The following is a 106,585-nucleotide window of genomic DNA, read 5'->3' on the forward strand; positions in this document are numbered from 1 at the left end:
GCAAGTATTCTGGAAAGTAAAAGAGATATTGGGAAGGCTCCCATTCTGAAATATTACAACCCAGAGGAACCCCAGAAGCTGCAACGTGGTGCATCCAAGATGGGTCTAGGGGATACCTTGCTGCCAAGGGGAAAACCTGTTGCATTTCAAGAAGACCATTGTCCTTGAACATTGTTCATGATGGAGAAGAGATCTGCTCAAATTGAAAAAGAATTGTTAGCAATACTTTTGGAATGAAAAAATACACCAGTGCCCTTACGGGACATACAATCTGACCACAGACCTCTCAAAAGCATTTGAAGAAAGCCATTACGTAGTGCACGAAAGTGCTTACAACAGATGATGTGGTGTCTGCAGAGGTACAGTGTACACCTCAAGTATTGCCCAGGCAGAGAGTTGGTATTGGCAGACATGTAGAGTCAGGCTTACCTGTCAGAAGCCAGCAGGAGGGATCCGTAGAGGCCAAGACGGAGAGAATACAGATGAACTTTTATCTATTTGAGAAGAACGACTGAGAGAGATACAGAGAGGTGCAGAGAGAGACAGAATGTTGCAGACCCTGAAATTCCCCTTGCCCCCCATAAATTGTTAATATATCTTGGAATACTGGTGAAATTCCAGAAGAGTGGTAAGGTGGCAATATTAAAAAAGGCAGCAGCAGCCAGAGCCCCGGGCCCTTTAAATCGCCGCCAGAGCCCCAGGCGGCATGGGCCAGGCAGCACTGAAGGGCTGGCTGGGGGAGGCTGACCCCCCCAGCCCCGCCCCTTCTGCCCAAGGCCCTGCCCCTTCTGCCAGGCCCCCATATCGGTAAGAGTTTTAAGTTACTTTCACCCCGGGTGATGCCATGCCGTACTTAAAACTCACAAGCAAAACAAACAACCATGGGGCCAGTCAGTCTCACCTCAGTCCCTGGAAAAATCATGGAACAGGTCCTCATGGAATCAATTCTGAACCACTTAAAGGAGGGGAAAGTGATCAGGAACAGTCAGCATGGATTCACCAAGGGCAAGTCATGCCTGACTAACCTAATTGCCTTCTATGATGAGATAACCGGCTCTGTGGATGAGGGGAAAGCAGTGGATGTGCTATTTCTGGACTTTAGCAAAGCTTTTGATACAGTCTCCCACAGTATTCTTGCCAGCAAGTTAAAGAAGTATGGGCTGGATGAATGGACGGTAAGGTGGATAGAAAACTGGCTAGATGGTCGGGCTCAACGGGTAGTGATCAATGGTTCCATGTCTAGTTGGCAGCCGGTATCAAGTGGAGTGCCCCAAGGGTCGGTGCTGGGGCCGGTTTTGTTCAATATCTTCATTAACGATCTGGAGGATGGTGTGGACTGCACCCTTAGCAAGTTTGCAGATGACACTAAACTGGGAGGAGTGGTTGATACGCTGGAGGGTAGGGATAGGATACAGAGGGACCTAGACAAATTAGAGGATTGGGCCAAAAGAAATATGATGAGGTTCAACAAGGACAAGTGCAGAGTCCTGCATTTAGGACGGAAGAATCCCATGCACTGCTATAGACTAGGGACCGAATGGCTGGGCAGCAGTTCTGCAGAAAGGGACCTAGGGGTTACAGTGGACGAAAAGCTGAATATGAGTCAACAGTGTGCCCTTGTTGCCAAGAAGGCTAATGGCATTTTGGGTTGTATAAGTAGGGGCATTTCCAGCAGATCGAGAGATGTGATCATTCCCTATATTCAGCACTGGTGAGGCCTCATTTGGAGTACTGTGTCCAGTTTTGGGCCCCACTACAAGAAGGATGTGGATAAATTGGAGAGAGTCCAGCGGAGGGCAACAAAAATGATTAGGGGGCTGGAGCACATGACTTACGAGGAGAGGCTGAGGGAACTGAGATTGTTTAGCCTGCAGAAGAGAAGAATGAGGGGGGATTTGATAGCTGCTTTCAACTACCTGAAAGGGGGTTCCAAAGAGGACGGATCTAGACTGTTCTCAGTGGTAGAAGATGACAGAACAAGGAGTAATGGTCTCAAGTTGCAGAGTGGGAGGTTTAGGTTGGACATTAGGAAAAACTTTTTCACTAGTAGGGTGGTGAAGCACTGGAATGGGTTACCTAGGGAGGTGGTGGAATCTCCTTCCTTAGAGGTTTTTAAGGTCAGGCTTGACAAAGCCCTGGCTGGGATGATTTAGTTGGGTTTGATCCTGCTTTGAGCAGCGGGTTGGACTAGATGACCTCCTGAGGTCCCTTCCAACCCTGAGATTCTATGATTCTATGATTCTTGCAAGGGCAGGATGGTGCTGAGGCTCCCTGCTCTGGAGTCCAATGGACAATTGGGCTGGCTCTCAGTAGCTGGAGCAGGAGTCACTCCTTCTATTAGTCTCTAGGCTGCTGGTCTGTGCTGAGCTGAGACACGTCAGTGACCCAGTAGCCCGCACCAGAGATCAATGGGAAGTTGAATGGGCACCTCCCAGGCTGCAATGCTTCTCCCTCCGTTCCGCTCCACCAGCAGCCAGCAACCAGCAAAACGTAGCCAAACGCTTTGTCTCTGAGTTGTGGCTTCTGATTGGCTGTGGTAGTAGCTTCCAGTGTGTTCTATCTCCGCCCTGCTCCAGGCAGGGGTGACAGAGTCTCCTAATAGTGGGGGGGCCATGAGCCCCTGTCCCCTCCATGGCCCTGCCCCTGCCCTGCCTCTTCCCCTGAGGCCCCGTCCCCCAGAAGCTGGAGCCAGGAAGGGGAGCCCAGGCCTTCCATCTGCCCCAGGCAGGGGGCCACCCAAGAGCAGCCACCAGCCCATGTCCCCACCCCCCGGACTCCCAGCTCAGGGCAGGTGGAGGGTTCACGGCTCCCACAGCTGCCCAGGCTCCTGGGCCACTCTTACCCCGGGCCAGGCTCCAGCTTCTGGTTCTGACCTGGCCGGGGGAGGAGTAAAAGGAGGGGCAGGGGGTGGGCCCATGGCAAAAAGTGGATGGGCCATGGCCCCTTGGCCTGTTCCTTTGCCCCTGATTCAAGGCATTCTGGGAAGCGGCATCCTGAGCCTCTGCAGCCACTGCTGCTGTAGTCCAAAGGTGAGTCCTCTCCAGGCTCAGAGTAACATGTCAAGGACAACCAGGTCCCAAAGTGTTACATGTAGGACCTAGGCAGAAACTCCAATCCAAGGGTCAGATTCTTTCCCCCATTGGAAGGCGCAAGGGACAAAGGTAAAGGTGAAGCTGCAGCAGCATGTGATGGCTTTGCAGTGTGCTCCCCCAGAACCTTCAAGCCTCCCATCTCTGATCTGCAGCATTCAAATGGCAGAAACTGGATTGGAGCAGGGGACCATCTGTATTCCACCAAGTCCACCCATCAGTTCCTGAGAATTACCTCTGTGAAATCCATGTAAAAATTAATGTTGCTCCAAAGAGAGATGCCAAGTGATGTGCAGCTTCTTGCGACGCTGGACAAAATAAACAGCTGGCAAATATGCATAAAACCATAAACCAGTTGCCCTACGTGGGTCCCCCTATTTGTTATGGGGAGGCAGGACCTCGTTCCTTCCCTCCCTCGCCCCAGGGCAATGGGAGAGCTTGGAGAGAACCAGAGGCAGCTTTGTAGAGGGGAAACATGGGTGAACCACAGGAATCTAAGGGGTGTGGCTTATGGCAGGAGAAGCCAGCTGGTTGTTGGGGTGACCAAGGGGGGCTGTTCCCATCTTGCCTCGGCATCACCCCAACATGGCTGTGGAAAAGTACACTCCTGCCCTTACCCCACTGCTGCTCCGTGTGGGCTGGAAACCAGTGAGCGGAGTGGAGACATTGCCTGTTCAGCAGGTGCACAGGAAAGAATATTGGGAGGGTATGTGGTATACAAAAGTTAAGCAACTGATCTTATAACTCCCAAGAGGGCTGAATTGTTGGGCACATAGCAATTACATGCTCCATTGGCCATAGGGTTATAACTTTTGGAAGTTCTGAGAATTTACAAACATAGTTGACACAGGAAGAAATATTTTTTTTAAATTCATAACCCCTGTCAGAGCTACCAACATAAAGGATTATGCCTTTGAAATATTGTTTAATTGAGAACCCGGCCTTTGTGCATTTGGCCTTTGCATAAGCTCTCAGTCAGGATTACTTCAGAACAATATGAACTTTGCACCACACACCATTCTTTATTCATGAGTGGGCAAATTATTAGAACACTGATGAAAAATTCAGTCTTTCAGTGAATATCAGTTTCAATTAAATTCAGTCTTTCCAAAGAAATTCTTTTGGAACTAACACTAAGTAGGGAAAATGTCAGCCCCAAAGAAACCTTTCTGTGAAAGTGCAAAGAGAATATGTAAAACAGCTTTGAATGGAAGCCACCTTTCAGGGTTAACTATGGAGTCACTGCCCAAGATTTCATAAGACATGGCTTTCATGTCAGCTTCTCAGTGATGCACAGCTGATCTGACAGCCAGACATTGCATGGTACAGACCCATGGACACTGCTGACAAAAATCTCTGATCAAGAGTGCACAGGGATGTGCACATGTGGAGGTGGAGCACCCTATGGACAAAACATCTTGAAGAACTCCAAGTTACTGTACAGGTAAGTAACCTCCCTTCTTCAAAGTGGGTGGCCAAACTTGGCTCCTCTTGACCAGATCTCAAAAGGAGCTTGCTCAGCTGCTATGAAGGTACTTTCCTTCAGACAGGAAGGATGGCCCAGTGCTGATGGTATTAACCTGGATCTCCCAAGTCCCAGGCTTAATTTCTCGCTTGCCCACAGGTTTCTTTTGTGACCTTGGGCAAGTCACTTAATGTCTCTGTGGCTCAGTTCCTCATCAGTAAAACGGGGACAATAGTACTGCTCTACTGCACAGGCATTTCATAAAGATAAATATATTAAAAATTAAGAGGTGCTTACATGCTATGGTAATGGATGGACCATATACAATGAGGACTCAGGTTTCCTCAAAACCTACCTATTAGTGTTACGGGGAAGCTGAGCTCTGTTCAGCATCTGGCCCCAAATGTGAGGGCTGAGCCCAAGAAAAATCTGGCCCTGATTTCTTATGAAAATCTGGCTTTATCTTCCAACTGGTCTAAGTAACTGCACAGTTTCCCTGGATTTGTTTTAACACAGGCCCATTAGATACTTGCTACCTTCATTGTGCAGTAGCACTAAATAAAGACCTTAAATGTGGAGTTTCTCGCTATCTCCCTAATCCTTGTTTCACTTAGTATTAGCTACAGTTAAATCTGCCTTAAAATGCTAATCTTTTTTTAATCCTTTTTTTAATTGCTTCATTTGCTGGAGAATAGCTCTGGTGAACTGGGACCTACAGTGTTCTGAGGGCCAGCTGCATAAGCTATTGCTTGCAGGCAGCACTCCTCAAGGTACCAAGTCCAGCGTTGGTTAACTCTCTTTCCTGACATTTGGGCTTGGGAAAGCACACTGGCCGACTGGTGCCCGTCAAGAAGATGGGTCTAGTGGGAAACTGGTTTAATAATGAGATCGGGGCTCTGCACCAAAGGGTGGCGGGACGATGGAATTTGTCTTTATTTTTCTATTGGTAAGAACGAGAGCTGAAGCGTGTTTGGAGAAGCATCAGACCATGGCCCGTGCATGTGCTTCAGCAGGGCAAAGGACAGCCTGCTCTATAGTCCTAGTCTACTATAATACACCAGCTCCTTCTAGTACAGCCTGTCAGGGTGACCAGATAGCAAGTGTGAAAACTCAGGACAGGGGGTGGGGGGTAATAGGAGCCCATATAAAAAAAAGCCCCAAATATCAGGACTGTCCCTATAAAATCGGGATATCTGGTCACCCTACTGCCTGTTCAGTTCCACTCCTGCAGTGTCTCTGCTGCCTGGTGTGACGGTGCTGCCCGTGGGAGCCAGCTGAGGTCACTCAATCAGGGTGAACTGCAAACCAAACGGGGCAGACAAACCCCAAAAGCTGGTGGTTATTCCAATACTTAGATTTACCAACCAGCACAAAACAGCTTCTACAGTACCTTACTGGTCACTTAGAAGTCCAAACCACGCAGTTCCCTTAAAGTGCCCAGCCTCAGGCCTCTGTCCAGACACACCTGTCAGATATGATGATGATTCCTAAGAATCTTACTTCATCATATAAGAGAAAAGGTTCTTCCAATCCCAAAGGATCAGCCACATACCCAGGTCCAATTATAACTTAGATCTTACCCAAAATACACGCTATAGCCAATTCTTATTAACTAAGCTAAAATTTATTAAAAAAGAAAAGATAGAGAGTGTTGGTTAAAAGATTAATCTACAGACAGACTTGAATTCAATTCTTGAGGTTCAGATACACAGCAGAGATGAGCTTGTAGTTGCCAAAAGTCCTCTTAGAAATAGTCCATAGGTTATAGTCCAAGTTCCATATTCAGGGTGGCTCCAGTCAATGACTGGGGATCTCAATCCTTATGGCTTAAGGTCTCCCCTCTTGAAACCCAAAGCAGATCTGAGATGAAGCAGGATCGTGTCCCAGGCTTTTCATACATTTCCAGCAGCCTTTCGGCCTGAGAAAACAATAGGCTCAACTCCTTCTCCCAAACATCCTGGCAATTAGCACAGAGTAATTTACCCATTAAACAGTTCAGATACAGGTTAGCACAACCTTCAAAGAGACACATAGACAATAATACTTACTCAAGTATTATTACAAATGTTAATATTCCTTTTTTGATCTTTGAATTAAAACTCTAGCAATGGACAAGACTTGTTTGCTGCCATCACAAGACCTGAGCAAACATCTCCCTTCGACCTCTACCAATGCAGACTTGCATTTCAAAGCTCTAGTCATTTACATATCTTCCTAACCCGTCCTTAAGGTTCACCCATGGGTCAGGTCAGTCTATGAGTTAATGAACTCTTTCTGTTCCTGTCATCTTTCAATGAGATATTATATCACAGTCATAACGTCACACCTGGGGCTCCTATTTTATTTTATTTTTTGATGCTCTATGGGTTGCACTGTGAATCTCAACCATTACCATTACACTGTAACTGTGCCTGTGCCCTGTCTCCCTGGCTACTTTTTTGTGTGCCCAATGAGTCTGCACTTCCCAAAGCCCCATTCTTCCCCGCTGTTCTGTATGGCACAGACCTGTAGGATTGCTTCCTGTGCTCTGCTTTAACTTAGGCCTGATCTACACCTAAGGCTGACCTAGCTACAACACTCAGGGTTGTGAAAAAAATGTCCGATGTAGATAGGGTGACCTAGTGTCTACATTACCGTGCTACACCCATGTTGGTACAGCTGTAGCACTTACAGTGCAGATATTCCCAAGTAAGAGTGTGATAGCAGCCAGAGGCTCCAGGCAGGGTGGGTGCCGTGCTAGGGTTCTGTCTATGCTACCACATAGAACCTTTTTCTGAAAGTGCAAAGAGAATATGAAAAACAGCTTTGAATGGAAGCCACCTTTCAGGGTTAACTATGGAGTCACTGCCCAAGATTTCATAAGACATGGCTTTCATGTCAGGTTCTCATTGATACACAGCTGATCTGACAGCCAGACATTGCATGGTACGGACCCATGGCCACTGCTGACAAAAATCTCTGTTCAGGAGTGCACGGGGACATGCACATGTGGAGGTGGAGCACCCTATGGACAAAACATCTTGGAGAACTCCAAGTTACTGTACAGGTAAGTAACCTCCCCTTCTTCAAAGTGGGTGGCCAAACTTGGCTCCTCTTGACCAGATCTCAAAAGGAGCTTGCTCAGCTGCCATGAAGGTACTTTCCTTCAGACAAGAAGATCTATAAATGACTGGACTCTGCACCACATGCCCTTCAGCATGTAGAGGGAAGGTTCCCTCTGTGCCACCACAGCAGGAGTGTGGCTAAAGTGTGGCCCATATGACAGCTCGCCAGGCCCTCGCTGGTGCAGAGGGTGCTCGCTCCCTGGGCGCTGGAGTGCTGACTGCTCCCAGCAGGGCAGGAGTAGGGTGACCAGATGTCCCAATTTTATAGGGACAGTCCCGATTTTTGGGTCTTCTTCTTATATGGGCTCCTATTACCCCCCACCCCCATCCTGATTTTTCACACTTGCTGTCTGGTCACCCTAGGCTGGAGGGAAGTGGCCTGGGCTGTCCCTGCAGCTCTTTAATCGGAGTTGTGGCCTCCTAGCCCCCAAATAACCTAGACAAGCCAGACTTCACCCAGCATCCTGAGGGGGTGCTGCGCCGCGCCTGCCCCTTGCACTGGCCACTGCCACCCTGTGCCCTGCTGCACCCCACAGCTGGAGGCTGCGACATTCCCTGGAGAAGCCCCTCACCCCACCCACTCCCCGTAGAGCCCAGGGGGCAGCTCCGCTCAGCCAGACCAGGGGCCTGCCGCGGCATTTCGGCAGAGAGCGGGGATGGGAATTGGGTGACGCTCCCTCGCCCGGCCCCTTGGGAGGGGGGGAGCCTTGCGGCAGAGAGTGCGGCGCGCCGTTGCGCGACGCTCCCTGGGCCCCTTGGTAACGGCGAACGCCGCGGCGGGGGCGGGGAGCGGAGCTCGGCGCTGCTGCCCCGGCCCGGCTCCGGCCTGGTCCAGATCGACTCCGCCCGGTTCCCCCCTCCCCCCACCCGACCCTGGGGCCATCGGGCGGGCTGCATCCCAGCCCCCCAGCCCGGGCACAGCGCCTGGCGCCCCCTAGCGGGCGGGGCCCGGGCAGGCTCCGTGGCGAGCTGCTCCCTGCTCCCTGCGCGCCCGCTGCTTGGCGCCCCTCGAGCCGGGCTGGGGCGGGGAGACAGGCTCGCCCGCTCCCGCCTCTGCCTCCCGCCGCCCCTGCCGCCCACGGGTGTGAGCCCCCCCCCCGTGCCAGGCTCGCCCCAGCTCGCCAATGCCCTTCCCACACTCCTGCCACTGCCGCCCCACTGCCCTGAGCGAGGCTTTCTCCCCATGCCAGGCTCTCTCCAGCGCCATACACAGCTGCCCCTGCCCTACTGACACTGCCTCCCCACTGGGGCGAGCTGGGATCGTGCCCCCTGAGCCGGGCTCTCTCCAGCGCCGTATACAGCTGCCCCTGCCCTTCTGACACTGCCTCCCCACTGGGGCGAGCTGGGATCGTGCCCCCTGAGCCGGGCTCTCTCCAGCGCCGTATACAGCTGCCCCTGCCCTTCTGACACTGCCTCCCCACTGGGGCGAGCTGGGATCGTGCCCCCTGAGCCGGGCTCGCTCCAGCCGTCCCGCGCCGTTGGAAGCGCCTCTGCAGACGGCAAGGTTGTCCGGTGATTTCGGACATGGCCTCGGAGGCGGTGAAGGTCATAGTGCGCTGCCGGCCCATGAACGAGCGAGAGAAGGCGCTCAGCTGCCAGGCCGTGATCAGCATGGACAGCCCCCGGGGCCAGTGCTTTATCCAGAACCCGGGGGCCACTGACGAGCCCCCGAAGCAGTTCACCTTCGACGGGGCGTACTATGAGAGCCACAACACTGAACAGATCTACAATGAAATTGCCTACCCGCTGGTAGAGGTGAGTGAGGCCAAAAGTGATCTATGAGCCACAGAGAGTCTCCATGGAGAATGGGTGGCTTGGGAGATTGGCAATGGCCGGCAAGGCCTTTCCATCAATTACTGCAGAGTTAAGGGCCGGCCCTAGGTTTTTTGCCACCCCAAGCAATTGCCAAAGCAAAAAAAAAAAAGGGTCCGGAATGCCATCCCTGAAATTGTGCTGACCCAAGCACGTGCTTGGTTTGCTGGTGCCTAGAGCCAGCCCTGGCACAGTTTAAACTTTCATTAAAAAATCCTACAAAGTTTTAATCTTTATGGTTCTGAAGAAAACCCACTGAATGTGACCTCATGCTGCACTGTCTCCTTGATTCATAGATTTGAAAGCCAGAAAGGACCATTGGGATCATCTAGTCTGACCTTCTATATAACAAAAGCCATGAAACTTCCCCAAAATAATTCCTAAAGCAGATTTTTTAGAAAAAAAATCAATCTTGATTTGAAAATTGTCAGCGACCCTTGTAAATTGTTTGATGGTTATTTACTCTCATTGTGAAAAATGTACATCTGATTTCCAATCTGAATTTGTCTAACTTCGACTTCCAGTCATTGGGTTGTATTATATCTTTCTCTGCTAGACTGAACAGCCAATTATAAATATTTGTTCCCTATGTAGGTCATTACAAACTGTAACCAATCACCCCTTAACTTCTCTTTGTTACACTAAATAGATTGAGCTCCTTGCAACTACAGTAGAACCTCAGAGTTACGAACTGACCGGTGAACCCCACACCTCATTTGGAACGAGAAGTATGCAATCAGGCAGCAGCAGAGACAAAAAAAAAGAAAAAAAAAGCAAATACAGAACTGTGTAAACATAAACTTCTAAAAATAAAGTCAACATTAGAGGTCCTTTGCACTCTTCTGACAACTTGCAGCCAAAAGGGCTATCTGGACCCGCTGATCTTAAAATGTCTCTTTAGTAGCTGCTGTTCAACATCCTCCTGAGAGATCTAGTAGTGGAATGGAAAGAGTGTAATAATTATCATATGATGAGACTACATCATCTGTTTTTTCCCAAGTACTGAACAGAAATATTTATTGGTAATTTCTACATTATTATTGATAAGTCTACCATTTGAATTTAGCAATGAACGAATACCATGGTCAAGATTCTTTTATGCTTCTAATATACTCAAAAAACTCATTCTAACTTTGCTTAAATATACTTGCCATAGATTTCTCTGTGTGTCCCTTTTCTTAACTTCTGGTTTATATATATATTACTATCAACTTCCCCCTTCTTTAATTTATTATGTATTATTTTTTTCATTTTTTATAGCTGCTTTCACTTCCCCTCTAAACCAAGTCAGTTTTTTAATCAGTACGATCTTCTTCCTTAATTGTGGCTTTTGGGGCATCTAATAAAGTGTTCTTAAACAATTCCAAAATATGATCGATCATATTTTTCTAATTAAATTTTTCCTCCCAGCTGATTTGGCAGATAATTGTTTGCAGCTTTGTGAATGTGGCCCTTTTAAAACACAAAGTATACATATTACTGGTTTGGACTTTATTCTGTTTGCACATTATAAATGTGACCAATTCACGGTCACTTGTACCTAAGCAACCATTAGTTTTTAGTTCTGTGATCAGTCCCTCTTTATCTGTCAAGATGAGGTTTGATACAGAGTCCTCCTGTGTTGATTGCAACACTTTTTGAGTTAGGAAATTGTCATCTATAATATTTAGAAATTCCAAGGATGTTTTAATACTGGCAGCCAGTGGGGATTAGCCACTGGGCCAGTGGGGCCTGTGCCCAGGAGTTCCAGCCAACTGGGGGACCCCCGGAAAATCCGCTGCCACCGGTGGAAGCCCAGAGGCCCAGCTGCCAAGCGGGCAGGGCTGGGGAAGCCCCCGCACCCTGACCCTTCTTCATGGCAGCAGAACAGGGTGGGGGAAGTCCCCCCACACACACACACCCCACCACCCATCCCCAGCAGAAGCTGCTGGGCACCAGGGCAAGCCACCCCACCCAACCTGCCCTCCAGCAGAAGTGCTAGGTGGGCAGGGCAGGAGAAGCTCCAGTGCCCCAACCCTGGTCCCCCACAGAAGCGTGGGGGGGTGGCAGGGGAAGCCCCCATACCTGGACCCCCACTGCGGCCCTGGGACAGCGAACCACAGCCAGTGGGAGTTGCGATCGGCCTAACCTGCGGATGCAGCAGGTAAACAAACCAGCATGCCCCCTGGCCGGCTTCAGGCCAAAGGTTGCCAATCCCTGCACTACAGTAAACTGAAGAACATTAGCATAGTATTTCTCCTCTGCTCACTCAAAGGCATCTCTGAAGCTGGCAAAGGAGGGGATGACCTCAATCAGCAGGGGTTTGGGAGGGCTTCACAGCAGGGGGCTGAGCAATTCACCAGGGCTTTGCCCTTTTCCTCATTTACAGCTCTTCGCAGCCTCTCTCCCTAACCATGTTTCAGTCTCTGGTGAATTGGCATGTGGTTCATTTTTTTCAAAATCTCTGTTTAGTTATTATTGCCATTGCATCTGGGGAATCTTGCATTCAGTTTTTTTAAAAATCAGTAAATCCGTCACCCAGTGGTGATTCGTAAAGTTATATCTGTTTCATGTCTTGCTGAGATGGGAAGGAAGGAAGGAAGGAAAGGTCACTCCAGGGCCAGCTCTGGTTTTTTTGCTGCCCCAGGCAAAACAAAAAAAACAAAAAACCTGGCAGGCCTGCTGGAGCGGCGAACAAAAGGAAAAAAAAAACAAAACCTGCGAGGCGGACAGAGCATGGGTGCAGGGGGACTCCCAGCCCTACAGATGTGCCTTGGGCAGCAGAGTGCGCACCCCGGCTAGCAGGAAGGAGAGAGAGAGAGCAGGGGGACAGCCAGGGCTTTCTTCAGCAGGGCCCTCACCACGCCGCCTGCCAGGAGGGCTCTGTGCCACTCAGGAAGGACGCAGGCTGCCCTGCTGGGCTTGCTACAGACCTGGCACCGCCCCAGCAGGGCGCCCTCCTCCGCACTGCCACCCCTACAAAAAGAAAAAGAAAAACCTGTGGGGCGGCCAAGCAGTGAAGCAAAAAAAGGATTGGAGGAAGCGCCTTTGAATCTGCCGCCCCAAGCACAAGCTTGCTCGGTTGGTGCCTGGAGCCGGCCCTGGGTCACTCCCTCCTTTAGCCAGCTTTGCAAAGGATGAATTTGAGTGAGTAGATGAGAAATAACATTCTTATCATTATTCTAGGATGAAGACTTCCCTTTTAGCCACAATCAGCTGGAGTTCCATTTGTTTCTCCGGTCCTCAGAGTATCTTCTGATCTGCAGCAAAAGTATCCTAATTTTCTATACTATAATCAATGGGCCCTTCCTGTTTTGACCACCTCTGTTCTGTCAGCCCCTGGGGTGTGAGAGAAACCAGTGCATTTATACAGCAGTGAAATATATTTTATTTTATTCTCTTAGTCTATGGCCTGAGCTAGGAAGCTTGTCTTTTGCACCTACTTTTCTTCCGCTTCAGGTTTATTTTTCTGGGTTTTGGATGAGATGTAAAACCAAGTCCTTGGTTTGTAGAGATAAAGATCCCATGGGACTTTCCAGAAGAAATTCAAAATTCCAGCTCAGGTGCTTGTGTTCCATCCACCTACAGATGACATTGCAATTTCTTTGCTCACCCAGCAGTTTCTCGCCTTCCCTATAAAAGCACTGTTAGGTGATAGAATAGAATCTTAGTAGCTTGATTCAAAACATGTGAAAGACGAAGATAATGGCTATTATCTTTATTTTTTTCTTGAATTTTCCAGGGTGTTACTGAGGGCTACAATGGCACCATTTTTGCCTATGGCCAGACTGGCAGTGGGAAGTCATTTACCATGCAGGGCATTATGGACCCTCCCACACAGAAAGGCATAATTCCCAGAGCATTTGAACACGTTTTTGAAAGCGTACAGGTATGTAGTGACATGAAATGGCTGCTGTAGCAGGGACTGTAGTCCAGATCCTCAAAGCTATTTAGGTACCTAATTCTCATTGATTTCAATAGGAGTTATGTGCCTAAATATCTTTGAGGATCTGGGTCTATATGTTATAAGCTATTTATTAATAGGTTTTTCTACAGTATTCACTGCCATAGTATCTGAGCCCCACAAACATTAATGAATTTATCCACACAACCCTATGGCAAGGTAAGGAAGTATTATCCCCCATTTTACAGATGGGGAAACTGAGGCACAGAGCGGGCACATGACTTCCCCAAGATCACACAGGAAGGCTGTCACTGAGCCAGGATAGAACTCTGATCTCTTGAGTTCCTCCTCAATGCTTTAGCCACATTCTTCCCACCCCCAAATTATCAGTAGGGTAGCAGGAGACCTCCTGTCAACTTGCCAAGAACTTCACATGATGAGTACATGAGCACTGAATGCAGTTTTGGTTGGCTGAGTGTGTATGATTCAGTAATGGGCATATGTAGAGTCCAACAGTGTCCTTGAGATTTGGGACTCAGGTGCTGTTTATAGCTCTACCACATTTACTGTGTGACTTCTGGCAAATTGGTGTTTCTCTCTCGGCCTCAGTTTCCATATCAGTAAAACCAGGATAATGCCTAAATCTTAGGAAGTTGTGAGGCTTAAGTCATTAATGTTTATAAAGTGCTATGAAGCCCTCTGCTGAAGGGTGCTAGAAAAGGACAAGATACTTTTACTCCAAGCTGAATGTTCTCGATGCTGTGTATTTACCAGTGTAAACGAGCCCCTCACACTAGGTCTACACTTCTCAGTGTCTATGTATTGTATGGCAGGAGTTTACAATCTGAAAGGTCCCATATAATGTGAACTAAATAGTTAATCTGCAGACTAAGTATTTTCAAAAAAGCCAAGGGGGGTTAGGCACCCAACTGTCATTGACAGTCAATTGGAGTTTAGGTATCTAACTCCCTTAAGCACTTTTGAAAAACTTCCCCTAAAATCCCATCTCTTGTTTTTGTACAGTGTGCCGAAAACACCAAATTCTTGGTGAGAGTCTCTTACCTGGAGATCTACAATGAAGACATAAGAGATTTGCTAGGAGCCGACACCAAGCAAAAGTTGGAGGTGAGGAGATCATAAAGTAATTATGGCTAAATGAGGATATGCTTTAATTTGCTCTGACTGCTATCAGGCATGCCTAATAGAAATGCGGGAGAACCCAGCAGAAACTTTTTGCAGAAACTGAAACATGAAGCATTTGGGATGTGACAAAAACTGTTCTTATTATGTTTAGTGAGTTTTATCTACAGTCTGGTCCCATTCCCCCAAATCTCATACTTTCCTTTATTGTGTGAGACCCAGTTTGAATACACTCTTGTACATGAAAGTAGAGTGTGCTTCAAATCAATGTTGAAAGTTATCATCAATGTGTTTTTACCCTGACAAAAGGTTAGACTCAGCTGCTCTCCGCAATTGATTTCAAAGTTCTTTATTCTTGATGGTGGCTATTAGAATATGCAACTCACAAGACCAAACTTACTTCTGTTATTTTACGTAGGTATTTGAATTTAACTGAACACGTACAAAAGAATGCCTGTGACTGGTTCCTGCCACCTTTGGCATCAATTTAAAATGCAATACAAAAATAATTACAAAACCACACACACACACTCTCTCTCTCTCTCATGGGATCTGAGCCCAGGCCCTGGAAGGGGTGTGTGCATGCATGCATGCATTGTCCTTTTTTAAAGGGGACGCTTTAGGTGGAGCCCTGGCCAGTAGCCACTGGACTTGACCAGAGCCATGGTGGAGTGGCAACTCCTGGTCCTGGGGTTAAAAAATAGCTCTGTAGAACTGACCTTATCATCATTTGTCACTCCACCAATTTTTGTGTGCAAACTTTACCAGCAGTGACATTTTCTTCCAGTTCATTGATAAAGATATTGAGTAGCATTGGACCAAGAACAGATCCCTGTGTGGAGCCCCACTAGAAAGGCTCCAATTGCGTGATGAGTCCCCATTTAGAAGAGCTTGTTGAGGTCTATCAATTAGCCAGTATGCATAAGGGCTGCAGGACTGGACCCAAGGTCCTAACTTTGGGCTAGGAGGTGGGAATCTGCTTCAACTTTACAGGGAGGCATGAAAGGAGTTAGGATGCTGAAAGTGGACACATGGAAAGAAGGGGTCAGGAGAGAGGATACACAAGATCATAGGGAAGGGGAAAGATGTAGTGAAAACAGAGATGTAAGAATGAGAGGGATTGTGCAAACCCTTAAAGTGAGGCTGAATTGCTCAACTTAGAAGGAGAGGGGAGCCAGAGAAGGGATTTGTAGGGGCCTGGAAGAACATTAGGTTATGTCTAGTTAGGAATACAGGACACCTAACTGGATGGACCATTGATCTTGTCCAATGTGGCAAGTCCTATCTTACAGTGTCCAGTTCCAGATGCTTCAGAGGAAAGTGCAAGAGGTCCCCAGTGGACCATTATAGAATAGCCTGCACATAGGGGAAGTTTCTTCCTGATGCCCATAAGTTAGTATCTGATTTATGCACTGAAGCAGGAGGGTTTCTGTCCCTTATCCATTTTTAATCTTATCTAATGTGACTGTGGATGATCTTCTTATCTTTAAAAATCACTGATCCTTTATTGACAGGATACTGCAGAGGTACAACTCCCCATTGGAATGCATGGGAAAGGCAGGAAGTTTCAAAGATGTAGTACAGTAAAATTAATACAATTAATTCTTTTGATTGTTGTTTTACAGTAGCTTTGCAAATCTCTGCCCTTCCCATGCATTCTTGTGGGGAGCTGCATGTCTTCTCTTCTAATTTACATGCCAGCAATATTGTCAGTATAAGGAAAACCAAGGTACTAGCACCATCTGCTGCACAGAAATGTTGAAACTGTGACAGAACTTTAGCATGTGCCTGGCCCTATAGGGGTGAAATCCCTGGTGGGTCCCCATTTCCTCCTCTCCAGAGAGTGTGTGTGTTTAGGAGAAATTGAGTTCACTATTTTAGAAAGAGCCTCCTGCACATTCCTCCTTTTGTTCCACATCAATAATGACATTGGTTTCCATGATGACTGCTGTTGGCACAGGCAGGACAGTGCTTGGGCAGAACTGTTTCCACGGTAACACACGCTGGTGACAGCTTCTGGCTGTAGCTGCTTTAACAGAATAATTAAGTGAGTCAGTGTCCTGTGGAGACCCAAAGCCTAGGCAGATCTTCTGCCCCCTGCAGCCCTACATGTTTCTCCTCTGAGATCCCATTAGTATTATTAATTGTATTTGTTTCCTTTTAATGTCAGTGACTCCTGGCCACCCCTGCACCCCAGGGACTCACAGTCACTTGCCATGAAATAAAGCCCTGCAGAGAACAGGCCTCACTGAGCTCTGCTTGGAAGACATCACACTCAGTTGAAGTGCAGTGTCAAGTGAGTGGAATGTCCTTATTCCCCCCTAGTAGGCTAAGTACAGCTTCCTCCCATGCAAGCCAGTGCCATTCCTTCAGCCGATCAGAGATGGGCATTGGTGAGGACTTCGCCAGGGACTAAGCTTCCACAGCACTCCTAACTTTAGCCATCCCAGTCACCTGATATATCACAGTTAAAAGCTATAGTATAGATCAGGGGTCAGCAACCTTTGGAAGTGCTGCGCCGAGTCTTCATTTATTCTCTCTAATTTAAGGTTTCGCGTGCCGGTAATACATTGTAACGTTTTTGGAAGGTCTCTTTCTATAAGTCTATAATATATATAACTAAACTATTGTTGTATGTACAGTGAATAAGGTTTTAAAAATGTTTAAGAAACTTCACTTAAAATTAAATTAAAATGCAGAGCCCTGGACCGGTGGCCAGGACCCAGACAGTGTGAGTGCCACTGAAAATCAGCTGGCGTGCCGCCTTCAGCACACGTGCCATAGGTTGCCTACCCTGGTATAGATTGACCTAACCCTGATCCTGTAACTCGGTTACCCAGGCAGCCCAAGGCTTTAGCTTGGTTAGGGAACATGGCTAAGGTCCTACCTACACTACAGTTTTTAACTCTCTCATAACCTGATTCTGTTCTATTCTAGATAGGTTCTTATGGTGCATTTATCACAGTAGTGTCAGAGTGCTTTCCAGCAGTGCATTAAGCAAGGTGACTAACATCTGTCACATATCTGAAATCACATCAGGATAACCATGTTGTAGCTTGGTCCCCCGACTCAGTTATTTTGTGGTGCAGATAGGGTCCTAGTTGTCAGCTCAAATGATGATGGCCATAACTGTTTGCAAATGATTTCAAATACATTTAAAAGCCCCAATGAGAATGGAGCCTAAGTGGTGTTTGTGATCCTAGTGGGCTATTCTGATCACTTTTTCCTGTGATGGATTTGATGGATCACGCAAGGCTATAAAAGAAAAACATATACTTTAGTAACATCTTTTATGAAAAGTTCCTCTATGGAATTTTAGTTGCTGGGAGGATTCTATTAGAGATTTAATGTATTGGGGATATCTCTCTCCAGAACAGGACTTTGGAGTCACCAAAGAAAAACTGACACCCAGATTTTATACTTGTCCTGAGCATGATGGGCAGGATTTTGAGAGTTTAATCAATGCCGTGTAGATGCCCATGTGGTGTAGAGGGGATCAGTAAAACACCTAATATCAGTATCCCTCACTATTGTGTCTCAGGGTTTGTCTACATATGTCGGGGTTCCCTCCCTACTCTGAACTTTGGGGTACAGATGTGGGGACCCACATGAAAGACCCCCTTACGCTTATTTCTAGCAGCTTAGGTTTAAAAACTTCCCCAAGACACAAATCCCTTCCTTGTCCTTGGACGGTATTGCTGCCACCACCAAGTGAGTTAGACAAAGATTCAGGAAAAGGATCACTTGGAGTTCCTATCTCCCCAAAATATCCCCCCAAGCCCCTTCACCCTTTCCGGGGGAGGCTTGACAATAATATACCAACCAATAGGTTAACCAGGTGAGCACAGTCCAGACCCTTGGGTTTTTAGGACACTAAAAACCAATCAAGTTCTTAAAAGAAGAACTTTATAATAAAGAAAAAACTAAAAGAAGCACCTCTGTAAAATCAGGATAGAAGGTAATTTTACAAGGTAATAAGATTTAAAACACAGAGGATTCCCTTCTAGGCTCAACTTCAAAGTTACAAAAAGCAGGAATAAACCTCCCTCTTAGAATAGGGAAAAGTCACAAGCCAAAACAAAAGATAATCTAATGCATTTCCTTGCTATTACTTACAATTTTTGTAATCTTAGATGCTTATTTCAGGTAAGGTTTTAGGAGATTTTTTTTTCCTTCCCTGGTCCTTCTCTGTCCGAGAGAGAAATACAAAGAGAACCCAAACAAAACCTCCCCCGCAGATTTGAAAGTATCTTCTTTCCTTATTGGTCCTTTTGGTCAGGTGCCAACCAGGTTATTTGAGCTTCTTAACCCCTTACAGGTAATGGAGGGATTTTATGCTACCCTTAGCTGTATGTTTATGACAACATACCACTTAAGTCGATGTAAGCTATGTTGTTTAGGGGTGTGAACCCCCCCCCCCGAGCAACATAAGTTACATTGACTTAAAGCTGTGTGTACGCTTTGCTATGTCACCATGAGACACTCTCCCAACAACATAGCTTCTGCCTCTCATTGTGGTGGAGTAATTTCGTTGATGGGAAAGTACTTTCCTGTCAACGTAATGCATCTTTACCAGATGTGCTACATCAGCACCGCTGCAGCACGGTAGTGAAGACAAGCCCTCAAACTCTTGATGTAGTCAACTCCCTATAACCAGAGACACGAGCCATTTGCTGTGGCAGATGAAAACCTTGACATATCTTCTTAATGTTTGAAGTTGAAGACGCAGCTATGGGGCAGCTCAGAGTAGGGGAGCAGGGCACCATGTGACACTGGAGATGCCTGAGCTAAGCAACAAACTCTTGACTTTAGTTCCTGTTGCATATAGTCTGTTTCCTGGTTACAGCCAAATACAGCTGCCTGCTACATTACAGCTGTGTAATGGGGTGGGGCAAAGCCTAATTATTGAGCACCTACTGAGCATGGTGCATCCTCCAAGTTGGTGGGAGATGTGGGTGCTCAGCAGGTGCACAGCACCCCTCAGGAGTTGCTTCAGAGTGCTGTTCTGTAGCTGGCAGTGAGATTTTTGCTGTAGTGTCCCATTATGCACATAACTGCTTTTTCCTCTTTTCATATGCAAAGCGTGTGCAGTCCTCGGGCTCCTGGAAAGTTTCCAGAGTGGTCTGTGGAGTTTCAGAGTCTAGTGTTCCTACTGTAACCTGTGTTCATGGATCCATAGATTTTAAGGCCAGAAGGGACCGTTCCGATCATTGTGTTGTGCTCTTCCTGCTTGCAGCTGAAGGAGCACCCAGAGAAGGGGGTGTATGTGAAAGGACTCTCCCTGCACACCGTGCACAGCGTGGCCCAGTGCGAGCGCATCATGGAGACGGGTTGGAGAAACCGAGCAGTGGGCTACACCCTGATGAACAAGGATTCTTCCCGCTCCCACTCCATCTTCACCATCAACATGGAGATCTATGTTGTAGGTAGGTGCCAGATTCCTGGGTCAGGCCTTTGGGAGACTGAGCATAGAACCAGCCTGTGCAATCTGGTGGATAATCCCAGAATAAAAACTGGTGCTTGAATACAGCTGAGCAAATCGTTGATTTTTCTGTTTTATTGCTGAACCACAGTATCTGTGGGGAAAAAATCGGTTTGTTTCTAAATGAAACTGAATGGGTTTTTTGAGTTTTTTTCACCAAAACAAAAACTGAAAACATTCCATGTGGGTCCAAATTAAATGTTTTGAATGTCTGTTCAAATGGACATTTTCAAAATGTTTTGTTTTGATTTTTTCTAAGGTATTTTGACCTTTTCAAAAATGTTGTTGTCTGGTTTTTTTGGCCAAAACAATTTGTTAAATTTGACCAACATTTGCAAACGGTTTCAGAGCCCTTGAAAAATGCATTTTTCAGTGACTGTATTATTTGCTGAAAATTTTCCCAGTTCTAGTCTTGAATGATTTTAGGTCTAGAATGAGAGCTGTGCCTTGGCACCAACATTCACTACAATGCAAAGTGACTGAGTATTTTTTAAATGTTTTTTCCCTTGCTCACCTGTGGAGGGAGGGGGACAAGTGTCCTACACATTGTTTGGGAGCATATTTCCCTCTGTTTTTCTTCTAAAATCCTTATTTGATGCTGTTGAGAGCTGCTGGACTGACAGCCCCGGTGCCTGAATTGGACTTGGAATTCATAGATTGTAAAGCTGGAAGGGGCCATTATTCTCATAGAGTCAGAATCATAGAAATGTAGAGTTGGACAGGACCTGGAGAGGTCATCAAGTCCAGCCCCCTGTCCTGAGGCAAGACCAAAAAAACCTAGACTGTCCCTGACAGGTGTTTGTCCAACCTGTTCTTAAAAAGCTCCCATGATGGGGATTCCACAATCTGCCTTGGAAGCCTGTTCCAGTACTTAACTATCCTTATAGTTAGAAAGTTTTTCCTAATATCTAATCTAATCTCCTTTACTGCAGATTAATCTAATTACTTCTTGTCCTGCCTTCACTGGACATGGAGAAGGAAAGGTTACTTACCTTCCTGTAACTTGAGTTCTTCGAGATGTTTTGTCCTTATGAGTGCTCCACTGCAGTACGCATGCACACCTCTAACTAGTCTGACCTCCTGCTTAACACTGGCCAGAGAACTTCACCCAGTTCTTCCTGCACTGAACCTACGAACTTTTGATTGAACTACAGCATATCTTTTAGACAGATACCTAATCTCAGTTAAAAGATCCCAGGGAAAGAGAATCCCTAGGTAGTCTAATCCAGTGGCGAATTACTTTCACTGTCCAAAAAATGTGCATTTTATTTCTGGTTTGGATTTTCCTGACTTCGGCTTCTAGCCACTGGACTTTCTTTACTCAATAAAGTATGGCTAGAAACAGGGCAAGTTGCCCCTAGATATCACCATGCCAGTGTGTCTCAACCTGACACACCTGAAGGGCCACCTTTAGGAGTGAGAGAGGAGTTCAGTCTCCTATGCTCCATTCAGTCCTTGGCCTCTGCTGAGTGCTAATAGTCTGGTTTTATTTCCTTCATCTGTTCTCCATTCATGGGAAATTTGCACAATGTCTTCCAACTGTAATGGCAGATGCTGCTGATAGTCCCTCATTTCCATGTATAGAGAATTTACTCACCAAACATTTACTGAAAATGGGGGAATGAGGAGGACCTCAGAATAACCCAATTAGCTGATCACGTGGGTGTTAACCGTGCCTTGATTTGCTGAACCAGATCCTGCTTCACCAACTTCTATAATATGGGACCCTCAAATCCTGACGTTAGCCTAAGAATCAAAAGTAAATGCTTACTCTCCTCTCGTGTTCCAGACAGGGCTTGGGTTGCAGTCTAAGTTGGAATTATTTGTCTTGTTTAGAGGCTTTCAAAAAGTGGTACCTCTGTTTTTGCAGCCCAAACTAACAGGGTGAGAATGGCTTGTCATTTAATTAACTTATTAGGGAAGCCCCCTGCATTCCATGGCAAGCTGGGCCTAAATTCTGTTTCAGTGTCTCTGGATTTTGCAGTGCTGTAGTGCAGCAGACTGGAAATTCTGCATCCGTTTCATTTACATTTGAGATTGGACGTTTTTACTGGCTTTAACACGACAGTCATAATCCAAACAGTATACTGGCCTCTGCTATTTATTTTGAAATTAAATTACATTTGTTTTACACTTTGCTCATGTTTTCAGTTTTTATGCCTCAAGATTTGTTATTGGCGATCCAGAGCAGCATAGTAGAAGATGGAGGAGAGAGGAGGGTGAAATATGATATTTTGGCAGCTGTATATTGGACAGTCTGAGTTTGGGGCAATTGGGGAGGTGTAGGAGCAAATTTGGGATTGTGGAATAAGCACATTAGCTGGATGTTTCTACTTAAATGACCGTCAGTCAAATAGTTAACAAAGTTGATATTTAAACTGTCATCTTTAGGTTTCAGATTGGACCCCCATTAAGATGAATGGGGAAGATCAAGCTGTCTGCAGTCTTGGGAAGAAACACAGCATCACTTACTTATAGTTCATATTTTTAAGATTCCCTTCACAACCATGAGATCTACAAAGACTTTTTAATGCACGTTTAGATTCCAGAGTGAAAATATGCAGCAAATAGTAGATTCTGTGGCTGCAGATTTATGAAATACACAGGTCCCTTCCCATTAGTCCAGTGTTTCTCAAAGTGGGGTCGCCGCTTGTGTAGGAAAAGCCCCTGGAGGGCCGGGCCAGTTTGTTTACCTGTCCCGTCCGCAGGTCCGGCCGATTGCGGCTCCCACTGGCCACGGTTCGCCGCTGCAGGCCAATGGGAGCTGCTGGAAGGGGCGCAGGCCGAGGGACTTACTGGCTGCCGCTTCCAGCAGCCCCCATTGGCCTGCAGCGGCAAACCGTGGCCAGTGGGAGCCGCAATCGGCCGGACCTGCGGACGTGACAGGTAAACAAACTGGCCCGGCCCTCCAGGGGCTTTCCCTACACAAGCGGCGACCCCAGTTTGAGAAACACTGCATTAGTCCTCTCTGAGCCTTCAAAGGAACGGGTGCTTTCCCCCTTGATTTGGTGGGAGGGAAGAAGTTTTAGACTTGTCTCATGCTTCTGCTGCCAGAATTAGTTGATGGACTAGAAGAGAATTAGACAGTGACAGCCTGGCTTTCCAACCTGCTTGCAGGCATTTTAGCAAGAGTCTGGGGACTTGTTACACCAGGGAAACTAACCCAGTAGTTGTATTGATTGAAACAAACAAGCTCCTTGGGTACAATTACTGGCAGGAGCCAAAACAACTACTTAAATTTTAATTGCCAGTTGCTACTTACAAACCCCCACTCTTCAGAGAGTCCATTTGCCCCAGGGCTCAGAAAGGACAGTCAGAAGGGGTGGCACTATATTCAAACTCCACCTATTTTCCCCAGTTTCACCCACAATCCCTGAGCTGCCAGATGTTTCTGCCAGAATGATCAGTGATGAAATAGCTAGCAGTGCTTTATGTCATAATCATTAGGGTTCAGTGTCAACACTCCACTGTGATGAATAGGCAGTTAACTTCTTGGAGCTGTTGTTTCTGTCTGTCTAACTGAGAACTCAGCTTTCACAGAGTGCATCAGTTTATGCTTTGTTGACATTTGGAAGGTTTTCTTCACAGCCTTAATGGCTAGAGACTAATTTTTTGAAATGAAAGTTTAGATTTTGCAGATATTGATGGGGCCATCACAGTAGTGCTGACCCTGTCGAATCCTTGATGCACTCCGTTGTCAGCCTCATGCTGTTCTAGCAGCTTGTGGCCAGTTTTACTCTTAAACCTGGGTTCGTGATGGCTGGGAATAGCAGGGAAAGGGATGTTTGAAATGAAAGATGATCCAGCACTTAGGGTGGTAACCTGGCACATGGGAGACCTGGATTCAGTTGTCTGCTCCATCACAGACTTCTTATGTGGCCTAGGACAGGTCATTTAGTCTCTCTGGACCACAGTTCCCCATCTGTACAGTTGGATACTAGCCCTGCTCAGCTTCATGGTGGTGAGAATGAATCCATGAAAAATCATGAGGTGCTGTGATACTGTGATAATAGGGGCTACATTATCCACCATAGGTAGAGTTTGCAAAGTCTGACTTCCTAGCCTACTTTTTATTCACTGGAGAATCACCCCCCTTTTGTTTTATTTTCCTTAGTTCATTGAATGAGCATTTGCTACATTTATTCACACTCATTCACACATTAGCATATTTTCATAAAATCATATGGAGTGCAACGTCACAGTCACCTCAGAGTCCTGGCCCACCCTGTCCACTATCCCACCTCTAGCTATGGACATTGCTGCTGAAGCTTTAGAGGAAGGTGATCCCTCCCCTTCAAAAAAAAAATACAGAATACATGGGTGTGGGGGGAGGAATTCCTTCCTGAGCCCATTACACTTAGCATTATTGTGGGGTGAAAGGTAGGAAGGAAATGTTACAGAGGGGAGGGTCACTTCCTGGTCCCTGGTAAACAAGGTGTTAACTTCAGCTTAGCTCTTGGCTTCCTCATGCAGTGGTACTCAGGGGGAGAGCTGTAAATTGGTTCCTTAGGAGGCAAAGGGGCAGAATCCTTTAGGAAGGTCAGGCTCAAGGGACTGGGCTGAATCCCAATCTGGGAGTTTTCTTGTTTTCTGCTTATACTTTCCATTGTCCGTTGAGGAGGAGCAGACTTTGACAGTGCACGTCTCTCCTCCTGCTGAGTCATTTCACCAGCTTCTAAGCAGTGAAACTTGAACCTTGGAGAGTGTTTGCAGCCCCCCTTGGGATGCCAGGAACCCACATGGTGACGTCTTGATAGTGCTTGTTTCCCTGGTGAGGGGCACTTCCTGTGTCTGTGCACCACAGGCAGCCCTATGAGCATCACCATACACTGAGGCAGCTTTGATTCAGGCCTAGAGAGAAGCTGTAGGCTGGAAATTGAACTAAATATTGCTTCCAGGCTTCTTGGTTCCCCCAAGCCTTTCCCGGTAGTCCACTTGAACAGATCCTCCTCTCTGGCCATTCACATCCTCTGCTGCTTGTACTGCCCATGTGTTTCTTCCAGCCATGCTGATTTCCTACCCCATTGACTCTTGACTCTCATTTCCATTCTCCCTTATCTCCACCCCTTTAACTTCTCTCTCCCTGCCTGGCATTGATCATTTAACTCCATGAAACATCCTGGGGGACATAGTTTGTATGAAAGAACCTGTACAAGGTAAGAGTCTCAATCCTGCACGGTGCTGAGTGTCTTCTGCAAAATTCTGTGTACCCTCATCTTCCATTGAAGCCTATGGGAAGTGAGAGTGCTCACGGGATCAGAATCTAAAGCTGTTCAAGAAGTTTTGCTGTGTATTCTGGGAACCAGGGCCCTGATTCAGCAAAATAGGTAAGCACATGATTTCAATGGGACTCAAGCCTGTGTTAGAAGTTATGCATGAGTATATGTGCTCTTCTGAATCGGGGCCTATGTGCATATGAAGTCTAGGGCCCAAATTGATATGTAATGCCTAAGGGCAAGAGGCCTGGTCCTTGTCTGGTGAAGTTGCTTCTTCTTAAAAGAACCCAATCCCACATTGTTTTCTTGCAGATGAGAGAGGGCAGGATCACCTGAGGGCTGCAAAACTCAACCTGGTGGATCTGGCTGGAAGCGAGAGGCAGTCCAAAACCGGAGCCACAGGGGAGCGTCTCAAAGAAGCCACCAAAATTAACCTCTCTCTCTCAGCTCTGGGCAATGTCATCTCAGCCCTGGTAGATGGCAGGTGCAAACACATCCCCTATCGAGACTCAAAGCTGACCCGGTTGCTGCAGGACTCCCTTGGAGGAAACACCAAGACCCTCATGGTGGCCTGCCTGTCTCCTGCTGATAACAACTACGACGAGCCTCAGCACTTTGCGCCACGCCAACCGGGCAAAGAACATCAAGAACAAGCCCCGTATCAATGAGGATCCCAAAGATGCTCTGCTGAGGGAGTATCAGGAGGAGATCAGGAAGCTGAAGGCCATTTTGGCTGAACAGATGAACACAAATAACTTGTCAGGTATGATGCCCTTGAACTGCTCCAGAGTTGCTTTATCATTGGCCAGAAAATTACACCTTAAATATACAGAGTGCACATTGGCATTTCTCCCCAACCTCCCTTCTGCCTATTGGGGAAGGCTCTCTTCAGCCCAACACCAGCAGCTTTGGCCTTTGAGTTGGGTGGGAGGGATAGGGGTAAGGATGGGAGCAGTCTGTTTTCAGATGGGGGGAGACTTTAGGGAGGGGAGCAGCCTCTAGGACCCATCCTCCATACTGCTGGATAGGAGCAGCCTTTCATGTAGGGGCTAAGACTCTATGGCCTTTCTTCCTTCCCTGCCCCAGCCAGAACCAACCTTCAAGAGAGCAGGCAATGTCCATGCCCGCTTTGCCTCCCTACTGTTGATCCTCCTCCTGGGCCTGAGGTTATGTTAGGTGGCCACATTAAGTGGTACTCCTGCCTTTTCTCTGAGGATAACTAAGGGAAGGGAGCTGCATAGGGGCTATGAAGCTTGAGAAGCACAAGTTCACAAGATCACTGCTCCATTTAACCAGACATCTTGCTTGCATCCCGTAGCTTTAGGCTTGGGTGAAGAGGCAGCATTCTCCAGCCGTTAGAGCAGAGGACTAGACATCAAGACTCTTAGGTTCTGTTCTCAGCTCTGATGCTAATTCTCTGTCTAGGGCAAGTTGCATAATATTTGTGTGCCTCAATATCCCCATCTGTAAAATGGGGGTGTAGTGAGGCGGCCTGGCTCCCGACCGCCCCAGAGAGAGAGGAACCAGAACAGCCACCTCAGTGGGCGGAGCCGCCTCAGTGGGCGGAGCCACCGCCGCCTGTTCCCGCCCCCCGGAAGTCAAGGGGCGGGACAGGAAGTATAAAAGCCCGGCCTCAACCCTCAGTTAGAGCCCAGCGGCCGGAGAGGACGGACGCTCCTGTTCAGGCTCCTGACTGGCCGAGCCTGCCCAGAGCCAGGTACCCGGACGCGGACGGACCAAGCCTCCCTCGAGCAAGGTACCCGGACGCCGGACGGACCAAGCCTCCTCGATCCAGTTACCCAGAGGTGGACTGGCCGAGCCTGCCCCGAGCCCGGTACCCCGAGGAGCTGCCCGAGCGTTCCCGTGACCCGAGTCCAGAGGAGCAGCCCGACTTAGACCGCTTTCAGCACACCGAGGAGCCCATGATATGGGACCCCGCTGCCGAACCCAGCGACGAGCAGGTACCCGAGGAGGGGGAGATGGAATGCAGCCCGGGGGTAGCCGAACCCTGTCCGGCTGAGGGCACTGACGTGCCCATGTCAGTGTGTTGCGGCCAGGATCCCCACTGACTGCAGCGGATCCACGCCGCTGTTAGGGCCCCGGGCTGGGACACAGTGGAGTGGGTGGGCCTGTGTCCCCCCTGCCACCCCACTCACGGGTGGCAGCCTCCCCCTCCTACCAGCGTTCAGGCAGAGAAGCCTGCACTTACCTGGGCTTCCTGAACTGCTGTCACAGCTCAGTTCCTGCTACAAGGACCTGAGCCTTGAGCTATTGTTTGTTGCCCCGCCCTGACTGAGGGCCTGGGCCTCCTGAGACTGATGCCGCTGCTTAGCTCCTGCTACAAGGACCTGAGCCTTGAACTATAGTTTATTGCCCCACCCTGGGGCTTACTGACTATTGTGGCTTAGTTCCTGCTACAAGGACCTGAGCCTTGAACTATAGTTTATTGCCCCACCCTGGGGCTTACTGACTATTGTTGCTTAGTTCCTGCTACAAGGTCCTGAGCCTTGGACTATTGTGTGTTGCCCCACCCTGACCTAGGGCTGGGCTTACTGACTCTTGTGGCTCAGCTCCTGAGACAAGGACCTGAGCCCCTGGGACTATTGTTTGTTGCCCCACCCTGACCTAGGGCTGGGGATTACTGAACTATTATTATTGCTCAGTCCCTGATGCAAGGACCTGAGCCCTGAACTGTTATTGCTCAACTCCTGACGCAAGGACCTGAGCCCTGAACTGTTATTGCTCAGCTCTTGACGCAAGGACCTGAGCCCTGAACTGTTATTGCTCCGCTCCTGATGCAAGGACCTGAGCCCTGAGCTATTATTGTTGCTCAGCTCCTGCTGTAAGGAGCTGAGCCTAGAACGGCTGTGTTTGGTGCCCCGCCCTGATTAAGGGCCGGGGCTTAGCTTGTTAACTTTGTGTTACTACTCAGCTTGCAGGGGACCTGAGCTCCCTGGATTCTTGGGTGCTGCCCCGCCCTGAGCTAGGGCTTGGGGCTTACGGCCTCGGTAACTGCTCAGCTCCGGCTGCCAGGACCGGAGCCTAGACCTAGTGTCTGCTGTCCCGCCCTGACTGAGGGCTGGGACTCATTGTAGGAACTGTGTGCCTTCTGTTCCGCCCCTGCTTGAGGGGCAGAACCCCAAAACCCTTCAGAACCCGGAGACTGATAGGGGCCGAGTAGTGAGGCGGCCTGGCTCCCGACGGCCCCTGAGAGGGCACGGCCCCAACCTCGGACTATTACACGGGGTGAGAATGATCCCCCTCCCTGAGTGAATAGCTAGATGAAAACCAGGGACAGGAAGACTCCAATTAGCACTGTATTCCAAGCATCTCTCACTCTTGCATTTACTGCCATAACCCTTTCACATCACTGCAGACCTGTACTGCTCTCAGAAATGTGATCCAGTGTCCAGGGAACAATGTCTTTCTGTGTTGAAGGGTTTAGAGTGTCCTACGCGGTAAACTACTTCCCACTGCCAGTCTGGCCACAGGCAAAGATCATACCATTGTAGCCCTCAGTTACATCCTGGAAAATAATAGTAATAATATCTAGACTAGACTAGAATTATCTTCAGCCTTTTACATACTTGGAACCAAGCTGTTTAAAACTCTGTCCTTCCACACAGCAGTGACTTTCTCTCAGGTGCAGCCCCAGCACAGAGCATTCTCTATCAGTGTGGACTGTATCCTATTAGCACATTTTAAAGGAATGTCTAGGCCAGAGGTCTCAAACATGCAGCCCGTGGGCCACATGCGCCCCAAGGTTATTTTCTGAAGCCCGCGAGGTCCTCGCAGCCCCCGCCGCCTCCTCAGCATTCAGCTAGAGCGGCTCCGGCCCGACGCGCACCGGGGGCAGGGTAGGCTCCCTGCCTGCCTGCCCTGCCCCCACGCCACTCCGGGAAGCGGAAGGAATGTGAGGGAAGAGAGGTGCAGGGGGGGGGTGTTGATGTTGCTTCAGGCACCGCCCCCAGCAGCCCCCATTGGCTGCAGTTCCCCATTCCTGGCCCTTGCTCCCCCACGTTCCAGCCGCTTCCTGGAGCGGAGCAGCATGGGGCAGGGCAGGCAGGCACGGAGCCTGCCCTGCCCCCCTGGTGCGTGCCGGGCCAGAGCCCACTCCCCGAGCCCCTCCTGCAGTCGAACCCCCTGCCCTGAGCCCCTTGCCGCACCCAGCACCCTGACCCCCAGACACACCCCTCCTGCACCCCCACCCACTGCCCTGAGCCCCCGGCGGCACCCAGCACCCGGCCCACAGCCCAGGGCCCCCTGCTGCACCCCTCCTGCACCCCGATCCCTGCCCTGACCCCGCCACACCCCTCACCCCTCCTGCACCCTAACCCACTGCCCTGAGCCCCTGCTGCACCCCGATCCCTGCCCTGACCCCTGCCGCACCTCACCCTCCTGCATCCCACACCCCAACCCACTGCCCTGAGCCCCTGCCACACCCCATGCCCCTCCTGTACCCCCTGGGGGCAGGGAGGGGCAGAGTTGGAGTGGGGTTTCGGAGAAGGGGTTGGAATGGAGGCAGGGAAGGGGTGGGAAGAGGTGAGGCAGAGGCGGGGCCTCATGGAAGGGGTGGAGTGGGGGCAGGGCCGAGGACAGCAGGGGGGAGGTGTCAGTAATGTAGCCCTCGGGCCAATGTACTAATCCTCATGTGGCCCTCGTGGTCATTTGAGTTTGAGACCCCTGGTCTAGGCTGACACATTCCCTATCATCTGTTAGCCTCTTTCTGTTGGTTAGTTGCCAAATGATCTGTGGACAGTCCTCTGTTGTATGTGTGAGTAATCTTTCACCTTTCCTTAGGTCTGTTACCTGCTGAGACTGCTCAGCTGGAAGTGAAGCCAGCTCTCCTACCTGAACCCCAGCCAGATGTCGAGGCAGAGAAGCAGCTGATCAGAGAAGTAAGCCAGGGAGCGTGACCCCCAAGTTACTTCCTGCTGGGGGTTGTCCACTTTTACAATCCTCAGCACAACTGTAGTGCAAGGGGAACTGTGTGACCTTCTTGGTACACCTCTCCCCACGCACCTCAATCTTTGGTCTTGTACCATAGACAAAACCTGTGTTGTTGGAGACCATGTTACAATACCACTGTTTCCCAACATTGTTTCATTTTGCTTTGGAGATGGGATGGAACTGGGTTCCCAGCTTGGGTCAATTTGCATTGTAGACGTGCCTTAGCTTTCAGCACTCCCTGCTATTCTAGTGTGGAATCTCCTGTCAGCAAGGGGCTCAGCGAATCTGATCTGACCAACTATTGGGCCAAATCCTGAGCCTCCTACTTGCTTCTTAGTTAGACTAAACTCCCAACGACGTCAGTGCTGCTGGTTGCTTAGGTGATCATTAATGAGATATAGAACCTCTCGGTTCTTCTTCGAGTGCTTGCTCATATCGATTCCAGTTAGGTGTGTGCGCGCCGCGTGCACATTCGTCGGAAGATTTTTACCCTAGCAACACTCGGTGGGTCGGCTGGGCGCCCCCTGGAGTGGCGCCGCTATGGCACCAGATATATACCCCTGCCAACCCATCCGCCCCTCAGTTCCTTCTTACCGCCCGTTTCGGTCGTTGGAACAGTGGAGCGCGGCTTAGCTGACCTCCACTTCCCTAGCTACTCGTAGTTCTCTCGTTCCTTGTTGTGTATATAGTTAAAAACTTTTAATATAATTCACTTTAGTTTATTACTTTATAGTATATTTAGTATAATATTAGTTAAGAGGGGTTTGGGAATAGCCCTTCCCGCACTCCAGTGCCGGGGCCCATGCCCGGTTCACCAGGTTTCAAAACCGTGCTTGGCCTGCCGCAGGTCGATGCTGACAGGAGACCCACACGACTCCTGTCTGAAGTGCCTCGGGGAGTCGCACCTGACAGCTAGGTGCCACATTTGCAAGGCTTTTAAGCCAAGAACAAAAAGGAGCAGGACATTAGGCTAAAGCAGCTCCTCATGGAGGCGGCTCACGCCTCAGCCTTCAGCACCGAGCGCTGGTCAGTCTTCGAACAGAAGCACCTCCTTGGCACCGGACCACGCCGGTACGGCCAAGGCTCCTCGGCACCACCCGTCGATGGCACCGAGGCCGGCTCGACGTCGCTCCCTCTCCCCGAGGTCAAGAAAATCTAAGACTCCTGCTGCTTCCGTGCCACCTGCACCGCAGCCAGAGAGCTCATCCAAGTCGGACCGCCCGCGCCGACACCCGCCACGGCACCGACGACGTCTGCACCGTCGATTCCGGTCCCACAAGGGCCATCGAGTCTGGTGCCTGTCAGCTCCCCGGCTAGACCCGTGGTAGAGCTTAATATCCCATCCACGCCAGAGACATACTCAACAGCGAGGGATCTGATTTTGATGACAGAGTCGATGCTGCCTCCGCCCCCGGCACCGCCGGTGCGGGCGATACAGTCTATAGGCAAGCCGGCCTTGATTCGGCCACCCTCTGTTGGCACAGCAGACCGGCACCATTCTAGATCACGGTCCCGCAGATGTTCCAGGTCCCGACGGCGCTTCCGCGCCCATTGCCGCTCACTGTCCCGGCACCGTTGTCCTCTGCGGTACCAGTTGCACTCGCGGCTCCAGTCAGCATCCCGGTCGCCGGCCCGATATTCTCGGCACCGCTCCAGGCACCGTGACTCCCGTAGCCGCTCCCGATGCCAAGCCTCGAGATCGCGGTCGACCTCCCGGCACCGTTCCGGTCGCAGGTCCCGATCTCGTTCCCGGTACCGGTATGCCTCCCGGTGGTGCCAAGTAGAGCTAGGCCTGCTAGAGATATGGACTCTGCTCAGGGCCTCTCCGCTCCTCCATGGCCTTCCAGCCACGCTTCAGAGTCGTCCCGCGCGGACAGCTATTATGCGCAGGACCGTGAGTTTGATGTGCCCACCGGGGTCTTCCAAGAGGGACAGGCCCAGGACCTAGGCCCACACCTGTGGTCCTTCTGGACGCCTTGGGCGTACCACCAGGCCCAAGGGGCACCAGTAGTCCCGTCCCGCTCGGCACCATCAGAGCACCGGGTGCCAGAGGCGACAATCAGCCGTCCGCCTCGCTGGTACGGAGGAAGCTCCAGTCCACCCACCGGACTCCCCAGTCCCACTGGAGCAGGAGGTTGCTCAGGAGCAAGAGGCCACGCAGGACCCTCTCGTCCCAGGTGTCTCCTCTTCCTCTTCTCCCGACGAGGCGGTGGCAGGGACATCCTCCTCGGGCCCTCCTCCAATCGACCTGAGGGCCCACCAGGACCTCCTCAGGAGGGTAGCACTCAACATGAACCTCCAGGTAGAGGAGGTCCCAGAGGTGGAGGACCCGGTGGTGAGCATTCTGTCGGCTGATGCTCCCACCAGAGTGGCCCTACCGTTTATTCGTACCATCCAAGCCAATGCCGACACTATATGGCAATCGCCGGCCTCAATCCCACCTACGGCCAGGGGAGTCGAGCGTAAATATATGGTGCCCTCTAGGGGGTACGAGTATTTATATGTCCATCCTCCTCCCTGCTCACTGGTCGTTCAATCGGTTAATGAGAGGGAACGCCGTGGCCAGCAGGCGGCAGCCCCAAAATCGAAGGAGGCTAGGCGAAAGGACCTGCTCGGCCGTAAGGTGTACTCAGCGGGCACCTTACAGCTCTGGGTGGCGAATCAACAAGCCCTCCTCAGCCGCTATAATTACAAAACATGGGTGGAGGTGGGGAGATTTACGGAACTACTCCCTCAGGATTCCTGCCAGGAGTTCGCGGCCTTCTTGGAGGAAGGAAAAAAGGTGGCCAGAACTTCCCTCCAAGCCTCGCTCGATGCAGCCGACTCAGCAGCCAGGACTCTGGCCTCAGGTGTTGCCATGAGGCGTATCTCATGGCTTCACGTTTCCAACCTCCCACCCGAGTTGCAGTACACCATCCAGGACTTGCCGTTCGATGGTAAAGGCCTCTTCTCGGAGAAGACTGACCCTAGGCTGTAAAGCCTGAAAGACAATAGGGTCATAATGCGTTTGCTAGGCATGCACACGCCAGTGACCCAATGCAGACCCTTCTGCCCCCAACCTCCCCGTCCATATTTTGTGCCTAGAAACAGGCAGGACTTTGACAGGCGGCACGGCCGAGGTGGGCGTAGACACCAATCAGGACCCCAAAGGGCCAAAATCAAGGTCCCTCGAAACCACCAGCGGGACCAAAATCTAACTTTTGAAGGTGCGCCCGAGGACGGCGTACCAAGTACAGGCCAGGATCCTTCTCCTCCCTTCTCCAACCATCTCTCCTACTTCCTCCCGGCGTGGTCCCAGTTAACCTCGGACCTCTGGGTCCTACGCACGGTGGAATATGGATACCACCTCCAATTTGTTTCAGCCCCACCCTCCCACCCCGTCCCTCTTCAGGGACCCCTCTCACGAGCAATTCCTCTTGCAAGAGGTGCGGTCGCTCCTCGCCATGGGAGCTATAGAGGAGGTGCCAAAGAATGAAAAGGGCAAGGGGTTTTACTCCCGTTATTTCCTAATCCCCAAGTCGAAGGGTGGTCTCAGACCCATCCTCGACCTGCGAGGACTCAACCAGTTTATGGTAAAGTTGAAGTTCCGTATGGTATCCCTGGGGACCATTATCCCGTCCTTGGATCCTGGAGATTGGTATGCCGCCCTCGATATGAAGGACACACATTTTCATATCACCATTTTTCCTCCGCACAGGAGGTACCTCCGTTTCGTAGCCGACCATCAGCACTTCCAGTTCAGTCCTGCCCTTTGGCCTTTCCACAGCCCCAAGGGTATTCACGAAGTGCATGGCCGTGGTCGCTGCATATCTCCGCCGACGTCGGATACACGTGTTTCCGTATCTGGACGATTGGCTCCTCTGGGGGACCTCCGAGACACAAGTCGCCCAGCATGTGGGCATCGTCAGGGACCTATTCACTCGTCTAGGCCTGGTGATCAATATAGAGAAGTCCTCTCTGGTTCCCACACAGAGGTTAGACTTCATAGGAGCGACCCTAGACTCCAATCTCACCAGGGCCTGCTTACCACAGCCGCGGTTTCAAGCAATGGCAACAATCATCCGCGGTCTGCAGAATTTCCCAACGACCTCGGTTCGCACTTGTCTCGGTCTCTTGGGCCACATGGCGGCATGGATGTTCGTAACCAAGCACACCAGGCTCTGCCTCCGTCCGTTACAAACTTGGCTCAACTCGGTATACCGCCCGAGCAGGGACTCAATAGACACAATAGTCACCATTCCCCCGAGCACTCTAGGCTCTTTAGACTGCTGGCTGACTCCCTCCCTGGTGTGTGCAGGGCTACTGTTCCATCCGCCTCAGCCCTCAGTGTCCCTGACGACGGACGCGCCTTCTCTCGGCTCGGGCGCGCACCTCGGGAGCCTTCATACACAAGGCCTCTGGTCATCTCAGGAGCTGACACTTCACATAAATGTCTGAGAACTGAGAGCAGTCCGCCTAGCGTGCCAGGCGTTCCTGCAACATTTACAAGGCTGCAGTGTCTCAGTGTTTACGGACAACACAACGGCTATGTACTATATTAACAAACAGGGAGGAACTCGATCTTCCCCCCTTTGTCAGGAGACCATTAGACTCTGGGACTTTTGCATAGCCCACTCGATAGGCCTGGTAGCATCCTTTCTCCCAGGGGTTCGGAACACTCTGGCGGATCGACTGAGCAGGTCATTCCTCTGCCACAAGTGGTCGATACACCCGGATGTTATTCATTTGGTTTTCCAAAGGTGGGGATTTCCCCACATAGACCTGTTTGTTTCCCGCGAGAACAGGAAATGCCAGATGTTCTGCTCCTTCCAAGGCCTCTCACCGGGGTCGATCTCAGACGCATTTCTGATGCCGTGAACAAACCGGCTGCTTTGTGCCTTCCCGCCATTCCCACTGGTTCACAAGGTCCTGCTGAAACTCTGCAGGGACAGAGCGCACCTAATCTTGATCGCTCCAGCGTGGCCCAGGCAGCACTGGTACACCACGCTACTCGATCTGTCACTAGCCAACCCGATTACCCTGCCACTCCACCCAGACCTCATAATGCAGGACCACGGCAGACTTCGCCACCCAGACCTGCAGGCCCTCCACCTCAAGGCGTGGCAACTGCATGGCTAAACCAGTCAGAGTTGCGTTGCTCTGCATCAGTATAGCAAGTACTCCTGGGTAGCAGGAAGCCTTCCACTCGGTCAACGTATCTGGCCAAGTGGAAGCGTTTCTCCTGCTGGTGCAGGTCACACAGTGTTACCCCCACTGAGGCCTCGATTCCAACCATTTTGGATTACCTCTGGTCTCTCAAACAGGAGGGCCTGACGGTATCTTCCTTGCGGGTGCACTTGGCGGCCATCTCTACCTTCCATCCAGGGGGGAGTGGCCGCTCCGTGTTCTCACACCCTATGGTCTCTAGATTTCTTAAGGGCCTGGAGCGCCTATACGCACAAGTACGACGCCCCGCCCCAACATGGGACCTCAACCTGGTTCTAACCAGACTTATGTCTCCCCCATTTGAGCCGTTGGCAACATGCTCGTTGCTATACCTGTCCTGGAAGACAGCTTTTCTCGTAGCCATTACATCGGCCAGGCGAGTCTCCGAGCTTCAGGCTCTCACGGTGCACCCACCGTATACTGTGTTCCACAAGGACAAGGTGCAATTACGTCCACACCCAGCATTCCTCCCTAAAGTGGTATCGGCATTCCATGTCAACCAGGATATCTTCCTTCCGGTCTTCTTCCTGAAGCTGCACTCATCACGATGGGAGCAACAATTGCACTCCCTGGACGTCCGTAGAGTGCTCGCATTTTATATCGAGCGGACAAAATCATTTCGTAAAATGCCCCAGCTCTTTGTCGCAGTGGCAGACCGAATTAAGGGTCTACCTGTCTCATCCCAGACGATCTCATCATGGGTAACAGCATGTATCCGTACTTGTTACGACTTGGGTCATGTACCCTCGAGCCACCTCACCGCACACTCTACCAGGGCTCAGGCTTCATCTGCCGCCTTCCTGGCTCGTGTACCTATCCAGGAGATATGTTGTGTGGCTTACCTGGTCTTCGGTCCACACCTTTGCTTCACATTATGCTCTGGTCCAACAGTCCAGAGATGATGCAGCCTTTGGCTCAGCAGTTTTGCACTCTGCGACATCTCACTCCGACCCCACCGCCTAGGTAAGGCTTGGGAATCCCCTAATTGGAATCAATATGAGCAAGCACTCGAAGAAGAAAAGACGGTTACTCACTTTTGTAACTGTTGTTCTTCGAGATGTGTTGCTCATATCCATTCCAAACCCGCCCTCCTTCCCCACTGTCGGAGTAGCCGGCAAGAAGGTAGTCGGCAGGGATATATATCCTGTGCCATAGCTGCGACACTCCAGGGATCGACCAGCCGACCCATCGAGTGTTGCTTGGGTAAAAATCTTCCGACGAACGTGCATGCGGCGCGCGCACACCTAATTGGAATGGATATGAGCAACACATCTCGAAAAACAACAGTTACAAAGGTGAGTAACCGTCTTTTCTGTTGATGGCTCTAATTTGGCCATATTGGGAGGGTCAAAAATTTGTTCCAATCTGGTAGCATTTAGGATGTGGTTTTATGACACAAGGCTGCCTCATTTGTCCCCAAAAATCATAATGACCAATTTCAAATATACAGAAGCCTAAATTCTAGATTTCCTATGAACCACCTCTTATCTAGCCTGGAAAATTCCCATTTAATTGCAATTTTGGATTTGTCCAAGTTTGTCTGTGTGGGTCAAGATTCACATAATCCACCATCAGAAAGGATCAGAAAATTCAGATTATGCATTGAAACATCTCACGTAGCCTGGGTATATGCTGGAGAGAGGGATAACTAGTACACACACACACACACACACACACACACACACACACACACACACACACACACACACACATACACTGATTACTCTGTCTTATTGACAGTCAAGTTTTTAATGCCATCTGTACATTTCCTGATGGCTGATAATCCAGGTTGGGATATTAGTCCATTTCCTAACATGCAGGTGTCCAAATTCATAATCCACCTCCAGAATCAGCACTGACCGGACTCCTTCTTGGCAGACTGGGCAGAGAGATCAGAGTTGAAAGTGCTAGAGGGCGTGAACTCCCCTCTCATTTTTAAAGGCGATCCCTCCAGGGCAGGGTTGAGGCATGCTGGCATCATTGTTGCATCAGCTATTCCTGTCCTGTGGATAAATGGAGAAGTGCCAATCACCTTTGAGCAGCCACTGTGTTCATTTAAATCGTAGAGTGGAAAATGGCTGTGAATACAGCTCTGTATTTAGTATATTGCTAGGGAAGTGACGAGCAGCCCAGAATGGGTGGGGATGGTCACGAGTAGACCATTGAGATGTGCCATGCCAGGCTGTCCACAGTGCCCTTGTGCCTTTCAGGAGTATGAGGCGAAGCTGGCCCGGCTGAAGGCAGACTATGAAGCCGAGCAAGAGTCCCGCGCCCGACTTGAGGAGGACATCAATACCATGCGGACTTCCTACGACCGCAAGCTGTCCACTCTGGAGGAAAACCTCAGGAAGGTGGGAACGGGGAAGATTTAGAGAAGTGCTAGCTCTTGGGGGAACCATAGAGCAGGGAGGATGTAGACCGGGGGACTAGCAACTGCAGACAATAGAACTTTGCAGTTTGGGCCACAACAGCACTTAGCTTGAATGAAAGATTTGAACTGCAGAGATGACAGGTCCCATCATGCATTGCTGTACCTTAAGCCAATTGGCTTGGCACAAGCCACACTTCTATGCACGGTACAAGGGTGATAGTTTCAAACTTATCCACTCTATGTGAATTAGGTGTGCCCCTTCAATGCCTGGTGAGTAGCCAATATGGCCTGTCAACTAGGCAAAGTTTGGGGATTCCTGAGACAATTGTGACTTGCTGCCAGCCATCCTTATTTGTTTTGCAGTGCTGCCTAGGAGCCAGTTGAGCTAGTTACTGAACAAACACAGACCAGAAAGATGGTCTGTGCCCCAAAGAGCTGATAATCCATAGTAGTTCTATTACCTGTGTTCTCAGTGGTTGGCTCAGGCATTTTCTAATACAAAATGGTGATTTTTCTTTGACCGTAAGCCCCCACCCTCAGAGACAGGCTGAGCATTCTCATGTGAACCTCCAAAGTTTTACCATCCATTGTGAAAACTACTGTATTCATGCAGGATGCTCTCTGGGTCTCCCATGGTTTTCCCCAAACAGGGTGGGGTGGCAATTGGCAGCTGTTCTGCTCGCAGATGTGGTCGATGCAAATTTTGGGTGATATTTTCATAGAGTGATGCTCTAGTGGTGGAGAGCTTGTAGCTAAGATTTCTGGGTATTTTTTCTTGTATTCTCCAGATGCTGTCCTGAGGGTTGAAACTCTCCCTGACCAGGCACCTTTGTCTCCAGGCCCTGTTGTCGCCGTCACAGAAACAGAACAGGTGTCCACCAAGGTACCCATCAGCCAGTGCTCTTTATCAGACAAATGGAACAAATCTAGCTGCCTGTCCCCTATGTCTGTGAGGTTCATGGATACTCAATAAAAGAGCGTATTTATCTACAGTGCAGCTGCTTCTGGGGTGGAATGTGGCAGCTGTTTAACAGTGCACAGCAACACTACTAGGGCAGGAAATGAACAAGAATCCCACAGCCAATTGAAAATGCAAGGGGAAATTTAGCTTTCCCAATGCCAAAACTTCACTCCAAGCAGTACCATATCCTTAAGGGTAATGTGACAATTTCGGTGGCTTGTGCTGCAGGGGGAAGCAGCAAAATGACATTCCTTCCTCTTTGGTCCACGAGCAGCCCCAGAGTGGGACAGCTTCCTGCTTCGTGTGTCACAGTACACATGCTGCATGTTTTCAGAACAGCTGTCTTTAGTTGCCTTTTGCCCTCAGGACACAGCAGAGCCTCAGATAGCCCAGTACGTCGGGAGTGTGACCAGAGAGAGTCCTGGAGCAGAAGTGGCCATTGCTGCTGAGGAGCTTCCAGTGGCTGTGGACCAGCAGCAAGTGCTTGCCAGGTCAGTAACTGTGCCTCTGATCCAGCAGAGCGCCTTCTGTGCATTGCATGTGAGGTGCATGTATTAGTTTAAGATTGGCCTACCAACAGCCCCAAGAAAGGAAAGACTTCAGAGTTAGTCAGCATTTGATCTGGTATTGCATGTGAGGTGCATGGACAGAAACAACCAGACTATTGCACTGTATTATTATTATTAAGTTCGGACAGTGTGCTTAATGTGTACAAAACAGAAGATGATGTGTCTCCTGCTCCACAAGGAAGTTCCAGTCTTGTTCAAACATGAAGGCCCAGCAGATCTGACATTAGATGTTGCCAAAATACAGAAATTATAACAGTGAAATACTGGGGAACAGGCCATTTGAAGAGATTGCAAATGGGACAGCAAGTGTTTTGCTTCTGGGTTACCAGATCAAATGCTGCCTAACTCTGAAGTCTTTCCTTTCTTGGGGCTGTTGGTAGGCCTGGCTTAAACTAATGCATTTCTATCTACTTGCTGTTTGGAACTGAACAGACCATGGAGACAACTCCTTTTTCAATCCCAGAGGGGGTTCCTCCAGGGCATTGGAGCCCCGGTGGTGGGGTGAGGTGTGGAGGAATCTTGCCTTGTTGCTGCCCATAGTGTAGCTCGACAAATGAGACTTTCCTCTTTAGGGCTGTTAGTCTGCTGTGATAAAACTCACCTTGAAAAATATGTTGGTTATTGTTACTGTAAAATATTTGCCCCAAAACAGTGAAAATGGAAATCAGCTGTTCTTGCAAGAACCACATCTGAACGAGAACTGGCAAATCGGTCCCTTCTGGCTTGGATCTGCTGTGGAATAAGGTTCAGAACCTTGAACCCAAAGTTGACCCTTGGAGTATGAAGAGCTTCAGATTCAAGGTTCAACTTTTGGCCCATCTTGAGTCCAAACTAGTGTGAAGATGGCACAGTTGTTACTCTACCCTGGAGAGGGCCTGACTGGACAGTCCCTTTAAGCAGAATGACATTGAAACAATGTGGGACTTGCTGTCAGTTCCCCACTAGTGGAGTTTCACTATATCCTGATTCACTCTTCGTGGGTTCCACTGTTTTTTGGGTCAATTGTGTGCCCTTATTTTAAACTCTCAAGTGCTGAATGCTGCTTCATTCTGAAAATGGCCTTGTGCTGTAACTGCTTCTCCAGAAGGTTTCCCAAGGGCTTCTCTGCTGCACATTTCTCTGTTGGGCATCTCTTAGGCTCAAACAGGCTATTAAAATATACAAGGCAGTGCACTTTGTAAATTATAAGCTATTCGGCTGTTAGGCTGCGTCAAGGCTGAATCCCCATTCTGCCACTCCGAGTGCAGGAAGTGGGGGCCATAAGGACTTTACAAATTAATACTTGCCACTCCAGGCTTGTATTAAATTCCCAAGGTTACAGCTTCTCTCTGACCTTGGCTTGGTAAATGCTGCCACCACCCAAATGCAAAAAAACCCCTTTGAACCCAGGAAGGAGCACGTGGGAAATCCTCCCTGTGGGGTACCCTCAAGCCCTCCGGGGAAGAGCTGAGAAAGAAAACAAAGGAAATTAGCTGTTGCTACCAGGTAATCAAACAACATGTACAAACCTCTTAGGGACACACACAATCCAATCTTGTTCTTAAAAAGGTAAGTTTTATTAAAAACAAAAAGAAAGAAAATACATCTGCAACTTAGGCTTTTGCTAGATTTTAAAAGAGCAATTCAAAAAATTAAGCACCCAAAATAGCTTTCTTGGGGGTTCAGCTTAAAGGTTACAACAAAAGCAAACAAAAGCATCTGGGGTTAGCACAGAGGAGATCCACAAGCCAGAATAAAGAATAAACCTGATCGCATTCATCAAAATGTTCCCTATCCAAATGATTCCTTCTAGATATGGAAGCTAATTTTTCATACCTGGTTCAAAACTTACACAGCATTCCTGCTTATAGCATTGCCGCTCTGCCCCTGCTTCTCTGGAGAACAACAGATGAAGGGAAAGTTTCTTTCCCATTTTAAAAAGTTCTAGCCTTCCCATTGGCTCTTTTGGTTGGGTGCCCACTCCTTTTCTTTTACCTGTGGGCTTGTTAACCCTTTACAGGTAAAGCAAGCAGAGAACAGCTACCAAGAGAGATTTTACAGCTAACTGGGTGGCTGGGTGTCTATCAAAGGGAGCTACGCCCCCCCTTCATTTATCACAGGCTGAGACAGCTCCAAAGAAATTATTCTGATTGATTGTGTCAAATCTCAACACTCCCTTGCAGAACTTAGTTTGCTTAACACACAAGAAAAGGAAACGCACTCCTACAATTACATTGTTAAACATCAAAGTTCTTTGCATATCAGGCAAGGCAGGGTTCCTTGGAGATGGCATTTTCAAAGCCTCCTTGAAAAGACTTTACAGCTCAGGATGTCTGCAGACTATCTGCTACTGTTTAGCAAAGCAGGATTCAATTGTGCATTAAACAAAAGCTGCTGAGGGCTAAATTGTTTCATATCAAACTCAAGCTATTGAGACAGGAGGTCCAGTGGAGCAGAAAGAGCCAGTTTCCTCTTGAGGAAACCTGAGTTCTTTAGGAATGGGTTTGCATGCTCTGATGGAAGAAAAGACAGTTAAGAGGATAGTATCATTGCAGGTCATGTCTACTCTGGCAGTCTCTCCTTATTGGCCCCCATTGGCCAGCCTCTGATATAGCAGCAGCAGTACAAACCCCTGTGTAGAAAAAGTGCATGGCCGTAAGGTCCAGCTTACGCCAGGTTCAACCAGGATAAGCTCCACCAGTGTGAATAGTGACTCAGAGCAGTTTTACCCTCTCTACACCAATGCAATTACACGAGGGGCTGGCAACCAATGTCTGAAATCCTCAGCATAGGCAAGGGATTGTAGTAAAAATATTAACATTCCCAAGGGGGCGATCACCTTAAATGACCTGTTGGAGGGTTGTTAGGGGAACAGGTTTTTTTCCTCCTGTGCACAAAATATTCAGTAATTCAGTGCAGGTACATATTCCCTCATGATGCATGGACATCAATTTGTTGTGTGATTCACAGAAGGGCATTTGTCTTATCGTCATGGCAGACATTTCCCTGCCTTTCAGGGGCTTCGCTGTTGACCTGAGGTCAGCAAGAGACCAAGCCTTTGATGTGGCAGCCCCTGCGTATGGAAATTGCTCCCTTTACTACATCTGCCTAAGCCCACCTACTGAAAATAAATTACAAATGATTTTGGGATGCTCTATATCCTAATGGCAGCCCCTGCTATATCAATCTGGGGCTAAACAGCAGGTTTCAAAACAAAGAATAAGGATTAGGATGTTAATTTAAAAAAAATCTTTTACTTCATAAATACAGGGCCATAAATGTCAAGATTTCTAGATATACCTAATGGTGAATACATTCAGGATGTATGTAAAGATACATACACTGAGCTCATGCTTTGGTGAACATCACAACACAAAGTAAATCTTAAAACAGAAGCAGCAAAGAATCCTGTGGCACCTTATAGACTAACAGTGCCACAGGATTCTTTGACTAACCAGACTAACCAGAACCAGACTAACACGGCTACCCCTCTGATACTTAAAACAGAGGCTCCCCATCGTCACTCACCTCTTAAATCAACAAATCTGAATACTCACTTCAACAGAAATCACTGTCTGTTTATTGTATCTTTTAAAATGTCTCTAGGCAGTTGCCATGGAAGTGTATTATTTGCATATGTGCAGATGTTCCTTTATGCTACAGATCTAAGAAATGTGTCCAACTCTTCCAGGCTGCACATGCTGGAACAACAGGTGGTTGGAGGAGAACAGGCCAAAAACAAGGACCTGAAGGAAAAGCACAAACATCGGAAAAAATATGCAGATGAACGGAAGAAGCAGCTGGTGGCAGCGCTGCAGAAAATTGATGAGGACAGCAGTGACTGGGTCCTGCTCAATGTCTATGACTCTATCCAAGAGGAGGTGCGAGCCAAGAGCAAGCTGCTGGAGAAGATGCAGAAGAAGGTAACCCCTAAGAAGCCATTAACTCTTCGTATAGAGCTAGGATCTGGGGAGCATCCATGAGATTACTCTTGGAGGTGCCCCTTACTCTTATCCCTCTTTCCCTCATCCGCCTTTCCTCCTTCACCTTCATCCTTTTATTATAGTGATGAGACATTCCAGTCAGCATGACTCTGGCATCTCTGTGGCTCTCAGACTGATCCTAGTTAACTGACAAGACATGTTAGACACGGATTTTGATTATTTTAGCCCCTTGATAATCTTAAATATTAAATTATCCTCGCTCACATCAAAGCCTCATGATTTCTAAAAATAAGAATAAGATCTTTTGCTTGGGGGGAGCCCAAAATTGTCACTATGTTATTCCACCTCAACATAACACAAAGTAGAAGCTGTAAATCAAGTGGCCTACTTTTGATAGCTATTTATGACATGCTTTGAGCCAGCCTGGATAGAACAACAGACAGGAGACCCAAATTCTCTACTTGGCTCTGCTGTTGACTCATGTGGGCAAATTGTTTCCCCATCTATAATGGAGAAGAAAGATTTTCACTCACCTTTGTAAAGATCTTTGAGAGGTGCAGGGGAAAGTGCTATCCAGGCGTTGTTGTTATGATTTGTACTGTTACTCACACATATCTATAACCTAGGCAGAGTGGGCAGAACTTGGGATCATTGAGAATAGTCATGGTGAGCTGTTGCCCATCTCCAGCTTTGTCTTGCTTTGACCTGCAAACTAATAAATTGGCTGTGTGCATGCACGCCATGTGTGTGTGAGAGAGAGATTATTCTCTCTAGTGGCACAGCTTCTTACATTGTCACAGCTGAAGTGGGGGGGCACATAGAATCATAGAATATCAGGGTTGGAAGGGACCTCAGGAGGTATCTAGTCCAACCCCCTGCTCAAAGCAGGACCAATCCCCAACTAAATCATCCCAGCCAGGGCTTTGTCAAGCCTGATTTTAAAAACCTCTAAGGAAGGAGATTCCACCACCTCCCTAGGTAACCCATTCCAGTGCTTCACCACTCTCCTAGTGAAAAAGTTTTTCCTAATATCCAACCTAAACCTCCCCCACTGCAACTTGAGACCATTGCTCCTTGTTCTGTCATCTGGTACCACTGAGAACAGTCTAGATCCATACTTTTTGGAACCCCCTTTTAGGTAGTTGAAAGCAGCTATCAAATCCCCCCTCATTCTTCTCTTCTGCAGACTAAACAATCCCAGTTCCCTCAGCCTCTCCTCATAAGTCATGTGCTCCAGCCCCCTAATCATTTTTGTTGCCCTCCGCTGGACTCTTTACAATTTTTCCACATCCTTCTTGTAGTGTGGGGCCCAAAACTGGACACAGTACTCCAGATGAGGCCTCACCAATGTCGAATAGAGGGGAATGATCACATCCCTCAATCTGCTGGCAATGCCCCTACTTATACAGCCCAAAATGCCATTAGCCTTCTTGGCAACAAGGGCACACTGTTGACTCATATCCAGCTTCTTGTCCACTGTAACCCCTAGGTCCTTTTCTGCAGAACTTGCTGCCCAGCCATTCGGTCCCTAGTCTGTAGCAGTGCATGGGATTCTTCCGTCCTAAATGCAGGACTCTGCACTTGTCCTTGTTGAACCTCATCATATTTCTTTTGGCCCAATCCTCTAATTTGTCTAGGTCCCTCTGTATCCTATCCCTAACCTCCAGCATATCTGCCACTCCTCTCAGTTTAGTGTCATCTGCAAACTTGCTGAGAGTGCAGTCCACGCCATCCTTCAGATCATTAATGAAGACATTGAACAAAACCGGCCCCAGGACCGACCCTTTGGGCACTCCACTTGATACCAGCTGTCAACTAGATATGGAACCATTGATCACTGTTGAGCCTGACGATCTAGCCAGCTTTCTATCCACCTTATAGTCCATTCATCCAGCCCATACTTCTTTAACTTGCTGGCAAGAATACTGTGGGAGACCGTATCAAAAGCATTGCTAAAGTCAAGAAATAGCACATCCACTGCTTTCCCCTCATTCACAGAGCCAGTTATCTCATCATAGAAGGCAATTAGGTTAGTCAGGCATGACTTGCCCTTGGTGAATCCATGCTGACTGTTCCTGATCTCTTTCCTCTCCTCTAAGAAGGGTGACCAGACAGCAAGTATGAAAAATCAGGATGGGGGTGGGGGGTAATAGGCGCCTATAGAAGAAAATACCCCAAATATCAGGACTGTCCCTATAAAATATATGGTCACCCTACCTCTAAGAGCTTCAGAATTGATTCCTTGAGGACCTGCTCCATGATTTTTCCAGGGACTGAGGTGAGGCTGACTGGCCTGTAGTTCCCCGGATCCTCCTTCTTCCCTTTTTTAAAGATGGGCACTACAGTAGCCTTTTTCCAGTCATCAGGGACCTCCCCCGATTGCCATGAGTTTTCAAAGATAATGGCCAATGGCTCTGCAATCACATCCGCCAATTTCTTTAGCACCCTTGGATGCAGCGCATCTGGCCCCATGGACTTGTGCTCATCCAGCTTTTCTAAATAGGCCTGAACCACTTCTTTCTCCACAGAGGGCTGGTCACCTCCTCCCCATGCTGTGCTGCCAAGTGCAGCAGTCTGGGAGCTGACTTTGTTCGTGAAGACAGAGGCAAAAAAAGCCTTGAGTACATGAGCTTTTTCCTGTCACTAGGTTGCCTCCCTCATTCAGTAAGGGGCCCACACTTTCCTTGACTTTCTTCTTGTTGCTAACATACCTGAAGAAACCCTTCTTGTTCCTCTTAACAGCTCTTGCTAACTGCAACTCCAAGTGTGATTTGGCCTTCCTGATTTCACTCCTGCAGCCTGAGCAATATTTTTATACTCCTCCTTGATCATTTGTCCAATCTTCCACTTCTTGTAAGCTTCTTTTTTGTGTTTAAGATCAGCAAGGATTTCACTGTTAAGCCAAGCTGGTCACCTGCCATATTTACTATTCTTTCTACACATCGGGATGGTTTGTTCCTGCAATCTCAATAAGGATTCTTTAAAATACAGCCAGCTCTCCTGGACTCCTTTCCCCGTCATGTTATTCTCCCAGGGGATCCTGCTCATCAGCTCCTGAGGAGTCAAAGTCTGCTTTTCTGAAGTCCAGGGTCCATATTCTGCTGCTCTCCTTTTTCCTTGTGTCAGGATCCTGAACTCGACCATCTCATGGTCACTGCCTCCCAGGTTCCCATCCACTTTGCTTCCCCTACTAATTCTTCCGTTTGTGAGCAGCAGGTCTAGAAGAGCTCTGCCCCTAGTTGGTTCCTCCAGCAACTTGCACCAGGAAATTGTCCCCTACACTTTCCAAAAACTTCCTGGATTGTCTGTGCACCGCTGTATTGCTCTCCCAGCAGTTATCAGGGTGATTGAAGTCTCCCACGAGAACCAGTGCCTGTGATCTAGTAACTTCAATTAGTTGCTGGAAGAAAGCCTCGTCCACCTCATCCCCCTGATCTGATGGTCTATAGCAGACTCCCACCACAACATCACCCTTGTTGCTCACACTTCTAAACTTAATCCAGAGACTCTCAGGTTTTTCTGCAGTTTCATGCTGGAGCTCTGAGCAGTCATACTGCTCTCTTACATACAATGCAACTCCCCCACCTTTTCTGCCCTGCCTGTCCTTCCTGAACAGTTTATATCCATCTATGACAGTACTCCAGTCATGTGAGTTCTCCCACCAAGTCTCTGTTATTCCAATCACAATCATGCTTTTGATGCTGAAGGAATTAGGTATCTGTCTTCATTTGACTGTGGTTCATTATAGCTATGAATCAGAAGACATATAAGCAGTATGAATTGCACCCAAAAATACTTGTAAATGCAAAATTATGCCCATCAAAGTGAGGCCATTCAGAAAATCACACCCTCTGACAACATGCAGCTTTAAAGATATAGTGCTTACCTACCAAAGGGCCTCCAAAACCACGTGTGCACTCAGGTCCGCTGACAGCAATTCCAGGCCCCAGGGCAGAACAGCAATGGGCACGCATGCACAAGCAGTGCCCATGCGGACACGGTCCGCCTGACATTTGGGCGGTGCTGCGCCTGCGCTGGCTGGTGCTGCCGGCTGCGCTGCTGGGCATGCTCTTCCAGCATGGCCAGGGTTTCCACCTGCCTGCCTGGTAGGGTTGCCAACTGTCTAATCGCGCAAACTGAAAGACCCTTGCCTCGCCCCCTGCTCCTTCCCTGAGACAACGGCCCTGTCATGCCCCTTCTCCAAAGCCCCACCCCCTGCTTACTCTCTCCCCCCTCCTTCTGTCGCTCACTCTCCCTCATCCTCACACACTTCCACCAGACTGGGGCCGGGGGTTGGGGTTCAGGAGGGGGTGTGGGGTGCAGGCTCTGGGAGGGAATTTGGGTGCAGGGTGCAGACTGTAGGCTGAGGCAAGGGGTTGGGGTGCAGGAGGAGATCAGGGGGTGAGCACTTACCTCGGGCGGCTCCCGAAAGTGACCAGCACAACCCTCTGGCAGCGGCTTCTAGGCAGGGGGCCCAAGGTCCATCTAGTCCAGTAACCTGTCTACAATAGGGGCCAGCACCAGATACTTCAGGGGAAGGGGCAGTAAACCCTGGTGAAGGCAGATGTGGGAGAATCTGCCCCTACAGGAATTCATCCTAATCCCTAATAGTTCGTCAGAGATTTGTTTGAAACTTGAAGCCTGAGGTTTTACATCTCTTCCCATTTTTTATTATATACTAGTATAATTCTGAATATTCTTGACGTCCATATAAGTTCCAGCCCCTCACAGCAAAATTCAAAGTTATTTATTCCCACAACTTCATGTGGCAGTGAGTTCCACATTCTAATTGTACATTGTGTGAAGAAGCGTTTCCTTTTACCAGTTTTGAATTTGGCACCTTTCAGTTTCATTGAATGTCCTCTTGTTATTGGGTTATGAGACAGAGAGAATAGAAGTTCCCAATCCACTTTCTCTGAACCATTCATATACCGTATACTTAGATCATGCCCTCTCGTTATTAGTCTCCTCTCTAAAGCAAACAGTGCAAATCTTTTCAAACTCTCCTCACGTCTTTCTTCCCTCTTCATATCTTCCTCCTAATCATTCTTGTTGTGCCAGTCATCTAGAGTTCTCTCTGTTCTCATCACAATTAACCCTTTCCTTTTGGTGACCTAGCTGCGAGCTGCTGAGACCGAAATCAAAGACTTGCAGTCAGAGTTTGAGTTGGAGAAGATTGATTATCTTGCCACCATCCGCCGACAGGAGCGGGACTGCTTGCTCTTTCAGCAGCTTCTGGATCAGGTGCAGCCCCTCATACGGCGTGACTGTAACTATAGCAACCTAGATAAGATCAGATGCGAGTCCATCTGGGATGAGGACAGCGGCTGCTGGAAACTCCCAGAGCTTGTCATTCAAAAAACCAGTCTTCCCGCAGGTAAGAAAGGCATCTGCATTGTACTCCCCATCCACGCAGCTTATCTCGGCTCACTGGCATGGCCATGTGTATCGCGTTTGGATGGTATTTGCTTATAAAACCTTGGTTTGGCTCACAGGTACAGAATTAGCTGTAATCTTTCTGTTGGAGCCTGGATGATGATCTAGCTAGATGAGGACAAAGCATCTCTTATTGGGACTACCTGACTATTTATTTTGAACAGGATGTCATTGATTTGTGTGATAGTAGGGAATCTTGTGTTAAACCACACAACAGTATAACCCATATCTGATTAAATATCATAAGCATCTCTGGGCCTTTAGTGGAGTCTTGTTTGGTAACTGGTGCTTAACATAAAATTGTTGCCCTTCTCCCCATTCTTTTCCTTCAAGGACCTTGAAGCAGTTTATGAGATTAATGAATTAGGCTTCACAAACCCTCATCAGGTAGGTATTATTAGACTGGTTTTAAAAGGGGGTAAACTGAGGCACAGAAGGACATGACTTCCCAATGTGCCATAGTGAGTCTGTAGTAGAGTGAGGGAACCCAGGATGCCTGACCCCCAGTCCTGTGCTTTTTATTTCATTCCCTTCTCTGTATTAGCTGCCTTAGCCCAATAGATGAACCATTTTCCCTACAAGGTTGAAATATTCACTGCACAGACCTGCAGGCCCCACATGTAGTTGCACTGTGGTATGTAACCGTTCATTTAAATCAGCTTCTGTACCCAATGGCTGGAGGATAGCTAATGTGATGCCAATTTTTTAAAAAGGCTCCAGAGGTGATCCTGGAAATTACAGGCCAGTAAATCTAACTTCAGTATCGGGCAAATTGGCTGAAATGATAGTAAAGAACAGAATTATCAGACACATAGATTAACATAATCTGGTGAGAAAGAGTTAACATTTTTTTTGTAAAGGGAAATCATGCCTCCCCAATCTACTAGAATTCTTTGAGGGGGTCAATAAGCATGTGGACAAGGGTGATTCGGTGGATACAATGTACTTAGATGTTCAGAAACCCTTTGACAAGGTCCCTCACCAAAGGCTCTTAAGCAATGTAAGCTGTCATGGGATAAGAGGGAAGGGCCTCTCGTGGATAGGCCCTCCCAAATGCACAGTCCATTTTGGTCAATTTAATGATCATAGAAATTTTTTAATCATAAATTTCATTATTTCAGCTATTTAACTCTGAAATTTCACAGTGTTGTAATTGTCGGGTTCCTGACCCAAAAAGGAGTTGTGGTGGGTCACAAGGTTATTGTAGGGGTGATTGCGTTAGTGCTACCCTTACTTCTGCACTATTGCTGGTGGTGGCACTGCCTTCAGAGCTGGAGAGTGGAGGCTGCTGGCCAGGAGCCCAGCTCTAAAGGCAGAGCCACCGCCAGCAGCAGCACAGAAATAAGGATGGTATGGTATGGTGTTGCCACCCTTACTTCTGAACTGCTGCCTGCAGAGCTGGGCCCCTGGCCAGCAGCCCCCACTCTCTGGCTCCCCAGCTCTGAAGGCAGCGCAGAAGTAAGGGTGGCAATATCACAACCCCCCTACAATAACGTTGTGACCCCCTGCAATTCCCTCTTGGGTCAGGCCCCCCAATTTGGGAAATGCTGGTTTTCCCCATGAAATCTGTATAGTATAAAGTAAAAGCACAAAAGACTAGATTTCATGGGGGGGAGACCAGATTTCACTGTCCGTGACGTGTTTTTCATGGCCATGAATGTGGTAGGGCCCTACTAATGGATCAGTAACTGGTTAAAAGATAGAAAATAACGGGTAGGAATAAATGGATAGTTTTCAGAATGGGGAGAGGTAAATAGTGGTGTCCCCCAGGGGTCAGTACTGGGATGAGTACTGTTCAACATATTCATAAATGGTCTGGAAAAAGGGATAGACAGTGAGGTGGCAAAATTTGCAGATGATACAAAACTACTCAAGATAGTGAAGTCCAAAGCAGACTGCAAAGAGTTACAAAGGGATCTCACAAAACTGCGTGACTGGGCAACAAAATGGCAGATGAAATTCAATGTTGATAAATGCAAAGCACATTGGAAAACATAATCCTAATTATACATATAAAATGATGGGGTCTAAATTAGCTGTTACAACTCAAGAAAGATCTTGGAGTCATTGTGGATAGTTCTCTGAAAACATCCACTCAATGTGCAGCGGCAGACAAAAAAGCTTAACAGAATGTTGGGGATCATTAGGAAAGGGATAGATAATAAGACAGAAAATATCATATGGCCTCTATATAAATCCATGGTACATCCACATCTTGAATACTGCATGCAGATCTGGTTGCGCCATCTCAAAAAAGATATATTGGAATTGGAAAAGGTACAGAAAAGGGCAACAAAAATGATTGAGGGTATGGAATAACTTCTGTATGAGGAGAGATTAATAAAACTGGGACTTCTCAGCTTGGAAAACTGACGACTAAAGGGGGATATGATAGAGGTCTATAAAATCATGACTGGTGTGGAGAAAGTAAATAAGGAAGTGTTATTTACTCTTTCTCATAACACAAGAACTAGAGGTCACCAAATGAAATTAATAGGCAGCAGGTTTAAAAGAAACAAAAGGAAGTATTTCTTCACACAAAGCACAGTTGATCTGTGGAACTCTTTACCAGAGGATGGTGTGAAGGCCAAGACTATAACAGGGTTCAAAAAAGAACTAGATAAATTAATGCAGGATAGGTCCCTCAATGGGTCTTAGCCAGGAAGCGCAGGGATGGTGTCCCTAGCCTCTGTTTGCCAGAAGCTGGAAGTGGACAACGGGATGGATCACTTGATGATTACCTGTTCTGTTCATTCCCTCTGAAGCACCTGGCATTGGCCACTGTCGGAAGACAGGATACTGGGACCCAGTATGGCCGTTCTTATGTTCTTATTGGTAGGTGCATAGCATGTGCCATCTATTGGATAAAAAGTGTAGTGTGAAGGTCCTTCTAGTCCCCGTATGGCTCAGTAAGCAGTGATCTGGGGTGTCTGTAAGCAGCAGTGGGGAACAAGGAGGACAGTCAGGAAAATCTGGAACTGATTCAGTGCTGCTGGTCTTTTAAGTAATGCCTTTGTTCTCATAGCAGTTCCATCACTGCCACAGACTAAGCCAGCCAGGAAGAGCGCCTCAGGCGAGAACGGAGAGCTGCTGATGGTAAGCTGCACGTCTCCTCTGGGACCCTGAGGGAGCCTTCTGAGCTACACAGCTCTTCCTTCTGGAGGAAATAGGCAGAGGGCTGAGTGGCTCCAGAGGGACTCATGCCCAGCCATCACTGGCATTAGAATAAGGGTGTGTGTAAAGCAGAGTAAATAGTGAAGCAGTGAGCTGGCCTCACAGTCCAGTGGCCAGTCAGGGGAGTGTAGGACTCAGGCCAGCAGGGGCTGGGAATGCTGGGAGTCCAGCCCCTGAAGAGGAGAGACAACCCGGCCAGAATGATAGACAACACAGAACCTAGAGCAGGTCCAAGACTAGAAGGATAGTGCACTGGCTGTTCTCTGTGGGGAGCTGGGCTCAAGGTCCAGTTAATTGGTGGCATCAGATTCTTACTCCTGGGGGAATTCTGCGCATCTGCGGACGCGCAGAATTCATCAGTCTCGCATAATTTTGTATTTTCCCGCATAAAAAACATTCTGCCCAAGAAGTGCTGCAGTTCCACCTTTTCCCCACCAGAGGCCGCTATGGTGCCAGAACAGCTGGCTGCGTTCATGCCGGCTGTTCTAGCGCCACAGCGGCCTCTGGTGGGGAAAAGGTGGAACTGCAGCACTTCTTAGGCAAAATGTTTTTTATGCAGAAAAATACAAAATTCTATGCTCAGTGCTGCAGAATTCCCCCCAGAATAGAGTTCATCACAGCACCTGCCTGCGGAGGCAGGTTAGACAGAGTGGGGCACACAGGGCTGCTGGGGGGGTCACAGATTCTCGTTCAGAATGGCTAGTGGGGGGACAGATGGAAGCATGGGCTCAGGAGCTCGTGGGGTGCCTGGGTGGAGCCTGGGGCTGGGGGCGGGGCTCTGCAGAGACCCGTGGGGGCGAGAGGTGCAGGAATGGAGCAGATGTGCCTGACTGAATGGGGGAGGCTTGGGGTCAGCCAGGGTCTGCATGGGGGAGGCTTCCCAACACCCTAACAATCCCACCCCCAAAGAAAAACCCTCACCTATACTCATCACCCTCCAGGGTCACTCCTAGGCTCCTTCCTTTCCCTCAGCTCCATAGGCGGCAGGTTTGTATAATTTTGGTGGGGCCCAAAATGGTGGTGCCCCTGCTCCCGCCCTGTAAGCCGATATAAAATGAAGCTACAACGCGTCGGTGCCACAAGATTACAAAGGTCAATTAAAAGTGGAAAGTCAGAAGCAGCACTTACCTGCTTCAATATACAGTATTATATTTTGTTGCACCTGTTGTGATGAAGTGGGAATGTCCTTAATATTTTCTCTGAATACTGTATGGCTGCCTCAGTTTCCCCTGCAAGATGCCAACTGAAGGTGTTGGGGACAAAGATCAGGTGGCCTCCTTGTCTGGAAGAGACACAGAGGCCAGAGGAGGGAGTGTCAGTTTGGAGCTGGCTGGGGAAATGGGGAGAGACCCAGAACTTGGTTCTGGGCGCCCCACCCCCCAAGATGGACCTGACAGAGGAGTTCTGTTTTCTGTACCTACAAGCTCTGTTTAAACTGTGTTCCTGTCATCTAATAAACCTTCAGTTTTACTGTCTGGCTGAGAGTCACATCTGACTGCGGAGTTGGGGTGCAGGGACCTCTGGTTGCCCCAGGACCAGCCTGGGCAGACTCGCTGTGGAAAGTGCATGATGTGGAAGGTCATGCTGAATGCTCCGAGGTCAGACCCAGGAAGGTGTAAGCTTCTTGCCCTGGAGACAGTCTGCTCCGAGAGGGGAGGCTCCCCCAGAGTCCTGACTGGCTTTGTATGGAGTTGTTCCAAAGCATCACAGCATCCCCTTCCACACCGTGCACTTCCCAGAAGTCCGCACAGGCACTGACACTCCCTCCTCCTGCCTTTGTCTCTTTTCCAGGCATTAGGAGGCCACCCGATCTCTCTGTTCTCCAACACCTTCAGTTGGCACCTTGCAGGGGAAACTGATTTGGGAGAAATGAAGTAAAAGCTGCCCAAACCGAGCTTGAGCACTCCTGAATTTTGAGGTGTTCAAATCTGGAAGGCAGGTGCTGGGGGTGGGAGAGGGCTGTGGGGTCCATGGGGGAGCATGGCAGCAACTGTCTGGAGCTGCAGGAGCCAGACACGCTGGTCTGAGTGGCACAGTAAGCGGTTTGGGGGTTGGAGAAGGGGTAGGGAGTTCCGGGGAGCAGTCAAGGAACAAGGAGCAGGGGGGGGTTGGATTTTGGGACAAGGAGCAGGGGGGGTTGGATGGGGCAGAGGTTCGAAGGGGCAGTCAGGGGACAGGCAGCAATTGGATAGGCATGGGAGTCCAGGAGGTTTATCAGGGGACAGGTAGAGGGGTTCTGTGGGGAAGTTGGGTGGGGTCTCAGGAGGGGGCAGTTGGGGACAAGGAGAAGGGAGGCTTAGATAGGGGCTGGGGTCCCAAGGGGCAGTTAGGGGCAGGGGTCTCGGGAGGGGGTAATCGGGGGACAAGGACCAGTGGTGCTTAGATAGGGGGTGGGGGTTCTGGGGGGCAGTTGGGGCAAGGCTCTGGGGAGGGGGCAATCAGCGGCCAGGGGCTGGGATTCAAAGGGCTCTGGGCTGCTGGCAGCTGCGGGGAGCCCTGAGCCCTTTAAATCCCAGCCGCCTCCCTGGCTGGGATTCAAAGGGCTCTGGGCTCCCTGCCCCTGGGGCAGTGCAGAGCCCTCTGACTCCCGGCCGCGGCTGAGATTTAAAGGGTGCTGGGCTCCCCGCGCTTGCAGGCAGCCCAGAGCCTCTGACTCCCGGCCGCGGCTGGGATTTAAAAGGCTCTGGGCTCCCCGCGCTTGCAGGCAGCCCAGAGCCTCTGACTCCCGGCCGCGACTGGGATTTAAAAGGCTCTGGGCTCCCCGCGGCTGCAGGCAGCCCAGAGCCCTCTGACTCCCGGCCCCGGCTGGGATTTAAAAGGGGCGAAACCTAGCTCCAACTATTGGTGGAGCAGAGCCCCTGACTGTAAATATTCCTGGGGCTAAAGCCCCAGGAGCCCATATAAGTCGGCGCCCATGCTCAGCTCCTCTGTAATCCCTGACTCCTCCAAGCCTTTGCACTGCTTCTGACAGGTGCAAGAAATACAGTTCTGTATTGTCATTTAAATGAATTACACAATGTTCTGTATTCATATGCCTAGTAAGGAATCTATTTGTCAATAAAAAATTACCAGAATTTTTTTTTGGTCTGTATTGTTACAGACATACTTGCTGACAGATATTTTGAAATAAATTACCAAAATAATTGTAACTGGCATGATTATATTGTGTTATTTTGACAAACAAAATATGCAGAATTTTGCAGAATTTTCAAATATTGTGTGCAGAATTTTTAATTTTTTGCTGCAGAATTTTTAATTTTGGGGCACAGAATTCCCCCAGGAGTAATCTTAGCTCCCCTTTGACAACAACAAAAACACTCCCTGCTTTGCTTGGCCTCTCTGCCCAGGGCACAGTGGCCTAGGACTAGGTTAGTTCAGCAAGTGTGGATGGAAGCTTATTCCCAAACTTCTATGGGGATTATGAATCCTGCCTCATGGCTCAATTGATTTCCCCCTCCCACCCATGCAAGACCTTAGTCAATGCGACCAATCCAATTGCTTGTAGTAGTTGCTGTAACCCCTACAGGTCCCCTTGGCAGGGCTTTTGGACAGTGGATTTGCATGGTTTGCAAACCTACTGGCCATGTACCAGCTGCAGCCTTGGAGAGAGTTGCCAGAAAGCTATTCAGTGCAGCACATAGAGAGTCCTGCACCCACTCCGTCCAGTGTAGCAGAATTGCACCGGTATCATTACATTTTGGACTTTGCTTACAGGTATTGGGGATGGGGTGTGGCAGGATGTAGCCTGATGCCTGTCCAGATTATGCCCAAGAATGTGTATTCTGCAGTGTTACTGTTGCCTGGGTTGGATAATATGTTTGATCACTTCATATGATCTCTAAGTCTCTGGCCCTGGCTCATGGAATGGTGCTTGGCTGCTTTCGAGCTGGCGCTGAGGGGAGTGCTGCTCACAGCGTTTTGTGATCCCAGCAGGAAGAAGACCGCTACAAACTGATGCTGAACAGGAGTGACAGTGAGAATATTGCCAGTAACTATTTCCGGTCCAAGCGAGCCAGCCAGATCCTCAGTGCTGATCCTATGAAGAGTCTTGGTAAATATCCCAACATTCTCCTTTCCTTTCCTCCGTGTGCCGGTATCTCCTGCAGTGAGGGTTCCATTCCTGGCATGTTAGTCTAGAGGGATTTGTTGTTCCCCAGTCAAATAGCCTCTTTAATGGACAATGCAACCCATTCCTTTATTGGTGGTAATAGCCATTTTGCCCTCTGACAATGGTTCCCTAGAGTTGCTCTAGCAGACCAGATGTTGATAACCCTGCCGGTAGTGATTTGAATGATTTGCTTCCAGTGCTTGTAGCTTGGAGGTAATTCACATTCAACGTGTCACCCTGACCAACACTTGCTGTCTTTTGTCCCTCCATAGGGTTGCCACTCATCCCAGTTTTTCAGGGAATAAAGCACCATGGGCTGGATGTTCTGCAGAAGGAGCGGCCTTAGCCTGTGTGTCAGTCAGTGGTGCTAGTGATTCCTTTTTAAATTTGCCATGGACTTAGTCCTTGGTGACAAGTGCCCTTGCTGTGTCTGACTCCATTTGTTTTAGGGATAGCTAAGCTCTGTAAATGTACAGCATGGGCCCATCTGTGCATTCAATAGGAGTCTCTTGCCGATCAGGCCCTTTGTTTTTTGGGTTTTGGTTTTGGTTGGTTGGTTTTAATTAATTTTGGAACAATGTACTGAGCTGCATAGCTCTGCGGCCATTTCTGAGCCAGCACACAGAAATAAATGCAGCTGTGGATGAACCGATAGATACAGAGTCTTTCCTCTTCAGGTCACTGGTTCCAAAGTAGACTAGGTACGTCTAACAAAAGATAACAACCCTGTGGTAGCCTGAGTGAAACAGATTTTTGTGGGGTTTCAGTCTAATTCCTGGTGAAGAGCTGTCTGCATAATAAAACCCACCACCACAGTTGGTGCTAATTGGCATCCTTGCTAGCAGAGACTGGATGGACTACACACACTCCCATCTTACCCTTAGGAATGTCTCATGAGGACAGGATTGAGGCACATTGATGAGGCAGCATGAAGAAATGTATCCAGTTACTACTACTTCCTATTACCCTTAGGCCTGGTCTACACTGGGGGGGGGGGGTCGATCTAAGGTACACATCTTCAGCTACGTGAATAGCGTAGCTGAAGTCGAAGTACCTTAGCTCGAATTACTTACCCGTCCTCACGGCGCGGGATCAACGTCCGCGGCTCCCCCGTCGACTCCGCTACCGCCACTCGCTCTGGTGGAGTTCCGGAGTCGACGGAGCGTTGTTGTTCGATATATCACGTCTAGATGAGACGCGATATATCGAACTCCGAGAATCGACACTACCTGCCGATCCGGCGGTAGTGAAGACGCACTTTAGTCTCAGGTGTCTGTCATGCTGGCAGCTGGGCTCTTCAATTACAGAGAATAAGCAGAAAGCCAGAACAAAACAGAGACATAATCAACAATTCAACCAACTAAATGAGCTTTGCATTGTGCCATGAAAGTCATTAAACTCTGGCTGTGATGCACTTTCAAGGGGATGTGGGCATCAAATCCCAAATGTGGAGGCAGTCCACTGAGAAAGCTCAGCCACCAGGCATGGGGTGTTTCACTCTCCAGGACTCAGTTATTAGTATTTGACTAGATACATTGCATATTCAGAAAACCAACCAGTGAAACGGTCAACTCCAGTCTGGAAGTTCCTTAAAATGAGTAAATTAAATGCAAAAATATCTAAATTTCCTGACTGCCTTCAATAAAATTAATGGATAAGGTTTTAATGCAGCTGGGAACGTGGAAAAGCATTGCTGAGTCTTAACAGACCAAACATGTGGGTATGTCCTGTTCCTTTACTCTACAGCCCATCATAACTCCCCTCCTGTGCTGAGCGCCCCCCTGAACAACACCACCTCCAGCATGGCACCAGTCTCTCCTTCACAGACTGTGGAGATGCCCCAGCCACGTCCTTTCCGCCTTGAGTCGCTTGACTTCACCACACCGTCCTCCAAAACAAAGCGCAAGAAGGGCAAAAACAGCTTCAGCAGTGACCCCTTCTGAGTGAACTGGCCTCAGGTGAATACGGATCCTTCTGATTGTAGTGGCCTTCATGGACTCCAGTCCCGTGGCTCCTGGTGGCAGTGTCTGCTCAGATTGCAGCAACCTACCTTGGCAGTTACCCTCTTAACGATATAGAATTTGGTGGCAGCAATCCTCTTATCACAGCGGCTTTTGGAAGGGACAGTTTGACTTTCCTTTGAGTTTAGGGTCAGTGGAGACAAATGCTGCTTCCAGAGGTTTTGAAGTCTGTAGTGACAACTCCAGGTTCAAGCTGGGGCTGGCACATTCCTCCATTACCTGCTTCCCTGCCACGTGTGTGCAGCCAGCACCATATATTTTGTCTTCCATTCTGGTCACTGCCATGCCCAGTCAAACCTCTGTACTTGGAGTAAAATCTTTAGTGATGTGAGGCAGTTCCTCAAAAAAAAAAAGCCTTAAAATCACTTTCTGTATTTCCCAATGCAAGTTTCCTAGACAGAACTTACTTGTATCCTTTTGGATGTCACAGCCACAACTTGAGCTCATGCCCCATACAGAATTCTCCTGTCTTATTCCTCATTGTAATAAGACAGTGAGAGGTTCTGGCAGCATCGCTACCATATCCCAGCCATTTCTGCTTTCTCTTTTCTTGAGAGAGTCTGAAACTGACATCATTTATGGGACACAAACTCAGTTCTCCAAGGAAATACGGTTTGCAAATTTATTCCCTGACTCCTAGATCAGATCAAATCGGAAACTGCAGTTCAGTGAGACAGTGGAAATGATTGCTCCTGTCCTTGTGTTCAAGATGTTAGTTTTGTAAACTATATTGTAGTGAGGCGGCCTGGCTCCCGACGGCCCCAGAGAGAGAGGAACCAGAACAGCCACCTCAGTGGGCGGAGCCACCGCCGCCTGTTCCCGCCCCCCGGAAGTCAAGGGGCGGGACAGGAAGTATAAAAGCCCGGCCTCAACCCTCAGTTAGAGCCCAGCGGCCGGAGAGGACGGACGCTCCTGTTCAGGCTCCTGACTGGCCGAGCCTGCCCAAAGCCAGGTACCCGGACGCGGACGGACCAAGCCTCCCTCGAGCAAGGTACCCGGACGCGGACGGACCAAGCCTCCCTCGAGCCAGGTACCCCGAGGTGGACTGGCCGAGCCTGCCCCGAGCCCGGTACCCCGAGGAGCTACCCGAGCGTTCCCGTGACCCGAGGCCAGAGGAGCAGCCCGACTTAGACCGCTTTCAGCACACCGAGGAGCCCATGGTATGGGACCCCGCTGCCGAGCCCAGCGACGAGCAGGTACCCGAGGAGGGGGAGATGGAATGCAGCCCGGGGGTAGCCGAACCCTGTCCGGCGGAGGGCACTGACGTGCCCATGTCAGTGTGTTGCGGCCAGGATCCCCACTGACCGCAGCGGATCCACGCCGCTGTTAGGGCCCCGGGCTGGGACACAGTGGAGTGGGTGGGCCTGTGTCCCCCCTGCCACCCCACTCACGGGTGGCAGCCTCCCCCTCCTGCCAACACTCAGGCAGAGAAGCCTGCCCTTACCTGGGCTTCCTGAGACTGATACCGCTGCTCTGCTCCTGCTACAAGGACCTGAGCCTTGGACTATTGTTTGTTGCCCCCCCCTGACCTAGGGCTGGGGCTTACTGACTATTGTGGCTCAGCTCCTGATGTAAGGACCTGCGCCCTGAACTCTTATTGCTGCTCAGCCCCTGCTGTGAGGAGCTGAGCCTAGACTGCTGTGTTTGGTGCCCCGCCCTGATCAAGGGCTTGGACTTCTTGACTTGGTTACTGCTCAGCTCCTGCTTGACGGACCTGAGCCCTGAACTATTAGTACTGCTCAGCCCCTGCCTGAGGGTCTGAGCTAGCACTGCTGTTTTTGCTGCCCCGCCCTGACTGAGGGCTTGGGCTTAAACTAGTGACTTTGTGAGCTCAGCCCTGCTTGAGGGTCTGAGCCCTGTGTGTGTTGCTGCCCCGCCCTGAGCTAGGGCTTGGGCTTTACAGACTGAACTGCTGCTCAGCCCTGCTTGAGGGTCTGAGCCCTGTGTTGGTTGCTGCCCCGCCCTGAACTAGGGCTTGGGGCTTACTGACATTGTCACTACTCAGCTCCGGCTGCCAGGGCCGGAGCTTAGAACTGGCTCGCTGCCCTGCCCTGACTGAGGGCTGGGACTCACTACACTAACCGTGTGCCTTCTGTTCAGCCCCTGCTTGAGGGGCCGAAACCCCCAAGACCTTCAGAACCCGGAGACTGATTTGGGACGTGTAGTGAGGCGGCCTGGCTCCCGACGGCCCCTGAGAGGGCACGGCCCCAACACCGGACTGTTACATATATGTTGACTGTTTATATTTTAGTCATTTATCTTATGTGCAGGACATCTGGTTAATTATCACAATACATTGCCTTTTAATGACAAACTCATATGACTGCTGTTATATTTACAGTTCATGTTCCTTTGCATTTTTGCCAGATGTTGCATACATTGGCCATTATCACTGTAGCTGCAAAGCACTGGGTCGGGAGTGTCTTGCCCATCAGCTTTTGCTTCATAATCCGAAAGCCAGCATATTCTGCTGTTGATCAGCAAAAGACACTGCCTACCCTAGCTGTCCTAGACAGTGAGAGGTGACCCAAATGGTAGGGCATAGCTCGGAGAAGAGGAAAGGGACACATGCTGCAGCGTGGGTACCAGCAGTGGCAGTGGGAAGTAAGCCCCTGGTGTTGGCAGATAGAGCATAGTTTACAGCCCTGCTAGGACATTAACAGTGTTGTCTGCTCTCATGATTTTATTGTAAATTTTGCACTATCTGGTGCTTTCCATAAAGCTCCTAGAGTCATGTGATTACATGGGGGAGACGGCTTTATTTTAACACGTAAGTTTCTAACCTTTGCAGTGGCAGCAGTATTGCTAAACCCAGATGTTCAAAAATCATGTGATTAGCTTTCATAGCAGATTTTGTAAAAATAATAGATTGTGTTCTTTTTATTGGCTTTCTGCTTTTTGAGCCTTTAGGGTCCACTGGGGTCACATTATGAAGCTTTCTCCACAGCCATGAGGGATAGAAACTTACTTTTAAGAATGAATGCTGAAATCATCACATAGCCACTTGACTCCAGGAGCTGGGGCTTTAAGGAAAACAGTAATTGTCATGAGACTTGTGACAAAATCATGAGAGTTGGCAACACCGCCAGTAAAAACATGCCAATGGGATTCCTGAAGGGCGGGGCTGCAGAAGACAGGGACCCAAAGTTATTTGTTTTTAATGTCATGCTTGGGAGCGGCTACTGCGGTAAGCCTGGGGCATGCAGGAAACCAGGCAAGGACGGTGCGAGAGGAGGCGGCGCGCTGCGCAGGCGCAGCAGCAGCCACAGAACCCGGGTGCAGGGGCAGCCCGGCCTGGGCTACGACCGCTGCCATCCCTATGATGGGCCGCAGGGGGCGCTGGCTCGGAGGCGGTTTTAGCGCGCATGGGCGGGGCTCAGGGCGCCCTCTGAGCAAGGGCTGCTGTGCGGGGCCCGCTGTGTGGAGGTGTCTGTCTCTGATTGGGCCCCGCTCTCGAGGAGGCGGGCCTTCAGATCTAGTCCTCGGGCCCCGAGAGGGAGGGAGGATGTGCCGGGTTCTCGATCGCTTCCGGGTCACGGATTGAGGCGGCTTTGCGTGTCCCGCCTCTACGGGCAAAGCGGGTCGGTGATTGGCAGCGTGGAGAGGATCGGTTCCGGGTGAGGCTGGCCCCCCAAGAGGAAGATGGAGGTAGCGGCCGCTCTCCCCTCAGGGCGGCTCCTGCTGCTGGCGCTAGTCGGGCTGGGCCTGGCCCAGGCGGACGGGGGGCCCCGCACCCTGGTGCTGCTGGAGAACATCAACCTGCGGGACACGCACTCGCTCTTCCTCCGGAGCCTGGCGGGTGAGGGCGGCGGAGCGGAGCCCGGGTGGAGGGAGGGGAGAAGCGGGGGGGTCCCACGGGAAGGCGGGAGTCATGGTCTGGGGGAGGGCGACGGGGATGGGGGGAGCCTGGGTCCATCACGGCGCAGCTTCCCGGCCCCACTACGTCTCCCCGTGAGGGGTGCGCCTGCCTGGGGTGGCCGACGGGGTCGTTGTCCTCTCGCGTCTGGTTCTCTGCGGGTGCCACGCTGACCCTGCATCCTCCATACAGCGGCGGCGGGGCTTGGTCGCCAGGAAGTGCCACGTGTGTCAGTAAGGAGGGGGGGGGTGCTCTGTACCTGGGGTTGGTGCCTGTCTGTCTTCTGAAGAGCGTCACGTTTGTTAGACTCGCCTCTCCCGTTGTTAGCTGCAGCCCCTGCTGCCCAGATCTCACGAGAGCATTTGCCTCTTTCCTGTGCGTGTTTCCCCCTCTGGTGTTCACGTCATCCACAAATTTTATCACGGCTTGATTCACATCAAAGACGTGCATGGAAATGCTATTGAGAGCGCAGAGGTTCTTGTTTGTTTTTAATTTGGTTTGTCCAAAAAGTCCCCGTGTCCCCTGAACACTATGGATTAGATTGTAAGTACCAAGAAGTGTCACTGCTTGGAGACTGTCAGGAACAATTCTGCAGACAGTGCTCACTGGAGTACTGAGACAATAAGTGTATTGTGGAAGAGTAAAATTCTTGACTTAGATATTTATGTAGCAACTTAAAAAGTATTGAGGAGTCTGGTGGCACCTTAACATCTAACAAATTTATTTAGGAATAAGCTTTCATGGGTAAAAAACCCACTTCTTCAGATGGATTACACCTTAAAAAGTATGGCAACTAGATGCTTAGATTGTAATGGGTAAGACTGAATTAAGTGCCTTCTTATCTCATTTTCTAGCATGATCTGTCTTACACTTTTTTTAAAATTAAAGTTGTGTCACAGTATTCATGGCTATGATCTTTGTTTTCTGGGTGCAGATAGAGGCTTTGACCTCACCTTCAGGACTGCTGATGACCCTGGCCTGTCCCTCATAAAATATGGAGAATTTCTGTATGACAACTTGATTATTTTCTCCCCATCTGTAGAAGGTAAGAGATCCCTTTGCATAAAGGAAAAGACTCAGAAATTAAGTTGTGTAATACTCTGAGGCCCTTGGAGAAGACACACTAGATCTGTAAAGTGCCTTGCAGATATTCGCTAACCTTCATAATACCCCTTTTGAGGCTGGTCTTTTACTGTTCCAGTTTTCCAGATGGGGAGGCAAGAGACTTACCCAGGGTGAAACAATGAGAGGTGTCAGAGCTAGGCCTCGTCCTGACTCCCAGCCTCCTGCTCAACCATGAGATTGCTTTTCCTAGGTTTGATAAAACTGATCAAAGTATTCTTCGGACTTGCTTCATTTTGACCGTGAGGTGGCTTTTGGGGCCTGTCCCTGAGATGTAGAATTACAGGTGTTATCTTCATTCATCATTGGGCAAACTGTGGCAGGAACTGTATGCATTTTAAGCAGTTAAATGGTCATGAGGCAGCTTCTAAAAAGGAGGGAGGGGGGCAGAAGCCTGTAGAACAAAGAATAAGCACACAAATATAGCTGATTGCTTTGGACCTGCAGTCACTGTTGGGTATCTATTTTCTGTAAACACTATTTCATTACCAGTGTTTGCTGTGATAGTAACTGTTATGTCTGTTAATAATTCTCAGACTACTTTATAATCCCTGTGGTATATCTAGAATTATGGTATTGTGATTCAGTAAAAAAAAAAAAAAAAATGTATTGAATGTGTATTTTTGGAACAGTGCTTCCATAGATTAACAAATGCACTGTTCTAAAATTCTATAACTAAAAGATGGAATAACACTGTCATTATTTAAAATGCCTTGATTTTAAGTGTAGTAGTAGTCGGACACCGCCAATACCACACCGAGTAACCGAGACAGCCGACCAGTGAAATAACCCACTTCCTTCCCTGACGGACCAAGGGACGTACCCTACCCGTGTACTTATCCGCTCCACCGATACTGACTTGGACTCCTTATTCATTCCATGGGTGGCGTAGCCGAGCCCACTTATCCACTGACACTTTAAAAACTTTTGCACCCCAATCTGGGTCTATGCCGGTTATGCGATATGTATGTATCTTTTTATCCTTGTAAACAATACCTGTAACCCCCCCATAACCCAAGCCTGACCCCAGATGTACAGTACCTTCCCTCTCAACCTGTGTATATTTCATTTCAGACATTCACTTTAATAAAAAAATTAAATTGTTCTAATTCACACCAAAATATCTGGATTCTCTCTTTACCCCTATTAACAGCCTGAATCAGACTTGATGAGGAATTATTAATAGCAACCTTTTTGAAATACATCCCTTCAGGAAAGTGAGAGATCAGGTGATATTGGTGTGATGAGAGAGCCAAGAAAGACCTTCCAAAAGGAACACTCACTTAGCAAGAGTGGAGAGCTAGCTGATTGTGTGTGAATTAAACTGAATAGTATAATCTGTAGCCCCAGGTTATAGCACACTTAACTTCAGGTGAGCCTCAGAGATAGTGTCAGGTAACTTAATTTTGAACATTACTACTAGGACTGTGATATTGGAATCAGATCCTTAGGAGAACTAACTACAGAGCTGTGCAAGAAGAAGCTATTGACTCATGATATGTAGGAACCCTTTTTAAACTGCTTCAGAGCTAAATTTTAGAGTGTGGCATACAGTGTCTTTCTCATGACTTGTTCTTAACCTCTGACTTACTCCACTTCTGTCCTTCTCTTGGTGTTCTGTTTTCTCTTTCACTTCCTTAATTAAGATATTGTAAAGTTTTGGCTGTACCTCTTTCAACTTGCAGAGATGCATGTTTCTCTAAATTCATTTGCTTTCTCTTAGATATATTGGTTATTGTTGCTATAGTGAAGTTTAATTAAATTTGATTTTATTAGAGAATGGAATGAGTGAGGTATTCCTCATTATTGTCCCAGGAATGCTTGCATTAGTGCCAGTTGTAATTCAACTTCTACAAGAAGGAATAATTAATATTTCCTCTTGTTGACAGATATCTCTCTCTCAATCTCAATGCAGAAGTCTCTCACTATCTTTAAAATGTAGAATTTCTACCTGCAAACAGATAAGAATTGTATCTTGGGGTTGGGTGAGGAAGAAGCAAATCAACTACATGTAACCCAGGGGTCGGCAACCTTTCAGAAGTGCTGTGCCGAGTCTTCATTTATTCACTCTAATTTAAGGTTTCGTGTGCCAGTAATACATTTTAATGTTTTTAGAGGGTCTCTTTCTATAAGTGTATAATATATAACTAAACTATTGTTGTATGCAAAGTAAATAAGGTTTTTAAAATGCTTAAGAAGCTTCATTTAAAATTAAATTAAAATGCAGAGCCCCCGGACTGGTGGCCAGGACCTGGGCAATGCAAGTGCCACTGAAAACCAGCTTGTGTGCCGCCTTCGGCACCTGTGCCATAGGTTACCTACCTCTGATGTAACCAAAAGAAAAGTATGTCTTTAAATGTGCCCAAACAAATAATAATAAAAAATTCATTGGCTATTTCTCTGCAACTGAGATTGAATGGCTAGATCTATGCCTTTTAAAGGCTGGATTTTATGGCTCTTTGCCTTCCTTCTGAAGGAATTAATCCTCCCTTAATCCAACCCTTTAATCTATGTTGGCCATAGGTGTATGTGGCTTCAGGATCCTGCTTAGGCACAGGAGGTGCCCATCACTCCAACACAGCTTCTTTATTAATTTGCCTCACCACCCTTGTATTTCCCTCTCCTCCCTTGCTCTGAAGCACTGGTAAAATAGTTCGGTGTCCACTTTTGAATCACTAATGTCTGATGCATCTTTTCAGATTTTGGCGGAAACATCAATGTGGAGACAATTACTGCTTTCATCGACGGAGGCGGAAGTGTCCTTGTGGCTGCCAGTTCTGACATTGGTCAGTAAAATCTGCGTATCAAACAAATGGGCATAAATGTTGGCTTTTCATTTTATAGCTGCATAAGAGTTTGCTGGATATAGAGAGCACAGATCAGTCCTGTAGGGGAAGGTGTCTTCCTTGTCATGGGAGCTCTTAGAATTCTGGCTGCAACCTTTTTTAAAGGGGATTTTCAAAAGCTAAAACTATACAGCACTCTGTGCATTCAAAACATGCTACAAACCTTCATCCTCACAATGCTCCGAGGGAATTGGTGGTAAAGAAAAAGGAATGCCTTAATTTCACTTTCCAAAGAAAGTTGAGTTCAGCCAAGGGTTGTGTACTGAGTGCACCCAGCAGCCTGGTTAGCAGGACGCTAGCACATAAATCAGGGCTGTCCTTTGTTTTTATTTTGATTTTTAGTTGCTTTTGTGTCTTGTATGTACTGTTAATTGGGAATCCACTTCTCTGTCCTTTTAGGTGATCCTCTGCGAGAGCTGGGCAGTGAGTGTGGAATAGAGTTTGATGAGGAAAGGACAGCAGTCATTGACCATCACAACTATGATATCTCAGACCCAGGCCAGGTAAAAGTCCAGACACTGAATTCTTTGGATATGTCCAGGGCTTGAGGAAACTTGTCTTAGCTAGTACATAGCTTATGGGAAGGAATTTATTTTTTTTTAAGCATTTGGCTGTAAGGGCTGGAGACACATCTTGTCGTCTTCCTTTTTCTCTTCTTTCCTCCTATCCATGCTCATTCCAAAGACGTTTTAAGTAGCAGCTGTGAATCTTATTGAATGATATGCTGCTTTTATTATTGCTCTTATCTTTAATGTGAGATTGCAATTTATCATGCACCTTTGATCTATGCCTAGACAACTTCTAACATTCCAGTCACACTGAGCAGTTAAAAACACCACCTGGAATAGTCAGGGGTTCACTGTATTGGACCTCGAACCCCTCGGGGGTAGGAGATCAGAATTCCCCCTTTCTAGTGAAATATTTTATTTCCTTTTATTCATGATGGGTCAGGAGATAGAATATCATGCTTAGTAGCCAGACATATTAAAAAAGGTAAACTCTGGCTCAAGACACAAGGACAAAGAGAGATCAACATAGAAAACTCTGTGGAAGTTTATCGAATATATGTGAGATCTTGATTTTTCTGTCCTTGCTTGGTTCTGAAATATCTGTCTTTACAGGAGAGATACAAGATGTCCCAATAATGTTTGAGAGTTAAGAACATTGTAACATAGCTTTTCTGTAAACTATGTGGGGCGCACACAATCCCCGATGGATGGGGGAATCACCATAGCTTTGGGGTGCCTATGTAACTTATTAGCAGTGCAGATTTTGCAAACTTTCCTTTTCGACCATACCATCTTGTGCTCGCTATCAAACCAATCTTACAGAACGTATAGTAGGACTTGGAGATTCATAATTTGTAGCTAGATACGAGTTCTTCCCAGCCAGTAGATAGTTGAAGGCCTATCCAATATCACTGAAAGAATAACTCTCCTAACAGTGGTTTTCAACCTTTTTTCATTGCAGACCCCTTTGGAAATTTTAGACTCAGGTTGAAAACCACTGTTCTATGGTAATAACAGCCTTTCGTGCACCCCCTTAGACATAGTCTGAGGTTGAAAACCACTGCTCTATAGGTTCATGGGGCCTTTGATTTCACTGTGGTGCTGTTATTTAGACTCTCTTAATATGCTTAGTTTGGTATCTCTTCTAGTATGTTGTAATAGCTGAATATTTCCTGGTTTAAACAAAAAATTCTTTCATTGGAAAAATGTAATTAAAACTCGGTACAGTAAGCACAGTAACTACCCCTCTGGATACACAACTGTCCCTCAGGGAGAATTCTTCTGAGTGACTATAAGTTACATCACCGTTTAATTAAGGCAGCTCCTGACAACATGCTGCAAAGCTGTAAGCTCGTTATTCCTTACTTAAGAACATCTTGTGTCCTAGAGCAAGGCCTTGCAGGCCAAGAGGAACCAAACTGCTCTAGGATGGGCTGTGTAAGTGTCACAGACTAAGGCTTTAGGCAGCAGCTGTCCCCCAGTATCTTCTGGCACTTTGGAATGCAGATTCTTCCATGTTGTACTTCAGGGGTAGGCAACCTATGGCACGCATGCCGAAGGCGGCACGCCAGCTGATTTTCAGTGGCACTCACGGTGCCCGAGTCCTGGCCACCAGTCTGGGGGGCTCTACATTTTAATTTAATTTTAAATTAAGCTTTTTAAACATTTTAAAAAACTTTATTTACTTTACATACAACAATAGTTTAGTTATATATTATAGACTTAGAGAAAGAGACCTTCTAAAAATGTTAAAATGTATTACTGGCACGCGAAACCTTAAATCAGAGTGAATAAATGAAGACTCGGCACAGCACTTCTGAAAGGTTGCCGATCCCTGTTGTGCTTTTTCTGATATGCTGAAATCCCTTCTATAGTGTTCACATCAGCTTGTGGCAGCAATCAGAACAAATAGGAACTAATAAACACATGTTCCTGCAAGAGATCTGCATCTGTCGCCCTGGGATTTACCTTCCTTCTGATTTAAGCTTCCTAATATGCAACTCACAAGAGAAAACCTGCTCTAGACTGTAACCAGCAGGGGCTGTTGTCTGTTCCCTGAGGGCTTCTGAGCATGTGCCTGGTTTCTTCTCCTGCTCTTACCTCCTCCATCCCCTTGCCCTGTATTACAATTCTTCTTCCTGTCAAGAGGCCAGGTGAGACTGTAGAGCCAATTAATGCTACTTCACAGTTCTGGAAGGGCAGCTGTAGAACCTGAGGTGCCGTGTGGTGCAGATCACTAGCCATAGAGTGGCAAGCAGACACACATGTTAACAAGTTGCCTGTGCATTAATGACATTGTTAGTAGCTTGTGAAAGCTCATCACAGGTCTCTTGTTTCCTCCCTGAAGCACACGCTCATTGTCGCAGACTCTGAAAATCTGCTGAAGGCTCCCACCATTGTGGGGAAAACTCCATTAAACCCTGTTCTCTTCCGAGGAGTTGGGTAAGTGAACCACGAGGCAAGGCTGGCAGTGGGGCTGTGACTGAGAACAAGAGGTCTCTGTTTGGATGGGTTTCTTGCCACTATCTTCCCTCCACATAGGTTATAAGCCTGGGGCTGGGGTAGGGACTATTATAAACAAAGGAAGATAGGTTGGTTTTTGGTTTCTTCAGTTGAGATGCAACAGGCATTTGGTCCTTTAACAGGATGGAATTGGGGGGAGGGCGGCTGAGGGCAGGCAAGAAAGGCGCAGACTTCATGCTGATTGGGTAATCAAAGGTAATCTCTCAATCTAGTTTTATAAACTTCTTTGAAACAAAACTTTTAATACAGTAACTCCTCACTTAAAGTCGTCCTGGTTAACGTTGTTTCGTTGCTGATCAATTAGGGAACATGCTCTTTAAAGGTGTGCAATGCTCCTTCTAACATTGTTTGGCAGCCGCTGCTTTGTCTACTGCTTGTAGGAAGAGCAGCCCATTGCAGCTAGCTGGTGGGGGCTTGGAGCCAGGGTGGACTGGCAGCCCCCTATCAGCTCCACGCTCCCCTAAGTTCCCTGTGCAGCAGCTGCCTGCAATTCAGCTGTGTCCCTTCCCCCACTGCCATGTGCTGCTCCTGCCCTGTGCCTTGGAGCTGCTCCCCGAGACTCCTGCTTGCTATGCCAGGGGTTGGGATGGAGGGAAGGAAGAGGGGGGGCTAATGTCAGGGTGTCCCCCTTCCCCCGGCTCCTGCACCCTGCTTACCCCATCTTCCATAGAGCAGGGCTCAGGACAGAGGGAGCTTATAGCAGCTGTGGTGTCAGCAAGCTGATCTAATTAACAAGGCAGTGTACTTAAGGGAAATGTGCATATCTCCCTCCATTCTGAGGCACAGAGCGGGAACGTGACTTCCCCAAGATCACACAAGAAGGCTGTCACTGAGCCGGGATAGAACTCTGATCTCTTGAGTTCCTCCTCAGTGCTTTAGCCACATTCTTCCCACCCCCAAATTATCAGTAGGGTAGCAGGAGACCTCCTGTCAACTTGCCAAGAACTTCACATGATGAGTACATGAGCACTGAATGCAGCTCTGGTTGGCTGAGTGTGTATGTTTCAATAATGGGCATATGTAGAGTCCAACAGAGTCCTTGAGATTTGGGACTCAGGTGCTGTTTATAGCTCTACCACATTTACTATGTGACTTCTGGCAAATTGGTGTTTCTCTCGGCCTCAGTTTCCATATCAGTAAAACCAGGATAATGCCTAAATCTTAGGAAGTTGTGAGGCTTAAGTCATTAATGTTTATAAAGTGCTATGAAGCCGTCTGCTGAAGGGTGCTAGAAAAGGACAAGATACTTTTACTCCAAGCTGAATGTTCTCGATGCTGTGTATTTACCAGTGTAAACGAGCCCCTCACACTAGGTCTACACTTCTCAGTGTCTATGTATTGTATGGCAGGAGTTTACAATCTGAAAGGTCCCATATAATGTGAACTAAATAGTTAATCTGCAGACTAAGTATTTTCAAAAAAGCCAAGGGGGGTTAGGCACCCAACTGTCATTGACAGTCAATTGGAGTTTAGGTATCTAACTCCCTTAAGCACTTTTGAAAAACTTCCCCTAAAATCCCATCTCTTGTTTTTGTATAGTGTGCTGAAAACACCAAATTCTTGGTAAGAGTCTCTTACCTGGAGATCTACAATGAAGACATAAGAGATTTGCTAGGAGCCGACACCAAGCAAAAGTTGGAGGTGAGGAGATCATAAAGTAATTATGGCTAAATGAGGATATGCTTTAATTTGCTCTGACTGCTATCAGGCATGCCTAATAGAAATGCGGGAGAACCCAGCAGAAACTTTTTGCAGAAACTGAAACATGAAGCATTTGGGATGTGACAAAAACTGTTCTTATTATGTTTAGTGAGTTTTATCTACAGTCTGGTCCCATTCCCCCAAATCTCATACTTTCCTTTATTGTGTGAGACCCAGTTTGAATACACTCTTGTACATGAAAGTAGAGTGTGCTTCAAATCAATGTTGAAAGTTATCATCAATGTGTTTTTACCCTGACAAAAGGTTAGACTCAGCTGCTCTCCGCAATTGCTTTCAAAGTTCTTTATTCTTGATGGTGGCTATTAGAATATGCAACTCACAAGACCAAACTTACTTCTGTTATTTTACGTAGGTATTTGAATTTAACTGAACACGTACAAAAGAATGCCTGTGACTGGTTCCTGCCACCTTTGGCATCAATTTAAAATGCAATACAAAAATAATTACAAAGCCACACACACTCTCTCTCTCTCTCTCTCTCATGGGATCTGAGCCCAGGCCCTGGAAGGGGTGTGTGCATGCATGCATGCATTGTCCTTTTTTAAAGGGGACGCTTTAGGTGGAGCCCTGGCCAGTAGCCACTGGACTTGACCAGAGCCATGGTGGAGTGGCAACTCCTGGTCCTGGGGTTAAAAAATAGCTCTGTAGAACTGACCTTATTATCATTTGTCACTCCACCAATTTTTGTGTGCAAACTTTACCAGCAGTGACATTTTCTTCCAGTTCATTGATAAAGATATTGAGTAGCATTGGACCAAGAACAGATCCCTGTGTGGAGCCCCACTAGAAAGGCTCCAATTGCGTGATGAGTCCCCATTTAGAAGAGCTTGTTGAGGTCTATCAATTAGCCAGTATGCATAAGGGCTGCAGGACTGGATCCAAGGTCCTAGCTTTGGGCTAGGAGGTGGGAATCTGCCTCAACTGTACAGGGAGACATGAAAGGAGTTAGGATGCTGAAAGTGGACACATGGAAAGAAGGGGTCAGGAGAGAGGATACACAAGATCATAGGGAAGGGGAAAGATGTAATGAAAACAGAGATGTAAGAATGAGAGGGATTGTGCAAACCCTTAAAGTGAGGCTGAATTGCCTCAACTGGGGCGCGCACCTCGGGAGCCTTCAGACACAAGGCCTCTGGTCATCTCAGGAGCTGACACTTCACATAAATGTCTGAGAACTGAGAGCAGTCCGCCTAGCGTGCCAGGCGTTCCTGCAACATTTACAAGGCTGCAGTGTCTCAGTGTTTATGGACAACACAACGGCCATGTACTATATTAATAAACAGGGAGGGACTCGATCTTCCCCCCTTTGTCAGGAGACCATCAGACTCTGGGACTTTTGCATAGCCCACTGATAGGCCTGGTAGCGTCCTTTCTCCCGGGGTTTCGGAACACTCTGGCGGATCGACTGAGCAGGTCATTCCTCTGCCACGAGTGGTCGATACACCCGGATGTTATTCATTCGGTTTTCCAAAGGTGGGGATTTCCCCACATAGACCTGTTTGTTTCCCGCGAGAACAGGAAATGCCAGATGATTTTTGTGGGGTGAGACTCGTAAGTGATGAAGGTTTGGGATGGCAGTACTGTTCTCTGAAACACAACAAAGAAAGAGAAAAGGCGACACTTCAGCTGTGCGCCTGTGGGGAGCTAGGAGACTCTCTGACATGGAAGGCCAAATCAAGGCTGCTCATGGCTCAAAAAGCTCTGCCATTCAGTAACTAGCTCAAAGAGAGGAGAAATTAGTCCCTGAGATTCTCTACCCCGTGGTTATGAAAGGATTTGTCACAAGAATCCTTAGCATTCTAGGGCCTCTCTCACTCACCTCTTTGGCTTTACAAAGAAGCAGCTTCTTCATTAAATAATTCTAAGTAAAGCAGGGGGAACAGAGCCGGGGGCAGGGGAGGGTCACCTGCGTGCCTCTCAGCAGGAGGAACAGTGCCAGGGACGAAGGGGTTCACCCACACGCACCCCACATGCAAGGGGAACTGAGCCGGGAGCGGGGCCAAGGGTCGCCCGTGCGCCCCTGAGGCAGGGAGAACAGAGCCGGGGTTGTGGGGGTCACCCACATGCCCCTAAGGCACCGGGAACAGGGACGCGCACACTCCAGAGCCAGGGGCGGGATCACTTTGTTGCCGGCACAAAGGCCTGAGGCGACAGCAACAGTGGTTCGTTGCCCGGAGTGCCTCGCTCCAATTAGACACACCAGGGTGGAGAAGCAAAAAAAGGTTTATTTTGAGATCTCAAAGCGCACGTGCTCGGAGACACAGACAGGTCTCAGATCAAGCACACCCCATACAAGCAGCTCTCTCTCTTTATACATGATTTTAGCTAAGCATGTCTATTACCCCCAATGCCCAGCTCCCCCCTTCCCCGCCCCTCTTCTTCCCTCCCTTCTAGTTCCCATACAGCAAGCACATTATAAAGCAGCAATTATATTGAGCTGGTTAAATCATACTTGGCAAAAAAACATATTATCTCGTTAGTAACTTTTCTTGACCGGTCATTCTGTTTCACTCCCTTCAGCCAGGTGCAAGCAGGCTGTATAATTGCCTCCTGGTACTGATAACTAGTTGCCACACATTCCATTCTTTCCATCTAGCCTGTGGAGTTAATTAAAGTCTAAACATGGAAGCGGTTCGGACAAGCAGAGGCCTAATACAGGGAGCCTTCATTGGCACTGTCATTTTCCACCCTTCTGTCAACACTGGGCCATGCCTGGTGCCACCAACAATTCCCTCCTTTGAGAATACTCAACAAACCTTTGGCTGAGTGTTCTCATACTGTGGACAAAACGTAATTGAGTTCTATGGAGCTGGGGCTGTCAATGAGAGGGTACATAGGGAGCTTCGGGGCACGGGGGGTACAAAGTTTACGGAAGAGCAGTTAGAGAGATTAAACTCTTGGGCAAAGCAAATCTTCAGGTTCTCATACGTATTTGACTCTAACTTGTTAGGGATTCCCCTCCATCCCGCATGTGCCTGGGGAGAAACGGGAGTTAACGAGAGGAGTGTTCCCATAGCAAAGAGTAACATTGTGGCAAACCCTAGGCCTGGATCCATACTGGGCAAGTGATCCTAAGGCCTAACAATTACAATTCCCCAAATACCCACAAAATTACTACTACTAATAACAAGCAGATTAAAAACAAAAGGGACCAAGCCCACAGGTTAGGCTGGCCCTGTCAAAATAAACACAGCCAACGCTCAGAGTGTTCACGGGGAGTGCGCTGTAACTGTCCAAAGGGGTCACAGGGCATTCCCAGCAGGCCTTACTGTCGCCTGAATAACAGCTTAAGTCCCAGATCGTCATTGGCAGTCTTCTCCGCAGGTTGGACGGTCCACCGTTCAGGAGCTGGCACTGCTTTCAGACGGGAGTAGTGGATCCAGTTCTTGTATCCCTCGACCTTTGCTGCTGTGTGGGTGATCAGCAGGACGGTGTGAGGTCCCTTCCACTTCTCTTGGAGAGGCTCGTCCTTCCAGGTACGAACGAGAACGGAGTCACCAGGCTGCAGGGAGTGGACAGGGGCATCCAGCGGGAGAGGCTGCAAATCTTTGGTATACCTGTGGAGAGAACAGAGAACAGCAGACAGAGAGCACATGTACTGAGATAAGAAACCGCAGCCTACCTCCCACTCCCCTAACAGAACCGGTGTACCATTCATAGGCCATGCCCTCCCAAACATAATCTCGAAGGGACTAAGCCCTAACCTGCCCTTTGGGAGAGCATGAACTCGGAGCAAAACAAGGGGTAAGGTATCAGGCCACCGAAGAGAAGCCTCTTGGCAGACCTTTGAGAGATGCCGCTTGAGTGTCTGATGTAGTTTCTGTAGTACTGGCCGTATTAGGCTTTTAGGTAGGAGGATTTTTCCTTCTGTGGAGTGGAGCCATCCCTCCTTTTCCTGGAGCCCAAGGGAGTCGGCCAGATTCCTTTCTTCACAAGAGTACTGAGGGGCTGGGAGCTCACCCACTGATGGGATGAGGGCATGCACATGGGCCTCCTCAGCTTCCAATGGTTCCAGGGTGGCAGCCCGCTTGGCTTCCCTGTCGGCCCTGGCGTTGCCCTTGGCTACGTCCTGGTCTTCTCTTTGATGGGCTTTGCAGTGCACCACTGCTACCTCTGAGGGGAGCTGCACCGCTTCCAGAAGCCGGAGAATCTGTGTCCCATGCTTGACCGGGGACCCCTGAGCTGTAAGCATTCCTCTTTGCTTCCAGAGACCTGCATGAGCATGTAGCACTCCAAAGGCATATCTGGAATCAGTAAAAATGTTAACTCTTTTTCCTTTTGACAGTTCGAGTGCACGGGTTAAAGCTACCAATTCAGCCAGCTGGGCTGACGTTCCGGCAGGCAAACTTTCCGCTTCCACAGTCTCATGGAGAGTTACAACAGCATAGCCCGCCCTCCTTTGCCCATCTGTAACAAGGCTGCTGCCGACAGTGTACCACTCATACTCTGCATTGGGGAGTGGCTGATCTTTTAAGTCTGGACGGCTGGAGTACTGGGCATCTATGATTTCTAAACAGTCATGTTCCTGCTCCTCTGTCTCTGGCAACATAGTGGCTGGGTTGAGGGAGGGGCAGGTCTGCAGGGTAACTTCAGGATTTTCTAGGAGTTTAGCCTGGTACCGAGCTACCCGAGCCTGCGTGAGCCAGAGACCACCCTTAGTGTCCAGCAGGGCTTGAACCATATGAGGGGTATACACCTGCACAGTCCCCCCCAAAGTCAGTTTCTCTGCTTCACCAAGCACTAGGGCAGTTGCCGCGACAGCTCGCAAGCAAGCTGGCCACCCCTTGGCAACTTGATCCAGTTGTTTAGAGAAATATGCCACAGGACGTTTCCAAGTGCCTAATAATTGAGTAAGCACCCCTAGAGCCACTCCTTCCTTTCATGCACATACAGTTGAAACGGCTTAAAGATGTCTGGCAGACCGAGTGCCGGGCTTTCATTAGCTTTCGCTTTAACACTTTAAATGCCTTGTCAGCTTCTGAGGACCAGTGAAAGGGGTCGTGATCCATTCCCTTAACACATTCATACAAGGGCTTAGCCCACAGTCCAAACTCTGGGATCCATATTCTGCAAAAGCCTGCCATGCCCAGAAAAGCCCTGAGCTGTTTACGATTGCTTGGGACAGGAATTTGACAGATTGCTTCCTTCCTCTCATTTGAAAGCTGTCTCTCCCCCTGTCTTATGTGAAATCCTAAGTACTGTACTTCTGAGAGGGCAATCTGAGCCTTGCTCCGAGCTACCCGGTATCCTCAGAGCCCAACAAAGTTCAGGAGGCTCACAGTGGCGTGGAGGCAAGGGGTTAATCCCACAGCCCCAATTAACAGGTCGTCCACATACTGCAAGAGGAGGATCCCGTCCGGAGTATTCCACTCCTCCAAGTCTTTGGCCAGAGCCTGGCCGAAAAGCGTAGGGGAGTTCTTAAATCCCTGAGCTAAAACAGTCCAGCAAAGCTGCTTTTTAACCCTTCGGTCGTCTTCCCACTCGAAGGAGAAAATCTCCTGAGATTGTGTGTCGACCGGAATTGTGAAGAAAGCATCTTTCAGGTCTAGGACCGAAAAGTGGGTGTACTGCCCTCCTATAGATGCCAACAGTGTATACGGGTTTGGAACAAGGGGGTGCAGAGTCTTAACCCATTCATTAACTGCCCTCAGGTCCTGGACCAGCCGATAGGTGCCATTGGGCTTTCGAACAGGCAGGATGGGGGTGTTCCAGGCTGACTGGCATTCTCACAGTACCCCGTACTTCAGAAACTGATTTATAGTTTCCTGCAGCCCTTCTCTGGCCTCCCTCTTGATCGGATACTGCTTGATCCGCACCGGACCTTTTCCTGGCAGGAGCTGAACCTTAATGGGGGTGTGATGTGCTGCCTTTCCTGGGACCCCCGATGCCCATACTAAAGGAAAAACCTGGTCCTCCCACTGGCTCCACTCTGGGGCTTGCATGGCTGAGGGCTCAACTGCAAGAGTCATTATCCAGGCATTCTCTGGGGGCAAGGTGAGAGTGATTTCATCTTGGGTGAAGTGCAGGGTGGCACCTAAGCGACAAAGCAGATCCCGTCCCAGTAGAGGCGTTGGGCAGTTGGGGAGGTAAACCAGCTTGTGGGAGAGAATTTTGTCTCCCAAAGCACATTCTGCTGGGGCATACACTGGACATTTGATTCCTTTTCCTGTAGCGCCGACCACAGTGAGGGAATCTGCCACAGGCAGCTGAAGGGGTTGATTTACAGCGGTTCGAGCTGCTCCAGAGTCTACTAAAAAGTCTATTTCCGAATTTCCCACCCGCATTTTTACTCGGGGTTCCGGGGGCAGGATAGTCCGTCTCCCCTGACACCCCTAGTCTTGATTCTCTGCTGCCATCATAGGGGTATCTTCCTCTCGGGCACTCATTTTTCCAGTGTCCTCCTTCCGGCATATGGCACACTGATTGCGTCCCAAACGCCTTTCCTGTGAGCCAGGGCGCCCACGTCCACGGCCTCTCATTCCCCGGCCCCTTCCACCACCTTCCTGAAACTTCCTCTTGTCACTGGCCTGTACTGCTGCAACCATCATCTTCACTTGCCTTTTTTCCTTCTCTCCCTCCCTGAGGCTGTAAACCTTGTTTGCAGTTTCCAAAATCTGTGCCACAGACATGCCCATCAAATCCTCCTTTTTCTGCAATTTCCTTTTAATGTCAGGGGCAGCACGGCTGGTAAAGATACCTTTTATAATTGCCTCAGTTGCTGCATTATCAGGGTCTGCGTTAGTGTTTTGCCGAATGGTATCCCGGATGCGCTGCAGAAAAGCGACCGGACTTTCCTTAGGCTCCTGTATGAGCTCATAAGGTTTGGCCCAATTGTTATGGCGAACAGCTGAGCGTCGGAGTCCTAGCAAGAGCAGCTCCTTGTACACAGTGAGGCGGGTCTGACCATTAGGATTCCACCTAGGATCTGCTAGGGGGACCATATTGGCAGGAGTGGCAACATTAGCCGGATCCCGATCATGCCTTAGTTGTGCTTCTTCTCTTGCCTTAGCTATAACCTGATTCCTCTCCACTTCAGACAACAGGGTCCTCATAAGGATATTACAGTCATCCCAGTCAGGCTTGTGACTGGCAAAACATCCCTCAAAAACTGAAATAAACTTGCTGGGATTCGTGGAGAATTCCCCTGCCTGTGCCTTAAAGGCTGCTAGGTCCACTGGGTTAAAAGGCACATGTGAGTAAACTAGCATAGTAGTGGCCCGGCGCCCCTCCGCTCCCGGGCGGGCCACCACAGTCTCAGTAATCAACGGATAAAGTCCCACTGAAGGAGCAATCTCTGAAACCTGAGGCACCTGGTCTTTATACGGTGGGGGTGTAGGAGCTGAAGGGGACACCGACTCTGCCATTACAACCGGGGAGGGGTTCGGGGGACTAACAACAGTGACTGCCGAGCCTGTCGGAGTCAAATTACACTCTTGCAACAGATCTGACCTATCTCTCAACAACATAAACAACTGTGCATACATAAATTCATTCCACTTATTCATTCACTGACAAAACAAAGCTAATTGAAGGATCGTGTTGTAATTAAGTGATCCCTCCGTGGCCACCTTTCCTGGCCCTCTAGCTGGTACTGAGGCCAGTCTACTGTACAGAATCTTTCAGTTTACTTTAGTCAATGGATCTTTTCAAACACTTTCCAATTCATCAGAATGCATTCTAAGGGTGTACACCGTACCCTGCCTGTACTCTGTCCCTGCCCCATACCTATGGGAAGACACTGGGCATCCCCAGGTCTTAACAGGCAAACAAAAGGTTAACAGCACTGGACTGTTCCTACCTTATCCACGAGACCGGTTCCCCACCGCCGCTCGTAGCTGCTTCTCCACTATCTGAGCGCATTGCACCGCAGTGCCCTCCGGGTCGACCACACCGCCTCCGCCGAGGCCCCGATGAAGTCACCGGTGCGTGCTGGCATCGGTCGCCGCAATCCGTCGACCTCCAGGAGGGGTCCGGGCAAGGCTAAATTTAGCCTCAAGCCCACCCAGGGACGCCAAAACTGTTGCCGCACAAAGGCCTGAGGCGACAGCAACAGTGGTTCGTTGCCCGGAGTGCCTCACTCCAATTAGACACACCAGGGTGGAGAAGCAAAAAAAGGTTTATTTTGAGATCTCAAAGCGCACGTGCTCGGAGACACAGACAGGTCTCAGATCAAGCACACCCCATACAAGCAGCTCTCTCTCTTTATACATGATTTTAGCTAAGCATGTCTATTACCCCCAATGCCCAGCTCCCCCTTTCCCCCCCCCCTCTTCTTCCCTCCCTTCTAGTTCCCATACAGCAAGCACATTATAAAGCAGCAATTATATTGAGCTGGTTAAATCATACTTGGCAAAAAAACATATTATCTTGTTAGTAACTTTTCTTGACCGGTCATTCTGTTTCACTCCCTTCAGCCAGGTGCAAGCAGGCTGTATAATTGCCTCCTGGTACTGATAACTAGTTGCCACACATTCCATTCTTTCCATCTAGCCTGTGGAGTTAATTAAAGTCTAAACATGGAAGCGGTTCGGACAAGCAGAGGCCTAATACAGGGAGCCTTCATTGGCACTGTCATTTTCCACCCTTCTGTCAACACTGGGCCATGCCTGGTGCCACCAACAACTTGCACTCCCTCAGGCAAGGGGAAAAGAGCTAGAGCGGGGGAGGGGGTCGCCCTCGCCCCCCTCAGGCAGGGGGAACTGAGCCAGGGACAGTCGCATGAGCTCCCCTCAGGCAGGGGCAACCGAGCCGGGGGATTTCCCATGTGCCCCTCAGGCAGGGGCAACTGTCCCGGACTCACAGATCGTGCCCACTCATGGCCCCGTGCGGCCCTTCTCGGGGGTCCACTCTCTCTCGGGGTCAGGCCCCTCCACCTTCTGGAGCCACACCTCTCTGAGCCTTAGCACGTCTGTCTGCCGTGGGCCCCCTCAGGGAGTCCACGTGCTCTGGACCCCCTGGGCCTCTTCACCCCCGAAGGGGTTGATGCAACCCTGTTCTCTAGCCCGGAGTGACTCTCCGCCAGCATAAAACAGGAGGGTTTATTGAGAGTTGAACACAGCACAGGAAACTCTCAGGGCCTCAGGCCTGGCCTCTCACAAATAATAACAGCACATCCCAGTCTCCCTGCATCCAGGTGGGCTCTGCCTGCTTCCCCTCGCCAGCCCCAGCCCCGAGCCCCCCTGCTTCCCAGCTGGGCCTCTGATATCCCCAGCCTCAAGCCCCGCCTCTGTCCATTGTCTTCTCTCCAGTAAACAGGGTCGTAAACAGGAAGGCCTGGGTCTCCTCTCCTCCCAGCTCTCCTCTGGCTGGAACTGGCTGGTCAGGTCACCGGGGTCCTCTCTCTGCAGCCCTTTGTCCTCCCACTGGCCAGAACCGGTTGTGTCTCCTGAGCTGGGGTCCCGAGTCCCTCTCCCGTCCTCTGTAACAACAAACTCCCTCTCCCCTCACCTCGTTAAACCAGTAACATCCAGGGACATTGAGTCCCACCCCCTGTGCGTGCAAACCACTGGAAAACACAGAAACCCCAAGAAAACCCCACTTCACACAGCAACCAAGCCCGGGCTTCCTGCACCCCTCAGGCAGGGGGAACGGAGCCAGGGAGGGTCACCCACATGCCCTTGAGGCAGGGGCAACCAAGCCAGGGGGTTGCCCATGTGCCCCTCAGGCAGGGGGAACCGAGCAGAGGGGGTTGCCTGCGTGCCCCTGAGGTGGGGGAACCGAGGCAGGGGGGTCCCCTGCACACCCCTCAGATAGGGGAAACCGAGCCGAGGGGGATGCCTGCACGCACTTCAGTCAGTGGGAATGGAGCTATTGGGGTCACCCATGTTCCCCAGGCAAGGGTAACGGAGCCAGGGGGGTCACCCACACATCCCTCAGGCAGGGGAAACAGAGCTATTGGGGTCACCCATGCACCCTTCAGGCAGGGGGAACCGAGCCAGGAGCCTGTGAATTTGGCTGCATAGAGATAATCATGCAATTTCTTGGTCAGAGCCCACTTTAATGCTAAGAACTCTAGTTTGTGAACTGGCTAGTTCTTTCAATGATACTAGACTCTTACTAGCATAGGCAACTGGTCTCCATCCATCTGGATGTTCTTGGTAGAGGACTCCTCCAAGTCCTTCCATATTAGCATCATTGTGTAGTAGATATCTTCTTTTAATATTGCCAAAACTAATGCACCTGGTGCGTGCTACTTTATCTATTAACATCTGAAAAGCATTCTCACAATTCAGAGTTCACCAGTCTCCAAAGGATTCACTGACTTGGTAGTAGTTGGCATCTGGATGCAGAGCCTGGCCTTTTCCTATGAGGAAATACCCCAATGGTGAGTTAATGTAAGGGTCAACAAAGGTCAGTAATTCCCTCTACAAATTGCCTATAATAATTGCAGAATCCCAAGAAAAAGATGGTTACTCACCTTTGTAACTGTTGTTCTTCGAGATGTGTTGCTCATATCCATTCCAATTAGGTGTGCACACGCCGCACGTCTGTCGGAAGATTTTTACCCTAGCAACACTTGGTGGGTCGGCTGGGGCGCCCCCTGGAGTGGCGCCGCTATGGCACCGGATATATACCCCTGCCGACCCATCCGCCCCTCAGTTCCTTCTTGCCGGCTACTCCGACAGAGGGGAAGGAGGGCGGGTTTGGAATGGATATGAGCAACACATCTCGAAGAACAACAGTTACAAAAGTGAGTAACCGTCTTTTCTTCTTCGAGTGCTTGCTCATATCGATTCCAATTAGGTGATTCCCAAGCCTTACCTAGGCGGTGGGGTCGGAGTGAGATGTTGCAGAATGCAAAACTGCTGAGCCAAAGGCTGCATCATCTCTGGACTGTTGGACCAGAGCATAATGTGAAGCAAAGGTGTGGACCGAAGACCAGGTAGCTGCACAACATATCTCCTGGATAGGTACACGAGCCAGGAAGGCGGCAGATGAAGCCTGAGGCCTGGTAGAGTGTGCGGTGAGGTGGCTCGAGGGTACATGAGCCAAGTCATAACAGATGCACGCTGTTACCCATGATGAGATCCTCTGGGATGAGACAGGTAGACCCTTCATTCGGTCTGCCACTGCAACAAAGAGCTGGGACATTTTACGAAATGATTTTGTCCGCTTGATATAAAATGTGAGCGCCACGGACATCCAGGAGTACAATTGTTGCTCCCGTTGTGATGAGTGCGGCTTCGGGAAGAAGACCGGAAGGAAGATATCCTGGTTGACATGGAATGCCGATACCACTTTAGGGAGGAATGCCGGGTGTGGTCGTAACTGCACCTTGTCCTTGTGGAACACAGTATACGGTGGGTGCACCGTTAGCGCACGAAGCTCGGAAACTCGTCTGGCCAATGTAATGGCTACGAGAAAAGCTGTCTTCCAGGACAGGTATAGAAAGGAGCATGTTGCCAACGGCTCAAATGGGGGAGACATATGTCTGGTTAGAACCAGGTTGAGGTCCCATGTTGGGGCAGGGCGTCGTACCTGTGGGTATAGGTGCTCCAGGCCCTTAAGAAATCTAGAGACCATAGGGTGTGAGAACATGGAGCGGCCACTCCACCCTGGATGGAAGGTAGAGATGGCCACCAAGTGCACCCGCAAGGAAGATACCGCCAGGCCCTCCTGTTTGAGAGACCAGAGGTAATCCAAGATGGTTGGGATCGAGGCCTCAGCGGGGGTAACACTGTGTGTCCCGCACCAAGAGGAGAAACACTTCCATTTGGCCAGATACGTTGACCGGGTGGAAGGCTTCCTGCTACCCAGGAGTACTTGCTGTACTGAGGCAGAGCAACGCAACTCTGACTGGTTTAGCCATGCAGCAGCCACGCCTTGAGGTGAAGGGCCTGCAGGTCTGGGTGGCGAAGTCTGCCGTGGTCCTGCGTTATGAGGTCTGGGTGGAGTGGCAGGGTAATCGGGTTGGCTAGTGACAGATCGAGTAGCGTGGTGTACCAGTGCTGCCTGGGCCACGCTGGAGCGATCAAGATTAGGTGCACTCTGTCCCTGCAGAGTTTTAGCAGGACCTTGTGAACCAGCAGGAACGGCGGGAAGGCATAAAGCAGCCGGTTCGTCCACGGCATCAGGAATGCATCCGAGATCGACCCTGGTGAGAGGCCTTGGAAGGAGCAGAACATCTGGCATTTCCTGTTCTCGCGGGAAGCAAACAGGTCTATGTGGGGAAATCCCCACCTCTGGAAAACCGAATGAATAACATCTGAGCATATCGACCACTCGTGGCAGAGGAATGACCTGCTCAGTCGATCCACCAGAGTGTTCCGAACCCCCGGGAGAAAGGACGCTACCAGGTCTATCGAGTGGGCTATACAAAAGTCCCAGAGTCTGATGGTCTCCTGACAAAGGGGAGAAGATCGAGTCCCTCCCTGTTTGTTTATATAGTACATGGCTGTTGTGTTGTCTGTAAACACTGAGACACCGCGGCCTTGTAAATGTTGCAGGAATGCCTGGCATGCTAGGTGGACTGCTCTCAGTTCTCAGACATTTATGTGCAGGGTCAGCTCCTGAGGTGACCAGAGGCCTTGCGTACGAAGGCTTCCGAGGTGCGCGCCCCAGCCGAGAGAAGACGCGTCCGTCATCAGGGACACTGAGGGCTGAGGCGGATGGAACGGTAGCCCTGCATACACCAGGGAGGGAGTCAGCCACCAGTTTAGAGAGCCTAGAGTGCTCGGGGGAATGGTGACTATTGTGTCTATTGAGTCCCTGCTCAGGCGGTATACCAAGTTGAGCCAAGTTTGTAACGGACAGAGGCGGAGCCTGGCATGCCTGGTTACGAACGTGCATGCAGCCATGTGACCCAAGAGACTGAGACAAGTGCGAACCGAGGTCGTCGGGAAATTTTGCAGACCGTGGATGATTGTTGCCATTGCTTGAAACCGCGGCTGTGGTAAGCAGGCCCTGGCGAGATTGGAGTCTAGGATCGCTTCTATGAAGTCTAACCTCTGTGTGGGAACCAGAGAGGACTTCTCTATATTGATCACCAGGCCTAGATGAGTGAATAGGTCCCTGACGATGCCCACATGCTGGGCGACTTGTGTCTCGGAGGTCCCCCAGAGGAGCCAATCGTCCAGATACGGAAACACGTGTATCCAACGTCGGAGATATGCGGTGATCACGCCATTCACTTTGTGAATACCCTTGGGGCTGTGGAAAGGCCAAGGGCAGGACCGTGAACTGGAAGTGCTGATGGTTGGCTACGAACGGAGGTACCTCCTGTCCGGAGGAAAATGGTGATATGAAAATATGCGCCCTTCATATCGAGGGCGCATACCAATCTCCAGGATCCAAGGATGGGATAATGGTCCCCAGGGATACCATACGGAACTTCAACTTTACCATAAACTGGTTGAGTCCTCGCAGGTCTAGGATGGGTCTGAGACCACCCTTCGACTTGGGGATTAGGAAATAACGGGAGTAAAAGCCCTTGCCCTTTTCATTCTTTGGCACCTCCTCTATAGCTCCCATGGTGAGGAGCGACCGCACCTCTTGCAAGAGGAATTGCTCGTGAGAGGGGTCCCTGAAGAGGGACGGGGTGGGAGGGTGGGGCTGAAACAAATGGGAGGTGGTATCCATATTCCACCGTGCGTAGGACCCAGAGGTCCGAGGTTAACTGGGACCACGCCGGGAGGAAGTAGGAGAGATGGTTGGAGAAGGGAGGAGAAGGATCCTGGCCTGTACTTGGTACGCTGTCCTCGGGCGCACCTTCAAAAGTTAGATTTTGGTCCCGCTGGTGGTTTCGAGGGACCTTGATTTTGGCCCTTTGGGGTCCTGACTGGTGTCTACACCCACCTCGACCGTGCCGCCTGTCAAAGTCCTGCCTGTTTCTAGGCACAAAATATGGACGGGGAGGTTGGGGGCGGAAGGGTCTGCATTGGGTCACTGGTGTGTGCATGCCTAGCGAACGTATTATGACCCTATTGTCTTTCAGGCTTTGCAGCCTAGGGTCAGTCTTCTCCGAGAAGAGGCCTTTACCATCGAACGGCAAGTCCTGGATGGTGTACTGCAACTCGGGTGGGAGGTTGGAAACGTGAAGCCATGAGATACGCCTCATGGCAACACCTGAGGCCAGAGTCCTGGCTGCTGAGTCGGCTGCATCGAGCGAGGCTTGGAGGGAAGTTCTGGCCACCTTTTTTCCTTCCTCCAAGAAGGCCGCGAACTCCTGGCAGGAATCCTGAGGGAGTAGTTCCGTAAATCTCCCCACCTCCACCCATGTTTTGTAATTATAGCGGCTGAGGAGGGCTTGTTGATTCGCCACCCAGAGCTGTAAGGCGCCCGCTGAATACACCTTACGGCCGAGCAGGTCCATTCGCCTAGCCTCCTTCGATTTTGGGGCTGCCGCCTGCTGGCCACGGCGTTCCCTCTCATTAACCGATTGAACGACCAGTGAGCAGGGAGGAGGATGGACATATAAATACTGCATTCTTTAGAGGGCACCATATATTTACGCCGACTTCTGGCCGTAGGTGGGATGGAGGCCGGCGATTGCCATATATTGTCTGCATTGGCTTGGATGGTACGAATGAACGGTAGGGCCACTCTGGTGGGAGCATCCGCCGACAGAATGCTCACCACCGGGTCCTCCACCTCTGGGACCTCCTCTCCCTGGAGGTTCATGTTGAGTGCTACCCTCCTGAGGAGGTCCTGGTGGGCCCTCAGGTCGATTGGAGGCGGGCCCGAGGAAGATGTCCCTGCCACCGCCTCATCTGGAGAAGAGGAAGAGGAGACACCTGGGACGAGAGGGTCCTGCGTGGCCTCTTGCTCCTGAGCAACCTCCTGCTCCAGTGGGACTGGGGAGTCCGGTGGGTGGACTGGAGCTTCCTCTGTACCAGCGGGAGGCGGATGGCTGATTGTCACCTCTGGCACCTGGTGCTCTGATGGTGCTGAGCGGGACGGAACTACTGGTGCCCCTTGGGCCTGGTGGTGTGGGCCTAGGTCCTGGGCCTGTCCCTCTTGGAAGACCCCGGTGGGCACATCAGACTCACGGTCCTGTGCATAATAGCTGTCCGCGCGGGACGACTCTGAAGCATGCCTGGAAGGCCATGGAGGAGCGGAGAGGCTCTGAGCAGAGTCCATGTCTCTAGCAGGCCTAGCTCTACTTGGCACCAGATACCGGTACTGGGAGGCATACCGGTACCGGGAACGAGATCGGGACCTGCGACTGGAACGGTGCCGGGAGGTCGAGCGCGATCTCGAGGCTCGGCATCGGGAGCGGCTACGGGAGTCACGGTGCCTGGAGCGGTGCCGAGAATATCGGGCCGGTGACCGGGATGCTGACTGGAGCAGCGAGTGCGACTGGTACCGCAGAGGAGAACGGTGCCGGTCTGCTGTGCCAACAGAGGGTGGCCGAATCAAGGCCGGCTTGCCTATAGACTGTATCGCCCGCACCAGCGGTGCCGGGGGCGGAGGCAGTATCGACTCTGTCATCAAAATCAGATCCTCGCCGCTGAGAACGCCTCCGCATGGACGGGATATTAAGCTCTACCACGGGTCTAGCCGGGGAGCTGACAGGCACCAGACTCGATGGCCCTTGTGGGACCGGAATTGACGGTGCAGACGTCGTCGGTGCCGTGGCGGGTGTCGGCGCCGGGCGGTCCGACTTGGATGAGCTCTCTGGCTGCGGTGCAGGTGGCACGGAAGCAGCAGGAGTCTTAGATTTTCTCGACCTCGGGGAGAGGGAGCGGCGTCGAGCCGGCCTCGGTGCCAGCGACGGGTGGTGCTGAGGAGCCTTGGCCGTACCGCTGCGGTCCGGTGCCAAGGAGGTGCTTCTGTTCGAAGAGTGACCAGTGCTCGGTGCTGAAGGCTGAGGCGTGAGAGCCGCCTCCATGAGGAGCTGCTTTAGCCTAATGTCCCGCTCCTTTTTTGTTCTTGGCTTAAAAGCCTTGCAAATGTGGCACTTAGCTGTCAGGTGCGACTCCCCGAGGCACTTCAGACAGGAGTCGTGTGGGTCTCCTGTCAGCACCCACCCGCGGCAGGCCAAGCACGGTTTTGAAACCTGGTGAACTGGCATGGGCCTGCACTGGTGCGGGAAGGGGCTATTCCCAAACCCTCTTAACTAATATTATACTAAATATACTATAAAGTAATAAACTAAAGTGAATTATATAAAAGTTTTTAACTATATACACAACAAGGAACGAGAACTACGAGTAGCTAGGGAAGTGGAGGTCAGCTAAGCCGCGCTCCACTGTTCCAACGACCGAAACGGGCGGTAAGAAGGAACTGAGGGGCAGATGGGTCGGCAGGGGTATATATCTGGTGCCATAGCGGCACCACTCCAGGGGGCGCCCAGCCGACCCACCGAGTGTTGCTAGGGTAAAAATATTCCAACGAATGCACGCGCGCGCACACACCTAACTGGAATCGATATGAGCAAGCACTCGAAGAAGAACCGAAAGGTTCTATATCTCATTAATGATCACCTAAGCAACCAGCAGCACTGACGTCATTGGGAGTTTAGTCTAACTAAGAAGCAAGTAGGAGGCTCAGGATTTGGCTCAATAGTTGGTCAGATCAGATTCGCTGAACCCCTTGCTGACAGGAGATTCCACACTAGAATGGCAGGGAGTGCTGAAAGCTAAGGCACTTCTACAATGCAAATTGACCCCAGTTGGGAACCCAGTTCCATCCCATCTCCAAAACAAAATGAAACAATGTTGGGAAACAGTGGTATTGTAACATAGTCTCCAACAACACAGGTTTTGTCTATGGTACAAGACCAAAGATTGAGGTGCGTGGGGAGAGGTGTACCAAGAAGGTCACACAGTACCCCCTTGCACTACAGTTGTGCTGAGGATTGTAAAGTGGACAACCCCCAGCAGGAAGTAACTTGGGGGTCACGCTCCCTGGCTTACTTCTCTGATCAGCTGCTTCTCTGCCTCGACATCTGGCTGGGGTTCAGGTAGGAGAGCTGGCTTCACTTCCAGCTGAGCAGTCTCAGCAGGTAACAGACCTAAGGAAAGGAGAAAGATTACTCACACATACAACAGAGGACTGTCCACAGATCATTTGGCAACTAACCAACAGAAAGAGGCTAACAGATGATAGGGAATGTGTCAGCCTAGACCAGGGGTCTCAAACTCAAATGACCACGAGGGCCACATGAGGATTAGTACATTGGCCCGAGGGCTGCATTACTGACACCTCCCCCGAGCTGTCCTCGGCCCCGCCCCCACTCCACCCCTTCCATGAGGCCCCGCCTCTGCCTCACCTCTTCCCACCCCTTCCCTGCCTCCATTCCAACCCCTTCTCTGAAACCCCACTCCAACTCTGCCCCCTCCCTGCCCCCAGGGGGTGCAGGAGGGGCGTGGGGTGTGGCAGGGGCTCAGGGCAGTGGGTTGGGGTGTGGGGTGCAGGAGGGGTGAGGGGTGCGGCAGGGGGTCAGGGCAGGGGATCGGGGTGCAGGAGGGGTGCGGCAGGGGGCTCAGGGCAGTGGGTTGGGGTGCAGGAGGGGTGTCAGGGGTCAGGTGCAGGGTGCGGCAAGGGGCTCAGGGCAGGGGGTTCGACTGCAGGCGGGGCTCGGGGAGTGGGCTCTGGCCCAGCACGCACCAGGGGGGCAGGGCAGGCTCCTTGCCTGCCTGCCCTGCCCCATGCCGCTCCGTCCGGGAAGCGGCTGGAATGTGGGGAGCAAGGGCCAGGAATGGGGAACTGCAGCCAATGGGGCTGCTGGGGCGGTGCCTGAAGCAACATCAACACACACCCCTGCACCTCTCTTCCTCACATTCCTTCCGCTTCCTGGAGCAGCGTGGGGCAGGGCAGGCAGGCAGGGAGCCTACCCTGCCCCGGTGCGCTGCCGGGCCGAGCCGCCTAGCTAAACGCTGAGGGAGGGCGGGTGGGGCTGCGAGGACCTTGCGGGCTGCAGAAAATAACCTTGGGCCGCATGCGCCCATGGGCTGCATGTTTGAGACCTCTGGCCTAGACATTCCTTTAAATTGTGCTAATAGGATACAGTCCACCCTGATAGAGAATGCTCTGTGCTGGGGCTGCACCTGAGAGAAAGTCACTGCTGTGTGGAAGGACAGAGTTTTAAACAGCTTGGTTCCAGGTATGTAAAAGGCTGAAGATAATTCTAGTCTAGTCTAGATATTATTACTATTATTTTCCAGGATGTAACTGAGGGCTACAATGGTATGATCTTTGCCTGTGGCCAGACTGGCAGTGGGACGTAGTTTATCACAGAGGACACTCTAAACCCTTCAACACAGAAAGACATTGTTCCCTGGACACTGGATCACATTTCTGAGAGCAGTACAGGTCTGCAGTGATGTGAAAGGGTTATGGCAGTAAATGCAAGAGTGAGAGATGCTTGGAATACAGTGCTAATTGGAGTCTTCCTGTCCCTGGTTTTCATCTAGCTATTCACTCAGGGAGGGGGATCATTCTCACCCCCATTTTACAGATGAGGATATTGAGGCACACAAATGTTATGCAACTTGCCCTAGACAGAGAATTAGCATCAGAGCTGAGAACAGAACCTAAGAGTCTTGATGCCTAGTCCTCTGCTCTAACGGCTGGAGAATGCTGCCTCTTCACCCAAGCCTAAAGCTACGGGATGCAGGCAAGATGTCTGGTTAAATGGAGCAGTGATCTTGTGAACTTGTGCTTCTCAAGCTTCATAGCCCCTATGCAGCTCCCTTCCCTTCCCTTCCCTCAGAGAGAAAAGGCAGGAGTACCACTTAATGTGGCCACCTAACATAACCTCAGGCCCAGGAGGGGAGGATCAACAGTAGGGAGGCAAAGCGGGCATGGACATTGCCTGCTCTCTTGAAGGTTGGTTCTGGCTGGGGCAGGGGAAGGAAGAAAGGCCATAGAGTCTTAGCCCCTACATGAAAGGCTGCTCCTATCCAGCAGTATGGAGGATGGGTCCTAGAGGCTGCTCCCCTCCCTAAAGTCTCCCCCCATCTGAAAACAGACTGCTCCCATCCTTACCCCTATCCCTCCCACCCAACTCAAAGGCCAAAGCTGCTGGTGTTGGGCTGAAGAGAGCCTTCCCCAATAGGCAGAAGGGAGGTTGGGGAGAAATGCCAATGTGCACTCTGTATATTTAAGGTGTAATTTTCTGGCCAATGATAAAGCAACTCTGGAGCAGTTCAAGGGCATCATACCTGACAAGTTATTTGTGTTCATCTGTTCAGCCAAAATGGCCTTCAGCTTCCTGATCTCCTCCTGATACTCCCTCAGCAGAGCATCTTTGGGATCCTCATTGATACGGGGCTTGTTCTTGATGTTCTTTGCCCGGTTGGCGTAGCGCAAAGTGCTGAGGCTCTCGTTGTAGTTGTTATCAGCAGGAGACAGGCAGGCCACCATGAGGGTCTTGGTGTTTCCTCCAAGGGAGTCCTGCAGCAACCGGGTCAGCTTTGAGTCTCGATAGGGGATGTGTTTGCACCTGCCATCTACCAGGGCTGAGATGACATTGCCCAGAGCTGAGAGAGAGAGGTTAATTTTGGTGGCTTCTTTGAGACGCTCCCTGTGGCTCCGGTTTTGACTGCCTCTCGCCCAGCCAGATCCACCAGGTTGAGTTTTGCAGCCCTCAGGTGATCCTGCCCTCTCTCATCTGCAAGAAAACAATGTGGGATTGGGTTCTTTTAAGAAGAAGCAACTTCACCAGACAAGGACCAGGCCTCTTGCCCTTAGGCATTACATATCAATTTGGGCCCTAGACTTCATATGCACATAGGCCCCGATTCAGAAGAGCACATATACTCATGCATAACTTCTAAGACAGGCTTGAGTCCCATTGAAATCATGTGCTTACCTATTTTGCTGAATCAGGGCCCTGGTTCCCAGAATACACAGCAAAACTTCTTGAACCGCTTTAGATTCTGATCCCGTGAGCACTCTCACCTCCCATAGGCTTCAATGGAAGATGAGGGTACACAGAATTTTGCAGAAGACACTCAGCACCGTGCAGGATTGAGACTCTTACCTTGTACAGGTTCTTTCATTCATTCATTCATTCATGCCCGTCACCCCAACCGGGGTATGGGCCGCCAACAACAGATCTCCATAGTCTTCTATCCTGGGCCATTCGCTCTAGCTGGTTCCAGGTATAGCCCATTTTTTTGCTATCAACCTGAAGGTCGCGTCGCCAGGTATTTCTTGGGCGGCCTCTTTTCTGCTTGCCTTGGGGGTTCCACCACAGTGCCTGTCTGGTGATGTTGGTTGGCTGCTTGCCTATCCAGCCCCACCTTCTCCTTCTAATTTCTTCCTCTGCTGGGAGTTGATGGGTCCTCTCCAAGAGGTGGATGTTACTGATGGTGTCTGGCCAGCGGATCTGGAGAATCCTTCTGAGGCAGCTATTAATGAAGGTCTGATCTTCCTGGTGGTTGTTTTGGTTGTCCTCCAGGTTTCAGCTCCATACAGTAAGACTGATTTCACGTTGGAGTTGAACAGTCGAATCTTTATTGCCAAAGACAGCTCTCTGGAGTTCCAGATGTTCTTGAGCTGTAAGAAGGCTGCTCTTGCCTTACCAATCCTTACTTTGATGTCTGCGCCTGTGCCACCCTGCTGGTCGATGATGCTACCTAGGTAGGTGAAGGACTGCACTTCTTCCAGGGGGCTTCCATTCAGTGTGACTGGGTCGTTGCTGATGGAATTGATCCTAAGGATCTTGGTCTTGTCCTTGTGGATGTTGAGGCCAACCTGTGATGACGCGGCTGCCACCACGCTGGTCTTCTTGCATCTGCTGTTTACTGTGCGAAAGGAGTGCAAGGTCGCCGGCAAAGTCCAGGTCATCAAGCTGGGTCCACAATGACCATTGATTCCATTCCTACGCTTGTAAGTGGATGTCTTCATAATCCAATCGATGACGAAGAAAGAGAAGTGGTGACAACAAGCATCCTTGTCTGACTCGTTCGCACCTGGAAGCTGTTTGTGAGCTGCCCTCCATGGATCACTCTACAGTGTATGCCGTCAGATGAATTCTTGATCAGGTTGACCACCTTGCTGGGATGCCATAGTGCCAAGGAGCTTCCAGAGGGTCTCTCGATCCACGCCATCGAATGCTTTCTCATAGTCAACAAAGTTGATGTACAACGAGGAGTTCCACTCCATAGACTGCTCGACTATGATGCGGAGCGCTGCTATCTGGTCCGTGCATGATCTGTTCTGCCGAAACCTGCCTGTTCATCTCGTAGCTGTGGATCGACGGCATCCTTCATTCTCTCTAAGAGGACTCAGTTGAAGACCTTCCTGGCACCGACAGGAGTGTGATTCTCTATAGTTGGCACAGTTGCTGAGGTCTCCTTTCTTGGGGATTTTGATGAGATATCCTCTTTCCAGTCAGCCGGAATCACTTCTTCTTCCCATATTTTCTCAAAGAGGGGTACAGCATTTCCACTGAGGCATCCAGGTCTGCTTTCAGGGCCTCTGCTGGGATATCGCCAGGTCCAGCCGCCTTCCTGTTCTTCATCATGGTGATGGCTTTTCTGATCTCGCCTCTGGTTGGTTTATCGCAATTGATTGGGAGGTCCTCGTTGGCTGGGTCCGATGTCTGGTGGATTTGGTGGTGCTGGTCTGTTCAGGAGTTCTCAAAGTGCTCCGCCCATCTGTTCATCTGTAGTTCTATTCCTGTTATAGACTTTCCCTGCTTGTCTTTAACGGGACATTCTGGCTTGCTGAACTTTCCAGACAGTCGCTGGTAGTATCGCACAGCTGTTTCATGTTACCGCTGTATGCTGCCTGCTCTGCTTCTGCTGCCAGTCCATCCACATAATCTCTCTTGTCCTTCCTAATATTCCTCTTCACTGCTCTGTGGGCTTCAGCATACTCTTTTGAGCTTTGGCCTTTGCTGCTCTAGTCCTGCTGTTGTTGACTGCTGCCTTCTTCTTCTTTCTGTCTTCTATCTTTGTCAAGGACTCTGCTGTGATCCACTCTTTCTGCTGGTGTTTCTAATTCCAAGCACTTCCTGGCATGCTGACCTAAGTGTGTCTCTCACTTTCTGCCATCTGTTGAGTACACTGTCTTCCTCTTCCTCAGACCGATCCTGTAGTACTGAAAACTTATTCTTCAGCGCCAATCCAAAATCTTCCTTGGTCTTATGGTCCTTCAGAAGGTTGACGTTGTACTTCGCTTCTTCTGTCTGACGCGCCTATCCAGTTCTTCTTCAGCTTCAGCTTCAATCTGGCCACCACTAAGTGATGGTCGGACGCCACGCCTGCTCCTCTTCTAACTCTAACGCCCTGCAAGGATCTTCTGAACTTCTTGCTAATGCAGACATGGTCGATCTGGTTTTCTGTCATGCCTGCTGGCGATACCCAGGTACTCTTGTGGATCCGCCAGAGGAAAGATGCTGCCTCCTATGACCAGATTGTTAAGTGCACACAGATCCACAAATCTCTCTCCATTCTCACTCATCTCTCCCAGAGCATGGGTCCCCATGACTTGTTCAGATCCTGTGTTATCAGGTCCAATTTTGGCATTAAAGTCTCCCATAAGGATGGTAATGTCTTTGTCTGGGAGAGTCTCTAATATTTTCTGGAGTCTGTTGTAAAGTAGTCTTTGTCCTCCTCTTCACTGTCATTGGTTGGAGCGTAGCACTGAAAAACATTCATCTTAATCCTATTCATTTTAGTTCTGAAGGATGCTGTGATGATCCTGGGACCATGTGCCTCCCAACCAATCAGTGCCTCTGTGCCTGCTTGGACAACATGAAGCCTACTCCCTGTGTGTGGTGTGCGCCGCTCTCTTCATGTCCTGAATACAGCAACAGCCTCCTGTCAACAGTCGCCTCTGTCCAGCTTGCATCCATCTTGTCTCGCTAATGCCTAGTAGAGTCAGGTTGTTGCTCCTCATCTCTGCTGCAACCTGCGCTGCCTTTTCCTGACTCGCATGGTCCTCACGCTCCATGTGCCAATGGTAATCCTCCTGGCTGCAAGAAGGGTGATCGGCTTAGTGGCTTCCTCGCGCTTTCACCACCCAGCGCCATGCATCTTCGAGTTGAAGACCCTTCTTTTCCAGGCTAAAAGTCTTGTTAACTCTATTGTTGGCGTTTCTGTAGCAAGCTGATTTTTACAGGGTGGAGTTGCTAGCCCCACGCCCAACCCCTCCTCCTTTACCCTGACTTGGGACAGGCAGATGGCCCCAAAGGACATCTCAGGTGGAGTTTACAGGTTCTTTCATACAAACTATATCCCCAGGATGTTTCATGGAGTTAAATGATCAATGTCAGGCAGGAGAGAGAAGTTAAAGGGGTGGAGATAAGGGAGAATGGAAATGAGAGTCAAGAGTCAATGGGGTAGGAAATCAGCATGGCTGGAAGAAACACATGGGCAGTACAAGCAGCAGAGGATGTGAATGGCCAGAGAGGAGGATCTGTTCAAGTGGACTACCAGGAAAGGCTTGGGGGAACCAAGAAGCCTGGAAGCAATATTTAGTTCAATTTCCAGCCTACAGCTTCTCTCTAGGCCTGAATCAAAGCTGCCTCAGTGTATGGTGATGCTCATAGGGCTGCCTGTGGTGCACAGACACAGGAAGTGGCCCTCACCAGGGAAACAAGCACTATCAAGACATCACCATGTGGGTTCCTGGCATCCCAAGGGGGCTGCAAACACTCTCAAGGTTCAAGTTTCACTGCTTAGAAGCTGGTGAAATGACTCAGCAGGAGGAGAGACGTGCACTGTCAAAGTCTGCTCCTCCTCAACGGACAATGGAAAGTATAAGCAGAAAACAAGAAAACTCCCCAGATTGGGATTCAGCCCAGTCCCTTGAGCCTGACCTTCCTAAAAGGATTCTGCCCCCTTTCCCTCCTAAGCAACCAATTTACAGCTCTCCTGAGTACCACTGCATGAGGAAGCCAAGAGCTAAGCTGAAGTTAACACCTTGTTTACCAGGGACCAGGAAGTGACCCTCCTCTGTAACATTTCCTTCCTACCTTTCACCCCACAATAATGCTAAGTGTAATGGGCTCAGGAAGGAATTTCTCCCCACGCCCATGTATTCTGTATTTTAATTTTTTTTTTTTTGGAGGAGGGATCACCTTCCTCTAAAGCTTCAGCAGCAATGTCCATAGCTAGAGGTGGGATAGTGGACAGGGTGGGCCAGGACTCTGAGGTGACTGTGACGTTGCACTCCATATGATTTTATGAAAATATGCTAATGAGTGTGAATATAATGTAGCTGGAATATGCTTCATGTAAAAGGTCTCTTGTAAGTATCATTACAAAGCTTATAATCTACTGAGTGTGGTCATCCAGTTTGTATAAATGTATCATTCTTGTATCTGAAACTAGAAATATGAAACATAACTCTGAGGTCCTATTGTAAGTATGCAAAGTGTGGGCCATTAATGGTGGTTTGGAATCTGATGGCTCCCATCAACTAGAACAATTGGTTGTAAATAGCTCTGCTTACTTGCAAGCCTTCCTGTGAGTCAGGCCAGGAACAATGAAGGCTTGGGGTCTCCCAAGACATGTGACCATGTCACCTGGTACTGGAATCAATCTTAAACCTGATGCTTTTCCATTTAGAAGGATGGCTGGGGACCCAAAGAGACAAAAGATTCCCGCCTTGTGCCAAAGCTATATAAGGGGGGTGGGACAGAACAAAGGGGCTGCAGTCATGAGAAATTCCTTAGCTACCACCTGAGCTGGAACAAGAACTGTACCAGGAAAGGATTGGGCCCAGACTAGAAAGGAGTCTAGTCTGTGAAAGAAGCTTATTGGAACATCTCTGAGTGTGAGATTTATCTGTAAGCAGTTTCTTAATGTCTTAGGCTTAGACTTGTGTTTTTGTTTTATTTTGTTTGGTAACTTACTTTGTTCTGTCTGTTATTACTTGGAACCACTTAAATCCTACTTTTCTATTTAAAAGAATCACTTTTGCTTATAAATTAACCCAGAGTGAGTAAGTAATTCCTGGGAGCAAACAGCTGAGCATATCTCTATCAGTGTAATAGAGGGTGGACAATTTATGAGTTTACCCTGTATAAGCTTTATACAGAGTAAAATGGATTTAGGATCCCAATGGGAGCTCGATGTATGGGTGCTAGAGACAGAAGCACTTCTTAAGCTGTTTTCAGTTAAGTCTGCAGCTATTTGAGGACTTGGTTCAGACCTGGGTCTGTGTTTGCAGGAGGCTAGTGTGTCTGGCTCAACAAGACAGCGACTGAAGTCCCAAGCTGGCAGGGAAAACGGGCTCAGAGGAAGTCTCAGCACATCAGGTGGGGTCTCAAGGGGGAGTCTCTGTGACCGAACCTGTCACGGTGGCGAAATCAAGCAGGATCTGTGCACAGCTGATTGATTTGAAATGCTGGTAGTGATTTTAAGTGAGTTTTAAATGTGCTGTGCTGGCTGGTTATCAGTTTGTTATTTTCCGCTTGCTTATTTTGGGTAAGGGAAATAGGGACAGAAAAGTCGGCAAAAATAAGTAGAGTGAAGATCAAAAGAAGCTGAAACTGCACAAGTTTTTTGTTTTTTTCAGTAGAAACACTATTTATTCACCCTTTCGGTTACATGTGGACAGAGCTAAGCAGTATGACAGAGGACATGCACTCAGGCTGATTTGCATTCTCCTCACCACAGGAGTGGCTGCCCTTGCAGTGCCTTAGCTCCTGCTAACTCCTGGCAAAGCTGCTGTTACCCAGGGTTTTGCTTTGCAGTCTGAGTTAAAACCAACTGAATAAATATTGTCCCAAATGAAGCCAGGAGAGGATGAGCTCAGAACCAGCTGCTGCTCGCTCTGGCAAGAGCCCTAGCCCAGAGCTGCTCTGCTAGCACAGCCTTGCAAATACAGCTGGGGCAGTTGGTGGAGTTTTGCAGAGCCCCTACAAGGAGCCACCAAGCATACAGTAGCAGAAATGTCAGAGGATCTGGGCTGAGTTGTCCGAGCCCCCACATGATTTCGCCCGTGGGTCGGAACGGGACAGGCGACGGTCAGAATACAAGACGATCAAAATAAAACTTCGCCTAGGCCAAGAGCTGGCATTTCCAGCTGGGTTTGCCTTCTAGTCTTTGGCTGTGAAAGCAGGTCGCTGCTCATTTCTAAAGGGCCTCGATCGACCTTTATAACTGTTGTGCTGAGCTTCCCACACGGTGAACCAAGGTTTAGTGCGCAGAGGCGCCTGCAGCATCCCTTCCTATGATGTGTGTGTGTGTATAGATGCCAGCCCTGCCAGGTATATTAGCTCATGTGGGTGGACACACCAAGTGTCGCTTCACATCGCTTTATGAAGTATAAAATAGGAGAAGGGAAGGGAACTGTTCTCAGCTGTTCTCTCTCCCTTCCTCCCCAGAGAAAGAACAAAGGTTAAGGGTCAGGTCCAGCAAGGCCTATCGATCCATTTCATCCAAAAGCGGTGTGGCGTCCCCAGCAATGGACATGGGCGTGCTCTCGATCATGGGGCTGGGAGATGGACGAGGGTCAGCCTCTGCTTCTGTTTCCTCCGCTTGCCCAGAAAGTCTGAACACTGGGCACTGGGCAAGTCTCTGTTAATTAAGAAGCCCTGAGCTGAGTGGGTCTCTCTCACTTAATCATTTCCTGCCATTGTGGGGCCTCAGGCACTGGTGCAGCTCAGTCCTGTAATCTACACCTGTGGCATAGAACAGGCTAGTCTCCTGTGGGCTGTAATAATTTGGTGTAATTTCAGATGATGGGTTTAGTGTGCTGGTGCCAAGTGGTGTTGAGGGCCTGTGATATACAGGTCAGAGTAGATGATCTGGTGATCTTTTCTGGCCTTAAACTCTAGGACTATCCTCATGACTGAGAAAAGCTGCAAGCAGTTCCCTGCAGAACCTATCAGCTTTGCTGCCAGTCTGGCCAGGGGGATTTCTCTCCAATGTGAGCCACTCCTTCCCATCCAGGGCGCGGAATGCTGCCCACCCCTGCTAACTAGGGACTGAAGGATAAAGGTCAGGGTGAAAACCTGGCCCCAAAGACTTCAGTGGGCCAGAATTTCACCCCAGAACTCCAATGTGCTCGGATTCATTCGGGGTGTATTGAACCATTTGACTCTCAGCACCTCCATAAATTACTCCCACTCGGAGCATACAGAGCACTCTGAGCCAGAAGGAAGGTGTTTTTAAAGGTACGCATTTGTCTCTTTTTCAAGTAACTCACTAGGTGGAAAACAACTGTCTTAGTCCCTCCCTAAGCCCCATTCTGCCAGTCAGCATCTGAGGTGCTAGATAAGTAGCAAATGCTCATTCAATGAACTAAGGAAAATAAAACAAAAGGAGGGTGATTCTCCAGTGAATAAAAAGTAGGCTAGGAAGTCAGACTTTGCAAACTCTACCTATGGTAGATACTGTGATAATAGGGGCTACATTATCTCAGCACCTCATGATTTTTCATGGATTCATTCTCACCACCATGAAGCTGAGCAGGGCTAGTATCCCACTGTACAGATGGGGAACTGTGGTCCAGAGAGACTAAATGACCTGTCCAAGGCCACATAAGAAGTCTGTGATGGAGCAGACAATTGAATCCAGGTCTCCCATGTGCCAGGTTACCACCCTAAGTGCTGGATCATCCTTCATTTCAAACATCCCTTTCCCTGCTATTCCCAGCCATCACAAACCCAGGTTTAAGAGTAAAACTGGCCACAAGCATGAGGCTGACAATGGAGTGCATCAAGGGTTCGACAGGGTCAGCACTACTGTGATGGCCCCATCAATATCTGCAAAATCTAAACTTTCATTTCAAAAAATTAGTCTCTAGCCATTAAGACTGTGAAGAAAACCTTCCAAATGTCAACAAAGCATAAACTGATGCACTCTGTGAAAGCTGAGTTCTCAGTTAGACAGACAGAAACAACAGCTCCAAGACGTTAACTGCCTATTCATCACAGTAGAGTGTTGACACTGAACCCTAATGATTATGACATAAAGCACTGCTAGCTATTTCATCACTGATCATTCTGGCAGAAACATCTGGCAGCTCAGGGATTGTGGGTGAAACTGGGGAAATAGGTGGAGTTTGAATATAGTGCCACCCCTTCTGACTGTCCTTTCTGAGCCCTGGGGCAAATGGACTCTCTGAAGAGTGGGGTTTGTAAGGCAACGGGCAATTAAAATTTAAGTAGTTGTTTGGGCTCCTGCCAGTAATTGTACCCAAGGAGCTTGTTTGTTTCAATCAATACAACTACTGAGTTAGTTTCCCTGGTGTAACAAGTCCCCAGACTCTTGCTAAAATGCCTGCAAGCAGGTTGGAAAGCCAGGCTGTCACTGTCTAATTCTCTTCTAGTCCATCAACTAATTCTGACAGCAGAAGCATGAGACAAGTCTAAAACTTCTTCCCTCCCACCAAATCAAGGGGGAAAGCACCATTCCTTTGAAGGCTCAGAGAGGACTAATGCAGTGTTTCTAAAACTGTCGCCAGGTAGGAAAGCTGGAGGGCCGGGCCAGTTTGTTTACCTGTCCCGCCCGCAGGTCCGGCCGATGCGGCTCCCACTGGCCACGGTTTGCCGCTGCAGGCCAATGGGGGCTGCTGGAAGCGGCAGCCAGTAAGTCCTCGGCCTGCGCCGCTCCAGCAGCTCCCATTGGCCTGCAGCGCGAACCGTGGCCAGTGGAGCCGCAATCGCCGGACTCATGGACGGACAGGTAAACAACTGGCCCGCCTCCAGGGGCTTTTCCACACAAGCGCGCACCCCACTTTGAGAAACACTGACTAATGGGAAGGGACCTGTGTATTTCATAAATCTGCAGCCACAGAATCTACTATTTGCTGCATATTTTCACTCTGGAATCTAAACGGCATTAAAAGTCTTTGTAGATCTCATGGTTGTGAAGGGAATCTTAAAAATATGAACTATAAGTCAGTGATGCTGTGTTTCTTCCCAAGACTGCAGACAGCTTGATCTTCCCCATTCATCTTAATGGGGGTCCAATCTGAAACCTAAAGATGACAGTTTAAATATCAACTTTGTTAACTATTTGACTGACGGTCATTTAAGTAGAAACATCCAGCTAATGTGCTTATTCCACAATCCCAAATTTGCTCCTACACCTCCCCAATTGCCCCAAACTCAGACTGTCCAATATACAGCTGCCAAAATATCATATTTCACCCTCCTCTCTCCTCCATCTTCTACTATGCTGCTCTGGATCGCCAATAACAAATCTTGAGGCATAAAAACTGAAAACATGAGCAAAGTGTAAAACAAATGTAATTTAATTTCAAAATAAATAGCAGAGGCCACTATACTGTTTGGATTATGACTGTCATGTTAAAGCCAGTAAAAACATCCAATCTCAAATGTAAATGAAACGGATGCAGAATTTCCAGTCTGCTGCACTATAGCACTGCAAAATCCAGAGACACTGAAACAGAATTTAGGCCCAGCTTGCCATGGAATGCAGGGGGCTTCCCTAATAAGTTAATTAAATGACAAGCCATTCTCACCCTGTTAGTTTGGGCTGCAAAAACAGAGGTACCACTTTTTGAAAGCCTCTAAACAAGACAAATAATTCCAACTTAGACTGCAACCCAAGCCCTATCTGGAACACGAGAGGAGAGTAAGCATTTACTTTTGATTCTTAGGCTAACGTCAGGATTTGAGGGTCCCATATTATAGAAGTTGGTGAAGCAGGATCTGGTTCAGCAAATCAAGGCACGGTTAACACCCACGTGATCAGCTAATTGGGTTATTCTGAGGGTCACTCCTCATTCCCCCATTTTCAGTAAATGTTTGGTGAGTAAATTCTCTATACATGGAAATGAGGGACTATCAGCAGCATCTGCAATTACAGTTGGAAGACATTGTGCAAATTTCCCATGAATGGAGAACAGATGAAGGAAATAAAACCAGACTATTAGCACTCAGCAGAGGCCAAGGACTGAATGGAGCATGGGAGACTGAACTCCTCTCTCACTCCTAAAGGTGGCCCTTCAGGTGTGTCAGGTTGAGACACACTGGCATGGTGATATCTAGGGGCAACTTGCCCTGTTTCTAGCCATACTTTATTGAGTAAAGAAAGTCCAGTGGCTAGAAGTCAAGTCAGGAAAATCCAAACCGGAAATAAAATGCACATTTTTTGACAGTGAAAGTAATTCGCCACTGGATTAGACTACCTAGGATTCTCTTTCCTGGGATCTTTTAACTGAGATTAGGTATCTGTCTAAAAGATATGCTGTAGTTCAATCAAAAGTTCAGAGGTTCAGTGCAGGAAGAACTGGGTGAAGTTCTCTGGCCAGTGTTAAGCAGGAGGTCAGACTAGTTAGAGGTGTGCATGCACTGCAGTGGAGCACTCATAAGGACAAAACATCTCGAAGAACTCAAGTTACAGAAAGGTAAGTAACCTTTCCTTCTCCATGTCCAGTGAAGGCAGGACAAGAAGTAATTAGATTAATCTGCAGTAAAGGAGATTAGATTAGATATTAGGAAAAACTTTCTAACTATAAGGATAGTTAAGTACTGGAACAGGCTTCCAAGGCAGATTGTGGAATCCCTATCATGGAGCTTTTTAAGAATAGGTTGACAAACACCTGTCAGGGACAGTCTAGGTTTTTTGGTCTTGCCTCAGGACAGGGGGCTGGACTTGATGACCTCTCCAGGTCCTGTCCAACTCTACATTTCTATGATTCTGATTCTATGAGAATAAGGGCCCCTTCCAGCTTTACAATCTATGAATTCCAAGTGCAAGTGTGGCCTTCAGGCACCGGGGCTGTCAGTCCACCAGCTCTCAACAGCATCAAATAAGGATTTTAGAAGAAAACAGAGGGAAATATGCTCCCAAACAATGTTTAGGACACTTGTCCCCCTCCCTCCACAGGTGAGCAAGGGAAAAGACATTTAAAAAATACTCAGTCACTTTGCATTGTAGTGAATGTTGGTGCCAAGGCACAGCTCTCATTCTAGACCTAAAATCATTCAAGACTAGAACTGGGAAAATTTTCAGCAAATAATACAGTCACTGAAAAATGCATTTTTCAAGGGCTCTGAAACCGTTTGCAAATGTTGGTCAAATTTAACAAATTGTTTTGGCCAAAAACCAGACAACAACATTTTTGAAAAGGTCAAAATACCTTAGAAAAATCAAAACAAACATTTTGAAAATGTCCATTTGAACAGACATTCAAAACATTTAATTTGGACACACATGGAATGTTTTCAGTTTTTGTTTTGGTGAAAAAAACTCAAAAAAACCATTCAGTTTCATTTAGAAACAAACCGATTTTTTCCCCACAGATACTGTGGTTCAGCAATAGAACAGAAAAATCAACGATTTGCTCAGCTGTATTCAAGCACCAGTTTTTATTCTGGGATTATCCACCAGATTGCACAGGCTGGTTCTATGCTCAGTCTCCCAAAGGCCTGACCCAGGAATCTGGCACCTACCTACAGCATAGATCTCCATGTTGATGGTGAAGATGGAGTGGGAGCGAAGAATCCTTGTTCATCAGGGTGTAGCCCACTGCTCGGTTTCTCCAACCCGCCTCCATGATGCGCTCGCACTGGGCCACGCTGTGCACGGTGTGCAGGAGAGTCCTTTCACATACACCCTTCTCTGGGAGCTCCTTCAGCTGCAAGCAGGAAGAGCACAACACAATGATCGAACGGTCCCTTCTGGCCTTAAAATCTATGGATCCATGAACACAGGTTACAGTAGGACCACTAGACTCTGAAACTCCACAGACCACTCTGGAAACTTTCCAGGAGCCCGAGGACTGCACACGCTTTGCATATGAAAAGAGGAAAAGCAGTTATGTGCATAATGGGACACTACAGCAAAATCTCATTGCCAGCTACAGAACAGCACTCTGAAGCAACTCCTGAGGGGTGCTGTGCACCTGCTGAGCACCCACATCTCCCACCAACTTGGAGGTTGCACCGTGCTCAGTAGGTGCTCACATTAGGCTTTGCCCCACCCCATTACACAGCTGTAATGTAGCAGGCAGCTATATTTGGCAGTAACCAGGAAACAGACTATATGCAACAGGAACCAAAGTCAAGAGTTTGTTGCTTAGCTCAGGCATCTCCAGTGTCACATGGTGCCCTGCTCCCTACTCTGAGCTGCCCCATAGCTGCGTCTTCAACTTCAAACATTAAGAAGATATGTCAAGGTTTTCATCTGCCACAGCAAATGGCTCGTGTCTCTGGTTATAGGAGTTGACTACATCAAGAGTTTGAGGGCTTGTCTTCACTATCGTGCTGCAGCGGTGCTGATGTAGCACATCTGGTAAAGATGCATTACGTTGACAGGAAAGTACTTTCCATCAACAAAATTACTCCACCACAATGAGAGGCAGAAGCTATGTTGTTGGGAGAGTGTCTCATGGTGACATAGCTTAAGCCGCATACACACAGCTTTAAGTCAATGTAACTTATGTTGCCTGGGGTGTTCACACCCTAAACAACATAGCTTACATCGACTTAAGTGGTATGTTGTCATAAACATACAGCTAAGGGTAGCATAAAATCCCTCCATTACCTGTAAGGTTAAGAAGCTCAAATAACCTGGTTGGCACCTGACCAAAAGGAACAATAAGGAAAGAAGATACTTTCAAATCTGGGGAGGTTTTGTTTGGGTTCTCTTTGTATTTCTCTCTCGACAGAGAAGGACCAGGAAGGAAAAAAATCTCCTAAAACCTTACCTGAAATAAGCATCTAAGATTACAAAAATTGTAAGTAATAGCAAGGAAATGCATTAGATTATCTTTTGTTTTGGCTTGTGACTTTTCCCTATTCTAAGAGGGAGGTTTATTCCTGCTTTTTGTAACTTTGAAGTTGAGCCTAGAAGGGAATCCTCTGTGTTTTAAATCTTATTACCTTGTAAAATTACCTTCCATCCTGATTTTACAGAGGTGCTTCTTTTACTTTTTTCTTTATTATAAAGTTCTTCTTTTAAGAACTTGATGGGTTTTTAGTGTCCTAAAAACCCAAGGGTCTGGACTGTGCTCACCTGGTTAACCTATTGGTTGGTATATTATTGTCAAGCTTCCCGAAAGGGGGTGAAGGGGCTTGGGGGATATTTTGGGGAATAGAACTCCAAGTGATCCTTTTCCTGAATCTTGTCTAACTCACTTGGTGGTGGCAGCAATACCGGCCCAAGGACAAGGAAGGGATTTGTGCCTTGGGGAAGTTTTTAAACCTAAGCTGCTAGAAATAAGCGTAAGGGGGTCTTTCATGTGGGTCCCCACATCTGTACCCCAAAGTTCAGAGTAGGGAGGGAACCCTGACATATGTAGACAAAACCTGAGACACAATAGTGAGGGATACTGATATTAGGTGTTTTACTGATCCCCTCTACACCACATGGGCATCTACACGGCATTGATTAAACTCTCAAAATCCTGCCCATCATGCTCAGGACAAGTATAAAATCTGGGTGTCAGTTTTTCTTTGGTGACTCCAAAGTCCTGTTCTGGAGAGAGATATCCCAATACACAAATCTCTAATAGAATCATCCCAGCAAACTAAAATTCCCGCAGAGGGAACTTTTCATAAAAGATGTTACTAAAGTATATGTTTTTCTTTTTATAGCCTTGCGTGATCCATCAACCATCACAGGAAAAAGTGATCAGAATAGCCCACCAGGATCACAAACACCACTTAGGCTCCATTCTCATTGGGGCTTTAAATGTATTTGAAATCATTTAAACAGTTATGGCCATCATCATTTGAGCTGACAACTAGGACCCTATCTACACCACAAAATAACTGAGTCGGGGACCAAGCTACAACATGGTTATCCTGATGTGATTCAGATATGGACAGATGTTAGTCACCTTGCTTAATGCACTGCTGAAAGCACTCTCTGACACTACTGTGATAAATGCACCATAAGAACCTATCTAGAATAGAACAGAATCAGGTTAAGAGAGAGTTAAAAATTGTAGTGTAGGTAGGACCTTAGCCATGTTCCCTAACTAAGCTAAAGCCTTGGGCTGCCTGGGTAACCGAAAGTTACAGGATCAGGGTTAGGTCAATTCATACCAGGGTAGGCAACCTATGGCACGTGTGCCGAAGACGGCATGCCAGCTGATTTTCAGAGGCACTCACACTATCTGGGTCCTGGCCACTGGTCCGGGGGGCTCTGCATTTTAATTTAATTTTAAGTGAAGTTTCTTAAACATTTAAAAACCTTATTCACTTTACATACAACAATAGTTTAGTTATATATATTATAGACTTATAGAAAGAGACCTTCCAAAAACGTTACAATGTATTACCGGCACGCGAAACCTTAAATTAGAGAGAATAAATGAAGACTCGGCACAGCACTTCCAAAAGGTTACTGACCCCTGATCTATACTATAGCTTTTAACTGTGATATATCAGGTGACTGGGATGGCTAAAGTTAGGAGTGCTGTGGAAGCTTAGTCCTCCGGCTTAAGTCCTCACCAATGCCCATCTCTGATCGGCTGAAGGAATGGCACTGCTTTGCATGGAGGAAGCTGTACTTAGCCTACTAGGGGGAATATGATATTCCACTCACTTGACACTGCACTTCAACTGAGTGTGATACATGCAGCCTTCCAAGCAGAGCTCAGTGAGGCCTGTTCTCTGCAGGGCTTTATTTCATGGCAAGTGACTGTGAGTCCCTGGGGTGCAGGGGTGGCCAGAGTCACCAACATTAAAAGGAAACAAATACAATTAATAATACTAATGGGATCTCAGAGGAGAAACATGTAGGGCTGCAGGGGGCAGAAGATCTGCTTCAGGCTTTGGGTCTCCACAGGACACTGACTCACTTAATTATTCTGTTAGCAGCTACAGCCAGAAGCTGTCACCAGCGTGTTACCGTGAAACAGTTCTGCCTAAGCACTGTCCTGCCTGTGCCAACAGCAGTCATCATGGAAACCAATGTCATTATTGATGTGGAACAAAAAAGTTATGGAATGTGCAGGAGGCTCTTTTCTAAAATACTGAACCCTATTTCTCCCTAAACACACACACTCTCTGCAGAGGGAGGAAATGGGGACCTACCAGGGATTTCAATTTCTATAGGCCAGGCACATGCAAAGTTCTGGGTCACAGTTTCAACATTTCTGTGTGTAGCAGATGGTGCTAGTACCTTGGTTTTCCTATATACTGACAATCTTGCTGGCATGTAAATTAGAAGAGAAGATATAGCCCTTCTATTAAGAATGCATGGGAAGGGGCAGAGATTTGCAAAGCTTTTTACTGTAAAACATACATAAATCAAAAGAATTATTAATTGTATTAATTTTGTGTGTACTACATCTTGAAAACTTCCTGCCTTTCCCATGCATCTCCAATGGGGAGTTGTACCTCTGCAGTATCCTGTCAATAATAAAGGATCAGCCATTTTTAAAGATAAGTAAAGATCAATCCACAGTCACATTATTAGATAAGATTAAAAATGGATAAGAGACAGAAACCTCCTGCTTCAAAGTGCATGAAACCTATGACACTAACTTATGCAGCATCAGGAAGAAACCTCCCATGTGCAGGCTATTCTATAATGGTCCACTGGGGACCTCTCTTGCACTTTCCTCTGAAGCATCTGGAACCAGACACTGTAAGATAGGACTTGCCACATTGGACAAGATCAATGGTCCATCCAGTTAGGCAGTGTCCATATTCCTAACTAGACATAACCTAATGTTCTTCCAGGCCTCAGCATATCCCTTCCTCTGGCTCCTCCCTTCTAAGTTGAGCAATTCACTAGGGTTGAGGCTCTTGCTCCCAAGCCAGCGCCTGGTATGCTGCTGTGAATGGCCACACCCACATCCAGCCAAAAGGAGGCTCTGCAGCAGCCATGCAGAGCCAGGCTCCTTCCCCCATTCCCAGAAGGAGGACAGCATTGCAGGTCTGAGTATACTGGCTGTTGGCCCCAAGGGATCCCAGCCAGGGGATACCTGAAACATGGATCTTCAGTCTCTCCTGCAGACTCCACGGGGTTCAAGTGAGAATTCCTGGCCCATCCCCATCATGCTCATCTCTAAGATGTGCTGAGCCAGTCAGTGTTGGGGGACGCCACAGCAGGTCTCTCAGCATTATATCCAGGTTCTCCGCCAAGGCCCTGTGCAGCCTGCAAAGGGAGAGAGATACGGGTCAGCCGCTATGGAACCCAGGGTACACTTCACAGGATGGGTACAAGGAGCCCTGGGACCCCCACACCGCCTGCTTCTATCCTGATCCCCTCACTGCGCAGAAGTTCTCAAGAGTTCATGGTGATGACAGCTGGCTCCTCAGT

At 49.0% G+C, this 106,585-nt stretch overlaps 4 protein-coding genes across 4 annotated transcripts; 2 read left to right on the forward strand and 2 right to left on the reverse strand.

Moving 5' to 3' along the window:
• Positions 1 to 8,462: 8,462 nt before the first annotated feature.
• LOC120388023 (kinesin-like protein KIF17) lies at positions 8,463 to 58,746 on the forward strand. The gene is given in 16 exon segments (XM_039509558.1): positions 8,463 to 9,413; positions 13,192 to 13,338; positions 14,377 to 14,478; positions 19,730 to 19,919; positions 25,504 to 25,795; positions 25,797 to 25,954; positions 29,992 to 30,089; positions 37,557 to 37,697; positions 38,368 to 38,407; positions 38,506 to 38,600; positions 39,045 to 39,169; positions 42,918 to 43,149; positions 48,289 to 48,547; positions 51,635 to 51,702; positions 55,711 to 55,831; positions 57,635 to 58,746. Coding segments are annotated over 16 exon segments (2,496 nt in total). The 5' UTR covers positions 8,463 to 9,182; the 3' UTR covers positions 57,832 to 58,746.
• A 2,683-nt stretch (positions 58,747 to 61,429) lies between these two features.
• On the forward strand, positions 61,430 to 70,406 carry LOC120387639 (dolichyl-diphosphooligosaccharide--protein glycosyltransferase 48 kDa subunit-like). The gene is made up of 6 exons (XM_039508574.1): positions 61,430 to 61,708; positions 62,700 to 62,810; positions 65,587 to 65,673; positions 66,133 to 66,236; positions 68,590 to 68,684; positions 70,305 to 70,406. Exons 1-6 carry the CDS (start codon positions 61,552 to 61,554, stop codon positions 70,330 to 70,332), a joined length of 582 nt encoding a protein of 193 aa, XP_039364508.1. The 5' UTR covers positions 61,430 to 61,551; the 3' UTR covers positions 70,333 to 70,406.
• A 3,027-nt stretch (positions 70,407 to 73,433) lies between these two features.
• On the reverse strand, positions 73,434 to 75,036 carry LOC120388024 (ribonuclease H-like). Its single transcript, XM_039509559.1, has 2 exons — positions 74,448 to 75,036; positions 73,434 to 73,462 (listed from the first exon to the last, which is right to left on the reverse strand). Exons 1-2 carry the CDS (start codon positions 75,034 to 75,036, stop codon positions 73,434 to 73,436), a joined length of 618 nt encoding a protein of 205 aa, XP_039365493.1.
• Positions 75,037 to 87,300: 12,264 nt separating this feature from the next.
• Positions 87,301 to 89,938, reverse strand: LOC120387672 (kinesin-like protein KIF17). The gene is made up of 2 exons (XM_039508638.1): positions 89,594 to 89,938; positions 87,301 to 87,441 (listed from the first exon to the last, which is right to left on the reverse strand). The coding sequence occupies exons 1-2, from the start codon at positions 89,793 to 89,795 to the stop codon at positions 87,326 to 87,328; spliced, it is 318 nt and encodes a 105-aa protein (XP_039364572.1). The 5' UTR covers positions 89,796 to 89,938; the 3' UTR covers positions 87,301 to 87,325.
• Between the last annotated feature and the right edge of the window lie 16,647 nt (positions 89,939 to 106,585).

Source organism: Mauremys reevesii, linkage group 21 (genome assembly GCF_016161935.1).
Source record: "Mauremys reevesii isolate NIE-2019 linkage group 21, ASM1616193v1, whole genome shotgun sequence".
Taxonomy (NCBI): Eukaryota; Metazoa; Chordata; order Testudines; family Geoemydidae; genus Mauremys; species Mauremys reevesii.

Excerpts from the sequence above, each read along its gene's own strand:
- LOC120387639 (XM_039508574.1), top strand. The coding sequence starts at position 61,552 with ATGGAGGTAGCGGCCGCTCTCCCCTCAGGGCGGCTCCTGCTGCTGGCG. Across the intron at positions 61,709-62,699 it reads CTTCCTCCGGAGCCTGGCGG|ATAGAGGCTTTGACCTCACC; the intron begins GTGAGGGCGGCG and ends TTCTGGGTGCAG. Across the intron at positions 66,237-68,589 it reads ATATCTCAGACCCAGGCCAG|CACACGCTCATTGTCGCAGA; the intron begins GTAAAAGTCCAG and ends TCCTCCCTGAAG.
- LOC120388024 (XM_039509559.1), bottom strand. The coding sequence starts at position 75,036 with ATGTTGCCAGAGACAGAGGAGCAGGAACATGACTGTTTAGAAATCATA. Across the intron at positions 73,463-74,447 it reads TGCCCTCATCCCATCAGTGG|GCACATGCGGGATGGAGGGG; the intron begins GTGAGCTCCCAG and ends GTTTCTCCCCAG.
- LOC120387672 (XM_039508638.1), bottom strand. The coding sequence starts at position 89,795 with ATGGTGGCCTGCCTGTCTCCTGCTGATAACAACTACAACGAGAGCCTC. Across the intron at positions 87,442-89,593 it reads GAACACAAATAACTTGTCAG|GTCTGTTACCTGCTGAGACT; the intron begins GTATGATGCCCT and ends TCCTTTCCTTAG.